General features: G+C 38.5%; 4 protein-coding genes across 11 annotated transcripts; 3 read left to right on the top strand and 1 right to left on the bottom strand.

Annotated features, from left to right (window-relative positions):
• Positions 1 to 20464: 20464 nt before the first annotated feature.
• On the top strand, positions 20465 to 33972 carry LOC307171556 (uncharacterized protein). Of its 2 annotated transcripts, none has more exons than XM_079893251.1 (5): positions 20465 to 20616; positions 31918 to 32247; positions 32393 to 32728; positions 33346 to 33501; positions 33585 to 33962. In XM_079893251.1, exons 1-5 carry the CDS (start codon positions 20571 to 20573, stop codon positions 33656 to 33658), a joined length of 942 nt encoding a protein of 313 aa, XP_079749377.1. In that variant the 5' UTR covers positions 20465 to 20570; the 3' UTR covers positions 33659 to 33962. The 2 variants fall into 2 exon arrangements, with proteins under 2 accessions (XP_079749377.1, XP_079749378.1); XM_079893252.1 differs by lacking the exon at positions 20465 to 20616 and adding an exon at positions 29974 to 30290 and having other exon boundaries at positions 33585 to 33972.
• A 26679-nt stretch (positions 33973 to 60651) lies between these two features.
• guf1 (GTP binding elongation factor GUF1) lies at positions 60652 to 74748 on the top strand. Of its 2 annotated transcripts, XR_013823514.1 has the most exons (18): positions 60652 to 61045; positions 61784 to 61895; positions 61985 to 62133; positions 62785 to 62865; positions 63337 to 63414; positions 63839 to 63922; positions 64016 to 64080; positions 66272 to 66475; positions 67612 to 67751; positions 68339 to 68462; positions 69526 to 69658; positions 70703 to 70846; positions 71611 to 71744; positions 72127 to 72228; positions 73934 to 74053; positions 74137 to 74173; positions 74242 to 74420; positions 74539 to 74748. XR_013823514.1 is itself a non-coding variant. In XM_079892748.1 (17 exons), exons 1-17 carry the CDS (start codon positions 60857 to 60859, stop codon positions 74368 to 74370), a joined length of 2025 nt encoding a protein of 674 aa, XP_079748874.1. In that variant the 5' UTR covers positions 60652 to 60856; the 3' UTR covers positions 74371 to 74748. The 2 variants fall into 2 exon arrangements, 1 of the variants encoding a protein (XP_079748874.1); XM_079892748.1 differs by having other exon boundaries at positions 74242 to 74748.
• A 985-nt stretch (positions 74749 to 75733) lies between these two features.
• On the bottom strand, positions 75734 to 88194 carry gnpda2 (glucosamine-6-phosphate deaminase 2). 2 transcript variants are annotated; one of them, XR_013823457.1, is made up of 8 exons: positions 88097 to 88194; positions 87667 to 87822; positions 86400 to 86501; positions 82991 to 83173; positions 81527 to 81711; positions 79822 to 79996; positions 77655 to 77938; positions 75734 to 77577 (listed from the first exon to the last, which is right to left on the bottom strand). XR_013823457.1 is itself a non-coding variant. In XM_079892155.1 (7 exons), exons 2-7 carry the CDS (start codon positions 87788 to 87790, stop codon positions 77874 to 77876), a joined length of 834 nt encoding a protein of 277 aa, XP_079748281.1. In that variant the 5' UTR covers positions 87791 to 87820; positions 88097 to 88186; the 3' UTR covers positions 77622 to 77873. The 2 variants fall into 2 exon arrangements, 1 of the variants encoding a protein (XP_079748281.1); XM_079892155.1 differs by lacking the exon at positions 75734 to 77577 and having other exon boundaries at positions 77622 to 77938; positions 87667 to 87820; positions 88097 to 88186.
• A 1558-nt stretch (positions 88195 to 89752) lies between these two features.
• Positions 89753 to 141005, top strand: frmpd1b (FERM and PDZ domain containing 1b). Of its 5 annotated transcripts, none has more exons than XM_079891792.1 (17): positions 89753 to 90043; positions 104704 to 104842; positions 113792 to 113895; positions 115032 to 115192; positions 120917 to 121019; positions 121109 to 121154; positions 123351 to 123455; positions 124386 to 124481; positions 125888 to 126013; positions 127618 to 127737; positions 129127 to 129263; positions 129347 to 129473; positions 130576 to 130668; positions 132803 to 132985; positions 134325 to 134469; positions 135926 to 136915; positions 137606 to 141005. In XM_079891792.1, the coding sequence occupies exons 3-17, from the start codon at positions 113792 to 113794 to the stop codon at positions 140050 to 140052; spliced, it is 4983 nt and encodes a 1660-aa protein (XP_079747918.1). In that variant the 5' UTR covers positions 89753 to 90043; positions 104704 to 104842; the 3' UTR covers positions 140053 to 141005. The 5 variants fall into 5 exon arrangements, with proteins under 5 accessions (XP_079747918.1, XP_079747914.1, XP_079747915.1 ...); XM_079891788.1 differs by having other exon boundaries at positions 113788 to 113895; XM_079891789.1 differs by having other exon boundaries at positions 104701 to 104842; positions 113788 to 113895.
• The last annotated feature ends 3174 nt before the right edge of the window (positions 141006 to 144179 follow it).

Raw genomic sequence — 144179 nt, 5'->3', positions numbered from 1 at the left:
CACAGACGAGCACTGAACACTATTGACCAGAACATGTCACCGCTGTCTTATAAACACCTCAGGAACTGTGTCAACGTGTGGAGAAGCTAAACATGATGATGAGATGATCAATGTAACTCCACAACAACTACATTTATGTCTCCACTAACTTGGGAACCAGCAGCTCATTTGCATTTAAAGGGACACACACAAAAACACAAAAAGGGGCAAATTTAACAAGCTATAATAAAGGATCTGTGAGTATTTTCAGCTGAAATGTATATATATAGATAGATAGATAGATAGATAGATAGATAGATATACAGTGGTTAAAGTGGGATTTGGCAGGTGGGGGGAACCCTCAAATTTTCTATAGGTGCATCAGGGAAAAACGACTCACCGTGGGACAGCATATTGAGTATTGTGGTACAGCAATACTTTTTGGGACAAGAGTGTCACTGTGGCACCAAGTATTACAATACTTATTTACTTGATATACGAAATATAAAAAAAGAATCTGTGATATTTCTACTTTTGTATGTGTCCACTTACAATCAAATCAAAACATTGTGCTTTTGTAAAATAAAGAAAATAAACAGGGTGTTCGTTCTGCCTCTCCGTCGCGGTGAACTTTTTTTTCTTGAGCACGTCTATAAACTGAAAACAAAACTCAGCGAATACTTGTCACACATTTATGAGCCATACACCTTTATAAACATTTAAGTGTGTACTTTTAAATGATAGGATTCAAACTGAAAACAAATATTCTCTGTTTAAGTAATTTGTATAAAACCAACAAGATGTCCAGCTTCTCAAACGCTTCCTAATTATTTTTAATTCGACCAGGCCCACTCGCGCAAAAGATATTCACATGCAAATCTCGACATGGAACACGAACGCGCTCGTTACCTCAAAAACAAAGCACGAAAAAACTTCACAAGTCTCTGCTTTTCGTCGAATTTGAAAGACGCGCCGTGAGCTTACATTGGATTTAGGCTACCTCAGAAGAAGAAGAACGCGATTTGAAGACAAGAAAGATGTAAGGTAAGAAATTCTTACTTATTAGTTTATGTTATTATTGCATAAACTTCACATTGCAGTTGTACTGTTGCTAGATATATGGTGAATATTATAATATTTAGACCCATGTTTACTGTTACTGTGTTTGTGGATATCTGCTCAAACGTAGATATGTATATGGTAACCATAATGTTTTATATTTGAGCGCGATCGCGTTTGAATGTATCATATTTTGGATCGCGATCGTGTTTGACAAGCAAAACGCACCAAACGGCTTCATGTTTTTACTATTATCTCATTTCATATCATCATAACGAATGGAAACATTTGAAGTAACATGATAATCAATATATTTTTCTCTAGCTTAGTTGTTACTGAAATCTTTTTTCAGGGTTTTTTCAGATTTATAGGCTGCTATAGGTTATTGTTATTATTATTTTACTTTATGCAGCACTGCGCATAGCCTACGCCTACAAGGCACAACAAACCTGGTGTTCATTATATTTGATATTGTTGGAAACATTTGTGTGTGTGTGTGTGTGTGTGTGAGTGTGTGTGTGTGTGTGTGTGTGTGTTCTGTGAATTTTAAAAAGCAATTTTAACCAGAGAAATCTAAAATGTATTCCCAAAATAGAACAGTATGTTCACTTTTTTTTTCTTTCAGGGCCCAGATGCCACTGAGTCCTGCTGACTTCAACATTCACATGAGTCTCTGTACATGAACATGGTGAAGTGAATATCAAACAAACACCTGTTCCAGGACACGTTGATTCAAATATGGGTAAAAGTTGTTAGACGACGTGCAAATCGTGACAGATGTTTTCTTTAGTAGACGGTTTGTTAATCTACTCATCATCGAAGACATTTTACTTGCGGTCGATGCTCAGTGATGCTCATTTTGAGTCCTGCAGTTATAAAAGCAACAAATGGGTGATGAATTAACAGCTTATTATATAATGTCTTCCCTGAAAATGTAAAATTGCCGAAGCATTAGTCATAGAAAGTCCACAGCAGGACAGAAAATACATTTATGTGTTATTTTTGTACCTTGTGCTTGTATATTTCCTGTCAATGATGTGAACTTCCTTTTCGCTGAGAAAGTGCACAGTAGTCTTTATATACGGTGAGCACAGACGAGTGTCAGCGGCTCTTCTAGCGATCGTGTGGCTGAAGAAACATCTTCTCTCTTCTGCTGGATTACTGGCTCTTCTGGACTCTAGAAATGATGCTCATCTTTGGACTGATGCTGATGCTGAAAACTGCTGCATGTGAGTCCACTTTCAGATCAAACTCTCTGATGATGAAGCTCTGACATGAAAACACTGTAATATTACTTTAAGAGTTTTTCCATAAACTGCAGGATCTAGTAATTGAGTCTGTTTTAAGTGTTTAAAGCCTGGTTTCACAGACAGGGCTTAGATTAAGCCAGGATTAGGCCTTAGTTCAGATAGGGCGTTTAAGTAACTTTTATAAACGTGCCTTAGAAAAAAAACAAAACATTTCTGGTGTGCATCTCCAGACAGAACAATGGCACTGACATATTTAAGACATTTTAGTGCAAGTTGCTCTCAGTTAAAACATGCATTCAGTTTTCTGCTGCTTCCTCTCTCTCTCTCTCTCTCTCTCTGTACGCATGTGCGGGCGTTTGTTGAGTGGAGTGAGTGGTGTGGTGAGTGTGTGGTCTTTTTTTGTGCCCGCTGTGGCTTTAAAAAATACTTTTTTCTCCCCCTTTTTTGTGTTTTTTGTTTGTTTTGTTTGTGTTTGTTGTTTGTTGTGAAATTAGCAGAGAAACCTAACTGAGCGCCTGCCTAAACCAGTCTTCGCACTGGGAAGCATGGCGACTCAAGGAGTTAATGTTCTCGATTCACTCACGCGGCGCCACGGTGTGAAGGTGGTGGCTGCGGGGAGTGTGGAAGAGTGTAGTGTAGCGGTCGGTGATGTAGTGGGTCATGAATGTGTGTTAGCGGCGTCCAAAATGAATAATTCAATTGTACTGTTCTTAAGTACAGTAGAGAAAGCGAACGAAGTCGTTGGAAAGGGAATAAACATACGTGGTTTATTTACTCCAGTACTACCTCTTTCTACTCCCGCTAAAAAAGTCACCATTTCAAATGTACCCCCCTTTATTAAAGATGAGATGTTGATGAAGGAATTGTCACGCTTTGGCAAATTGATTGCTCCTATAAAAAAGATCGCTATAGGATGTAAATCGGGGTTAGTGAAACATGTAGTGTCGTTTAGGCGTTTCACGTACATGATTCTGAACGGAAATAGAACTGATCTTGACGTTAATTTTAAATTTAAAGTGGATGATTTTGATTACACCGTTTTTGTAACTACAGACACGATGAGGTGTTTTGGTTGCGGAAAGTCTGGTCATTTGATCCGCGGGTGTCCGGAAAACAGCGCTCATCATAGTGGGCAGAATGATGGTGAAAAAGGTAACGCTGAGCAGAATGGAGACGGAGAAGTCGCCAGTACTTCCAATGCGCCGAACTCTAGTGGTCCAAAAATAGTGTCTGTAGAAAAAAATGTTGAATCTGAGTTAACTAGACAAAGCGTTGAAGTTGATGAAAGAAACGCAAACAAATCCAAAATTGTAACCTGTGAGAGTGTTGAAAGCAACAGTAGTGATTGTGGAGAAGCTCTTGGTAACACACAAACGAGGTTAAATCAGTTTTCTGATACTGAGTCACAAGTGGAGAGTGTAATTCAAAATGAGGATACATTAATGGATATGGATCAGGTTGTTTTTAAAACACCTCTGAAGAGGAAAAAAATTGGCAAGAGCATGGTTTTGAAACAGGCTAGAAAGAATCAAGAAGAGAATAAAGTGGACAATGAAAGCAGTGAGAGTGAATGCTCTGATTCCAGTGGCTCCGTTTGTTCTCAATCTAGTTGGTCATGTCTTGAATATGGTGTAGATGAGATAAAAAAATTCTTGAAAGTGACCAAAAATATGAGAGGAGTGAAAATTGATGATTATTTTCCAGATCTCAGAAGACTTCTGGAAAATATTAAGTGTTTAATGAGTGAAGGAAGATTTGCAGATAAAGAAGTATATCGTTTAAAAAAAATTGTAACAAAAATTCAACTCCAATTGAATAATGATGATGAAATGGTTTAGTATTTATGCCCTTATTGGATGTATTGCTCTCTGTGCTGTAGTTTCTTTTTCATTTTTATTTATGAGTGACATTCGCATTGCATCTTTAAATGTGAATGGGGCTAGAGATTGCAGAAAGAGAGCTCAGATATATGAAGTAGCGAAACAGAATAAAATTGATGTCCTGTTTTTACAGGAGACACATAGTGACGTGAACATTGCTGTTAAATGGGCTAAGGAATGGGGAGGTCTTCTTTTTCTGAGTCATAATACTTCACTCAGTGGAGGAGTTGCAGTTCTGTTTAATAAACATTTTTCTCCCTCATCTTGTTCAGTAGAGGAGATTGTAAAAGGTAGATTGTTAAAGATAAAAGCTCAATTTGAAGATCATGTTTTTGTTTTTATTTGTGTATATGCACCAACCTCACAGATAGAAAGAATGTTGTTTTTAGATCAATTGAATACAGTAATAGAAAAATGTGATAATGAAGAATTTTTGGTTGTGGGAGGAGATTTTAATTGTGTCGAAAGAAATATAGATAGGAATCATGTAGAACCACATATGGCTTCACGCCGAAAACTGATACAAATGATAGAAGGGAATGAGCTTGGTGATGTATGGAGAAATTTTAATCATGATGTTAAACAATACACATGGACGCATGCTCGCGAAAATGTGTTGTCAATGGCACGATTAGATAGATTTTATGTTTTCAAACATCATCTTAGTTTTTTTGTAAATGGCTCAATTCTTCCAGTAGGTTTCTCTGATCATAGTTTGGTTGTGTGTAGAATGATTGTTAGTTCTGTTAAATTAAGTAGTTCTTATTGGCATTTTAATGTGACATTGTTGTCAGATTTACAATTTAAAGATGTTTTTAGTTTTTTTTGGGAGTCTTTTAGAGAACAAAAAGATCAATTTCCCTCTTTACAAGAATGGTGGGACATTGGGAAAGTAAATATTAGGCAATTATGTCAACAATATACTCTAAATGTCACGAGAGTTTTAACTCAGTCTATAAAGAAGTTAGAAGAGGAAATTATAGAGATTCAAGTTTTAATTCAAGAAACAGGAAATCAAGACCATTTAGATTCTCTTTTCATGAAAAAATCAGCCTTGTCTGAATTCTATAAAAGAAAGGCACAAGGGGCATTGGTCAGATCACGTTTCCAGGATGTAGAGCAGATGGATGTTCCATCAAAGTTTTTTTTCGGATTAGAAAAAAAGAATGGTCAAAGACGGTATATTCAGAATTTAAGGTCTGAAGCTGGGGTTCTGTTATCAGACCCAGTCGAAATGAGAAAAAGAGCAGCAACATTTTATAAAAATCTTTATAGTTCTGATCATAGGATAGATCAAGATATTGATGGTTGTTTCTTTGAAGATCTGCCAAAATTATCAGAAAGTGCCAATGCAAAACTTAGTGAAGATATAACTTTAATTGAATTGTATGAAGCTCTCCAGAGTACGCAAAACGGGAAAGTTCCAGGGTTAGATGGGATTCCTTTTGAATTCTATAAAGCATACTGGAGCATTATAGGAGAAGACTTGCTTGCAGTTCTTAGTGATAGTTTGGTCTGTGGGTTGTTACCACTTAGTAGTCGGAGAGCAGTTCTTACACTCCTCCCAAAGAAAGGAGATTTGAGTGATATTAAAAATTGGAGACCTGTGTCTTTACTGTGCTCTGACTACAAAATTCTGTCTAAGGTATTGGCGATTAGATTAGGGAAAGTTTTAGATGATATAATTAGTCCTGACCAATCCTATTGTGTGCCTGGAAGATCTATATTTGATAACATTTTTTTAATCCGAGATTTGATGGATTTTTCAAAGATTTGTGGTGTTAATTTTGGCTTGATTTCCATTGATCAGGAAAAGGCATTTGACCGTGTAGAGCATGATTATTTATGGAAGACTCTAGATGCCTTTGGTTTTAATTTGGATTTTAAAGGCTATATTAAAGTATTATATAATGACATTGAGAGTATGTTGAAATTTAATGGTGGCTTGTGTTTTCCTTTTAAAGTTCAGCGTGGAGTGAGGCAAGGTTGTTCATTATCAGGTATGCTCTATACATTGGCAATAGAACCACTTTTGCAAAGATTGAGAAGGGTAATGAAAGGCCTCTCATTGATGAGATGTGAAAGTACTTTTGTTTTATCAGCTTATGCTGATGATGTTGTTGTAATTGTAAAAGAGCAAAATGATGTGAACCTTTTAATGAAAACTTTGGATGATTTTGAAATGGTATCAGCTGCAAAAGTGAACTGGTCAAAAAGCGAAGCTGTTTTGGTGGGAGAGTGGACAACAGTGCCCCCTAAACTCCCTGGTGGTCTGACATGGAAAAAAGATGGGTTAAAGTATTTGGGAGTTTATTTGGGGGACGAGTCTTTTCAATTAAAAAATTGGGAAGGGATGATTGAGAAAATAAAGGGCCGCTTGGATAAATGGAAGTGGATTAAGAAAATATTGTCCTATAGGGGTCGAACCCTTATTATTAATAACCTTGTTGCTTCATCTCTTTGGCATCGACTGACTTGTGTTGACCCACCACTACTCTTTCTTGCCAAGATACAATCGATGTTGATAGACTTCTTCTGGGATAAGATGCACTGGGTGATCCATAACATCTTGTACTTACCAAAGGAAGAAGGTGGACAAGGACTTGTGCATCTACAAAGTAGGACAGCAACATTTCGTGCACAGTCTATACAACGTTTCCTGACAGGCCCAGAGTCTGTAAGTTGGAGACCAGTGGCAAGTGCTATTTTAAAAACTGCTGCAGGTATAACTTTGGACAAATCCTTATTTTTATTGGATCCAAAAACTTTAAATGTGGAGAAATTTCCAGTTTTTTATCGGAATCTTTTTAAAGTATGGAGTCTGTTTAAACTCCAAAGGATGAGCAATCCCACATCGTTGTATTGGCTTTTGGAAGAGCCTTTGCTTTATGGTGCAAGACTGGACATTACTAATGCATCTGTGTCACTGACAGAAGCCTTTGTAAAGGCTAAAGTGGTGACTCTTCGTCAATTAATGAGTCTGGCAGGACCAGATTTTATTGAAGTGGATGCGGTGGCTACACAATTGGGGTTAAGATCCACTCGAGTGGTTGAGAAACTATTACGAAAGTTACAGACTATCCTTACAGTGGAAGAGACCAATTTACTCAAGAAACATTGTGAGGGAGAAATTACTCCCAATGATAAAGATTTTTTTCCAAAGTTGATGGTTTCACCTAATTTAGAGGAGGAAGGTGGAATTTTTCTGGAAGTAGAAAAAGTAGTGGTCATGGACTTTGAAGAAGTGAATGGCAAGAAATTGTATAAGTCATGTGTGAAATGTTTTAATAAAAAAGCATTAAATGGAAAAACTGATACACCTTGGCGAATTGTGTTAGGTTTGGATGATGTTTTTAAGCCAAATTGGAGAACTTTTTACAAGCCACCATTGAATAAGAAAATTGGAGATTTGCAGTGGAGGATTTTACATTGTATTATTGCTGTAAATGCCTTTATATCTGTGTTGAACCCTGATGTAGGTCATGAATGCCCATTTTGCTCACAAAGGGAGACTGTGTTTCATGTTTTTATGAGTTGTCATAGACTTAAACCTTTATTTGAAGTTTTACAAAATTTGTTTGAGTCTTTTGATGAAGAATTTTCAATGCAAGCTTTTATCTTTGGTGTTAAATATACAAAGAGACGAAAGAGAGAGTGTCAGTTGTTAAATTTTGTTTTGGGCAAAAGTAAAATGGCAATATACATGAGTCGGAAAGATAAAATTGAACAAAATCAGGAATTTGATCTGGTGTCTATGTTTGGTGCCATGGTGAAGTCAAGAATTTTGATTGATTTTAGGTTTTATAAAGCTACTTCATGTCTTGCCATGTTTGAGGATGTTTGGTGTTATGGAGGGGCTTTGTGCTCTGTTGTAGATGACAATCTTTATTTTACTCAATTTATGTAATTTATTTTAAATAGTTTGTTTTTAATGTTTTAAAACACTTAATTTGTAATAAAGGTGTTTTCAAATTCAATTCTCTCTCTCTCTCTCTCTCTCTCTCTCTCTCTCTCTCTCTCTCTCTCTCTCTCTCTCTCTCTCTCTCTCTCTCTCTCTGTCTCTCTCTCTCTACTCTGTTATTCTCTCTTTCGCCAATATTCTTAGAGTATCTTAGTGTACTCTAGATAGATAGATAGATTGATTGGTGTGTCTGTGTTGTGTTCAGGGATTTCATCATCTGTAGTGCATGTGCTGGTCTGGTGTTTTCAGATGATGGTTCTGTTGGGTCTGTTAGGAGGTTTTCACATCTACATGAGACTCACGTCAGGTCAGACACATTTATCATCATCACTATGGATTTGACATGCAAATATTAAGAGTGTGAATATGATGAGAATCTGATGTTTTTAGGAAAGAAACAGGAAGATCAAAACGTGTGAATGAGAAGATTTAGAGAAGGACATGAAGAAACAGCAGAAGATTGAAGATCTCAGCAGCAGATCTCGTCACATCTATGAGAAATCACTCCAGAATACTTTCACATCCATCCAGCAGTTATTTACTTATAATTTATTTCACATATCAGCTCTTGGTATTTTACTTTAGTTGGTGGGTTGCAGTTGATTTTTTCTTATTTTACATTTGTATGTTTAAACTGATGAAACTCTTCTTCTTGATCTGTATCTCAGTTTTGCAGTGTCTGATGTTTTGCTCTCTGTGGTTTTAAACTTCTGCTTGCATTTGCAGTTTTTTAGATGACTTTTAAGGTTTAGCCAAATTCGTGCATCTTTCTTCACAAGATCTTTGTCATATGAAATTGCTAAACACAACGTTCTTTAAGAATTGTAAATGGAATCTGTGTTGATATTGTTTAGAATAACTTGGTATTGAGTTAAATGAAAATAAAATTATTTGAAATTAAATTGTTTGCAATCAAAAGTTTATTTAATATAGGCATAGTCAATTTTAATTTGATTTCAGAAAGCACAAATTAATCTATGGAACCCCGTACATGACATCCAGGGAAATTTTTGTACTTTTTTCGTTCCCTTGATTTGCTATATCGTAAGTAACGATATACTTTTTTTTCTTGCATGTCATGTGCGGGTCTCCGTATGAATAAAATTTCAACAAGTGTTCATTTTAAAAACAATAAATCTAAATAGATATGAAATTATAAAATTAACTTTAGTAAATGTGTCGAGCTTTAACTCTTGTTTCCTCCTGCAACTGTCGCTATAGTAACCAGGAAAGTTTCTTATCTTTGACACTTGCTATAGTACGGTGGCCGAGAGATCTCAACGCACTGCAACCAAAGAAAACACATGCAAATAGAAAAACACCCTTTAAAATTAATAAAACATCTTCATCAGTTTCACTACAAATGTGTGCTCCAAATACTCACAACACAACCAAATACAGAAACGTCTGCTTGATCGGATCACGGTGATTACATGTTAATGCCAAGTGCAAGATCTTTGCTCTTGTGAATCTATAATTTGTTCCCTGGCCAATCGTTTTGGCTAGTTACCGTGTCTACACACCTGGTGGCGCTAGAGGCGCACCAAACCACCACCAGTCGATAGCTATACATCAATTACTATATAAACCAAGTTTCGTACAGATAAAACACACCGTTGCAGATATATGGACAGTTAAGCTTCGGCCAATCAGATGCCATATATGCTAATGAGGGTGGTTACTAATGAGGGTGAAAGTCGTTTTTACCTCTCTACCTATATGCCATTTTAACCCGAAACTAGCCCTAAACCCAAACTACCATTAGGTCCAGAACTACTTTCAATATTTAACACAAAACAATAAAAAATATGAACAAACAGTCGATCAAACTCATCTATCCATCTATCCATCCATCCATCCATCCATCCATCACTCCATCCATCCATGTAACACAGACCTAAAAAACATTCACTTTTTCAAACAAAAACATATTTTTTTTAACAAAAAGTTGTTTAAACTCATGTATCTATCTATTCATCTATTCATCTATCTATCCATCCATCCATCCATCCATCCATCACTCCATCCATCCATGTAACACTAAGTGAAATTTCATAACTCTATATTTAGGCTATTTAACTTTACCGTTGTAAGGTTAGACTAGAGCACTGACTTTGTTTGTTTGACTGAATTGTTTGCTTTATTTCTTATTGTATAGCTTCTTGTACTTTTTACTTATACTTTTATAATGGCTATTATTGATAAAACTGAAATTTAACAAAAAGAGACAGGGTTGAGTTTTGTCATTTTTAACAGTGAAGATGATCAGAGTACAAATACACATATTGCCTGAACCATATTTATAAGTTTAATATTTTTAAAATGTAAACGAAAAGAGGCAGGGTTGTGTTTTATATTTCGTTTCGTTATAAATAGGCTAACGTTACATGCAGTGAATATAATCAATATGCGTTGCCTGAACCACATTTGTTGTTTAAGATTTATTTAAGTGAAAACGAAAAGAGGCAGAGTGGTGTTTTATAACATATAGACCCATTTTCAGTTGGTAAAAATTTTGACTTTTTTTGTGGGCGGAGCTTAAGTGGAGGCAGAACGATCCCTCTGGCCGCTTCACTAACGTTAGTTTGCAAGTTTTGTTAGCTTGTTTTTTTAATAATGACTGGAGAAAATCCGATTTTATCTTAATGTGTAAGGTCACTCACTGTCCAGGACCGCGATTGTTATTTGCAAAAGTTCATTTTAACGGACATCCCAGATTGGCTGACCCGGCATACACGCTCATTCAATGGATGGACGATCTGACAGGATTAACTTCAACGCTACCTCCGGTTGAGTGGCCTGACTTCTACACCTACCCGATTCTACACACTTCTACACTACACACTTCTACACCAACCAAGACTTGTGTGGTATCCTACGATCCGCAGTTCTGCCTAGCCAGCGCCACGGCCAGACAGAAGACGACAATGTAAAGAGTGACATTACGGTGCAATTTTAATGATGTGAATATTTTCTAGAAATAAAAATTCCAGATACAGCATATTCATTTTTTAACTATGTATTTGATCACCCTTTCTTACCCGGTTCTTCAAAAAGTCTAGTCACAATCAATCAAAACAATGTATAAAATCATAGATGATTCACAAATAATCACAATCATTTAGAAAACATTATGCGATAAAATTTCAAATTGGAGCCTGTTCTCCGTCGATTCTTGCACCCAACAACACAACAAGATGACATTTAATAACAATAATAATTAAAGCTGCAAGCAGCGATGAAAAGGGCCCTCGCACCCGTGCCACCGCCACCCGGCGCCTTTAGGAAAGGCCTTAAGATTACACTCACCAAATTTGAAGAGGATCAGATCAAAACTGTAGGAGGAGTTTGTTAAAGTACAACATCAGGAAATGGCAAAAACTGCACAAAATCTTAGAGGAAGTTCAAAATAGCTGACTTCCTGTTGTGTTTAGGGCTGCGCTCCAAGAGACTTTTTTGTAGGTATTGGGTCATTACATGTATGTACCAAATTTCATACCTGTACTGTCACATGCCTGTCCTGTCTTGTGCTGCACATGGGTGTTTTGTTATTTTGGGCCATGTGCTCGTGTCTATTGTCTAGCCCCTCCCATCTTGTTATCTGATTATTGGTTAATTTGTCCCACCTGTCTGTCTCGTTACCCTCCTTTGTTTGTTCCCCTATTTAGCCTCCTTGTGTTTGTAGTCTTGTGCTGGTTCGTTGTCCGTGTTTCTTGTTTCCTGGAGTTCCTGAGTTTTTGTGTTTGTACCGTACCTGCATGTCACTAATAAACTAACTCTGCATTTGTATCCTCGACTCTTGTTTACCATTCCTTGACAGAACGAACCAGCCAAGTATGTGGATACAGCGGAGTGAGATTTTTCCTCAGGGAGAGGGAGAAGGAGCCTCTATTTCCTTGCTGGAGTACTTTTCCAGATGCGCTCAAAGGACTTTGGAGGAGGAGAGTATCACGGCAGATGGCAGTCAGTGGAAGGGAAAGCCTTCGTCGCTGGTCCCGAAACGGAGGAGAGGTAGGAAGACTTCTTCCGTGCCTGTTCCGGTGGTCCCGAGTCCGGTGGTCCCAGTTCCGGTGGTCCCGAAACACAGGAGGAGGAGAAAGGCTCCCTCCGTAACTGTTCCGGTGGTCCCAGTTCCGGTGGTCCCGAGTCCGGAGGTCCCGAGTCCGGCGGTCCCGAGTCCGGTGGTCCCAGTTCCGGTGGTCCCGAGTCCGGTGGCCCCAGTTCCGGTGGTCCCGAGTCAGGTGGTCCCGAGTCCGGTGGTCCCGAGTCCGGTGGTCCCAGGTCCAGTGGTCCCAGTTCCGGTGGTCCTGAGTCCGGTGGTCCCAGTTCCGGTGGTCCCGAAATGGAGGAGGAGAAAGAAGACTTCCTCCATGCCTGTTCCGATGGTCCCGAGTCCGGTGGTCCCGAAACGGAGGAGGAGAAGGAAGACTTCCTCCATGCCTATTCTGGTGGTTCCTGTTCCGGTGGTTCCTGTTCCGGTGGTCCCGAGTCCGGTGGTCCCGAGTCCGGTGGTCCCAGTTCCGGTGGTCCCGAGTCCGGTGGTCCCAGTTCCGGTGGTCCCAGAATTCCCTATCATCAGTCCTGCCATGGCCAGGAGGGCCGTGCATCTCTTCTATGCAGTAACGGTATTGCATGCGTGGAGGAGACACAGTGGGTCTGCCGAGCCTGTGTCTTCGGACAAGATGGCCGCCGCCGAACCTGTTCAGATCACGTCTGCCCAGCCAGAGACTGTTCACGTCACGTCTGCCCAGCCAGAGACTGTTCACGTCACGTCTGCCCAGCCAGAGACTGTTCACGAGCCTATGTCTTCGGACAAGATGGCCGCCGCCGAGCCTGTTCACGTCACGCCTGCCGAGCCTGGGTCTTCGGACAAGATGGCCGCCGCCGAGCCTGTTCACGTCACGCCTGCCGAGCCTGGGTCTTCGGACAAGATGGCCGCCGCCGAGCCTGTTCACGTCACGCCTGCCAAGCCTGTGTCTTCGGACAAGATGGCCGTCGCCAAGCCTGTTCACGTCACGCCTGCCGAGCCTGTGTCTTCGGACAAGATGGCCGCCGCCGAGCCTGTTCACGTCACGCCTGCCGAGCCTGTGTCTTCGGACAAGATGGCCGCCGCCGAGCCTGTTCACGCCACGCCTGCCGAGCCTGTGTCTTCGGACAAGAAGGCCGCCGCCGAGCCTGTTCACGTCACGCCTGCCGAGCCTGTGTCCCCTGACAAGATGACAGACAGGTGTCTGTTCCTGAGCCTGAGCCGGTGGTGCCAGTTCCAGTGCCTGAGCCGGTGGTGCCAGTTCCAGTGCCAGTTCCGGTGGTGTCTGTTCCTGAGCCTGAGCCGGTGGTGTCTGTTCCTGAGCCTGAGCCGGTGGCGTCTGTTTCTGAGCCTGAGCCGGTGGCGTCTGTTCCTGAGCCTGAGCCGGTGGTGCCAGTTCCAGTGGTGCCAGTTCCTGTTCCTGAGTCGGTGGTGCCAGTTCCTGAGTCGGTGGTGCCAGTTCCTGAGTCGGTGGTGCCAGTTCCAGTTCCTGAGTCGGTGGTGCCAGTTCCAGTTCCTGAGCCGGTGGTGCCAGTTCCAGTTCCTGAGCCGGTGGTGTCTGTTCCTGAGCCGGTGGTGTCTGAGCCGGTGGTGTCTGTTCCTGGGCCGGTGGTATCTGTTCCTGAGCCGGTGGTGTCTGTTCCTGAGCCGGTGGTGTCTGTTCCTGAGCCGGTGGTGTCTGAGCCGGTGGTGTCTGAGCCGGTGGTGTCTGAGCCGGTGGTGTCTGTTCCTGAGCCGATGCCTGTTCCCGAGCCGGTGGTGTCTGAGCCGGTGGTGTCTGTTCCCGGGCCGGTGGTATCTGTTCCTGAACCGGTGGTGTCTGAACCGGTGGTATCTGTTCCTGAGCCGGTGGTGTCTGAACCGGTGGTGTCTGTTCCTGAGCCGGTGCCTGTTCCCTGGCCGCCCGAGGGGTCGTCTCCGCCCTGGCCGCCCGAGGGGTCGTCTCCGCCCTGGCCGCCAGATGGACTGTCGTCTCCGCCCTGGACTCCCCAACTTTGTGTGCCTCCCTGGCCTTCTGAACTGTCCATTCCCCTTGTCCCGCCCTGGTCTGTCCCTCCCGTCCCGCCCTGGTCTGTCCCTCCCGTCCCGCCCTGGTCTTATGGAGCGTCTGGTAGCCGCTCCGTAGGGAGGGGGTAATGTCACATGCCTGTCCTGTCTTGTGCTGCACATGGGTGTTTTGTTATTTTGGGCCATGTGCTCGTGTCTATTGTCTAGCCCCTCCCATCTTGTTATCTGATTATTGGTTAATTTGTCCCACCTGTCTGTCTCGTTACCCTCCTTTGTTTGTTCCCCTATTTAGCCTCCTTGTGTTTGTAGTCTTGTGCTGGATCGTTGTCCGTGTTTCTTGTTTCCTGGAGTTCCTGAGTTTTTGTGTTTGTACCGTACCTGCATGTCACTAATAAACTAACTCTGCATTTGTATCCTCGACTCTCGTTTACCATTCTGTGACATGTACGTGAAACGTAGAGCCGGGGCAAAATGTAGGGGCAATAATTAAGCCATTTTGCCCCACCCAATTTTGAAAACCACATCACACGTAAATTTGCACCACTTCTGAAGCGTGTGCAAAGTTTCATGATTTTTCGGGCACGTTTTGTATTTGCCACACTTCCTGCTACCAGCAGGTGGCGCTATTGCTATAACCAAATATGAGCATGGTCATGTGTTCAGGACAGGACTCTTATCAAACATGTGAAGTTTGGGGCAGATTGGACATTGAATGCCTGTGCCCGGTTGCATAAAGCACCTTAAGTTTTTCCCTTAAGTATGATACTTAAGGGGCGATTTCCCCTTACCTAAGAGAATAACTTAAGGGTGATGCATATAATCTCTTAAACGGTTCTCTTAGGTAAGGGAAACATTTAAGTGTTTCACAACAGCGACCCTGGATTCACGTTATAAAAGTCTGTTGTTGCCATAGATACGCAAAACACTAACACGCCGCGTCGCGTCTAGGACAACTGTATCACACACCGGACGCGCACTTTCTCAGTTTATGGCCAGCAATATTGTTATGTTTAAGGACATTATGGAATTAAGATAATGTCTGTACGTTATGTTATGACTGTACTGTACAATTAAATATAATCGTTGCTATAAGTCTGCAGTCTGAACACTTTACGTCCTCACGAGCGTCCGTTAACTGAATGAATTGAGAATATCACCTGAAAATCCGATACACACTAATTGTAGCCTACATTTATTGAATGGTGGCCGATTTATGCACGTGTAAAACATATCCCACTACTGAAAACTCCCAGTTGCAAAAAAACGCAGTGCTATAAGCAGTTGTAACACCGCAGGTAAAGAGTGGTTGCGATGTGTGACATGGTCAAGGTCGCTCTCTAGTTTGTTAGCGATGTATTGCACAAATATTGTGCGTCGATCAAATCGGTATTCTTGCAACAATTTTTTATCGCTAAAATGGTCCAAATGGGTTCTCCCTATCCCTAAAAATTCTTATTGGCAAATAATGATCTTCAGCTGGTTCCATAAATTCAGCCATGTCGTCTTATTTTTGTCCGCGTTACTCTTAAGGTTACGATTTCCAAACCTTAAGTTATACTTAGGGAAATGACCGTTAAGGGGTTTTATGCAACACTTAACGCTTTTTAAGGGATTATTTAAGTGAAAAAACAGCATTTAAGGGAAATTCTAAGTGTTTATGACGTTTCACTTAAAGAAACCCTTAAGTAACACTTAAGGGTTTTTTTCTGCAACACCCTTAGGTTTAAGGGAAACATAAGGGCGAACTTAAGGGAAAATTACACTTAAGGTGCTTTATGCAACCGGGCACTGAGTTACTGCAGGCTGTCTGTGGTTGCCTAGCAACATCGGAACTGCAAGCAATATTGACAGAGAACTTATCTGATCATGCATATATCACCAGAAGGCCGAAATTGGGTGAACATTTGTCAGGCCGCCAAGGGCACACCCTTCGAAGAAAACTCAAGATCTTCGCAATTTAACGTCGTAAAGGCCTTAAGATTACACTCACCAAATTTGAAGAGGATCAGATCAAAACTGTAGGAGGAGTTCGTTAAAGTACAACATCAGGAAATTACGAAAAATGCACAAAATCTAGGAGGAAGTTCAAAATAGCTGACTTCCTGTTGTGTTTAGGGCTATGCTCCAAGAGACTTTTTTGTAGGTATTGGGTCATTACATGTACAGTACCAGTCAAAAGTTTGGAAACATTACTATTTTTAATGTTTTTGAAAGAAGTCTCTTATGCTCATCAAGCCTGCAGTTAAAAAACAAACAAAACAAAAAACAGTAATATTATGAAATATTATTACAATTTAAAATAATGGTTCTCTTTTTTAATATACTTTAAAATGTAATTTATTTTTGTGATGCAAAGCTGAATTTTCATCAGCAAGTACTCCAGTCTTTGGTGTCTTATGATCCTTCAGAAATCATTCTAATATGCTGATTTATGATCAATGTTGGAAACAGTTGTGCTGCTTAATTTTTTTTTTGGAATACTTTTTTCAGGATTCATTGAGTAAAACGTTAACAGCATTTATTCATAAAAACAGCATTTATTCAAAATAAAAATGGCAATGGCAATGGCAATGGCAATTTATTTATATAGCACAATTAAATACAATTTACATTGTCCAATGTGCTTTACAGTAATTAATAAAAAATCATACAAACTAACAACAATAAAACGACAGTACAAATATAGATTTGAATAAAATATCATAAAATAAATGCTTCACCAATTTAAAATAATAGTGAGATACAATGGAATGGTGCGTCAGCATGTGTTAAATGCCTTATCAAACAAATATGTTTTTAACTTGGATTTGAAAACAAATAACGATGAGGCCACTCTAATTGAAACGGGCAAGTCATTCCATAATCTAGGGGCAACTACGGAAAAGGCACGGTCCCCCCTACCCTTCAATTTTGACTTCGGGATAGACAGGAGTCTCTGATTTGATGACCGAAGCGATCTAGTTGGATGATGCTCAGTCAATAGAGCAGACAAGTAGGGTGGAGCCAGACCATTTAAAGATTTGTAAACAAAAAGTAAAAGTTTAAACTCCACTCTATAATGCACTGGCAACCAGTGTAGAGAACGTAAAATTGGCGTGATATGACTACGTTTTTTTGCACCCGTCAGAAGTCTAGCTGCCGCATTTTGTACTAACTGTAATCGTGACATCGTTGAGTGACTAATCCCAACGTAGAGAGAGTTGCAGTAATCCAGCCTTGAAGAAATAAATACGTGTATTACTTTTTCGAAATTTTTAAAAGAAAGAAATGTCTTTACTTTTGATAATAGTCTTAGCTGAAAAAAGCAGGATTTCACAACTAAATTTATTTGCCTCTCAAATTTCAAAGTTTCATCAAATACTACACCCAAATTTCTCACCCACGGCTTCACACAAGAAGACAGACCACCAAAATTTACTTTAGGAATGGTGGAAAAGTCAGAGGGTCTAAATAAAATAATTTCCGTTTTGCTCTCATTAAAATTCAGAAAATTTGAAGACAACCAAGTCTTTACTTCGGTCAAACAGGCCATAAGAGTTTCCAGATTATCTGACGAACGTTTTAAGGGCAGATAAATTTGAGTGTCATCCGCGTAAAAATGGAATGACAACCCGTGTTTTCTAATAATAGAACCTAGTGGAAGCATGTATAAAGAAAAGAGAATGGGGGCCAGAATAGACCCTTGAGGAACCCCACATGATAGCACAGCCTTACTAGAGGAATATTCCCCAATCTTCACTGAGAAGCTTCTGTTTGTAAAATAAGATATAAACCAATCCAGTGCACTGCCAGTGATGCCTGCACACTGTTCCAATCGGGCAATAAGTACAGAGTGATCTACTGTATCAAATGCAGCAGTTAGATCTAATAAATAAAAACATTTCTAACAATATAAATCGTTACCATCACCTTTTATCAATTTAACGCATCCTTGTTGAATTAAAGTACTAATTTCTTTAAAAAAAAAATAGTTATTGTTCCCAAACTTTTGAACGGTAGTGTATATTGTTACAAAAGATTTCTGTTCTAAATAAATATTTCATAATATTACTGGTTTTTTTTGTTTTTTTTGTTTTTAACTGCAGGCTTGATGAGCATAAGAGACTTCTTTCAAAAGCATTAAAAATAGTAGTGTTTCCAAACTTTTGACTGGTACTGTATGTACCAAATTTCATATCTGTACGTGAAACCTTGAGCCGGGGCAAAATGTGGGGGCAATAATTTACCGAATTTGCCCCACCCAATTTTGAAAACCATATCACACGTAAATTTTCACCACTTCTGAAGCGTGTGCAAAGTTTCATGAGTTTTCGAGCATGTTAAGGCCCTCTAAAAAGCGATTCACTTTGGAGAAGAAGAATAATAATAAACGGAGCAAAAACAATAGGGTCCTCTCACCATCGGTGCTCGGGCCCTAATAATTTAAGCTCCTTATTATGTAGCCGAATCTGTGCTGGTTTGTATTGGCCGCCTCCAGTTTTCCCTTTGTTTTGCCACCAGCTAAGGCTGTGACGTAACTGTGACGTCGGCTCGAAATTGGTCTATTTCGTTTTATTGTTGCCTAAAATGTACATACAGAGATAACCGGAGTCGCAGAGCGAGCTGAGTGACCCAGAATTACTCGCGTCCTCATGAGTCCTTCTCCTGAGTCAGACTTGGTAAGTCCGAACTTTGTGTACATGTTATTGAGAAACGCCTAATGTCGGCGCGTGGCTTCTTGTGACAAACATGCCGAGAAGCAAGAACAAGATCTGCTGTATGTCATCCATTGTTGTTTATGTCGCTTTCTTCTTCGCGCGAAAATGACGTTGATTGCTTCTTTCCGGCATAGGCTACACCACGCCTATCACGTAAGGGTACTGTTGGCAGTGGAAACAAGCCATAAAATTCTCTAATTATGTTGTACATTAAAATTAATGAATGATATCTGCAATACATTCATGTTGGTTCTGTTCTGTTTACCCTAAGAGGGGTTATTATACCTTTCTTCCACACCGGCTCTCAAGTACTCTTGTCCTGAGTCGTGACCAGACCGGTTTCACACCAGGGAACATGTGAAAAGGTCAAGTTTCCATTGTTGATTCAAACTTGGGTAAAAAGTCTACATTGAGTGAAATGCTTTAGATATCCTAGACAAACGTCTGATGATACATTTTCAATTGTTAGTGAAAATAAAAGGGAACATCATCCATTATGATTTTGTTCCAGGACACGTTGATTCAAACTTGGGTAAAAGTTGTTAGACGACGTGCAAATCGTGACAGATGTTTTCTTTAGTAGACGGTTTGTTCATCTACTCATCATCAAAGACATTTTACTTGCGGTCGATGCTCAGTGATGCTCATTTTGAGTCCTGCAGTTACAAAAGCAACAAACAGGTGATGAAATAACATACAGAATGTCTACATGAAAATGTAAAATTGCAGAAGCATTGGTCATGGAAAGCCCACAGCAGGACAGAAAAGACATGTACCGTATTTTCCGCACTTTAAGGCGCACCGGATTATAAGGCGCACCTTCAATGAATGGCCTATTTTAGAACTTTTTCCATATATAGGGCGCACCGGATTATAAGGCGCATAGAATAGAAGATACTGCAGTCAAACGTTTGACTGGGTTTGCGTTATGCAGTGGTCACCTTTTCAAGCCTAAGATCACATCCAAAGTCCAAATGTAAACCAAGATCTACCACTTGCAAAAAAATATGAAAAAACAAGTTGCTGAGCTGTAAAACGTTGTTTATACTCGACGCGTCCGCATGAGCGCGAAGGTAATAAAAAAACTAATATCCGTCTGCTCGGGCAGATTCGGCTCAAAGTCATGGCGCGCGCGCGTGGCAAAAATGACGTCATTGTAACAGCGCGCGCGCCTCCGCATCCGAAGATGCATGACTTTGAGCATTATCTGCCCGAGCAGACGGATATTAGTAGTATATCTCTTCACACCGGCACCCAGTTTGCGCGTCTAAATCAGTTGTATGGTCTGGTGTTCAGTCTAAAACAAAACAGTTGCGTCAAGTATAAATGCCTCGTCTGTATGGGGAGTTGCGCGCGCAGTCAGCGGAGGCTCGCGCTCCGTTGCCAGGCAAAAGTATAAACAAGGTTTAAATCAGCGGTTGTTTTATCCATATATAAGGCGCTCCGGATTATAAGGCGCACTGTCGTTTTTTGAAAAAATTAAAGGCTTTTAAGTGCGCCTTATAGTGCGGAAAATACGGTATGTGTTTTTGTACCTTGTGCTTGTACATTTCCTGTCAATGATGTGAACTTCCTTTTCTCTGAGAAAGTGCACAGTAGTCTTTATATACGGTGAGCACAGACGAGTGTCAGCGGCTCTTCTAGCGATCGTGTGGCTGAAGAAACATCTTCTCTCTTCTGCTGGATTACTGGCTCTTCTGGACTCTAGAAATGATGCTCATCTTTGGACTGATGCTGATGCTGAAAACTGCTGCATGTGAGTCCACTTTAAGATCAAACTCTCTGATGATGAAGCTCTGACATGAAAACACTGTAATATTACTTTAAGAGTTTTTCCATAAACTGCAGGATCTAGTAATTGAGTCTGTTTTAAGTGTTTAAAGCCTGGTTTCACAGACAGGGCTTAGATTAAGCCAGGATTAGGCCTTAGTTCAGATAGGGCATTTAAGTAACTTTTATAAATGTGCCTTAGAAAAACAAACACACATTACTGGTGTGCATCTCCAGACAGAACAATGGCACTGACATATTTAAGACATTTTAGTGCAAGTTGCTCTCAGTTAAAAGAGCTCAAACATGCATTTGGTTTTCTGCTGCTTCTCTCACTCTCTCTCTCTCTCTCTCTCTCTCTCTCTCTCTCTAGTGATAGAGTAGATGTGAGTGTGAACGCGTCTGGAAGTACTGAGGGTACAAACGAAGAAGTTTCGTCAATTGTATTGTTACTGGTGCTTTAAGCTTCAAAGACGATAGAATGCAAGAAGAATTTACAGGTTCAAATGATGAAGCAGAAAAAGAGTCCAAAGACGAGAGTATTAGAGATAATGATTCATGCATTGATGTAGACGTCAGTAGATATGGGGATTTTTATTCTGTTGAACAGATAAATAGTTTCCTGGATGAAACTAAGGGGAGGAGTGTTGATGTTGAAGAGGTTTTTCCTGACCTAGAGAAGTTGATCGCATCCGTTATGAAAGCTCGTAAAGAAAGTGACGTTGAGGTTTTGTCGCTGCAAAAAAGGTTCAGACTAAAGAATTATTTGACAGCAGCCAGACAAAAAATTAAAAAGATTAAGGGCAAACATAGATCTACTAGAACTAGCTCTAAATAAATGCACATGGGGATCTGGCCTTTTCTGTGTTTACCCAGATGTAAAGTTAAAATTTTGTCTAAAAGTGAGGTAGTGAAAGGGCGCCTACTTGCTCTCAGAGTAGAAATAAAAAATAGAGTTTTTGGGTTCATAAATGTTTATGCTCCTACAACGGGTAGAGAAAGAATAGCTTTTTTTCTTAAACTTAAAGATGTAGTTTCCTCTTTTATGAATGAAGATTTTTTAGTACTTTGGATTTTACTTGCGATAGAAATGGAGAAGAACCTCGTTTTTTATGAGCAGTATCTTTAAGAGAGATTACCACACAATTTGGACTTATTGATATTTGGAGAGAGAGAAATAAAGCAGTTAAACAATATACATGGATTAAAGTGACAGAGAATAGGATCAGTGCAGCACATTTAGATAGATTTTATGTCAAGAATACAATGTGCAGTAGAATAGAAGAGACGCATATAAGCCCAAGCTCTATTTCAGATCATCATTTAATTTCTTTAAAAATGATTGTAACACAAACAATCCCTCATTATTCTTATTGGAGATTTAGTAATAAGTTATTAGAGAATCTTGATTTCCATTAAAAATGTAACCTTTTTTGGAACCATTGGACTGAACAAAGTAATTATGAAAATCTTCTTCAATGGAGGGAGGTGGGAAAAGTTCAGATTAAGCTTTTCTGCCAACAACATTCATCACAAGCTTGGATTAGTTTAAAAAGGAAAGTGTCTAAATTAGAAGAAGATGTTAATGCATTATATGTTTCTTTGATTGGTAAGAATGATGTGGGAGTCCAAGACAATTTGATATCTAAAAAACATGAATTAAAAGGTATTTTACATGAAAAAGTGCACTTGTTAAAGCACGGTTTATTTCCATTAATGATATGGATGCACCTACAAAATATATTTTTAACTTGAAAAAAAAGGTTGTTCATAATAATTGTATGCACTGTTTACGAAGACATGATGGAAGTATTACTTCAAATCCTTTAATGATGAGAAGAACCGCTGTTGATTTTTATTCTAAATTATTTGCAAAAGAAGACATTGATTTGAATACAACATGTGAACTTTTTAAAGATTTACCAATTTTGAAAGAAGATAATCAAGGGGAGAACTCGTACATGATTTACACAAGCACTGAAAATCTGAAGTGCTTTGAATGTGGTGATCTAGGACACAAACGTTTTACATGCCCACATGAAGACGATCAGCGGCCATCAACATCGCGTGGAGATGTTAATATTGAGAAACAATATCAGCAGGAGACAGAACAGAGAACGGAGACACAGGTGAAAGCAGCCTCAGAAGAGGTGAGTGATGTTCATTTAAATACTGGTGGCATGGAGCAGCTGGTTTGCGTTTCTGAGAATATAACTGACGTAACTGATGACAGTGAAGGTCAGAGAGGTGATGAAGAATTGTGCGAACTCAAAGAAATACCAGTAGGAGTTTCTGAAGAAAATATGACTGATGAGTTAGATTAAATGTCCCAATGTACTGATGCTAGTTTGAGAAATGAAGAGCAGTGGTCCGATACATCTGATATGGCAAAAGTGGCTGAAAAGGATATGTATACCCTTGAACAGATCAATTCTTTTTAGCACAATTTTCCACCGGAAAAAACAAAGAAGACAGTGTAGAAGACAGTGATTTTTTCCCAGATCTTGAAAAGTTTATTGCCTCTGTTGTATGGGCAAGGAAAACAAATAGCATTGAAGAGCTTTCACAGCAAAAGAGGTTTCGGTTAAAAGAGCCCATAACTGTTATTAGACAAGGAAAACAAACCGGGAAGGAACGTATAACGAGGGGAAAGGCAAAACGCAATAATAACGAGGACTGCTAAATCTTTTTCTTTCTTTCTCTCCCTCTTTCTCATGGAAGTCTTGCAGGTGGGATCTCTAAATGTTAATGGGATGAGAGATGGGAGAAAGAATAGGTTACTTTCAGAGATTATACGTTTGAAAGATATAGGTGTGGTCTTGTTACAGGAGACTCACAGTGATCAAAGTAATGAGGCTGAATGGGGCCTATGGTGGGAAGGAGAGAAAGTTCTTAGTCATGGGTCCAATTTGAGTGCTGGAGTGGCAGTACTTTTTTCCCCTATAGTTAAAGTGAAAATCTTGTCAAAAAATGAAGTTGTTCCAGGGAGATTGCTGATTGTGAGGGCAGAAATGAGTAATCTTATTTTTCTTTTTGTGAATATTTATGCTCCAAACATTGGTGCAGAGAGAATACAATTGTTCACTAAATTAGAAGTTTTTTTAAAGACAACAACATGAAGGAGATCTCATTATCTTAGGGGGAGATTTCAGTTGTACATTGGATTTTACAAAGGACAGGAATGGTGAGGAACCTCATTTAAGGAGTGCATTGTGCTTAGCCAATGTGATTAAAAATCTAAACCTATCTGATGTATGGAGAGAGTATAATCTGTTTACGCGTCAGTATACATGGGTGAAGATTAGTAATGAGACGGTTTCTGCTGCACGGTTGGATAGACTCTATACGTCACGTAACATGAGGAATAGAGTTACAAATTCAACTATTTTTCCCACTTCAATGTCTGATCATAAATTTGTCACTATTGAGTGTACTTTATTAAAAAAAATGCATAAAAGTTATTATTGGCATTTTAATAATAAATTATTAGAAGACACTTTTTTTGGACAATTTTAAGTCATTTTGGGAGTCTTGGAAGAGTGAGAAGAATTGTTATGAAAATTGCATTCAATAGACGTAGACTTGTAGATACACAAAACTCAGACACAGACTCGAAGATACACTGAACTTGAATGAAGACTCACTGATGCATGGAACATAGATGCAGACTCAGTAGACACTAGATCACCATATGGGTGAGTATATGATGACAGAATTTTCATTTTAAAGTGGAGTATCCCTTTAACCACAGCCACAATCCATTGGGCCTTAAATTTCATTACGCAAAACAGCTAAGAAATGCAACACTGTCACAGTACGTCGGACAAAACCACACTATGTCTGGTTTTATGTTATATTCTTAAAACAACTTACTTGGCCACAGTACTTCAGGCTTAAACAATATTTATCAAATTTAAAACACTGCCACAGTACGTCGGGCAAAACCACACTGCTTCGGGTTCTTGTTTTAAACTTCACAGAGTCACGGCGCGTCAGACTCACTAGCCTACACTTTAACACACTTTAAATAATGTTCAATTACTTTAGAATCTTAACAGAATTACTGTATAAGAGACCAACACCAAGTTTCAGTTACTTTAGAAACTTTTTTTCAAAAAATGTTTGCCATTTTGGGGATGAGCTCATTCTTAAATATATTTTGGAGTGGAATCTAGGTCGAGGCAGACTACAATTTCTTACATCATTAAGAGCTTTAAAAACAAACAACAGAATTTTAAACAATTAAACTGAATTTTTTTTTTTTTTTACTGAATTCTAAAATGGATCAGGAGCCAATGAAGCGAAGCTAAAATTGGGGTGACATGATCGTATTTCTTTGTCCCGGTCAACAGCCTTGCAGCTGCATTTAGCACCATCTGGAGGCGGTGATTGAGGAGGACCCAAATACAATGAATTACAGTAGTCCAAGCGAGAGGTAATAAAAGCATGAATGAACTTCTCTGAGTCTTGGGATGACAAAAATGATTTAAGTTTGGAAATTACAGTTTTTTTCAATCGCTAACAAGCGCTTACCCATACTTCAGATACTTTTTCTAAACTCTTAACACAGACTCACACCTACAAAACACAATTGGCCAAATGGATAATTTTCTTCTCAAAAACACATTTAGTTAAATATATACTAACTCCTCACTTCAAAATAGAACACATTTTTCTCTGCACACACTAACTTTACCAAAACACTGGAACTCTTACTCAAAATGCAATTATTCTGTCAAAGAATAACACTTGTTTTCACTTCACAAGGTACATGCTGTCAATCACAGTACGCCAGGTTTCAAAATACTGGCTATTGTTGACATTACAAAAACTGCATAGACTTTTATGTTTCAGTTTTACAGGTATCTGCATGCAAAACATGCAATCCACCGTTTTACACTAAATTTCTTGGTTGGGAACTCAACCAAACCAACCCGGCCTATCTCCTTCAGGAATATTACAGTTTTTTTCAGTCGCTAACAAGCGTTTGTCCAACCAGTGTTCACATTTTCAAAACTCTAAACACAATTAGCACAGCATCAGTCTTTTGTGGCCATACCATTCACATATTTCTTGTATTTTTCACACAATATGCAGTCAGTGAACACATTTCCATAATGCTTAAATTTTCTTAACAGACAAGCTATACCTCCCAACAAAATTATAGAGTGTTTTTGTAGTATTTACAAATGTTAACACACAACATCCCACAACAGCAAAAACAATATTCCAAACCTTAGATACAGTATGGACTGCATTTATTTACCATTTACATGAAACTTTTACCATTTTTGTAAATTTCATGATTTTAGCAAAATGTGATTTTGATTGCTAGCAAAATGTGTTGCTTTTGAACAATGTCATGAAGAAACAAGCTTTTCGAGTCCATATGCATCTTCCTGTAATGATGCTGAAAATCCAGCTTTTCATCACAGGAATACTGTAAATTACATTTTACACATGACATACATATTTTTAAAAAGAAATCAGTTATTTTAAATTGTACTAATATTTTACAATATGAAAGTTTTTTTTTAAAAAAACTCTGCTTCTGCAATGATATCAGTTCAAAAACAATATATCAGTGAGAGAGTCAAGGAGCTACAACGACAATATGTCCAGATATAGTGTACTGTATATTCAATTCAATGTCCAGTTCTATAAGCTTTGCACTTTGCAAGTAGGTAACCTACACAGTAATATGTTACAGTACAGTATAGTATACAGTGATGATATGATTTACATAAACTTTGTTTTGAGAGTTATGGAATTGGAGGCCAACCAGGCCCCTCATGAATTCATATACATAGATGAGGCAGGATTCAATCTGGCCAAAAGGCGTCGACCTGGACAAAATGTAATGTTTTTGCTGTTGTTTTTTTGTTCAGAATGCTCTTGTGTGTTTCATGGATATTTTTCTACTGTACCTCCTGTAGTAAACAGTAAAGGAATAAAAACTGACATACAGTTCCCAACCAAGAAATTTAGTGTAAAACGGTGGATTGCATGTTTTGCATGCAGATACCTGTAAAACTGAAACATAAAAGTCTATGCAGTTTTAGTAATGTCAACAATAGCCAGTATTTTGAAACCTGGTGTACTTTGATTGACTGCATGTACCTTGTGAAGTGAAAACAAGTGTTATTCTTTGACAGAATAATTTCATTTTGAGTCAGATTTCCAGTGTTTTGGTAAAGTTAGTGTGTGCACAGAGAAACATGTGTTCTGTTTTGAAATGAAGAGTTAGTGTATATTTAACAAAATGTGTTTTTGAGAAGACAATTAACCATTTGGCCAATTGTGTTTTGTAGGTGTGAGTCTGTGTTAAGAGTTTAGAAAAATTATCTGAAGTATGGGTAAGCGCTTGTTAGCGATTGAAAAAAACTGTAAGGACATTATCCCTGACCCTGATACCCTCTCCTCCTGCATTGATAATATTCACCTACTGGACAATAACTCTCTACCTGATGACCTGGTTGTTCACTATAATGATCAATTAGCTCTCATTCTAAACTCCCTTGCTCCAGTTAAAACTCGTTCTGTCTCTTTCACTCAGTCTGCTCCCTGGTTCACCCCTCAACTCCGGACTCTGAAAACTAAATCCAGACTGCTTGAGCGCCTCTACAGAAAAACTGGTCTTACTATCCATAAAGAAATGCATAAAGCTCATATGTCTCACTATAAGGACTCAATCGTACAAACCAAATCACATTACTACTCTGGTCTAATCAACTCCAATAGAGGCAACACTAAGTCACTGTACTCTATACTCAATAAGATTCAGTTAGACCCCCTTCCCATTAATCTGGTTAAATCTTGCCTCCCCTCTCTGCTCCCCCTTATCTCCATTATCATACATGCATCTCTTACCACCGGTATTGTTCCTTCCCTTTTCAAAACTGCTGCAGTCACTCCAATACTTAAAAAGCCTGGTTCAGATCCAAACATTTTTAATAATTTTCGTCCCATTTCTAATCTACCCTTCATCTCCAAAATTTTAGAAAAAATAGTTGCTGCTCAGCTCCACACTCACCTCACCCATAACTCCCTCTATGAACCCTTCCAGTCTGGTTTCCGTCCACTCCATAGCACAGAAACTGCCCTCCTTAAAATAACTAACGATCTTCTCATTGATTCTGGTTTATTATCCATCCTGGTTCTCCTTGATCTGAGTGCGGCCTTTGATACAATTTCTCATTCCATCCTCCTCCATAGGTTATCCTCCATCTGCATTGTTAACACCCCTTTTCATTGGTTTCAGTCATACCTATCAGGCCGCACTCAGTTCATCACTATCAAATCCTTCCGCTCCCAGCCGTCTCCAGTCACCTCAGGAGTGCCCCAGGAGTTCTCTGAGATTTCAAAAGCTGTTTTAGAGCTGAATCCTGGAAAGTCTCCTGGGATAGATGGCCTGACAGCAGAGTTTTATAAATGTTTCTGGAACTTGTTGGGACAGGATTTTTATGAAGTTTTGTTAGAATGTTTTGATCAGGGGATTCTTCCTCTGAGCTGCCGTAGAGCTCTCTTGACTCTAATCCCTAAGAAAGGAGACTTGGGTTTTTTGAAAAATTGGTGCCCTGTATCACTTTTAACTGTTGATTTGAAGATATTGTCAAAGGCTATAACAAACAGATTAAAGCAATTTATATCAAGTGTTATTCATGAGGATCAAACCTATTGTATTCCCAAACGAACTATTTTTGATAATCTTTTTTTGATAAGAGATCTGATATCTATTGGGAAAAGAGATGCATTGAATATAGGTTTTCTTTCTCTTGATCAAGAGAAGGCCTTTGATCGGGTAGATCATGTATATCTTTTTAAATCTTTAGAGGCTTTTGGTTTTGGGTCCAATTTTGTGTCTCTTATTAAGCTTCTGTATAATAATATTTACAGTATGCTTAGAATCAATGGTTCCTTGACCAGCCCCTTTCCTGTAACTCGAGGTATAAGACGGGTGTCCACTTTCTGGATTACTATATGCCATTTCAATCGAACCATTGTTGGTTTCATTAAGGAATAGACTACATGGTGTGAGCATGTCTGGTTATCCAGATTTAACCCCTGTAAAACTTACAGCATATGCTGATGATGTCACTGTTGTTGTATGCAATGTTGATGATATAGGTAATTTAACAACTTGCTTAAATTCTTTAAAAAAAGCGACATCTGCATGTATAAATTGGGAGAAATGTACAACATTATTGATGGGAGAATGGAGAGAAAATGGACCTCCTCAATTACCTCAGCAGTGTCAGTGGACTCGAGATGGTTTTAAAAATTGGGACTGATGAGTATATGGAGAAAAATTGGGAGGGACTTTCTGACCAAGTGATAGGGAGAATCCAGAGGTGGAGATGGATTCTTCCACAGCTCTCGTACAGAGGAAGAGCTTTGATAATTAACAATCTGGCAGCTTCAATGCTGTGGCATAAACTCACAGTCCTGAACCCTCCTAAAGATTTCTTCATAAAAATACAGAAGGCATTTGTTGACTTTTTCTGGAACGGTCATCACTGGCTTCCACCTGGAGTTCTTTATCTGTCGGTAGCAGAAGGGGGACAAGGCCTCATTCATGTGGAGTCAAAGATGAAGGCAATGAGACTGCAAACATTAAAAAAGATACTTTATTGTACAGATAGAGTGTCTTGGATATCATTAAGTCTCATTTTGCTTCAAAATATGACCAATGTAAAGCTGGACAGACAGTTGTTTCTAATTGAAAAGTCCTATGATCCAGAAACTCGGTTGTCTTATGCTGACTTTTATGCATCAGTGCTGAAAGTATGGGGACTGTTTGAGATGACAAGAGATAACAATGAACATTATGGTATTCTTGAACCTTTGTTTTTTAATCCATTGTTTAAAATACAATCAAGTGTGTTGAATTCATTATTTGCAATGTTTTCTAAAGCAGGGTTAGTAAGAATTATTGATTTGCTTGATTTGCACAATGGTCAATGGAAAAGTGTTCAGACTCTTGCTGACCAAGTTGGTCTGAGATCAGTAAGGACTATGGATGGTTTTGTAAACAGTCTTAAAGCCTCTTTTCCTTCTGGATTCTTGTCCTTTTTAAAGGGGGGGTGAATTGCTGTTTCATGCATACTGAGTTTTTTACACTGTTAAAGAGTTGGATTCCCATGCTAAACATGGACAAAGTTTCAAAAGTTAAGTTGTACGTTTGAAGGAGTATTTCTGTTCCAAAAATGCTCCTTCCGGTTTGTCACAAGTTTCGGAAAGTTTTTTTCGAGTATGGGTCTGTCTTACGTAAGATAGGGCGGAATTTCCTTATATGGGTCCTAAGGGCACTTCCACCGGAAAGACGCGTGCGCACCCGTACACCAGACAGAGAAGAGAGAGAGAGAGAGCGAAAGCAGTACGTTACCTCATCAAAGCGCTCTGCTCAGCTCACCAAAGAAGTGTGTTTTTGGTTGCCAGCCAGGGCAAGACACCCCTGCACAGATTCCCAAAGAACCCAGCGTTAAGAACAGTGGATGTAGATTGTTTTTCCGGGGCAAAAACGGAGTTGTGCGAGACTGTTTGTTCCCTGCATTTCGACGTTGATTGTTTTATAAACAAAGCCCAGATCGACGGATTTGCAGATCGTCTAATGCTTAAGGATCGAGCAATCACAATGATAAAGGTTTGCGATTGCAGGCGGTGAGTAAACTGCTTAAAATGTCTCTCTGTGTTGTTGTTAGCACAGCTTTAGTTCCGCCCACACGGCCCGCCTCCAGACGCTCGTTTTTTTCCGGAAAGACTCGGTACAGCCTATCTGTCTTTCATAAATATAATAAAACTAAAGACTTTTTGGAGATATAAAAGATGCAATACTACTCTATAGGTACTCAGGAGGAGATTGAGTGAAAATGAGCATTTCACCCCCCCTTTAAATGAGTCTATTTGTAATGATGCAGTGCTTCAGACGTTTCCTGTTTTAAAAGTTAAACCCAAAAAATTGGAAATTAATGTAAGTGGTCAGGTTCTCTTGTTGAAGGGTTATGAAGCTTTGGATTTTCAATCCCTTGGAAAAAAGACTTTGTATCAGATGTGTGTAAAATATGCTCATTGTAAACAATTAAGGGAAAGAGTTGATAGCAAATGGAGGATTTATCTATCTGCCCCTGAGGAAGTTACTCCTTCTTGGAGGCTTTTATATAAACCTCCAATACCAAAAAGAAGTGGGGATCTTCAGTGGAGGATCATCCATGGTATAGTGGCCACTAATAAGTTTGTTTCCAGGTTTAATGCGTCGGTTTCATCAACATGTCCTTTTTGTAATAATACTGATGATGTTTTTCATTTATTTTGTGATTGTTTTCGTTTAGTGCCTTTGCTCGTTTTGCTTGATGGAATTGTGAAGTGTTCCTATCTTCTGATATATATATAAGGAGACAGTGGATTGTCTTTTACTAGACTTTATTTATTAACATGACGCAGCCGCATACATGTGTCTCAGCTCAATGTTATCTTCCTGTTCTAACGTCACGCATACGTCAGCACTGACGTATGCCCAATCACAGAACATGACAGGTTCACGTGACAGGAATGATGTCCAAACTTGGGTTTTTATTCAACAAGACATTGTTTATTTTTGGAAATAGGTATAGACGTTCTTGGCAAAGGGAGTGTAAGCTTGCCAATTTTTTATTGGGACAAGCTAAACTTGCTATTTTGAAATCCCATCAGTGCAAGAATGAGAACCAAAATGTTGACTTGGTGATGTTGTTTAAATCGTTGGTGAAATCTCGAGTAGTTACTGAGTATACATATTATCAGCAAACAAAAAATGTAATTTTATTTGAAATGATATGGGGTGTTAAAGAAGCAATTGTTACTGTTGATGAATCTGGTAGTTTGTTTTTTCACTGGTAGTTTTTTTTTTTTTTTTTGTCGTTTTGTTTGTTTGTTTTGAAATTGTTGTTGTTTTCTTTAAACAAATTGAAGGAAAGAAAAGAAAAATGTGTTCTTTTAATATAATGTTTTTACAATAAAAGTTTTTGAAGGTCAAGGTCTCTGTCTGTCTGTCTCTCTCTCTCTCTCTCTCTCTCTCTCTACTCTGTTATTCTCTCTTACGCCAATGTTCTTAGAGTATCTTAGTGTACTCCTCAAAGTTACAATATTCGTTTTTAGAAAATATACACACTTAAAACCTCATGAAAAACTGATCAAAAATTTATCTCAAGGATCCTATAAAATTCTACGAATGTTTGTGTAATATTTTAATTTATGATAATGTGTGTGTGTGTGTGTGTGTGTGTGTGTGTGTGTGTGTTTTGTTCTTCAGGTGTGGAGCGGTTCTGCTGGTTTAATCAGTCTGGTCCCTGTTACGTTGCTCTCGGAGACAAACTCTGTGTGATGATGACGGGCGCTAGAGAATATGACCTGAAGATAAACAAGATAAACTACAACACTGATCCAGTTTGTAAAATAAAGAACGACAGTATAAGAAAGGATGAATGTGATCTGTTTAATAACAGACATGATGAAGTGTCAGTCAATTATGGGATTCTGATAATAAACACTGTGATCAGAGCAGATTCAGGGACTTACAGATTACAAGTCTTTAAATCAAACGGCACAGTAACATCTGAATATCTCCAAGTGATTGTTGAAGGTACAGTAACTCTCTCATCAGATTCATTACAATCTCATGTTCTCAAAGATCTCGATTCTCTATGAAGGTTTTTTTTTGTGTGTGTGTTTTTGTGTGTGTGTGTGTGTGTGTGTGTGTGTGTGTGTGTGTGTGTTTTGTTCTTCAGGTGTGGAGCGGTTCTGCTGGTTTAATCAGGCAATTCCCTGTTACGTTGCTCTCGGAGACAAACTCAGTCTGATGATGGTGAACGCTAGAGAATATGACCTGAAGATGCACAAGAGTATAAGCAGCACATCAGAGGATCCAGTTTGTAAAATAAAGTATGACAGGATAAGAAAGGATGAATGTGATCTCTTTAATAACAGACATGATGAAGTGTCAGTCAATAACGGGATTCTGATAATAAACCCTGTGATCAGAGCAGATTCAGGGACTTACAGAGTAGAACTCAATTACTCAGACGGCAAAATAACACCTGCATATCTTCAAGTGATTGTTGAAGGTACAGTAACTCTCTCATCAGACTCATTACAATCTCATGTTCTCAAAGATCTCGATTCTCTGTGAAGGTTTTATTCCTGTAACACACAGTAAACACACGACATACTCCAGTAATAGTGAGAGAAGTGTGGAAGTATGGCATTCTGCTGTAATCCACAAATCAGTGTTAGTTTTTTTTTATAGTTTACAGTTTTACTATTTTGTATTAGCTTATAATAATAAATAATAATTTTAGTGCTTCAGCTTATCTACTTATTTCAGTTTAGTGCCAATGCAACATTTAAAATGTTCTTTTAGTTTTTCAACTAATATTTATATTTTATTTCATTTCAATAAACCCCTTACTTTGCGCCGTAACTATTGTGCATAAAGTTATAAATTTGGATATTTTTCTGATAAAAACGCATGGCTTTGCTTCAGAAGGCCTTTTGAGCCGTATGGATCACTGTTATGATGGATGGAGGGTTTTTTGGGCTTCAAAATCTCAGGTACCATTCACTGCCATTATAGAGCTGGGAAGAGCCAGGAATTATGTTTATTTAACTCAACAGGCTGACTGATATGTTCACTGATTGATTGATTGATTGATTGATAGATTGATGTCTGTGTTGTGTTCAGAGTCTGTGTTGTGTCCAGCTTGTGTGTTGTGTCCAGACTGTGGGGTGTGTTCAGAGAGTTCATCATCTGCAGTGCATGTGCTGGTCTGGTGTTTTCAGATGATGGTTCTGTTGGGTCTGTTAGGAGGTTTTCACATCTACATGAGACTCACGTCAGGTCAGACACATTTATCATCATCACTATGGATTTGACATGCAAATATTAAGAGTGTGAATATGATGAGAATCTGATGTTTTTAGGAAAGAAACAGGAAGATCAAAACGTGCGAATGAGAAGATTTAGAGAAGGACATGAAGAAACAGCAGAAGATTGAAGATCTCAGCAGCAGATCTCGTCACATCTATAATCATTTTACACATCTGGAGTCATGTGGTCTTTTACTTTAGTCTGTTGGCTTTGGCTGAGTCAATATACAGCGTCTGTTTAGATGTTTTAGCTGTTCCTAAAGATTACTTTAATAACATGTTTAGCCACATGCATTTTTATTCACAAGATCTTTGTCATTATAGAATATTGCTAAACACATCGTTCTTTAAAGATTGTAAATAATCTGTGTTGAATTTAAGATGAACTTTGGTATTGAGTTAAATGAAAATAAAATGCTTTGAAATTAAACTATTTCCAGTCAAACGCCACATGTTTTTATTTATTAAAAAGGGACATATCATGAAAATCTGACTTTTTCCGTGTTTAAGTGCTATAATCGGGTCCCGGTGCTTCTACCAACCCAGAAAACGTGAAAAGTGAAACCCAGTAACTTTGTTTTGGGAGCCTTTCTCTGCAAGCATGTTAAAAAAAAATAATCCAATGAGACTTTGCTCCCCTTCTGATGTATGAAGAGGATCTTATAATATTGTTATGAGGTAAGAGAAAACCCAACAGCAAACCACAGTCAATGAGTCTTTAATAATGTCAAATGAGGAAGCCATCAGTAACAGAAATATTCTTGCAGAACAATATTCAACAGAAACAGCCGGAATACGGGCCAGAAAAGCTCCAACAGAAAGGTTCCACTTAGGAAGAGCGTGGGCGGCTGACAGCAAGGATGAGAGGGCACAGGTGGCGGCTAGCCTCTGGTCACTCGGGAAACACACAGAGGTTGGTCAGCGGGTTAGGGTTAGAGTGTGTGATTGAGTGTGTGCGTAAAGTGAATGAAAGTACGTGTGTTAGTGATGACATAAGTGGCAGAGGGTAACGATTCTTGACAGTTATGTCATTGAGCCCGCGATAATCGATACAGGGTCGCAGAGATCCATCTTTATTTTTTACAAAGAAGAATCCTGCACCGGCGGGAGAGGAGGAGGGAATGATAGTACCTGCATTGAGCGCTTCGGAAGGTAATTTTCCAGTGCCTCGCGATCGGGAATCGACAAGGAATAAAACCTTCCACGGGGGGGACGTGGTACCAGGCAGGAGGTCGATACTGCAATCATAGGGATGGTGAGGGGGGAGAGAAGTGGCTCGGGAACGGCTGAAAACCGCTCGCAGATCGTGATACATCTCCGGAACTCTGGTCAAATCACCAGGCTCTTCCTGAAACACAGAAACAGAGGAAACAGGGGGTATAGCAGACACCAAACATTTCACATGACACGACAGGTTCCATGACAGTATAGTGCCCTTAGGCCAGTTTATCTGTGGATTGTGCTGAATTAACCAGGGATGTCCTAACACTATGGGGGAAAACGGGGAATGAAAAATTAAAAAAAGAGGTGGTCTCGCGATGATTACCAGAGACCGTGAGAGACAGTGGAATAGTCTCACGATTAACATTGGGAAGAGAACTACCATCTAAGACAAAAAGGGGTGTGGTCTCTTTTAGATCAATGAGGGGGATACCTTGTTCCAAAGCCCAAGCCTCGTCAATGAAATTCCCCTCAGCCTCGGAGTCTATCATAGCGCTAGCAGAAACTGAGGAACCTGACCAGTGCAGAGGAACTGGGAAGGTAGTACAGGACTTTAGTGGAGGGACCAGAGAAGTAGTGCTCGCCAGTACCCCTCCTACTACTGGCGAGCGTTGGCTTTTAACTGACAAGTCGAGACAAAATGCTTGTCAGAACCACAGTAGAGACATAAACGGTTAATTAGTCTCCGTTCTCATTCCTTCGAGGAAATGCGCAAGCCCCCCAGCTGCATAGGTTCGGGGGCAGCATCAGCGACGGAGGATGACGACGGGGAGGGGGGCAGAGAATATAGCGTTGCATCTAAGTTCTTAGCCCGTCGACGCAGGTCAAAGCGCTTCTCAACGCGGATGGCGAGATCAATCAATGAGTCAAGGTGACTGGGGACCTCCCTGGCGAAGATTTCATCCTTGACCTCCGTGTTGAGTCCCTCCAGGAAGCGGGCCACCATCGCGGGTTCGTTCCAACCACACGTAGTCGCTAGGGTGCGGAATTCAATTGAAAAGTCAGTGACTGAACGTCTCCTCTGGCGAAGAGATGAAAGTGGGCGGGACGCCTCAGGACCATGCGCTGAACGGTCAAATACGCGAATAATCTCCTCCTTAAACAGAGAAGTGGTCCATGAAGTCCGCATCAGCCTCCCAGTTGGCGACATTGCGTGGGCTCACCCGAGTAGCTCGGTGGATTATTGATCCTGGGCTCCGGATAATCGGGCGGTTTAGATGGAGACGACGACTCGTGGCGAAGGCGATGAAGCTGCGTGGAAAGTTCGGACATCTGCTCTGCCAGAGACTCCACCACGCGTCTCGTAGCGGTCAACTCCTCTTCATCCCTGCCCAGTAACGCTCCCTGGCGTTCCATCGCCAGGAAAACACACCGAGGTTGGTCAGCGGGAACCTGTAGCAGTTCAGGCAGCATAGATACTGAATAGATAAAGAGAGCTGATTAAGTACAAATGACACAGTACTTGCAGCTTGATGATTCCCGACAGGACAGGACAGGACAGGCTGATGGAGGTAAAACTGTGAAGCTCCTTTCATCAGGGGTTAACAAACAATCTGACAAAGAGACAGAGAAAGAGAGGAAAGAAGTAGCAAGCGTAATCAGAGAAAAGAGAGAGCAGGTGCGGGGAATCTAGCGCGAAGCAGAGGGAAACAAGGAACAGCTGGAAGGGAGAGAGTGTGTGATTGAGTGTGTGCGTAAAGTGAATGAAAGTGTGTGTGTAATATCGTGTGTGACCAGGAGAGGGAGGAAAAGGAGAGGAAAAGAGACTGGATCATGACAAATATTACTGGCCCTCAATCTGCAACATTTTGTTTTCGCAAGCGACAACAGAGACCAGTTCTAACGCAATGGCAAAAGATCCAGCAAAGCATGAAGCTGTTCTGTGGTTGAGCACAGACGAGCACTGAACACTATTGAGCAGAACATGTCACAGCTGTCTTATAAAGACCTCAGGAACTGTGACAACATGTGGAAAAGTTAAACATGATGATGAGATGATCAATGTAACTCCACAACAACTACATAAATGTCTTCACTAACCATTGAGAAACGTTGTTGTTAAACTGTTGTTGTGAGTTGATTTTTCCCCACGGGTTAAAGGTTTGACATATTGCATACATTTGTGCAATTTATCCAAGTTTGTCAATACGATTCAGCAGGTCTTTCCCCGTCCACACTTAAAGTCTACGTGGCGGCCATAGCTGCCTTCCACACCCGTTAAGCGAGGGACCATTGGCGAGACACCAGTAAGTTCATTACTCTAAAGGTGGCTTTTTTGCTTGCTATTTCTGTTTGGAGTTCGCTCCTGAGAGAGCTAAAGCCTTTCTCCACCCTAGACTCATGTGTCACGGTCTATTGTTCTCCAGGCCTTCCATCCTCCACCACATGTAACGTAAATACACATACAGTAGGACGTAATCATCCACGTCACCAAAGAGCACTTGGGTTGAATTCGTTTACAACAAAGATGACTGCCGCTGGAGAATTGAGATTTCACGAGTTCACACTTACAAATAAGTCAGATAGAATAAATGCATATTTGGCGTAGGCCTACTGTCCGAGGAGAGGCTCCGGGCTCGGTATCGGCCCGAACTCAAAGTTCTCCCCCCGTATTCCTGGCTGTGGAAGGACAAGCCGAGAGTGAGTGGAGGGAAGCTGGAAACTGTCAAGGAATGTTAGGTGAGTGACAGAGTGAATAAATATATGCTTCCTCTCATGCTGATAGGGTAGACATGGTAATTGTTTGATGATAAGTTGATTGGATTGATTATTTGAACGTGCTCCTCCCGAACTTTGTTTATAAAATATCATGTGTAGATTCCGCCATTGCGTCTGTTATAGAAGATATCGACAGCGATCAAGGTATTTGTCATTGATTAATTGGTTAATGGGATTATTTATGACCTTGTGAGTATAAGAGATCCATTGATGAAAATGTGGGTTATTTATGAACTTGTGAGTATAGGGGCTTCCATTGATTAATATTTGAACTTTGATATAATGGAAGTTATGAGGGTTATTTTTGAGCTCTGACATCAGGATGTGTGTGATATACTAATGGAAGTTATGAGGGTTATATATATCAGGATGTGTGTCACATGCAAGCATCAGCATGGACCTCCCTCCCTCCCACCCCTCCGCATTCCGGAGCGATTGCTGGGGACAGTGGAAGTGAGAAAAAGAGGTTTTCTAATTGTAGCAGCCCTTGGCATCAATAAACCCGCGTAGAGTTCGACCGGTGCAAATATCTTTATTCTTTCTTCACGCACCGTAAAACTAAAACGGTGCGTGTGTGTGTGCATGTGGGCGGGGTATCTGATCGCTTCTGCTGATCAGCACACCAGCTGTGTCTGATCAGTGCACCAGCTGCAGCTGATCAGCTAACCCTATTTAGTCCCTCTGTTTTCACCTTGTCTTTGTCAGAGCGTTGTTGATGCATTTCCAAGATAGGTGGCGGTAATGCACATATCTGTCTGCGATCCGCCGTAAAAAGCAAGAAGAAGAAGAAGAAGAAGAAGAAGAAGAAGAAGAAGAAGAAGAAGACCAGCCTGAATCTGACCAACACTCTAAATAAACCTTTATTTGACTTGCACTTGAATCCTCATATCATTTCCTGACAGAAACATCGACATGAAAGATGAGTATTACACTTCAAACTCGTCTATTACACTATAGAAGTGCATTTCACAGCACAGTCATAGATACAGTTATTTTGTGTATGTCGCTAAACAACAGCTAAGCTAATGAATTACAGTTGATAAGTGGTATTTTTACGTGAAAGGTGTAATTAATTTTTTATTCTGACACCCGAGTTTTAGGCATCAGTCTTTTAGGCCCGATCCAGAAAACAGACGTTGTGTTTTATGTCTTAATAATTGTTCTTTTTATGAAAACATGTGGTAAGCAGTTTTTGGCCTCATCAGCATAATGCCAAAATGTTTTAACATATTGTAAATTTCAATTGTTAGATAAATTATCTAGCTATTATATCTAACTATCAACAGTTATATGTGAAACAAGCTCAGTCGCCTTAGAGCAGGATTCTTGTTTATATTGAACATTGTTATTGAACCGCATGTTTAACAGTGCTAGTGTTCTCGGCCTCATCAAAGTTCACACAAGTCACAAAGTTTTCACTGTCTGGAGCATGCCGACTCTGAAACAAGACCAAATATTAGCACGTAACATTGGACACCTTTGTTTTTTTATGCATCTTTGATTTTGTTTGTATTTCTTCTGAAACACCCTGTTTTGAAATTGTTTAACAATTTTTAACATCACCATTCTCAAGCTATTGTAGCTATTGTAGTCTATTTTCCTTACACTTTGAAAAACAGACTTCCTAGAATGTCGGCAGCTGGAGTAAATTTCTGTTGCCTGCATCACCTAATCTACAGCAAAAGAAAACATTTACAAGAGTTGCGAAATGTGCATTTTGTATGTTAAAATTTATGTTATTAAATTAAAAATGCCATGAAACAAAGACAAGAACACATCTTTCTATAAGTGACCCTCAAAATCTGTGCATACAACAAAACACAGTGCATCCGTGTACGATGATTTATCAGAAAACTACTTTTGTCTCTTTATTTGAAGAAAAACTTAAATCAGCTGGTGCTTGATAACTACTGAAGTTATTAAACACCCCTGAATTCAGTAATGACGTGTTTTACGCAATATTGATATCACGTTTTAATTTTAACTCAGTACATTTGAATGTGCTAAAGGTCTATGAACTTTAACATCTTAATAGTTGGTAAAATTAACTTAAAACATGCGCAAAATGAAATACATCCTAGCTACTTTCTAAATGCTTGTTACGGAACTTTTTGCGAACAATTCACACATGCATCAGCAAACAAAATTTTTTTTTTAAAAACAAACAAACAAAAACTCTTTTGGTGTAATTAATAGACATCTCTCTGGTGGCATATGCATAACTTCTCCATGAAGCTACTTCTGATTCAGTGTGGCTTTAATCCTATATAGCTGTTTACGACGTCATGATGACGACACCCCTATACAACCCCTCCAGCGGGGCGGGCTGAGCTCTATCTGTTGTCCTGATCAATTCTACACGGAGCTCATCTTCAGTTATCGCACACAACCCCGATTTTCCTAACTGAAGGGCTCTAGCTCTACTAGCCATGGACTGCTGACAAGGAACATTGTCTGGTTGTTACATGGACTGTCAAAGTCCGCTTCAACATTCCTGTTTGTCTGAGCTTGACGCAAACTCTGCTTCTTCGACTCACGCTTCTGACCCAAAAACCCAAACTTCCGAGTGTTAACGCACTAGGTCTGGACGATTGTGCCGCAAGGACTCACTCAGGAGATTCCAGGAACTAACAGTTTCTTTCATCATCGAATCAGGGACTATTTGAAAATCTAAAAACTTCTGAAATGGCTACGCAAAAACTGATGGAGAGCGACTCCCCGTTGAGTTCTGGTGATGCGGGGCACAAGTATCATCCGGCTTGTGAGTGTGCCACGGGCAATGAGTGTCGTTTAAGAGCTACGCTAGACTATGTTTAAAGATCATTTTAGAGGCCAGATGGTTGGCTTGATGCACAGAATCATCGATGCTGCATGTGATATGAAAAACGATTGTGCACAGGATACCAAACATGTTACAAATCTCAAAAAGGAAATGGATGTCGTAAGAGGCTTGACAAATTCATGGACAGATGTTACCCCCACGTTTTTTAATGGCAAAGAGCCGATCAGCGTAATCCTCAGAAAAGTTCTGGATGTGTTGTGTGAATGTAGTGATGAGTTTGGAGTAACTGAAATACTCTGTATGTGTACATTTGTAACGGATCTCTGTGTGTCACTGGTGTCAAAAAATGCAAAAACTGACATTGGTGAAATAGTTGAAAGTCTGGTCAGCGATACCCTAGAGCAAACCATGATAGCCTGCAGAGATTTTCTATTCTGGTTAGACCATCTGTAAATGTCGTTATTGTTTTACTTTTACTTTTACTAAGACACCTAAGCATACTTTTTGCTTTATTTTTTATTTTTTTAAATCTAAAGTTTTTGAACAGATGCTGTTTAGTAAAAATCATTTACATCATACATAAGTCTTCTAAGAAGATAAATAGAAGATATGATTTTAATAAAACTTTAAAGATTTGATTTAATCAGTCTTTTAATTTTAAAATATCTAATTTCAACTTTTAAGGTTATGCTTTTAAATGAATTTAGTATAAAACTCTGGGTGTAGTATGCTCTGGAACGCAGACTAGCTTTACTGTGACATTATCCCCCGAGGCTCATCTGGTCTGTAACCGGTCAAAGGTGACAATGTCAGCGAGAGGGTAAGGTCAACACTAGGGCAGGATCAGGTCAAGGTCAGGGCAAGGACAAAAGGTCAACCCATCAATCAATTAGAGAGGCCATCAATCATTTTGACATAAGGTGGGTCATAATTCTACTCACGTTGATTCAAACTTGGGTAAAAGTTGTTAGACAACGTGCAAATCGTGACAGATGTTTTCTTTAGTAGACGGTTTGTTCATCTACTCATCATCAAAGACATTTTACTTGTGGTCGATGCTCAGTGATGCTCATTTTGAGTCCTGCAGTTATAAAAGCAACAAACGGGTGATGAAAACAGCTTATTACATAATGTCTACATGAAAATGTAAAATTGCAGAAGCATTGGTCATAGAAAGCCCACAGCAGGACAGAAAAGACATGTATGTGTTAGTTATTTTTGTACCTTGTGCTTGTAATTTCCTGTCAATGATGTAAACTTCCTTTTTTCTGAGAAGGTGCGCAGTAGTCTTTATATACGTTGAGCACAGACGAGTGTCAGCGGCTCTTCTAGCGATCGTGTGACTGAAGAAACATCTTCTCTCTTCTGCTGGATTACTGGCTCTTCTGGACTCTAGAAATGATGCTCATGTTTGGACTGATGCTGATGCTGATGCTGAAAACTGCTGCATGTGAGTCCACTTTCAGATCAAACTCTCTGATGATGAAGCTCTGACATGAAAACACTGTAATATTACTTTAAGAGTTTTTCCATAAACTGCAGGATCTAGTAATCGAGTCCGTTTCAAGTGTTTGAAGCCTGGTTTAGGGATTAGGCTTTAGTTCAGATAGGGCGTTTAAGTAACTTTTATAAACATGCCTTAGGGCCTTTCACACCTTGTTTGGTCCGCCGAATTGACAACACGCTGACGTCAGACGCACGTCCGTTTACAAACCAATCAATTTCAAGATGCAGCCCACATAGATGATGACGACAGGACGCGATAGCTTACGTAATGTAAAGTTCTTTAGTGCGCTCACATAATTGCAATGTGAAACCAAACCAAAACTAACCGAATGTATAAAATGTATCAAAACATGAACTTTGGTTCGGACCTTGGTAAGGACTTTCAGGTGTGAAAATATACACACTTAAAACCTCATGGAAAACTGATCATAAATTGATCTCAAGGATCCTATAAAATTCTATGAATGTTTGTGTAATATTTTAATTTATGATAATGTGTGTGTGTGTGTGTGTGTGTGTGTGTGTGTGTGCGCGTGTTGTTCTTCAGGTGTGGAGCGGTTCTGCTGGTTTAATCAGGAACGTCCCTGTTACGCTGCTCTCGGAGACAAACTCAGTCTGATGATGGTGGTGTTGGTGGTGAACACTACAGAATATGACCTGAAGATGCACAAGATAAATTACAACACACAAGAGGATCCAGTTTGTAAAATAAAGAAGGACGGGATAAATAAGAAAGAATGTTATCTCTTTAATAACAGACTTGATGAAGTGTCAGTCAATAATGGGATTCTGATAATAAACACTGTGATCAGAGCAGATTCAGGGAATTACAGATTACAAGTCTTTAAATCAGACGGCACAGTAACATCTGATTATCTTCAAGTGATTATTGAAGGTACAGTAACTCTCTCATCAGACTCATTACAATCTCATGTTCTCAAAGATCTCGATTCTCTGTGAAGGTTTTTATTCCTGTAACAGACAGTAAACACACTACATACTCCAGTAATAGTGAGAGTAGTGTGGAAGTACGGCATTCTGCTGTAATCTACAAATCAGTGTTAGTTTAGTTTTTTTTTATAGTTTACAGTTCTACTATTTTGTATTAGCTTCTAATAATAATTAATCCTTTTAGTGCTTCAGCTTATACTTATTTCAGTTTAGTGCCAATGCAACATATACAATTTTCTTTTAAGTTTAAGTTTTTCAACTAATATTTATATTTTTCTTATAAAAACGCATGGCTTTGCTTCAGAAGGCCTTTTGAGCCGTATGGATCACTGTTATGATGGATGGAGGGTTTTTTGGGCTTCAAAATCTCAGGTACCATTCACTGCCATTATAGAGCTGGGAAGAGCCAGGAATTATGTTTATAACTCCGATTATGGCATAGACTGTAAAAAATATGGACAAAGCATCTGTGACATCACCCATAGACTTTCTGAAGAACGGGTTTGAAACCGCTTATGGGGGGTATGGGCGGCGCCATCTTGGAAAATCTTGGGAAATCCTAACCCCGCCCACCTTCTGACGCAGTGCGCGTCACTCAGCTCGCTCTGCTACTCCGGTTATCTCTGTGTATATTTTAGGCAATGAAATATGTTATAAAACACCATACTAACTCTTTTCGTTTTCATTTAAAGAAATCTTAAACATTATAGCCACACAAATGTGGTTCAGGCAACGCGTATTGATTATATTCACTGCACATAACGTTTGCCTATTTATATATATAAAAAAATATATATATAAAACACAAACCTGCCTCTTTTCATTTTAAATATAATATAAAAATATTAAACATTTTAATATGGTCCAGGCAATATGTGCATTTGTACTAAACAACAGATGTTGCAGTAAACAACATTACAGATCAGATTCGTTGTATTAAAATTTAAAATGACAAAACTCAACACAGTCTCTTTTTGTTAAATTTCAGTTTTATCAATATTAGCTATTATAAAAGTATAAGTAAAAGGTAAAGTTACAAGAAGCTATACAAATAAAGCAAACAACTCAGTCAAACATACAAAGTCAGCGCTCAATCTAACGTTAGTCTAACCATACAACGGTAAAGTTAAATAGCTTATAAAGTTATGAAACTAACTTCCCCTCAGCCAAAACGATTGGCTAGGGAACAAATAATAGATTTACGAGACCAAAAATCGCCCGTTAGATACACAAGACGAATTATAGGCTATCTCATGTTTAATCAGAGACGCCAGAGTCAGCGGCAAACGTCAGAAGGACTAGCCGAGGAAAGGCTGTTCCCGGTGGGGTACATGAACGCCAAGCACATGAAGGTCATCGCTGGATCTCACAACTGGATACAATTTTCATAAATCTTTATAAATAAACCACAGATTTGAGCTTTAAACAACTACATTCTCGCCTGAAAAACTCTTAAAACTACATTTCATGATACAGAAACAGTAGTATTATATGTCAACTGTATTAAAAAATGGCGCTTCTTATGTTGTCATTCTCCGTGGCGCTGCCTTGTCAGCTGTCAATCAAGCTGTCAATCAAAGTTAACCACGCCCTTATTGTCATACATTTTATATCTAAATACGATCTAAACTAACGAGTTAGAAAAAAATTCACCCCCCTCACAGTTGTCAGGCACTCAGAACCTATCGAAAAATACAATAAAAGTCCATGGGACCAACCTGTAAAAACATGAATTTATGCTGTGAAAACACACATTTTAACATGGGGGCTATGGAGATTTGCTCCCTTTTGGGACCTGCCCCTAGCGGATTTTCGATGTATTGCAGTTTTTCGCACTTCCGGGTAGGCTTCATTTTTCAGATCAGAATGTTGCCCCTTGGATTATGGGTGAACTAACTCTTTAACAGGCTGACTGATATGTTCACTGATTGATTGATTGATTGATTGACAGATTGACAGATTGATGTGTCTGTGTTGTGTTCAGAGATTTCATCATCTGTAGTGCATGTGCTGGTCTGGTGTTTTCAGATGATGGTTCTGTTGGGTCTGTTAGGAGGTTTTCACATCTACATGAGACTCACATCAGGTCAGGCACATTTATCATCATCACTATGGATTTGACATGCAAATATTAAGAGTGTGAATATGATGAGAATCTGATGTTTTTAGGAAAGAAACAGGAATATCAAAACGTGTGAATGAGAAGATTTAGAGAAGGACATGAAGAAACAGCAGAAGATTGAAGATCTCAGCAGCAGATCTCGTCACATCTATGAGAAATCATTTTACACATCTGGAGTCATGTGGTCTTTTACTGTAGTCTGTTGGCTTTGGCTGAGTCAATATACAGCGTCTGTTTAGATGTTTTAACTGTTCCTAAAGATTACTTTAATAACATGTTTAGCCACAGGCATTTTTCTTCACAAGATAAATAATCTGTGTTGAATTTAAGATAAACTTTGGTATTGAGTTAAATGAAAATAAAATGCTTTGAAATGAAACTATTTCCAGTCAAACGCCACATGTTTTTATTTATTAAAAAGGGACATATCATGAAAATCTGACTTTTTCCGTGTTTAAGTGATATAATCGGGTCCCGGTGTTGTCCCAAATTTCGACCCCCGCCAAATTATTACCCCCCTAGCATTGGTAGGTTTAGGATTAGTTGTTGGGGAGGGGTTAGGATTAGGCAATCAGTTACTGACTTCAACGAGGGGGGTAATAATTCGGCTCAACACCGGTCCCGGTGGCCACGGTGTACACTTGTGTAAAAGTTAAATATGATGATGAGATGATCAATGTAACTCCACAACAACTATATCTGCACTCGCTACTCGCTACTGGTTATTCTGGGATTCTGGATGAGTGAGATTGACCTGTATTGTTATTACCAGAGTATCTGTAGCTCGTGTAAAGGCTCCGCCCTCTTCTGAACGGAGCTCATTTGCATTTAAAGGGACACACACAAAAACCTGGAACCTGTAAAGGGAACCAGCAGCTCATTTGCATTTAAAGGGACACACACAAAAAGGGGCAAATTTGACAAGCTATAATAAAGGATCTGTGGGTATTTTCAGCTGAAATTTATATATATATATATATATATATATATATATATATATATACAGTGGATAAAGTGGGATTTGGCAGGTGGGGGAACCCTCAAATTTTCTGTAGGTGCAACAGGGAAAAATGACTCACCGTGGGACAGCATATTGAGTATTGTGGTATAGCAATACTTTTTGGGACAAGAGTGTCACTGTGGCACCAAGTATTACAATACTTATTTACTTGATATTTTAATGGTTTCATTTAGGTCCATCTACATCTATACTGATATGATGAAGATACTATGTTAACACCACAATAAGGAACACAACCTTGTTTTTCACAATGCAAATTCAAACATACAAATGGCTGAAGATAACTATAACAGAAATAAATCACAACCACAGTTATGTAAATCTGACATTAGCCAAGGAACTCCAGCACTGAAGCCACCGGGCAGTTAACTCGGTCCAAGCCGCGCTCTCTACACCAAGTGCGATAAACGTTCCACTTCAGGCCGTACAGCTTCCTGGTGGACGGAGCTCTAGAGCTGAGTATAGTCTCGACAACTCCTGCTGACAGGCCAGCCTCTCGGTACTGTGACCCCTCAGAGGCCAGACACACAGCTTCACAGCTCTGGGTGAGGGTGGAATATTGCACCCACTACCTGCGTCAACAGGTCCCTCCTGATGGGAATCTCCCATGGGGGGCCTGCCAGGAGTGATATCATGTCCGAGAACCACACTCAGGCCGGCCAGAACGGTGCTACTAACAGTAGACTGACCCTATCGCGACGGACCCTCTCCAGAACTCCCGGGAGCAGAGCGATCGGGGGAAATGCATACAGACGCAGCCTCTGCCACGTCTGTAACATGGCATCCAACTCCAGCTGGGCTGGATATGTGAAGGAGAACCACAGTGGACAGTGTGTCGTCTCTCGAGACGCAAACAGATCCACTTCCACTGGGCCGTACCTCTTGCATATTAACTCCACCACGGCGGGGTGAAGTCTCCATTCCTCGGCCCTCAGCCCCTGCTCCTCGATTCTGGTCCTCTGGGACATACATTGCTCTGAGAGACAACAGTTTCCCTTGAGACCACAGGAGGATCTGATGTGCCGGTCTGGATAGAGGGCGCAATCTCAGACCCCCCTGGTGGTTTAAATAGGACACCATTGACGTATTGTCTGTCCTCACAATAACGTGGTGACCTTCGAGGTCTGGGAGGAAACTCCTCAGAACCCGGAAAACCGCCTACATCTCTAGACAGTTTATGTGCCAGGAAGAATTCTGGTCCTGCCACAGACCTCTTGTAAAGTGGCCGTCCATGACCGCGCCCCAGTCCGTGAGGGATGCGTCTGTCGAAGCGGCTTTCCGGCGACATGGCGCTCCCAACACTGGCCCTTGGGACAGAAACCAAGGTTTCATCCTCATTGATAGGGAATTAAAGGCATCTGCATGTAACCCTTATCATGTGGAACGGATTTCCCCTCAGTGGCTCTCATGTGCAGCAGGCCAAAAGGTATCACGTTGGACGCAGCTGCCATGAGCCCCAACAGTCTCTGAAACTGTTTTACGGTGATGGCGCAGCCTAGCTTTATCCTGGTCACTATGGCCAGGATAGACTCGAGACGTGCAGGAGACATTCGTGCCTGCATCATATTCGAGTCCCACACCACCCCCAGGAACGTAGTCCTCTGGGCGGGTGTCAACACGCTCTTTTTCGGGTTCAGTCTCAACCCCAAGCTCTGAATATGGCCAAGGACGACATCTCGATGCCGAACTGCCAGATCTCGAGACTGGGCCAAAACGAGCCAGTCGTCGATGTAATTTATTACACGGATGCCCTGGAGCCTCAGCGGGGCCAGAGCTGCATCCACGCACTTGGTGAGGGTGCGAGGGGAGAACCCGATATTGGTACTCTCCGAAAGCGAACCTCAGGAACTTCCTGTGGAAGGGAAGGATGGAGACGTGGAAGTATGCATCCTTTAGATCAGGGGTTCCCAACCTTTTTTGTGCCAGGGACCAGCATATTCATAAAAAAAATTCCAGGGACCAGTTGTCAATTTTAAGATGCATCGTTTGGAACATATCACTGTGTAAAACAGTAACAGCCTATCATTTATTTGCATATAATGAACTAGATGGCAACAAAGGCTACTTGTATGAATATACCAATCTTTTTAAACTTTCAGACCAGTTCACAAAATGTTCCCCTTTTCTGCCATACAATTAGGTCTACTTCAAAAGCAACTCACACAGCACTCACTCACTAGCAGGTGGCAGTAATGGCAATTGTATGAAAATACCAGTTCATTTCACCTGTCAAATCTCTCCAGAACCACTAAAGACAATCACTTCAACAGCAACTTAGTGTTTTCACTCACCAACAGGTGAACAAAGGCTAATTGTATGAAAATAAGAGACAGTTTCAACAGTCAGACAGTTTCAGAATACAATAGCAAACACATAACTTAGTGATTTCAGCCAATCATTTTTAAAAGTATAAAATTAGAGATTAAGCTTTAACCTTTAACAAAAAATACCAGATCAGACCAATGAGAACAAAACTATTTTAATGTGAGCATGAACTGCTTATTGATATTACTATATTTGTAGGTGTGCAAGACAAGCTGTTCTTCCTGTGCATCCATAAAAAACATATGCATCCAAAACAATGCACACAAATTCCAGGATACAGTTGGTTTTCGAGTTGGTCATCGCCTTTCCTTTTAACAGAACTGTCCGCAATTAAACTAGCCATTGAAAAAAATATATGGCGGCCCGCTCATCTCTCCACTTCCCTGTCACTTCAGGTGCAGCGCGCTTTTTTGCAGTCCGTTCAGATATGACGCGTTGCTAAGCAATCGCAAGAAGGCGCTCAAAGAAACACATTTTAATCTATTTATTGTTTAGGTTTTGGATTAAATAACATGACGCCATAGCACTTAAAAAGCATTAAAACTATTATTATTATTATAAAAAAAAGAAAAAAAGAAACATTATTCTGGGAATATTTCAAGGCCCGGTACTAACGGGTCCACGGACCGGCACCGGTCCGGGGACCGGGGGTTGGGAATCACTGCTTTAGATCTATCATGACAAATCAGTCCTCGGATCTGATTTGGCTCACGATAATAGGAATGGTGAGCATCTTGAACCTGAACCTCCTCAGAGACCTAGTCTCCTCAGAGACTCCCTGTCTGGTGGAGGAACATACTCTATGGCCTCCTTTGCCAGCAGCGAGTGAACTACCTGTTCTAACACTCGACCCTGCTCTGGGTCCACTGCAGTCCAGATCACCCCGTTGAACTTCGATGGGCGAACCTGGAATTGTAGCCTGTACCCCTTTTCTACAGTGCGCAGGACCCATGGCTCTCTCTTTGCGAGCCCCACAATCTGAGCCACCCGAACCGCGGGGAGCGTGAGCCTGGCCGCCTTCATCAAATACAGCCAGGCGGGAGCACAGGACTCTGATCGGTAGTGCTTCACAGTGGCCGCAAGCCCGGGCGTGCTGCGCTCCCAGGCAGTAAACACACATCTCATGTGTGTCCCCACTCGTAATAAAACGAGGGCAGGGATGCACACACTGCTTAAACTGCTCGCTTGCCATTTCTTTTTTCTTTTGATATAATATTCACAAACAACACCAAATAGATATATTTTCAATTGTTAGTGAAAATAACAGGACACGTTGATTCAAACTTGGGTAAAAGTTGTTAGACAACGTGCAAATTGTGACAGATGTTTTCTTTTGTAGACGTTTTGTTCATCTACTCATCATCAAAGACATTTTACTTGCGGTCGATGCTCAGTGATGCTCATTTTGAGTCCTGCAGTTATAAAAGCAACAAACGGGTGATGAATTAACATACAGAATGTCTTCATGAAAATCTAAAATTGCCGAAGCATTAGTCATAGAAAGCCCACAGCAGGACAGAAAAGACATGTAGATGTTAGTTATTTTTGTACCTTGTACTTTTCCTGTCAATGATGTAAACTTCCTTTTTTGCTGAGAAAGTGCACAGTAGTCTTTATATACGGTGAGCACAGACGAGTGTCAGCGGCTCTTCTAGAGATCGTGTGGCTGAAGAAACATCTTCTCTCTTCTGCTGGATTACTGGCTCTTCTGGACTCTAGAAATGATGCTCATGTTTGGACTGATGCTGATGCTGAAAACTGCTGCATGTGAGTCGACTTTCAGCTCAAACTCTCTGATGATGAAGCTCTGACATGAAAACACTGTAATATTACTGTAAGAGTTTTTCCATAAACTGCAGGATCTAGTAATTGAGTCTGTTTTAAGTGTTTAAAGCCTGGTTTCACAGACAGGGCTTAGATTAAGCCAGGATTAGGCCTTAGTTCAGATAGGGCGTTTAAGTAACTTTTATAAACGTGACGTAGAAAAAAAAACACATTACTGGTGTGCATCTCCAGACAGAACAATGGCACTGACATATTTAAGACATTTTAGTGCAAGTTGCTCTCAGTTAAAACAGATCAAACATGCATTCAGTTTTCTGCTGCTTTCTCTCTCTCTCTCTCTCTCTCTCTCTCTCTCTCTCTCTCTCTCTCTCTCTCTCTCTCTCTCTCTCTCTCTCTCGCTTCCAGTGAGGGTGAGGTCCATCATGTGTGGTGGCGTTGGAGAGCGTTCTTTCTCTTTTGGGGTTTTTCCCTTCTTTTTCTTTGATTTTGTTTATTTTCTTTGTTTCTTTCCCCCCCATGTTACTTGTTTAAAAAAAAAAAAAAAAAGCATTGGGTGCCGGTATGGCAGCCGTTCCCTGCTTATCCCTTCGTAGTGGGTGCAGGTGTGTGCCAGAGGCAGGTGTAACAGTTGAAGATTTGTTGGTGGCAATAGGACAAAAGGTTGGGTTTGATAACATAATCTCTGGCTCACGAATGAACAAAGTGGTCGTAGTATTTTTGAAAGCTGAAGCATTAGTGAATCAATTGACTGTGGACAGATTGTGGGTGAAAGAGGCTTTTGTTCCGGTTTCACCACTGTCTGCCCCAATCACTATTTCAAATGTCCCGACGTTTGTTTCCAACGATGCAATAATAAAATAACTTCTACAATTTGGGAAAATTGCAAGCCCCATGAGAATGATTGAGAGACCTGGACCACCAAGGTGGACATCGCCAGACCGATTGCACGAGCTGCAACCTTTGTACCCCAGAGGGCCAAATCGGTTGCAGTGCGGCGCTCACCCATGACTATGAGCTCACGATCTGCACTACTCTTGTGCATGTCCATGAGTGCCTGGGCCTGGTGGACCTGAAGCAACGCCATGGCATGCAGCGAAGATGCGGCCTGCCCACAGGCCTTGTAAGCCCTACCCGCTAAAGCAGACGAGAACTTACAGGCCTTAGAGGGGAGACGAGGGTCTGCCTTCCAGGAGGTAGCGGCCGCTGGACAGAGTTGCATCGCAACAGACTGCTCCACTGGGGGGGATCGCCTCGTAACCCTTATCCGCACCTCCATCGAGGGTAGTGAGGGAGGAGGAGCTACCAAGCCTGTTTCTGGCAGAGAAAGGTGCCTTCCACGACCTAGTGAGCTCCTCATGCACTTCAGGAAAGAAAGGTACCTGAGCGGCGGGCTGAGAACCAGACCGGCCCGCTCCAAGAATCCAATCATCCAACCGAGACGGTTCGGGACGCGGTGGAGTATTCCACACAAGCCTGACCACCTTGGGGGCCTTCTTGAGCATCGATGTCATCTCAGGATCCAACATCGGCGTTGCCACCCTCCCGGAGGGGCTCCCCCTCTGATGCTGCGATGGACATCCCATCGTCCTGAGTCACCCCAAAAGAAATGTCCGGTCGGTCCATCACAGAGGGACCGGCGCATTCCTGCTGAGCTTCCCCCGGCTGCGATGCCTGAGAAACGGCAGGGATCCACGGGGCCACGCCGGGCGGATTACCCTTCACGTAACTCTCAGATCACCCGTACCCTGCGGCATTCCAGGTTTCCCCTGGGAGTTTAACCCAGGGGGCACTCTAGAACGGGGCAAAGGCACGGGGACTACACTTCCGCGTTTAATGGAAGCGAGTGTCGATCTTAGCACCGAGATGATCAGATCCCCGCAATGAGGACATGAATCATCCACAAGAGCCACTTAAGCGTGCTGAATGCCCAGGCACGTGACGCAGCTCTCGTGGCCGTCAGAGGACAACAGAGACCGACCGCACCCAGAAACGCACGGATGAAATGGCATCTTGAAAAAGACACACAAATCACAACCGTGTTTGCTCTTTTAGAAATGGGACCCGTCACCAGTGCCGGAGCACACAGGGGAACAACCGCGGCAACACTCGAAAGTGAAGTACTCGCTACTTCCGCCCTCAACCGCGTCAACAAAACACTCTTACTAATGTAGCGTTGTGGTGCGAGAGTATGCAGTCCTTCACCCTCCAGAAACCCCAAGCTCCTGCAACAAAGACAAAAATGGGAAACACACAAAACATATGGAAACAATCCAAAAATATGATAAGTCAAATAGTTCAAAGATCTAAACCACTTGACATAATTAGGAGTCACAATACCACATGAAACAAGTTCACTCAGGTTCGCAGTGATCCAAAATAAGACAGAATGAACAAAACCAAATAAACAAACATAAAACCATCCATTACCCACAGTTAAACATACATTCATACATACATACAAGATGCTTTAAACCAATGGAAGTCGATAGGCGGCGGCCAGAGAAGATAGGCAGCCCGCACAGTCAGATGAATGCACAATACTCAATAACGACAGAATCACAGCGGCTAATGGTTGCTATCGTGGTGAACGTCGAGGCAAAACAGCGACATAGTCTTATGCGCAATCAAAGTTCAGTGTTGATGCTCAATTCCCACAATTAGCCCAAGAGACCCTCAGTTACGCAGGGGGACCGTGGGATGATCCCGGCACACAAACCGCTTCGCAGTCGCGCACCATATTGCAGTACAGCGGCTCAGTCAGGAACACATGCTATAAATGACATGCTGTGAGGCGTGGGCAGCCAGCACACAGCAGACGAGGAAGCCAGCTTACAGTCTAAGCCTCCGGCAACCACGAATGACGTCACAAGGGCGATACCAAGACGCATCTCATGTGGCCACCACACATCCCTTATATCAAACAAGAAAGGGGCGGGGGCTTAAACTAAGCACAGGTGAATGATATCCTCATAAGTGGATTCAGTCACCCTGCTACACTAAGAAGAAAATGCTGTGGAAACAGCTGAAGAGAGCTTCCGTAGCTTGACAGCGAGCACCGCTGCAACTGCTGTAAACACTGACACCAGAGAGTCTTCAAGAAGAACACCAGCACACTCGTTGTATAGTCGCTCAATCAGAGACCATCAGAATGAACCGAATCAGAATGAAAGCGAAAGACAACTGTAGGTGCATCCACTTCCGTGTTTATACCCGCAGGGTATAAGGCAGGGCGTTGATTACGCATCTGCCAAAGCTTGTTGGCTTGATTTTAAGAGTAATCAGAGTGATCGGGCTCACTAGGCGTTATCCCATACAGTCGTTACGATCGACTAAGTCGAACGTTACCCGACTGAAAGGGAACCTGGAAGACTTTTGATTGTTAGAGCTGAAATACATAATATGAACTTCATTTTGTGCACATTTATGCTCCAAATTTAGGCATTCAGAGAATAAGGCTCTTTTCTAAATTAGAACAGTTTTTAAGACAACAACATGATGGAGATTGTGTTGTTTTTGGTGGAGACTGGAACTGCACCTTAGATTTCATAATAGATAGGAATGGGGAAGAAACACATCAAATGTCAGCCACTTGTCTTGCAAGATTGGTAAAGAATTCTCACCTATCAGATGTATGGAGGGAAAACAATCTTAATATTGTTCCTTGTAATAATGTATGGTTTTCTAAAAATGAGAACTGCTGCTTCTGTGTAGATGAGAGAATCAAAGTGTATGTGCATTGTGCACACTCTACATTGATTATGGCCAAGCATGTGCCCTTAAAATAGGTGACTTTAGACGAGGTTTCTCCTGGTCAGTGGTGGAATTGTTTTCTGAAACTGCAAAATAGCACCAGGGAACGTTTGCGCCGGAACACGCCTCCTCTTTTCTCTGAACCGCCCACGGGAGCGCAAGTTCATTCCCTAATATACCGACGTGCGTCTGTGGAGGGAAAAGTCAGCTGTGCGCGGGTGCAAAATAGGAATGAAACATGCGTCGGTGTACAAAGTCAATTGCGCTGGGTGCAAGATAGGGCCCCAGGAGTTTTCACACTTAAGTTATATATATATGGACCTAAATATAAGCGTAGCAAGAGGGAGATTTATCATCTACTCAATTTTATTTTCGGACCTGCAAAGTTAGCTGTTTGGCTCTCTTGTAAAAGCAAAATAGGTGGTATGTGACTGATGAAGTCAAGGTTAAGAATAGAATTTGAATATTATCGACTGAATGAGAATATTGAAGACTTCAAGTTTAATTGGGCTATAAATAAATGTATTTGCGATGTTGACTGCAATGACAATTTACTAATTTATGTATAATTATATATGATGATAATTGTTGTAAAAAGGTTTATGGGTGTTTGTTATTTATTTGTTTTCTTGTTGGTTAAATAATTGTTTGAAGATTGTTTTTAAATTTTTGTATTTCAAGTTGTTCAAAGGTCTCTCTCTCTCTCTCTCTCTACTCTGTTATTCTCTCTTTCGCCAATGTTCTTAGAGTATCTTATTGTACTCCTCAAAGTTACAATATCAGTTTTTCGAAAATATACACACTTAAAACCTCATGGAAAACTGATCAAAAATGTATCTCAATGATCCTATAAAATTCTATGAATGTTTGTGTAATATTTGAATTTATGATAGTGTGTGTGTGTGTGTGTGTGTGTGTGTGTGTGTGTGTGTGTGTGTGTGTGTGTGTGCGTGTTGTTCTTCAGGTGTGGAGCGGTTCTGCTGGTTTAATCAGGAACCTCCCTGTTACGCTGCTCTCGGAGACAAACTCAGTGTGATGATGGTGGTGAACACTAGAGAATATGACCTGAAGATTCAAAAGAGTATAAGCAGCAAAGATAAAGATCCAGTTTGTAAAATAAAGGATGATAAGATAAGAAAGGATGAATGTGATCTCTTTAATAACAGACATGATGAAGTGTCAGTCAATAATGGGATTCTGATAATAAACACTGTGATCAGAGCAGATTCAGGGAATTACAGAGTAGAATTCAATCACTCAGACGGCTCAATAACATCTGCAAATCGTCAAGTGATTGTTGAAGGTACAGTAACTCTCTCATCAGACTCATTACAATCTCATGTTCTCAAAGATCTCGATTCTCTGTGAAGGTTTTTTGTGTGTGTGTGTGTGTGTGTGTGTGTGTGTGTGTGTGTGTGTGTGTGTGTGTTTGTTTTGTTCTTTAGGTATGGAGCGGTTCTGCTGGTTTAATCAGTCTGGTCCCTGTTACGCTGCTCTCGGAGTCAAACTCAGTCTGATGATGGTGGTGGACACTAGAGGATATGACCTGAAGATACACAAGATAAACTACAACACACAAGAGGATCGACTTTGTAAAATAAAGAATGACAGTATAAGAAAGGATGAATGTGATCTCTTTAATAACAGACATGATGAAGTGTCAGTCAGTAATGAGATTTTGATAATAAACACTGTGATCAGAGCAGATTCAGGGACTTACAGATTAGAAGTCTTTAAATCAAACGGCACAGTGACATCTGAATATCTTCAAGTGATTATTGAAGGTACAGTAACTCTCTCATCAGACTCATTACAATCTCATGTTCTCAAAGATCTCGATTCTCTGTGAAGGTTTTTATTCCTGTAACACACAGTAAACACACTACATACTCCAGTAATAGTGAGAGTAGTGTGGAAGTATGGCATTCTGCTGTAATCTACAAATCAGTGTTATTTTTTTTATTTTATTTTATAGTTTACAGTTTTACTGTTTTGTATTAGCTTATAATTCATTATTTTAGTGATTCATCTTAAACTTATTTCAGTTTAGTGCCAATGCAACAAGTTTTTCAACTAATATTTATATTTTAGTTTAGTTTAGTTTCATTTCAATTAACCCCCTTACTTTACGCCAGAACTAGAGGCTATGGAAGCCAGTGATTATCATGCATAAAGTTATAAATTTGGATATTTTTCTTATAAAAACGCATGGCTTTGCTTCAGAAGGCCTTTTGAGCCGTATGGATCACCGTTATGATGGATGGAGGGTTTTTTGGGCTTCAAAATCTCAGGTACCATTCACTGCCATTATAGAGCTGGGAAGAGCCAGGAATTATGTTTATATAACTCCTTAACAGGCTGATTGATATGTTCACTGATTGACTGATTGATTGATTGATTGATTGATTGATTGATTGATTGATTGATTGATTGACAGATTGATGTGTCTGTGTTGTGTCCAGACTGTGTGTTGCGTTCAGAGATTTCATCATCTGCAGTGCATGTGCTGGTCTGGTGTTTTCAGATGATGGTTCTGTTGGGTCTGTTAGGAGGTTTTCACATCTACATGAGACTCACGTCAGGTCAGACACGTTTATCATCATCACTATGGATTTGACATGCAAATATTAAGAGTGTGAATATGATGAGAATCTGATGCTTTTAGGAAAGAAACAGGAAGATCAAAACATGCGAATGAGAAGATTTAGAGAAGGACATGAAGAAACAGCAGAAGATTGAAGATCTCAGCAGCAGATCTCGTCACATCTATGAGAAATCATTTTACACATCTGGAGTCATGTGGTCTTTTACTGTAGTCTGTTGGCTTTGGCTGAGTCAATATACAGCGTCTGTTTAGATGTTTTAGCTGTTCCTAAAGATTACTTTAATAACATGTTTAGCCACATGCATTTTTCTTCACAAGATCTTTGTCATTATAGAATATTGCTAAACACATCGTTCTTTAAAGATTGTAAATAATCTGTGTTGTAAGACTAACTTTGGTATTGAATTAAATGAAAATAAAATGCTTTGAAATTAAACTATTTCCAGTCAAACGCCACATGTTTTTATTTATTAAAAGGGGACATATCATGAAAATCTGACTTTTTCTGTGTTTAAGTGCTATAATCGGGTCCCGGGTCCCGGTGCTTCTACCAACCCAGAAAACGTGAAAAGTGAAACCCAGTAACTTTGTTTTGGGAGCCTTTCTCTGCAAGCATGTCAAAAAATAATACGATGAGACTTCACTCCCCTTCTGATGAATGAAGATGATCTTATTATAATATTACCGGCCCTTAATCTGCACGTTTACACCAGGGGGGCAATGTTCCGGAAAACACTGAAGCTTTGATTGACGCCATTGATTAGCGGACCCCCACCTGCTTTTAGCATCCATTTTGGTGTCACTTTGACAGCGAATAACTTTACATCTGAGGCGTTTAAAGACTCCATTTGTCCATTATTTATTTCTAAAGAAACACGAAAATGTATAAAAGGCTCCATTACCTTGTATCTTACGTTATGGCCCCGTAGAAGCAGTTTTTGTAAAAATAGGATAACGATTGCGTCATAACCACGCGACTCTCTGTCTCACAGTAGAGAGATTACCGTATGGACAGGAGGAGAAGCTCGAGGGCAATCGGGGGGACGTGGAGGCAAAATGACAAAATAATTAATTAGAATACTTAGCAAAAGTGTCTCCTGCTCCTGCTCATGGACACCTCCTACTCACACTCTCCATCTCTGCAAGTTTCGGAAGGGAATGATTCAGATTTCTCTCGGCACAGCCACTAGAAGACAGACGGGTTGCTCACGTCACATCTACGTCGTCAAGCTCAGTGTGAGTCTGCGCAGTCGCTCACCATCAGGAAGTGAGTGCTTCTAATTGACTTCACTTTTCTCCGTTGAATCCAATGGGGTCGCTGTGTCCATTTCTTGTCACGAAGTGACCAACGTTAAATAATAGACTCAGGTCCCAGCCACAGAAACCCAACAGACAGTTCAAGGTTGAATACAAAAAAATACACTTAATGTAATGGGCCAGCAAGCACTAAATAGGAAACACTAAAACGGTTACTCAATGACAGGAAGTATCGACCAAATATGGGTAGAAAGGTGGAGCATTATAACGAGTTCTAATAAACCAATTTCATCACATTAGCAGGTGAGGAAGCACAGTCCAAATATGGGCATAGTAATAAAAAAGGAAGCGGGTTGCCAGGTTTGTCCATGAGGGGGTGTCTAAAAGAGTCACGTAGGGCAGATTAAGTAATAGCAACCACAAAACCCACTACAAATTTGATGCACACGCACAGTGAATAGCTACAATTCAGAGTGCAAATATGTTCATGCACACAGTAAACACCATCACACATGATACACCACACACAGTAAGGCCCTAATGTCTCTGCCAATTAAAAACGAAAAAGTACTGAGTCAACCGGTGACATTTACACTCACCAGCCGCCATTTTGTTTCGCAAGCGACAACAGTGACCAGTTCTAACGCAATGGCAGAAGATCCAGCAAAGCATGAAACTGTTCTGTGGTTGAGCACAGAGGAGCACTGAACACTATTGGCCAAAACATGTCACTGTGTCAACGTGTGGAAAAGTTAAACATGATGAGATGATCAATGTAACTTCACAACAACTACATACATGTCTCCACTAACCATTCAGAAACATCTAAAAGTGAAACTCTTCCTGAGTCTCTCCGTAAGGCTGCACTCGCTACTGGTTATTCTGGGATTCTGGATGAGTGAGATTGGCCTGTATTGTTATTGCCTGAGTTTCTGAAGCTCGTATAAGGCTCCACCCTCTTCTGAACGGAGCTCATTTGCATTTAAAGGGACACACACAAAAAAACAAAAGGGGCACATTTGACAAGCTATAATATAATAATAATCAAAGTTAAACAGACAAATTCAGAATACTGCTGTAACTCTTGTTTCCTGCTGCAGGAGCACTAATAACACAGAAATTGTGTTTTATCTTTGATAAAAAGCTGATCAGTCAAACATTACTTTATAGACTTACATTATTGCTGTTTTGATTCTTTTGAAAGATTATTTTAAGGTCTGTGGATGAAACATAAAATGTCATGTCTCTGGTTGCCAAGTCCACGGATTTCGCTACTACGAGTTAGGCCGCTTTTAAACTGTTGTTGTGAGTTGATTTTCCCCCACGGGTTAAAGGTTTGACATATTGCATAAATTGCATTTTGGACTGATTTGATTGGCCAGTAGGCTAGTTTTGTTTCGCAGAACTGGCAGGTTTGAGGATTGTGTGATAATATAATATATGATACAGTAGGTCTCAGGGTTGCTGTTTAGAGTTCACATTTGGTCTTTTGAAAATTATTTTTTGTTCACAAATTACAATTTATAAAGAACTCGTCATTTTTCTACCATATCAAACATTTTCCATTCCCCTCCATTGCATTTGTATGAACCGTTTTCGTTGTTGCATCAGGAAATAAAAATTGCACATAATAAAACTCAGATCATATGTGAATAAATGTCAGATGATAATATTTCTGTCTCTCATCCCTGAGAAGTATAGTATATACTGTTTACATTTTCTTTCATTGTGTTTATTTTTAAGTATTGAGGGAGAAAATGTATCTCTTTATTGTTCTTCATATATTTTGCATGTACGCATACCACTTTCTTTTAATTTTTTAATTATTATTCATAATATAGCCTTGCAGTGACTGTTTACACACACACACACACACACACACACACACACACACACAAACACACACACACACACACAGAGAGAGAGAGATAGATAGAGAGAGAGAGAGAGAGAGAGAGAGAGATAGATAGATAGATAGATAGATAGATAGATAGATAGATAGATAGATAGATAGATAGATAGACAGACAGACATATTCTATAGGAGTTATTCACCAAATATTAAAATTGCTCAGCCATCATAATTAATTAGTATTTTGACTGAAAATATTTTTGTACAAAGGGGGGTAAAATGCCTCCTTTCTTACCAACCAGTTTGCTTCATAGATCAACAGCAAAATTAACAGAAAATAGTTTTTAATCTCTAAAAGTAAAAGGCAAGTAATGTATCAACATATATATATATATTAATATATATTAATATTTATTTCAGGATTGTCCAAAATAGCCAAATTTAACTACCTTCCATCAGTGAGCTAACTGTGCTAGCAAGCTAATGCTCACTTGAGGTAATTTTTTCATGTTTTGTTCAAATATTTTGATTTTACGACCTAGTTATACTGCATTAAGTGTAAAACAAAGGATTTGATAGACATAAATATGTTATTATAGTAATTATGATAGAGAGAAACTATGCCGCCCGGGGGGCGTTTTACCCCACAAGCTATGACTTTTAAAAAATATATAATTATAAATATAAATATAAAAAAATATAATATAATTATATTCCTTATAAATAACATATGATTTCAAACTACAGACTTCACTATTCATCTATCATACATCACTGTGATATCCTGCAGAACAATATTCTTTTAAACACTTTTTTACTAATATCTGAAAATTATAGCATTTACCATGCAATCCTCTTCTCTTCAAATATGTCGCTGGTGTCAGCTTCAATATCCCCGATATCAACGTAGTGCATAGCAACAGTAAAAATGTATCTTAACTACCTCTGGTTGTTATTTTGGGAAAAACAGGTGGGGGGCGTTTTACCCCACTCTACCCTATAGATAGATAGATAGATAGATATCTTAGTGAGCTTGTGATGTTTCCCCGAAATTTAACCTATTTTATCTATTTCATCACCAGTTGAAAAAATTAGCAAAAAATGAAGAAATTAATAATGCAAAAAGTAAGTTTTGAGAAAATATCTTACAACAATTGAGCGCAGAGGATATTTCATCATCTGAATGCAATGATTTTGTTTTAAACTACACTTCCCATCATTCCTAAAGGGCAACACTTGATGACGTTTTTCCAACATGGCGGCCCACAGTAGCTGTCACACTGAAGTACACAATCTTCTGTAGTCTTGACTTTTTATAAAAACTGAATATGTGCTTTTGAATGATGATTTGAATCTTTGTTCCGATGGGAAGGGATGTTCGCCATAACATGGCCTCTCTGTTAAGGAATAGCATGTTAGTGCGTCGATAGAGATGATGCATCTGTCTCTGTTGAGATCGCACGGGCTCTTTCTGCCCTTTATCAAACGCTGTCCTGATATTAAAATATGCCGCATTAAGCGCAGAACTCAGGGCTGTGTGAGCACATGTACAGTCATCAGACACAGATGGATGAAAAGCATCAGTCCTGTCAGAGACTTCAGCTCTAATGCGTCTGAGAAGGTAAACTGTGTTGCTTTGACTTGTTTTTGCCCTCAGGTGGACAGTAAATGACGTATAAGGATGTAACGGGCCGTTACACAAAATAACGGTGCGGTAATACCGCGGTTTTGAAGTTATGGTTCAAGGTTTTTTTGTTTTTATCAAAGTGGTTTATTATGGAAGCTTGTTTCCGCCACAGAATAAAACTTAAAAAAAAACAAGTGTGACTTTTTATCTCACAATTGTAATTCTGACTCTGTAACTCTGAATTACGACTTTACAACACGTAATTACGACTTTAGATCACGCCATTCTGACTTTTTCTCAGAATACTGAGTTTATATCTTGCAATTCTGACTTTAAAACTCGCAATTGCAAGTTTATATCATGCAATTCTGAGAAAAAAGTCACAATTACTTTAATTTAAATTTTATTCTGTGGTGGAATCAAGCTTACATAGTTTACAGACCAAAATTTGTCTGTCTTTAAATAAAAAAGTAAAAATAAGTCCAAAATAAGTTTTGGATGCTGAATATATTAGCAAAATATTTCAGAGTAAGTTTAGATTATTGAATTCTGATTCTAACCACTCCATTTATTTGACTTATACGTATGCGTACTGAACCAAAAGACCCGTACCGAAAATGTACATGTACCATTATGCCCCTAATAATCTATTATGATTTTACAGTAGAAACTATGGGTGGAATGTTTTTAATGGTTTTCGCAACTGTATATTGAGTTCTTTGACTGTTACAGGAGAGTTTCGACATGTCAGAGTTTCCAGTGGAGAGAATTCGCAATTTCAGCATTATTGCTCACATTGATCACGGCAAGAGCACTTTAGCTGACAGACTGCTGGAGATCACAGGTGATTCGCTGTAAAACATCCATGACTGGAGAGACTCTTTCCTGTGAATGATATAAAAATCTCTTTGTTTCTCATGATTGTGTGCGCAGGTGCCATTGCAAAGACCTCGAGTAACAAGCAGGTTCTGGACAAACTGCAGGTGGAGAGAGAGAGAGGAATCACCGTTAAAGCTCAGACTGCGTCGCTCTTCTATCAGCACGACGGACAGACGTACCTGCTCAATCTCATCGACACACCTGTGAGGACAATGATTTCAAGTGCACAGATATCATGCAGTGTGTAATAGAGCTGTTTGTGGATGTACAAGGTCTGCAAAGTTATTGTGTCCCAAAAGAAAGAAGTGATTCTGAACTGAAACGAGTCGTCAGTAATTCAGTCTCACTTCCTATGTAGGTTTGTAACTAATTAGCATAATGCCAGCCTGTGGTCTTGATTGGCTGAGCAGCGTCTCTTAGCTCCGCCCTCAAACACTGTAGTGTATCTGAGACTGGAAGAGTTTGGTTCGTGTTGTTCATGTGGAGAAGACTCTGTTTTCTGAGATTAATACAGTGAAACCCACGCCATCGTTACTGTTCGTATCACTGAGATCAAGAGCTGAGATTCAGATATGATAATGAGCGTTTGCTTTCTGACCAATCAGAGCAGAGCAGCTCTCAGAGAGGCGGGGCTTAGAGAGACTGAAGCGTTTCAGACACTGAGAGAAAAGAGCTGACGCTGCACTGGAGATTATGAGGACATTAAAGAGTTTTTGACCTTAGATGTGTGTAAACCTGTTGTAAGAGACTCTAAATTAATACTAGGAGCCTTTAAAATAGTATAATGGGGCACTTTAAACATCACTGATGTTTAACTAATCTGCATAATTTAAATGATTTCACTATTTTTTCAGGGCCATGTTGACTTCAGCTATGAAGTATCTCGTTCCATATCCGCTTGCCAAGGAGTTCTGCTCATTGTAGATGCAAATCAGGTAAAACTCTTAATAAACTTTCTTATATTTAATTATCTACAGAAGATTAAACACAGTAGAAAACGTTTTTTTTTTTTTTTTTTTTTTTATACCCTGCTTCAGTTCCAGAACATATGCATATACCAATGTTATTTTAGTGTTATTTACATACTATTATAGTATTTATTAATATTTTTAATTAGCTTATATCTTTTATATTTTTCATTTTAATTTTGGTTTACGTTTTAGTCATTTTGTTGCTTTTATCTTTTTCTAATATTTCTGTTTATCTTTCATTTCAGTGCTAGTAAATATTAGCACTTCAGCTTCATTTGGCAACAGTTATACATTATTTTAATTTTAACAATAACAACACTGGCACAGACTCGCATAAATAAACCATCATTACAAAAAACTGCAGCCTTTTTTAATTGACATTAAGAGTCAAGAAAAAAAAAATGTGTTGTATGTTTTTTTTTTCTCTATTTAAAGGGAATTCAAGCGCAAACAGTCGCCAATTTCTACTTGGCATTTGAGGCTCAACTAACAATCATCCCTGTGATAAACAAGGTAGACGTTACAGAGACTTACTTTAAACGCATTAAACGTTTCATACATGCCATTTCATCCCAGGGCTTTGAATAAACTATAGAAATGTCTTCACATCAAGTTATAAAACCATAAATGTTGCTCCTAATCTTATTTATTCAAATACCTGGAGCATTTGATCTTTATTAGTCCAAATATATTTGCACGTGCATTCATTATTTTTCATTCATCTGAATGCTTTACGACAGTTTTATATTTTCACATGCATGTATTATATCATCATGTTTTATTTAATGCAAGTATTGTTAGTAATTAGCAAATAGTGATTTTTTTGTGAATATTTTCATGTTGACTGAAACTTCAGCTGGTCGACTAGAGACTCAAACACCATCAAATGTCGGCTCTTTCACCGTTTGTCATTTTAACGAGTTGTTTTAATTGTCAGATTGATTTGAAAAATGCTGATCCAGAGCGAGTGGAAAAACAGATTGAGAAAGTCTTTGATATTCCCAGGGAAGAGTGCATCAAGGTAAGATTTAAACATCTCCTCAGACGTTTGTCTTCATAATGAGTCTTTAATATTTTAACATTGGCTTGTGATTGTGCTGATGTTTCTCTGCAGATCTCGGCGAAACTGGGAACAAACGTGGATCAAGTTCTCCGAGAGGTGGTGAAACGGATTCCTCCGTGAGTATCATCAGCGCTTTCACGGTTCTCCACAAGAGGTCACTGTGAGAGTGAAGATCAGCACATACTGATTATGATTTATTGTTTGTTTGGTTCATAAGATCATATCAGAACACATCCCACACCCAAAGCCCAGATTACATCAACTCAATGAATCATACATTAGAGATCAGTGTCACATGATCCGTCAGAAATCATTTGAATATGATGATTTGCTGCTCAAGGAACATGTATGATGATTATCAGTGTTGAAAACAGATCATATTTCTGTGGAATCCGTGATGCATTTTATTTTTCATGATTCTTTGATGAATAGAAAGTTTAAAAGAACAGCATTTATTTGATATATAATCTTTCGTATCATTATAAATGTCTTTAATGTCACTTTTGAACATTTAAATTGTCCTTGCTTTAAAAAACAAATCTTATGAGCCTAAAACTGTTGAACTGTAGTGTATAACAAAAATATACACAATAGTTGTGTTTATGTATTTATGCTGATTTAAAAAATAACCCCTGAAAAATTTTGTATTTCATTAATGATAGTGATAATGCTTCATTCAGTTATTAATATTTTAGTCACACTTTAGATTAGGGTCCAATTCTCACTATTAACTACAAATTTTGCCTCAATAAATTCCGAATTACTGCTTATTAATAGTTAGTAAGTTTGTTAAGTTTAGGTATTGTGGGATTAAAGGATGTAGAATGTTCATGCAGAATAAGGCATTAATATGTGCTTTATAAGTACTAATAAACAGCCAGTATCCTAGTAATATGCATGCTAATAATAGTTAATAGAGAGAATTAAACCCTAAACTAAAGTGTTACCAATCATTTTTGCTTTTACTAAGTTACTATTAATCTTATAAACTAAAACGTGTATTTCCTAGTGTATCTGGGAAGCGAGTGAATCAGGAAGCGTCAGTTTATTGTTGTAAATCATCATCATGTGTTATCATGCGTTTCTGAAAACCGGCTCAGCTTCATTCCCTACATAACATCTCTGTGTGAGGAGCGCTGCTGGGTTACACTTTACTTTAAGATGTCCTTGTTACAGTGTGATTATACAAGGACTGAGTAATATTAATTAACTACATGTACTTACTATAGGGTTAGGGTAGGGTTAGGGTTTGGTTGAGGGTTAGTTGCATGCAATTATGCATAATTTACTGTTACTACTACGGTAAGTACATGTAACATATGTAACAAGGACACTGTAAAATAAAGTGTAACCCATAATTTACTACATTAAGTCCATGTAACAAGGATAAAGTGTTACCTTATCTATTGTTGACATAGCACCTTGAGACATGTATAACAAAAGAATTTCAGGCAACAGTTTATTTTGATAGTCCACTTTAGACAATCTACTAACTATAGTAACTTTGCAACTACATGTCAACTAGCTAATACTCTAATGAGAGTTAGTTGACATGTAGTTGCAAAGTTACGGTAACATTTTATTTTACAGTGACTTTGTTACAGATGTTACATGTACTTACCGTAGTAATAACAGTAAATTATGCATAATTACATGCAACAGTAAATTATGCATAATTACATGCAACTAGCCAAATCCTAATCCTACGCTAACCCTATAGTACATGTTGTTAATTAATATTACTCTGTACTTAAATAAATAATTACACTGTAACAATGACACCTTAAAATAAAGTGTAACCCTTTATTTTACAGTCACAGTGTCCTTGTTACATATGTTACATGTACTTACCATAGTAATAACAGTAAATTATACATAATTACATGCAACTATCCCTCAACCAAACCCTAATCCTACCCTAACTCTATAGTAAGTACATGTAGTTAATTAATATTACTCAGTACTTAAATATATATAATAAAGTGTAACCAAATTAGGTAACACTTTATTTTACAGTGTCCTTGATACATTTGTTACATGTACTTACCATAGTAATAACAGTAAATTATGCATAATTACATGCAATTAACCCTAACCCTATAGTAAGTACATGTAGTTAATTAATATTACTCAATACTTAAATATATAATTACACTGTAACAATGACACCTTAAAATAAAGTGTAACCAAAGTTACTTATAGTTAGTAGATTGTCTAAAGTGGACTATCGAAATAAAGTGAAACCAAGTTCCTCAAAAAATGAAAAAACTTTCACACATTTGTGTTGATGTTCCCCGTGTGCTTCAGTCCGGCGGCGCGAGTGGACGACCCGTTCACGGCCCTCGTGTTCGACTCCACGTTCGATCATTACAGAGGCGTGGTGGCCAACATCGCTGTGTTCGGCGGACGCGTGTCCAGAGGAGACCGGATCGTCTCGGCACACCTGGGAAAATCGTACGAGGTCAATGAGCTGGGCGTCCTGAGACCCGACCAACACCCGACCCAAACACTGTGAGCCGGAGATTATTCAACTAATAATTATACAAAAATATTTCATCATTGTATAATTACTTAGGAGGGGGGGAGGAGGGGGGGGCATAAAACTCTAAGATTTAAAATATAATTTAATTTTTACTTTAGTTTTAATTAGCTTTTATTTTTATAGTTTAGTTTTTCGTCATTTTGTTTTGTGCTTTTGTCATTGTATTAGTTAAAAAAATAAAATAAAAAAAGTAAGCTATTGCTATTTAGGTTTAATTGATTTTTATTTCAGTTCTACATTTTATCTTTTTCCAAGTAGTAATTTTAGTGCTTAAACTTATCCAAGGCAACATTTCTAATATTCGTTTAGTTTAAGTTTTCTTTTTTGTCTAGAAATAAAAAGTTTCACGATTTTGAAAAAAAAAAAAAACATGAATGAGAAATAAAAATGTTAAAGATTCTGCAGACATAATTTAGTTTTTACTTTAGTTATTAATATTTTCAATTAGCTTTTATTTTTATATTGTTAGTTTTCGTGCTGATTTTAGTTACATTTTTAGACATTTTGTTTTTTATATATTTTTTATATATATATTGGTATTTAAGTTTAATTTATTTTTGTTTCAGTTTTAGTGAGATTTTTTTTTTTTTTTTCTAGGTAATAATTTTAGTGCTTTAACTTAAACTTATCCAAGGCAACATTTCTAATATATTTGTTTAGTTTACGTTTTTTTCCAACTAATATTTATAGATTGTATTTGATTTCAGCTTTATTTCAATTAACAGAAATGTTTTTAATAGTTTGAGTTTTAGACAAAAACCCTGTCTAGAAATAGAGTTTCACGATTTTGAAAAAAACAAAAACAACTAAAAGTGTTGAAGAAAATGAACGAAAAATAAAAATGTTAAAGATTCTGCAGACTCCTGGTTAAAAACCAAGGCCTTTAAAGATAACCAAGATAAATATTCAATGATTTCAGTGCTTATTTTTGGGCAGAAATAGAATCATAAGTTGAAAAACCAAACAAAGGCATCTTAAAAACTTCAATGTAGCTTAAAGCCTTGCCAAACTCCATATACACCCTGAGAAGGAATGTTTCACACAGCCTCTGTAAGTTGCACTATCTTAACCTTTGACCTTTTGCATTTGTACCTTTTGTCCTCAGGTATGCCGGTCAGGTGGGTTACATCATCGCAGGGATGAAGGAAGTGAAGGAGGCTCAGATTGGAGACACACTTTACCTGCAGAAACAGCCTGTGGAGGCGCTGCCAGGGTTCAAACCGGCTAAAGCCATGGTGTTCGCTGGTGAGTGTGTGCTAAACTAATATTACTATCACTATTCTGCTATGTTCACATCTTCATCTTTCTTCAGTGTGTAATGTTGCTGTTTAAACATGAAAAATCTCTGCAAAGTCACACAGTTCTTCTCTATATCAGTGTCAGTGTTTCTGAACTCCTGAAACGCCTCCATTGTAGTCTTGAGTTTCTTCCGGGAACGAACACGTCACAATATTCCTCATTATAATAATTCATGCGCAGAATAAAGGGGCGGGGCCTGGTTGAGTTAGTGTGTAGTGTGTTAAACTGGCGGTTATGGGAAGGGGCGGGACATTTCCCAAACACACTCGAAGCGCTCGACCAATCACAACACACTGCTCCAGCCGACCAATCAGAGCACAGTGTGCTTTTCAGAAGGAGGGGCTTCATAGAGACAGGAAGTAAACAGAGCGTTACTGACAGACTGGGAAGAGAGGAGCCGCAACAATGGAGAATATGAGGAAATAATCAACATTCACGCAGGAAAACATGTTCTAGTAGAGCCTGAAACAACATCAAGACTTTGTTTTAGGGCATAATATGGGAATAAATCTGGAGTTGTGTAACTCTTTCAGGCATGTATCCCATGGACCAATCAGATTACACCACCCTGCGAAGCGCTGTGGAGAAACTGACTCTGAATGACTCCAGCGTGACGGTTCAGCGGGACAGTAGCTTGGCTTTGGGAGCTGGATGGAGGTTCGTACACATGAACACACTCATTCATCGCTCAGTCGAGTCGTTTCACTTTTTAAAGGTGCAGTGTGTGATTTTTAGCGGCATCTAGTGGTGAGGTTACGAATTGCACCCAACAGAAGTTACGGTGGCCGACAGGAAGTGATGTCGTCGTCTGAGACAGCAGAGAGTAGCCAGTTAAAGGAGAACTCCGGTCAATTTTAACATTGAGCTCATTTTTTTGTACATTTGGAGTGCTGTCAATACAGAGAACAGCGACAAAAATTGCCGAGTTCACGCGCATAGGTTTAGTTACCTATGATCACGCGCGTGAACTCGGCAATCGACTACTGTGGACTTCAACCGAAAACAGGATGTAAACACAGGTATTTGCGCTGGCTTAAATAGCATTTTTATACATATCTTTCACATCTACTGCAGTCAGATTCACCCGTGTTCACTCTGAAGGAATCACTCACATGACCTGTGCACTTGTAATGACACATCAAGGATGTTAAGAGGCTAAAAGCAGGTTTAAAACTGGCCCCATTGAAGTCAACAGGGTGCAAATTTTAAAAAGAGGATAACACGGTGTAGGCAACACCGATTTTTGTCATTGTTCTCTGTATTGACAGCACTGCAAATTTACAAAAAAATGAACTCAATGTTAAAATTGACCGGAGTTCTCCTTTAAACAATGCGGTTTCTTTACAAAGATAAATTAAGAAATTATGTTTACTTAATTATTCAGTAAAACGATGTTATTGCGAATATTATTGTCACTTGTTCATCATTGTGTCAGTGTTTTATTCGCTGACTTTAGCTAGCTACTTATCATGAAGAACAACATAGTGACGAAACGCGTTTGTCCGTTCAGGGCCACCGTAGAAACATGTGGATGTAAGCGGACCCGCGGTGTGTGTAGAGAGAAATGCCTCATTCTAAGCTAATAAACACATAACGGTTCATTATGTAAGGGTTTATACACCACTGAAAACACAGTTATGTATATGATATTGCATTCCTGTCAACAGATCCTCCTAAATATTACACAATGTACTAATTTCTCTGTGTCGGTCTCTCTCAGGCTGGGGTTTCTGGGTCTTCTGCACATGGAGGTGTTTAACCAGCGTTTAGAGCAGGAATATAACGCGTCGGTCATAATAACGGCTCCGACTGTGCCGTACAAGGCTGTGCTGGCGTCTGCCAAACTCATAAAGGTGAGACTCTACCACCAGGACACCTTAGAAACTGCATCGCAAAATACTACAAATCTACCCAGAATACCTTGGAGTCGTTCACTTCAGAATTAAAATTTCCTGATAATTTACTCTCCCCCACGTCATCCAAGATGTTCATGTCTTTCTTTCTTCAGTCGAACAGAAATGAAGGTTTTTGAGGAAAACATTCAAGGATTTTCTCCATATAGTGTCTTCAATGGGGTCCAACGGGTCGAAGGTCCAGATGTGAGTTTCAGTGCAGCTTCAAAGTCTCGACAAGATCCAGTCGAGGAATAAGAGTCTTATCTAGACAAACCAGCGGACATTTTATAACAAAATATAAACATTTATATACTTTTTAACCACAAATGCTGGTCTTGCACCAGCTGTGATGTGCCACACATTACGTAATCAGGTTGAAAGGTCAAGCGTGATATAGGCGTAAGTACAGACCTGTGTTTATAAAAATGAATAAATAAAAGGTAAAACAACGATGTCGGACGATTTTGAAGTTGAGAAAATTAGTTTTTTGCCCTACTCTACATTTCTGAACCGTGACCTTTCAACGTGACTACGTAATGCGTGAAGTCGTGGACGTGCAAGACCAGCATTTGTGGTTAAAAGTATATAAATGTTTATTATTTTTTTATAAAATGTCCGCTGGTTTGTCTAGATAAGACTCTTATTCCTCGGCTGGATCGTGTCGAGACTTTGAAGCTGCACTGAAACTCACATCTGGACCTTCGAGCCGTTTGACCCCATTGAAGACACTATATGGAGAAAATCCTGGAATGTTTTCCTCAAAAACCTTCATTTCTGTTCGACTGAAGAAAGAAAGACATGAACATCTTGGATGACGTGGGGGAGAATGAATTATCAGGACATGTTAATTCTGAAGTGAACGACTCCTTCAAGACCTTATTAACCGTGTGCAGGAAGTGTGCAGAAATGATAATACAGCAGTTATTGATAAGCTCCCCTTCATTGATATATGAACGTTTGCGGGTCGAAGAGTCGATTCCTCAGTTGAGTGTGTTTTTGTAGGAACATGGGAATGAAGTGATCACCATCATCAACCCTGCTCACTTCCCTGAGCGGTCACTGGTGGTGAAGTATCTGGAGCCCATGGTGCTGGGAACCATCATCGCTCCCGACGACTTCACTGGGAAGATCATGAGTCTGTGTCAGGTGAGATTCGGCAAAAAACGATTTTCATCTTGATTCCAGTCCAAATATCTAATTCTTAAATCAAGAAGCATTTACTAGATGAATAAAATGCCATTCGATATTTAGTCTTGTTTTCTGGGGAAATAAATAAAAATGAAGTGAGTTTTTGCTTAAAACAAGCAAAATTATCTGCCAGTGGGGTCAGAGAAATAATCTTGTTTCTGTTTGAATTTACATTATTTTTCTGACCCCGTTGGCAGATAATTTTGCTTGTTTTAAGCAAAAACTCACTTCATTTTGATTTATATCCCCAGAAAACAAGACATAATATCTTATGGCATTTTACTACTTCAGTAAATCCATCTTGATTTAAGAATTTGTAGATATTTGGCCTGGAAACAAGACAAAAATACTGAGTAAGAAAAGCATGTTTTGCAGTGTAGTTTAGAGGTAAAGATCTACCGAAAGCTGGAATACACTACATGACTTTTTAAAACTGGGCATTTTAAACTCTAGGCATCATAAACTTTGTAAACTCCAACTGGCTCTGGCTTTCCGCAACCAGCATCGACTCCTCCAGACTATAAATCGTGACAAAAGTATGTATACGAGTCGTGTGTTCCAGCCTTGCCTAAAAAGGGAAAGTGAAGTAAAAATATTGGTTTCATTCAAAGAAGAAAACAAGCAACTGAATCCCCTTTAATTTGCCTCGCAATTTCTGTGAAAGCACACTTTAAATCTTGCATTTGTAATAACCCACAATGCACTTCTCTGCCTTGCTGAAGACCCGCAGGGCTGTTCAGAAGAACATGTTCTACATCGATGACCATCGAGTGATGATGAAGTACCTATTCCCTCTGAATGAGGTCGTAGTGGACTTTTACGACCAGCTCAAGTCCATGTCATCAGGATACGCCAGGTGAGCTCGAATGAATGAAGAAATGCTTAAAGACTCCATATTATGTCCTAATAAAAAGTCTTGATGTTGTTTCAGGCTCTACTAGAACAGGTTTGCCTGCTTGAATGTTGATTATTCTCCTCATATTCTCCATTGTTGCGGCTCCTCTCTTCCCAGTCTGTCAGTAACGCTCTGTTTACTTCCTGTCTCTATGAAGCCCCTCCTCCTGAAAAGCACACTGTGCTCTGATTGGTCGGCTGGAGCAGTGTGTTATGATTGGTCGAGTGTGTTTGGGAAATGTCCCGCCCCTTCCCATAACCGCCAGTTTAACACACTACGAACTAACTCAACTAAGCCCCGCCCCTTTATTATCTCTTCTGTAAATATATTTACTGTTTCCTAGTTTTGATTACGAGGATGCTGGTTATGAGGCGGCTGAACTGATTAAGATGGACTTCCTCCTCAACGGGCGGCCAGTGGAGGAACTCACCATTATCGTTCACAAGTAAGTCTTGATCTCCTCATGATTAGATAGGGTTAGGTATTTTAAAGATATTTGATCAATTACTCAATTACAGATGCACAAATGTGATTAAATACTTGAAAACTGGAATAAGGCCATTAACTTAAGAACGAATGCAGCCATTTGTAACTTGAATGCGTGAGGTTTCCGGTGTCACTCGCTTTCAGCTGTTTTAGCAAGACAAAAACAGTCCGTTATGATGCTTGATATTGCAAACTAGTGTTTCTTATCATATTATCAGGGGACAAGCACTAAAGCTGTGATGGCAGCCACTGCATCCGTTGGCGTTCTTCTTCTTATCATTATTATTATTAATCCGCACTTGAGTCTACGGCAGCCCATAGAACCCCATGCAGGAAAGTTATGAAATTTGGCACACTGATAGAGGACAGTCTGAACATTAATCTCAGCAATTTTAGAGTCTCTAACTCAATCGCTCTAGCGCCACCAACTGTCCAAAGTTTCTCTCACGTTTATGTTAATAACTTTTGAACCATAAGGGATAGAAACACAATTATGTTTTTCCTCCGATTCCTTGGCTCCATTTAGAATTTTCCTAAAAACCTTCTAACTCCTGTTTGACGTTGCTCTGATTTTCCTGAAAATTAAACCAGATCATCTTCAGACCATGGCGACAAAAAGTTATGGAATTCAAGTTGATTCGTCAAACCGTTCTCGATTAACGCCTGAACGAATTCGACGAAGAGCACGCCAAAATAAACGCGAGGCTCTATCTCCTCAGCGCTTTAGCGTATTCTGACCAAACTTGGTGTGTGTTATGACAACCATGACCTGAGGTTACCTGCAAAGTTTCGGCGTGTTGTCACCTTGTGCTCAGAAGATATGAAAAATTGCTCTTTTTGCTTATAATATTCGGTGCAGCATGCCAAGTCAAACGATACCCAATTTTCCCATATCAACCATTTTGGGGTGTCGGCCATTTTGAATTTTGTCGTAAAATGTTATATTTTACGAACACATTGGCAAGATATGCCAATGTGTTCGTAAAATATAACATTTTATGACAAAATTCAAAATGGCCGACGCCCCAAAATGGTTGATTTTGATAACTCAAACTCAAAAAGTGTTGGGACAGCGCAACTTTGTGGTCATAAATTATGATGAAATTTCCAAATATGCTAATAACATTTCATTAATTTTACTTATTGTAATGAAACTGGTCTTAATAAATTCCTTGGGTCATGCCGAGAACATAGATACCAATTTTACCATAGTCGGCTGAACTTTCCGAAAAAGTTCCCGTTTTTGTAAACCGCATCAGCAAAGGTTAGGCGTGATGCCAAAATAACTCTGAGCCTCTATCTCTGCAATGCTTTGGCAGATTGACACCAAACTTTGTGTCATTGTCACCCTAGTCTGACCAAACCACATCAATTTGGTCACAGCGCCACCTATTGGTCAAAAGTGATAAACCATTAAATCATATTACTAGTGACTATATTTATGATTTTTCAGGCATTTTGCGTAAAATCATCTTAAAATGTCAAAATGTGTTTGTGCTTGGCCACTTAATCCCTGCTTGCAGCTTTATTTTTAATGTATTATCGTATTCATAAACACTGGTTTGTAGACAAACTTTACTGTTTACTCCACTTAGCATCTTCCCTGTTTGTGGTGCGATCGCTAGAAAACAATGAAGCCAGCTCTGATTTGTCCTTGTGTTCAGAGAGAAAGCGTACAGTGCGGGAAAAGCCATATGTGAGAGACTGAAGGACTCGATCCCGAGACAGATGTTTGAGATCGCAGTGCAGGCGGCCGTCGGCAGCAAGATCATCGCTCGAGAAACGTGAGTGTCGGACTGTGTGTGTGCGCAACACCAAGAAAATAACATAAACCCTAAAACTCCTCATCCACGATTCCCTCTTTTAGGATCAAAGCGTACCGGAAGAACGTTCTAGCAAAGTGTGTAAGTACCTCTTCTCATACTGAAGTTGTGTTGGCTTGATTAGCTGCTGACTCTTGATCTTCTTCTAGTACGGCGGTGACATCACACGGAAAATGAAGCTGCTGAAGAAGCAGGCCGAAGGAAAGAAGAAAATGCGGCGCATTGGGAACATCGACGTCCCGAAAGACGCTTTCATCAACGTTCTGAAACGGACGTAGAACAGAATCGTGACAGACTGGGCTTGATTTGTGGATGTGAACATGCCAATGTACAGTATGGCGATTGATTCAGAAAAAGTTTATATAACTGAGTGATGTTATTCTGGGAGCTTAACGCAGGTTTGATGAATTAATCTTCCCGATGCTGAAACATTGCTGTTCTCTCAGGAGGAGATCCAGAGAATGCAAGCTAAGGGTTTTCATTGGAAACGTTTAGACTGAGTGGATGCAGAAGTATTTGGCAGCGCTGTTTTCCTTCTCCTTCACTGCAGTGGGTGTGAGGCTTGTTCTCTGAAGTGATTCTGCTCAGTGTTTGAGCCGCTGAAATCAGGCCAATCTGATCAACAGTTTTATTTTGCATAAAGAAAATGATCCTTGTTTTGTCACATTGTGAATATTTATGAATATTGTCACAAGATCCTCATTAGAATTGTGCCAGGGTTATTATTGTTAATTATAACTATTTAAAACATTTATGTTAAACTGAAATAAAACTGAAATAGAATAAAATATTAGTTGAAAAACTAATTCCTTTATCCATAACCTACAATTATTAACTGAAAATAAACACAAAAACTATAAATGAAACCTTAAATACTTAAAAAAAAAAAAACGAATATAATGACAAAATGAAATTACTAATAATTAAAATAAAATAAACATGAAAACCAAAGTTAAAACAAAAAACAAAACAAAAACAAGAGCTATGATAAAACTATATATATATATATGTGTGTGTGTGTGTATATATTTATATTAGGGATGCACCGATATGAACATTTTGACCGATACCGATAATAACCGATATTTGAAAGCCAATAAATTGGCCATAAATCTAAAACCAAATTTTTATATAATTTTTGAGAGCCTGATTACAAAAACAAGTCTCACCATGTCCCAAGCACACAATTATAATGTTCTCATTATAATGTTATGTAGCCGATATGACAGACTTGCACATGTTGCACTTAACCGTATTTTCCTTTTAAGTGATTCTAATCATATTTCAAGCAATTCAAAAACATCACATTGAACAGTGCGCATCTGAAGGAAATAATCCACTATTTATTAATATATCGGCTTTAATATATCAGCCACATTTTCTTACTGGGCCAATAACGTTAACATTCAAAATTAACACATATCGGCCGATACCGATATATCGTGCATCCCTAATATGTGTGTATACACACACACACATATTAGGGATGCACGATGTATCGGATGATATATGTTTATGTTGATGTTATTGGCCCATATAGTGTGTGTGTGTATATATATATATATATATGAATATATGACCTGGGCAACATTCATCCTGTCCGTACAAATATAAACTGTACTATTGAGAGACAATATATGAAACTTTTTAAAATTTTATTTATCCATCTATGAGCAAGTACACAAACACAAGAGAGAATGATTTGGCTTTTGGAGTGCAAATCTGTTAACCGTCAGTTCATATAATCTTTAAACAGTTTAATGGAAATAAATTTGCAACATGTGCTCTCCTTCCCATGAACATTCAGTGAAGAACAGAAACACCAACGACAAACACACACAGAACAACTCAATGTCAGATGAAACTACGGTGTGTTTTACAATAGGAGTGCAATGACTCGTAACTTATTTTATATTGTTATATAATATAAAACAAAGTACAGTAACTGAAGAGAATACATAAGTACGTCATGTGTAAAATTAGTGAACTTCAAAAACATTCCCACACTTCTCTACTCCCATATGGCAAGAAAAGATTTTTAACATGAATAAGCAAACAAGAAATAGACTTTCCCAGCATTCTCACTTCTGCTAGTGACCTAGATTTATTCAAAGGCAAGAACATGTGCTTGAAATCTTATAAAATGACATTGAAGTAAGACTTTTTAAAGTAGGAAACTCTGATCACAGATCAGCCTATAGATGATTATCAGGATATTAACCCTTAATGCTTCATGTGTAGAGGAACAAACTCTACATTTGGAGGATTCAAGGGAAAGACTTTAAAGTGGATTTATTTTAGTGCTGTCAAACTGATTAATCACATCTAACATAACAGTTTGTGTATATATGTGTGTGTGAGTGTGTGTTTGTATGAGAGAGTGTGTGTGTGCATACACACATATATTTACAAACTTTTATGTTAGATGTGAATAATCACTTTGACTCATTTATTCATCATCTAAACAGAAGATTCCCAGAAATCCCACATTCAAGTCAACTTTAAGTAGCTTGTGTGATTTAAAAAAATGGCCATAATCTGAGAACAGAAGTACGGCTTGAAATGCTTCAGTGTTTCCTGATCAAACTACAGTACAGAGGAAATGATGTATGCGCTTTCTCAGAGTTAAACAAGAAAGCATTTTTCATAAGTGTGACGGTGGTAAACCGGCTGAAAGGGTTAAAGTAAGTGTTTCCGAGTACTCACACACACTCACAATCTCACACACACACACACGCACACTCTCACATTCACTCTCTCACACACACTCTCTCACTCACTTACTTTCTCACACTCACTCTCTCTCTCACTCACTCACACACATTATCACACACACACGCACTCTCACATTCACTCTCTCACACTCACTCACTCTCTCACATACACACACACACACACACTCACTCACTCTTTCACTCTCACACTCACTCACACACACACACACACTCTCGCACACACACTCTCTCACTCTCACACTCACTCTCTCAAACTCTCACACTCACTCTCTCACACACACACACTCTCTCACTCACACTCTCTCTCACACTCACTCTCTCACTCACACTCTCTCACACTCACTCTCTCAAACTCTCACACTCACTCTCTCACACACACACTCACACTCTCTCTCACACTCTCTCACACTCTCTCACACACACTCACACTCACTCACACATTCACACACACACTCTCAAACACTCACATGAAATGCTGAGCTTCAGTGTTTCCTGATTAAACTACAGTACAGAGGAAATTATGTATACACTTTCTCAGAATAAAAAAAGAAAGGATTTTTCATATTAGTGATGTCAAAAAGTGTGACGGTGGTAAACATCGGCTGAAAGGAGTGTTTCTGAATACACACACACACATATTCTCACACATACTCTCACACACACTCACGCACGCACTCTCTCACACATGTACTCTCTCTCACACACACTCTCTCTCACACACACTCTTTCTCTCTCACACATGTACTCTCTCTCACACACACTCTCTCACACACACTCTCTCTCTTTTTCTCTCTCTCTCTTTCTCTCTCACACATACACTCTCACACTCTCTCACACACACTCTCTCACACACACCCCTCCCTTTTCATGTGAATACTGGCCTTAAAGTAGTTTAAAGGTGAAGTACTGAAGCTGATATGGAGGCTCGATCGGAGTGTTATGAACACGGCATCTTGGGAAAGCTTTACATCTACACACACTGCATGAGCGCTGAAACCCGCTGTGGTCCCAGTCCCCCCTCGTCCACACACTGATGTGGTCCCGGCTCAGTCGCTGTAGTCCCTGACGCTGAGCGTGGGCTCCACCAGCTGGTTGTGGACGTGCATCAGGCCTGAGGAGCAGAAGATCAGCTCAGATATTAAACCCTCAGGAGAGGCTGAGCCTTTAAGAGCCCGAGATTGAGTTTCTGAGAGAACCACATTCCAGAGCAACCTGCCGTCTCCCAGATCCTGACCTCGAGACGCTGAACTCCCCGAGATCAGGGGAGAGCACACGAACAGCAGCGCTCAGAGAGATGAGGACGAGTCATGAGAAACGGCTGGAGCTGCACGTCTGATGCTGGAACTACTCCTCACCTTTAACCGCTTTAAACTCTTCTCAGTGACATAAGGTCAGTGATGTTTTCATGATAAATCTATCTATCTATCCCTCCCTTTATCCATCCATTTATCCATCCATTTATTTATCCATCCATCCATCATCCATCTATCCATCCATTCCTCTATCCATCCATCCATCCATCCATCCATTCTTCTATCCATCATCCATTTATCCATCCATTCCTCTATCCATCCATCCATTTATCCATCCATCCATCCCTCTATCCATCCATCCATTTATCCATCCATCCATCCCTCTATCCATCATCCATTTATCCATCCATCCATCCCTCTATCCATCATCCATTTATCCATCCATTCCTCTATCCATCCATCCATTTATCTATCCATCCATTCCTCTATCCATCCATCCATCCATCCATTCTTCTATCCATCATCCATTTATCCATCCATTCCTCTATCCATCCATCCATTTATCCATCCATCCATCCCTCTATCCATCCATCCATTTATCCATCCATCCATCCCTCTATCCATCATCCATTTATCCATCCATCCATCCCTCTATCCATCATCCATTTATCCATCCATTCCTCTATCCATCCATCCATTTATCTATCCATCCATTCCTCTATCCATCAATCCCTCCACCCATCCGTCCCTCCCTCCATCCATCCATCCATTTATGCATCCACCCACCCATCCATTTATCCATCCATTTATTTATCCATCCATCCATTTATCCATCCCTTCCCCATCCATCCATTTATCCATCCATCCATCCATCCATCCATTCCTTTATACAACCATCCATCCATCCATTCCTCTATCCATCCATCCATTTATCCATCCATCCATCCATCCATTTATCCATCCATCCATCCATTTATCCATCCATTCCTCTATCCATCCATCCCTCCACCCATCCATCCATTCTTCTATCCATCCATCCCTCCATCCATCCATCCATTTATCCATCCATCCCTCTATCCATCATCCATTTATCCATCCATTCCACTATCCATCCATCCATCCATTTATCCATCCATCCCTCTATCCATCATCCATTTATCCATCCATCCCTCTATCCATCATCCATTTATCCATCCATTCCACTATCCATCCATCCCTCCCCATCCATCCATCCATCGTATCCATCATCCATTTATCCATCCATTCCTCTATCCATCCATCCCTCCCTCCATCCATCCATTTATGCATCCACCCATCCATTTATCCATCCCTCCCTCCTCCCATCCATCCATCCATCTGTTTTTCAAACAGACTGTATTGCCTTCAAAACTTTAAGAATAGAATCTTTTGTAACATTATAAACGTCTTTACTGTCACTTTTGATCACTTTACTGCATCCCTGCTGAATAAAAGTGTTAAATCCAAATAAAAACCAAATCTTATATATGAACCCTGAGCCCATCAACACCTTCATGAAGTCGCGACACTAAACGCCTCTTTAATCCACACAGAACTTAACATTCAAGAGTGAACTGGTAAATCTGGACGAGTGTGTTACTGGTTCACCTTTCAACGCTTGTTAAAATAAAGAAGTGGTTCTTCAGTTAAATTGCTGTTTCTTTGATCTTGAAGCATCTTTCAGTGAGCGCGAGTCAAAGCTTCGCCCGAGGCTTTAAAATACCTTTAAAATACTTGACGGTTTTGACCCTGAGCTCCAGCGTCGCGTCTTCATCGCAGATGAATATGGTTCGTGGATGTTGCTGGAAGGCAGACACCGTCCACATGTGGTTCACGCCCTCCTCGATGGCTTTATACAGAGCGAAGGCCTTATGAGCTCCTGTGATCACAATCATGACCTGAGGATGAAGAGGAGGAGGAGGAGGAGACGTCACGCATTCATCATTACACTGGAAAACACACTTCAGAAACTGAAGCTGAACTTTACAGTGAGTCTCCAACTGTGCTTTCATCACATTCAGAAGTGTTCAGGTCATAATTTAAACCACGATTTAAATAATATGTATATATATACATCCATTTATCCATCCATATATATATATATATATATATATATATATATATATATTATTATTATTATTTTTTTTTTTACTACAGTAATTAGGGGATTTTTTTTAATTAAAGGGGAAAAATGTATGACTCATTACTGTAATGATGATGATAATTATTATTTTATTATTACATATTATTATCATCATAATTACTGAAATAATTTAATAGTTACAATTATATTAATAATAATAATAACAATAAATATTATTATTACAGTAATTAAAATATTTTTTTTCCCTTTCATTTTAGGGTTAAGTCATGACCCAAACATTTCTTCATAATTACTATTATTATTAAATATTATTATTATCCTAATTACAGTAGTAGTAATAATAATAATAATAATATGTATTATTAGTATTATTACTGTAATAGTACAAATATATATTTCCTTTGATTTAAGTTTGAATCATGACCTGAATATTTCTTCATAACAATAATAACAATAATTATTACATATTATTATTATCCTAATTATTTTAATAATAATACTAATAATAATAATAATAATAATAATAATATGTATATTAATAATAATAAATATTATTATTATTATTACAGTAATGATTTCTACCCCTTTTATTTAGGGTTAAATCGTGACTGGAACATTTCTTCATTGTTATTATTATTATTATTATTATTATTAATTATTATATATTTATATTTATGAATTATTATTACTCTATTTACTGTAGTAATAATAATAATACTTATATTAATAATAAATATTATTATAGTAATGAGAACAGATAATAACATTAATTACATTATTATTATTCTTTAAATTGTTAAGTATATGTAACTTTAAGTATATATCATGGTTGTATTTGTTGTGCTGAATTTAATATTACAATATATATATAAAACAGAATTTGGGAAGGAAATTTGCTTAATGTCACAATTCCAAAAATCGACTTCTTTATGCAAACAATAACTGATTATAATATGATTTTTGGAGTGAAATATGGTCTGCATGTTTATAGGAGACGCTATAATGATTTAATGATGAGAATCAGCTGATGTCTGGCATCCAAGAGACCCGAAGGACACTTTACCCAGCATCCTCTCTGCTAAAGTGTTTATGTATTTCCAGGACATTCAGTCTCTCATTGACACATGTTCAGTTTATAGCTATAACAAAGAGAACATCTGTTGCTATATTATAAAAGATAATTATATTTATGAGTTGCACATGACAAATGCTCCAAACAAAAGCGTATCTGACTGGGACAAAAGATGTTGTGTTTGTTCCAACTTCCACGTTCATGTTCCTGTTGCAGTTTCAGCCACAAACACAAACACGCGCGGTGATTTACCTCTCTGGCGTCCATCACTGTTCCCACTCCGACGGTGAGGGTCATGCTGGGAACTTTGGAAAGGTCGTTCCCGAAGAAACGAGCGTTGGCTACTATGGTGTCCTTGGCCAGTGTCTTCACTCGGGTCCTGGACACCAGACTGGAGCCGGGCTCATTAAAGGCGATGTGCCCATCTGGACCGATGCCTGAAGAAAACAACAAAAGACAGGACTTGTAGAAGAGGAATGGATAAAGTTAAATAAGTGATGACTCTGAATGTAATAACAGTGAATGTAATAATGCGAATCACAGAACTAATGAGAAAACTTACAGACACGTAATGAAAATGTGCTTATTTATCATGGAAACAATACAAAAATATAAATATAATTTATTTTTAAATCCTTTATATTGAAAATATAAAATGAGATTCACCCCAATAGATTCATAAAAGTTATGTAAAGTATGTTGTTTATCATTCGGACCAGTGTTGTTATTGTTAACTAAAACTAAAATTATTTTTAAAAAATGATTAAAATTAAAACCAGAATTAAAATGGAAAATATAAAAATAAAATGGATAAAAAATATTTAGCATCTTAATGATATTAAAATAACATCAGTTTAATTTAATTAAAAGTATAACGTTTTTTTTTCCCATGTAATATTTATTATTTTAGTGCAGCTTTATTTCAAATGCATGAAATTAACTTTTTATACTTCTACAAATTAAACCAATGTTATTTTAGTATCATTGAGGTTGAATAAATAAAATAAATATTTTTTATCAGTTTTTAAGCTTATCAGTTAACAGATACAACTTTTGATTTTAATGAAGTATTAGTAAATGAAGGAATTAACATAACCTAAGATTAATAAATCCTGTATATGCATTTTTTTATCGTTAGTTCATGTTAACTAATGTAGCTAACTAATGTTAACAAATGAAACATTATTGTAAAGTGTTACCAATAAAAAGTAATTCATACTATACTAATAGAACTAAAATAACACTAAATTTGTACAAAATTTGGACCAGATACAGTGAAAAAGATGAAATCAATTATTGCTACAGCAAACTCAAGACTTAAAGGGATAGAAGAATGTCTGTAACCAAATAGTTTCTGGTCCCTATTGACAGTATTTTCTTTTTCATACTATGTAAGTCAATGGGGTCCATCAACTGTTTGGTTCCCAGCATTCTTCAAAATATCTTCTTTTTTTGCGTTCAACAAAAGAAACTCATACAGGTTTAGACCAACTAAATGATGACAGAATATATATTTTCAGGTGAACTGTCCCTTTAAGACCTTTGACCTTTGAGTTGCGTAATCAAGCATTTGGAATCATTCTGATTGATTAGAAGTGTTTGTTAAACTGCTTAGAGAGCCGGTTTAGTGTGTACAGATTGAGGAGTGCGTTCCAGTGCTACTGGCGTCTCTCAGCGTCTAATAAAGTGTTCACTGGGTCAGATTTATCAGCACACCTCCCACAAACAGCTCGATTCCTCCCGCAACCGTGATCTTCTGCTCGAAGGCTTCGCACTCCGCCTGCAGGTCGCTGGCGTTCCCGTCCAGAATATGAGTGTTGTGCGGCTCGATGTCCACGTGCTTGAAGAAGTTGTTCCACATGTAGGAGTGATAGCTCTCGGGATGATCCCTGGGAAGGCCTGAAGACCAGGAGATATTCAGGAACAAATCTGATGGTCCACTTTTAGACAATCTACTGACTATAAGTGACTTTGCAAATACATGTCAACTTTTATTCTACTAACCCGAACCATAACCATAACAGTAATTATGGATGCACGATATATCGGCCACCATATCGGTATCAGCCAATATTTGTTCACATTATCGACCCGATAAGAAAATTTGGCCGATATATTAAAGGCGATATATTAAATTTGGCAGATGTATTAAAGCCAATTTAATAAAATTGGCGGATATATTAAAGCCGATATATTAAATTTGGCCGATATATTAAAGTCGATATTTTAAATTTGGCCGATATATTAAAGCCGATATATTAAATTTGGCCGATATATTAAAGCCGATATATTAAATTTGGCCGATATATTAAAGCCGATATATTAAATTTGGCCGATATATTAAAGCCGATATATTAAATTTGGCCGATATATTAAAGCCGATATAGGCCTATTAAATTTGGCCGATATATTAAAGCCGATATATTAAATTTGGCCGATATATTAAAGTCGATATTTTAAATTTGGCCGATATATTAAAGCCGATATATATTAAATTTGGCCGATATATTAAAGCCGATATATTAAATTTGGCCGATATATTAAAGTCGATATATTAAATTTGGCCGATATATTAAAGCCGATATATTAAATTTGGCCGATATATTAAAGCCGATATATTAAATTTGGCCGATATATTAAAGTCGATATTTTAAATTTGGCCGATATATTAAAGCCGATATATATTAAATTTGGCCGATATATTAAAGCCGATATATTAAATTTGGCCGATATATTAAAGCCGTTATATTAAATTTGGCCGATATATTAAAGCCATTATATTAAATTTGGCCGATATATTTAAGTTGGCCGATATATTAAAGCCGATATATTAAATTTGGTGGATCTATTAAAGCTGTTATATTAAATTTGGCCGATATATTAAAGTCGATATATTAAATTTGGCCGATATATTAAAGTCGATATATTAAATTTGGCCGATATATTAAAGCCGATATATTAAATTTGGCCGATATATTAAAGCCGATATATTTAATTTGGCCGATATATTAAAGTCGATATATTAAATTTGGCCGATATATTAAAGTAGATATATTAAATTTGGCCGATATATTAAAGTCGATATATTAAATTTGGCCAATATATTTAAGTTGGCCGATATATTAAAGTCGATATATTAAATTTGGCCGATATATTAAAGCCGATATATTAAATTTGGCCGATATATTAAAGTCGATATATTAAATTTGGCCGATATATTAAAGCCGATATATTAAATTTGGCCGATATATTAAAAAGTCGATATATTAAATTTGGCCAATATATTTAAGTTGGCCGATATATTTAAGATGATATATTAAATTTGGTGGATATATTAAAGCCGTTATATTAAATTTGGCCGATATATTAAAGCCGATATATTAAATTTGGCCGATATATTAAAGCCAATATATAAAATTTGGCCGATATATTAAAGCCGACATATTAAATTTGGCCGATATATTAAAGCCGATATATTAAATTTGGCCGATATATTAAAGAAAATTTATTAAATTTGGCCAATATATTTAAGTTGGCCGATATATTTAAGCTGATATTTTAAATTTGGCGGATATATTAAAGTCGATATATTAAATTTGGCCGATATATTAAAGTCGATATATTAAATTTGGCCGATATATTAAAGCCGATATATTAAATTTGGCCGATATATTAAAGAAAATTTATTAAATTTGGCCAATATATTTAAGTTGGCCGATATATTTAAGCTGATATTTTAAATTTGGCGGATATATTAAAGCCAATATATCAAATTTGGCCGATATATTAAAGCCGATATATTAAATTTGGCCGATATATTAAAGCCAATATATAAAATTTGGCCGATATATTAAAGCCGACATATTAAATTTGGCCGATATATTAAAGCCGATATATTAAATTTGGCCGATATATTAAAGAAAATTTATTAAATTTGGCCAATATATTTAAGTTGGCCGATATATTTAAGCTGATATTTTAAATTTGGCCGATATATTAAAGACGATATATTAAATTTGGCCGATATATTAAAGCCGACATATTAAATTTGGCCGATATATTAAAGCCGATATATTAAATTTGGCCGATATATTAAAGAAAATGTATTAAATTTGGCCAATCTATTTAAGTTGGCCGATATATTTAAGCTGATATTTTAAAGTTGGCGGATATATTAAAGCCAATATATTAAATTTGGCCGATATATTAAAGCTGATATTTTAAATTTGGCCAATATATTAAAGCCAATGTTTTTAATTAGCAGATATATTAAATAATCCATTATTAAATAACGTATTATTTCCATATTTCTGTCAGCTGAGACACTTCAGATGCGCAGTGTTCAACATAATGTTTTTCAATTGATTGAAATATGATTAGAATCACTTTAAAAAAGGAAAATATAGTTCAGTGCAACAGTGACGTCTGTCATATCGGCTACATTAACTTATAATGAGAACTTTATAATTGTGTGTTTGGGACGTGGCTTGTAATGGTGAGACTTTTATTTTTGTTATCAGGCTCTCAAAAAGTATATATAAAGTGCGTTTCTGCAAAAACTATTAAAAATTACAAAAAAAAAACAACAACAATATTACTAAAAGTTGAATTAAAAATTTAAATGGAAAATATAAAAATAAAACCGTATTAATAAAATAACAGTATGTCAATTATACAAAAATAACACTGGGTTGAGCAATTTAAAAGTACAAAAAAATACAATTTAATTAAAACAACTGCATTAAAGTCATGAGAATCAGATAAGAATCACCACTGAGAATAAGGGAAATTATGAAAATATAAATCATCTAGACCCCTAATGATGAAGAGATTGTAGTCATGAATGTCACGATGCAAATAGAGGCTGCGTCCCAAATCACTATATAGTGAAAAACAGTGTGTGTTCACAGTCCTCGTATAAGAGTAGTTAAAGAGTGTAGCTAATGTGTAATAAATGTCAGATTCTGAACTAGACTAGAAAGGGAAGAGGACGGAGCCCAGTGTGCAAAGCATTGTTTTATGCATGACAGCGGCTCAGTTGCATACTTCTGCTGACTCTCTCTCACACACACACACACACACTCAACAGTTCTCGAGAGAAGCGATCTGTGCGCTTCACACTCACCCACATACTCGTCCATGTTAAAGGTTTTGACGTATTTGAAGGACAGGTCTCCGCTCTTGTGATACTCGATCAGCTTCTTATAGCAGCCGAGGGGTGTGCTCCCTGCAGTCAATCACATCATATCAGAACATATATCCGAATAATATTACTATAATATATATATATAGAATATAATATTAGTGCTGTCGCATCGATTCATCGTGAGTAATCGCAACTAACATAAAATAGTGTATATAGTGACAAACTTTTATGTTAGATGTGTGTCAGTGAGTGTGTGTGTCTATGTGATTCTGGTAGTGTGTGTGTGTGTGTGTGTGTGTGTGTGTGTGTGTGTGTGTGTGTGTGTGTGTGTGTGTGAGTCTGTGTGATTCTGTGAGTGAGCGAGTGTGTGTGTGTGTGTGTGTGTTTCTGTGTGTGAGTCTGTGAGTAAGAGAGTGTGTGTGATAAATGATAATCGCAACTAACATAATAGTGTATAAAGTGACAAACTTTTACGTTAGATGTGTGTCAGTGAGTGTGTGTGTCTGTGATTCTGTGAGTGTGTGTGTGAGTCTGTGAGAAAGAGAGTGTGTGTGATAAATGATAATCGCATCTAACATAATATAGTGTATAAAGTGACAAACTTTTACGTTAGATGTGTGTCAGTGAGTGTGTGTGTCTGTGTGTGTCTGTGATTCTGTGAGTGTGTGTGTGTGTGTGTGTGTGTGTGTGTGTGTGTGTGTGAGTCTGTGAGTGTGTGTGAGTCTGTGAGTAAGAGAGTGTGTGTAAGTCTGTGAGTAAGAGAGTGTGTGTGAGTCTGTGAGTAAGAGAGTGTGTGTGAGTCTGTGAGTAAGAGAGTGTGTGTGATAAATGATAATCGCATCTAGCATAATATAGTGTATAAAGTGACAAACTTTTACGTTAGATGTGTGTCTGTGTGATTCTGTGTGTGTGTGTGTGTGTGTGTGTGTGTGTGTGTGTGTGTGTGTGTGAGTCTGTGAGTAAGAGAGTGTGTGTCATAAATGATATACACACAAATATCATACATTTACAAACGTTTATGTAAGATGCAGCACTAAAAACAATCTATATAATTATAGAATAATCATAATCTTCCCAAATTTCAGAGTGAATACATTGGGAATAGACTGGATTGTGAAAAGTGGGCAGTGAGTCACAGTTATTACATTTTGATGAAATATTAAGAAGACAACAGGAGGAATGTGCAAGAAAGTATTTCCAGTCATCCTCATGAAAGATGTCCATATGTTCTGGAGGACTAGTTTACCTGTTGGAAGTCCTAAGGTGAAGTAGCGGTCCGCACTGGGCTTGAAGTGGATGATCCGGTTCCGGATGTATTTTGCAGCCCATTCGCTGGCCAGGTCATAATCGTCCAGAATCACCAGCCTCATGACTTCTCACTGATCCAGTCCTGCAGGACACTCTGAATATAAAGACAGACAGATCAATACTTCACTGACCAGCTCTGACCAGTCCAGATGACCAGGCAAAGCTCAGATCCAGTGAGGAGCAAAACAACAAGATGCACATTTGCTTTTAATGTACAGTTAATATAGCATCTCTATATCACAGCATATCTTTGCTTTTAAACTTATATTCATGACCTCGCTTTATTTACGACCAGCCGCGTTTAATATGCCTTTAGATATCGAATAATGGTTATGGATATATAATGGGTAATAAAATCTGCTACTTACAGTAATAAAGCGTAGGATCTCAGGGTGAATGGATACAAGTTTTCTTTGAAAACACTGATCATGTGATCGAGTTCCGGTCATGTGCGCTGACGACACACTTCCGGTTTGTAGCAACTGCCCATATATGGAGACCGACGAGGCTTTTGTATAAAAGATGAATGATGAATGAAATGATCCGATATTAAGCATGTAGGATGACATTTACATTTGGAAATGAGTTAGCAAACATTAGTCTAGTATCGTGCCGACACAAATAATTGTATTATTTTATCAAATAATATGCCGTGCATATTGCACTTGTATTGTCCAATTTACTCTCCAGTCGTTTAATTTCCTTCTTTTCTACCGTGACTGACCTTGCGAAGGACCTCAGGGGGACAGACGGGTGTGTGTGCGTGTGTGTGTGTGTGTGTGTGAGAGAGAGAGAGAGAGAGAGCGAGAGAGAGAGAGGAACAGAAGGCGTCGGATTGAGGGATGATAGCGTGCAGAAGTCTGATTCATTTGAGCGAATCGGTTCGTTCGGTTCAAAACTCGATCAATCGATTCATTTACACACGTCACTCTGAAGTGTTCACAGACGGCGTCGCGGCGGGACTTTGTTCGTAGTCTTTTTACGTGATTAAGTAAATAGTTAGTTCTGTTGTGTGACAAAATTGTTGTACGTATTTGGGTAAATCCCTCATATATTGACACGACTAAAATAGAGCTTTTCTAATTTACACGATCAGCACAGTTTGTCTAGTGACTATATAGCAACTAACATTAACTGACATTATTCGCCTTAGCAAACTTGTAGAAGCTAGTTAGATTTATTTAAAACAACTCAGCAACCAAATTGTAATATGAAATCTACATATGGCCTAAAGTCACCCTCAAACGTAAAAGTTCACTCAGTAAGTGTTTTATTCGTCAATAAGTCTTTATATTGACACAATGATGCAGTTTAACTAATGCCCATTCAGTCCAAGCTGTTTAGCTCTTTTTGCTGTAAATGTTTTAATTTTTCTACTTTTCGAATTAAATACTGCTGCATTTTATTTGTATTTTTGTATTTGTATTTGTCAGATATTCAGATAAACTCAAACCCTCACAGCAACATTCACTTTTTGTTGTTGTTTGTTTTTGTAATTTGATACAAAGGTAATATAATACAAAGTATAGTGTTATAAATGTACATACATTTGAAAAAAAAAATTAAAATATGAAAAGTTCCATTTTTTTATTGGTTTTAAAGACAACTAGAGTCAATGGGGTACAATGAGTAAACAAACAAACAAACAAACAAAAAGACAAATAGCCTATATAAAGAAACAGTGACAAACTTAAAAGTTCAATGAAAATGTGAAAATGTTTACAAATTGAAACACAATTTGCAGCTTTCTTATTTTTTAAACAAAACATTGTGTTTAGGTAGAATTCCTGATCTTAAAATTAAAAAAACAAAGGCTTATTTCCTCCAAATTTACATTTATGAAAACTAAATTTAGCTAATCAAATTAACTAAGTAATATTCCTTCAGATAAGATTTGTCATAGGAGAAAATAACAAATAACACGAAAACTTTTCATTTACGATGCTGATGACCATTAAAACGCGTCATCACAGTCTGTGGAAAAGATCCGCGCTGCGAATCGGTTCAACCGAATCAGTACAAAGAACCCTTTCAAAAGAGTGATTCGGACATCCCCGAGGAGGGATGAGGGAGGGGTGGAGTGGCCGAGGAGAGCGTTCAGATGGAGGATTAAACTGGTCCCTATCCTGACAGCATCCAGCACACACACACACACACACACAGCTCAAACATCATCCACACACACCTGTCCATCCCGTCTGAATCAGCCTGATTCACCTGCTCCCTCATCCCGGGCTGGCTCTGCATCTCTGGACCGGACCGGTCCACCCACACCTCCCGAACTGGACCGGACCGGTGTCCTTTCAAACCACGAGGTGGGTGCAGCTGTCTCCGTTGTTCTTCTGCATGCTCGTTCATTCATTAGACACGTGTTTGTGAACCATTTTCATAGATTCGATGTTGCCTATTTTAAAGGGTTTAGATTCATTTCCATTGTGCGCTCGCGCTCGGACAGACGGACGGCGAGGAAGATTCAATCGGATTAAGATTAAACGGGAGAACCAACAAAAGATTGAGCTTTTTTTTCCCCCCTTTGTTTACTAGATAAACACACATGACTTGTTCTGTCTGGAATCAGATGACAGGTATGGATTTGGACAAATCTGTTCAACACATTGGATTGAGGAAATAGTGTTTCTGAGCGGAGTATGTGGCGTTAATTAGGTCATTTTGGGCTTCGCGTCGGACGGATTGATTTTGTGAGTTGTTCAGGATAAACGTTTCTGTTTTTATTCTGATTGTCATAGTGGTCACATCATGATTGTTTAAACACTGATTGGGGATCATGGTTGTAGTGATGTCCAGTTCGTAAACGAATCGTTCATATGAATCGATTCTTTGTAATGAATTGGTCTGTAGCGAATCGAGTTATCAGATCAGTTGGTGTGTGTTTGTTGTTGTTGTTGTTGATGATGATGAAAGATGACTACAGTAAGCAAAATTTACACGTTGTGAAATGCATATTTCCTAGTTCATAATATTTTGGTGAAAACTAGTATTGGCTCCTAAACAAAGTACATTATCACGTTTGCATTTTATTAACTACCAGACTTGAGCTTGAATAAACAGTAATTGTGACAAACGTAACAACACAAGCTGGGTCTGTTACGCTTAATATAACACTGTATTTTAAAACGAATCACAGAATCGTTTTAAGTGAATCATTGACGTGAACCGTTCAAAAGAACCGATTCTCTTTAATGACTCGGACGAGCATTCGCGTCGCGTGTTTACTATTGTTCAGTGATTGCTGCTGGCTATTTTTTGAGACGCGCTCTTGACGCGACGCATCGCTCGCACGCACTGTGGCTTTCGCGTGGCGTTTGGACTATAAATGGCTCAGACTGCACATATGTTGTGGGATATTTCCTCTGCAGTTGTAAATCCCGTGGACCATGTGATTATGTCGTACAGTGGGAGAACTGGCGTGTTTGTGAATGAGTGAGGTGTGGCATATGCACCCTCTTTTCTCTCTCTCATTCTCTCCGTTTTTGGGCCCTTGAGCACCACATGTACACTCCACGAGACTTCATGCTTCAATCCTGCAGCATTTAGATATTTTTAGCACTATTTTACATATATATGGAGACTAGTTTGCAATTATGTGCACGCGCAGCCATGTGCTACTCCACAGACAACTGCACTAGACAGATGATCTCAATATGTCAGGAAGTGTAGAGCATAAGGAACATGATTATTTAGTGTGTGTGTGTGTGTGTGAGAGAGAGAGAGAGAGAGAGTGTGTGTGTGTGTGTGTGTGTGTGTGTGTGTGAGTGATGCTTTGTGCATGCTGATTCTGGAGAAAAAACAGGCTACCTGTAAGTGAAAAGTAACTTAATAAACAAAGAAATTATTTTAGAGTAATCCTTTTAACTAGGTATTCATGTTATAATGATGCGTTCTGGCGTTGCTAGCTAACATATAGTTTCCTTATTAAACAAAATGTACAGACACAGCTTTGAATCTCTATTAAACAGGCATGTGTACAACAATGTATATTTCTGGCTTATATCAGGACATAGTGTTAATGGTTCTTTTAGACACATGGTTTTTGTGTTTAATGTATATTTTACTCTATATGAAGTATTAAGTTATGTATCGAAGCTCGTTTCCGCCACAGAATAAACATTTTTAAAAGATAATTGCGACTTTTTATCTCACAATTGTGAGTTTATATCTCACAATCTGACTTTATAACACGCAATTGTGAGGAAAAAAGTCAGAATTGTGAGATAAAAAATTGCAATTACCTTTTTTCATTTTTTTATTCTGTGGCGGAAACGAGCTTTCATACACTCTAAAAGAATGCTGGGTTGTTTTAACCCAATTTTGGGTCAAATATGGACAAACCCAAACGTTGGGTTAAAAATGTAATTTAAAAACTTAACCCAACGTTTTGGTTTGTCCATACTTGACCCAAAATTGGGTTAAAACAACCCAGCATTCCAGCAACAAAAAAGGTAATTGCAATTTTTTCTCTCACAATTCTGACTTTTTTCCTCACAATTGCGTGTTATAAAGTCAGATTGTGAGATATAAACTCACAATTGTGAGATAAAAAGTCGCAATTATCTTTTAAAAATGTTTATTCTGTGGCGGAAACGAGCTTACCTAGTTTATGGTTTGTGGGCACAGTTTTAGGAGAGATGAATGATAATGTAATTATGTAAAATAAACGAAAGAGTAAATCAAAGTAAGTTGTACATTTATCTTAAGAACAATCTAGTTATCATCGACTGGTTCATTTCAAGAAAAAAATCATGATATTTTTCTAAACAAAATATCTGGCAAAATATAAAGCAACTTTTTTTGTGTGTGTGTTTTTGCTTCAAACTATTTTTCCCATTGTAATTTTTTTTCCAATTCAATGGCATTAAAAAAAGGTTTTGCAATATAAATGACAATATTGCAATCTTTGATTTGAAGTGAAAAAGTATCTTAGTTCAAGTTAAGAAAAAAATGATAAAAGACTTCGCAAATAACATTTCAAATCATGCATTGAAATAAATGTGCAATTAAACATGATTTTTTTTTAAAACAACAATAATGCTAATAATGCTGCCGTGTGGCCTCTGCAGAAGCAAACATCCCCGCTTACAGAGTTCATAGCAGGGCTGTTTTGAAAGATTAATTTGTTATGCAAAATGCAGGGAATTTTTTTGCTTCCTGATCCAGACTGTTGTTGTTCTGTAATGATCTCACATCTCAAGCATTAGCATGTAGGATGTGTGTGTGTGTGTGTGTGTGTGTTGTTTCAGGCTCATGTTGATGACTCAGTGATGATGAATGGGGAACATATGATGTGTTTTCTGTGCAGAGCGACGGCTTGCTGTAATTACACATCAGGAAATACAGGAAGATCCCGTGACCCAAATTCACTTTCGCTTCACCATGACACACACAAAAACATGCACAGGTTTATTCTCCGCTGTATGATGACCTCTGGCCTTCTCTTGTCTGCATAATTTGATAAATTTGTCTCTAAATGAAGCATTTTTGCTTAATTGAACGGCTGATCTGAATCACATTTTGTGAAATACAAGTTTAAATATCTTGTTTTAAATGGTTAATTGCCTTTAGTTCGCGTCACAGCCTGGCAAAACCAAACCCGCTTTAAGGCAAGTTTCCAAGGTCCAAAATAAGTGGAGGAGAGGCTTCACTGAAGCTCATCCTTTAATGAATCGACAGCTAATCTTCAACATGTTTGACCTTAAACATTCGTGTTGGATTGGTCTATTTTTAGAGTTGCGACTGAAAACAATGCCGTTTTGTAAGAGAAGTCGCGGATCATTTTGCGACAGGTATTATTCAGTTTATGTCACTTTGGTATGCAAACAGTGATTGACTCGCACAACTCAATGATGTCAAGGCTGTAATGTGATTGGTTGTCAATGCACATGTGATCCTATTTAGCCGTTACGCTTTTGTTCCTCCAAATGTACGAACCCTTGTATCTCCCAATAGGACCACGGCTGTGTTTAATGCCCCCTATAGCATGAAATAGGGCACTATTTGAGGAAACAATAGTTATTGAGTGCACTCATTCAATCCCACAATGCATTGCGAATACCCAGAATGCACTGTGAATTAATTCCCGTGTTTGACCAGAAGATGGCGCCGCAGAATCCATTTTCCAAACCGCTGGTCCAATGTGGATACAGTGTAATAACATACAGGTAAAAAGTCCCTTTTAATTGATTATTAAATCGTTTAATTAAAGATGCAGCTCATGATTTGCTATCAGGAGGTGTTTATAATTCATACTAGAGAGAATTATAATGGGACAGAAATTTGTGTGCATCCGTCAAACAAACTTTTTTTTCCAGAAACGGAGAAACTACATCTTAAATCTTCTTAAAAGTTAATGTTGTGTATTTTTAGCACAAGCCAACCGACTAATAGCAATTGATTTCAATGCATTTTTAATCAGGAATTTCAGTCGTTAACTAAAACTAAAACATTTCTGTTGATTGGGTAAAGCTGAAACAAGATGAAGCACTAATTTATTATTTCTTTTAACTGGAAATAAAACTAAAGCTGAAATAAAAATAAATTAAACTTAAATAGCAATGTTAAAAATAAAAAAATAAACCAATGAAATAAAAATAAATTAAACTTAAATAGCAATGTTAAAAAACAATAAACTAATGAAATGTAAATAAAAATAAATTAAACTTAAATAGCAATGTTTAAAAAACAATGAACTAATGAAATGAAAATAAAAATAAATTAAACTTAAATAGCAATGTTTAAAAAACAATAAACTAATGAAATGAAAATAAAAATAAATTAAACTTAAATAGCAATGTTTAAAAAACAAACTAATGAAATGAAAATAAAAATAAATTAAACTTAAATAGCAATGTTTAAAAAACAATGAACTAATGAAATGAAAATAAAAATAAATTAAACTTAAATAGCAATGTTTAAAAAACAATAAACTAATGAAATGTAAATAAAAATATATTAAACTTAAATAGCAATGTTTAAAAAACAATGAACTAATGAAATGAAAATAAAAATAAATTAAACTTAAATAGCAATGTTTAAAAAACAAACTAATGAAATGAAAATAAAAATAAATTAAACTTAAATAGCAATGTTTAAAAAACAATGAACTAATGAAATGAAAATGAAAATAAATTAAACTTAAATAGCAATGTTTAAAAAACAATAAACTAATGAAATGAAAATAAAAATAAGTTAAACTTAAATAGAAATGTTTAAAAAAACAATAAACTAATGAAATGTAAATAAAAATAAATTAAACTTAAAAAGCAATGTTTAAAAAACAATAAACTAATGAAATACAAATAAAAATAAATTAAACTTAAAAAGCAATGTTTAAAAAACAATAAACTAATGAAATGAAAATAAAAATAAATTAAACTTAAAAAGCAATGTTAAAAAACAATAAATTAATGAAATGAAGAGAAAAAACATGACGAAGTTACTAAAAATCAAACTAAAATTAACTCAAAAACCAAAAAAAAGCGAATTCAAAATATGAATAAAATTTAAATAAAAACTAAAACAACACTGTGTCCCAAGACACAGACCCTCAGAAGTCCCTACATTCTCTAATTACCTCATGCAAGTCATTAATATGTGCAAATGCAGAATATTAATCTCCAAATGGTGGCTAGATTGAACGGCATGCTGGGAACTGAGAGCCCTCGGTCGCCGGCGGAATTGAATTGAGAGGTTGCACAAAAGCTGCTTTCTTTTATTATGCTAATGGCCGGCTCTGACAGGCAGAACGGGGGAAGAGAAGGGCGATTTAATTAGTGCTAAAGAGGAAACGTGGAATCATTTTCAACACAAACAACAAACTACTGACAAAGCGAAGGAAACGCCATTATACTGGGACTGAACCATTCACTCGGCTGTTGGTTAATGGGAATGGGATGAAACGCATCTGACCTAGTTACGGACTGACGCTGTGAACGCCTGCGCCATTGCTTTAGTCCTGGATTGAACCCTTGGTATTCAGAGCATATGCCACATCTTATTACTGTATGTTTTTCAGGAATGGGAGAACTGGACACGTCTGACGTGCATTTGCGCAACGTGAAATCTTAGAAATCTCAGTGGAATCTGTAAAATTCAGTGGCATGTGGACCTGGAGGGCGTGCGGTTAATAGCCTCTTTCTTCGAGTCTCTAGATCTGCTCATGCACGAACCCCACTGTGGAGAACCAGTCAAGCATCGCTTCAGTATTTATAGGAACGGCATGATTAAATAAGTAGAAATATTATATTATTAAAGAAATAGACCTTTGCTCGCCTTCGTGTTGCTCCAAACGCATATTAATAATCTCTGAACTGTTGTTTTATATACTATTAAAGAACTTTGTGACCGTGACAAATAAACACCATACAATGAAATTAAAGTCATCATTTATTAAAATCTTGCATGCACATATTCGTTTAAATACATCTGAACAAATGCAATTTAAGAGATTTTTATTTCATAATTTTTTGTTTGTTCCTCAGACACAACTATCATTCAGGTAACTACAATATGTGGAATATACACTGTTTTTAGGGTTTTCTGTATGCTTTCACAGTCGGCATGTGACTGACCTTCAGTGTTGACATGTAGTTGAAATAATGTTGTTTGCTGTTTTAAATGCTGAAACGATATTTAATGCTGAATGGTTATATAAAATTTGACCTTTTTTTTTTTTTTATCAAGCCTTTGAAACAATGTTGTAATATCAACATTGATTCGATTTGAAGACATATCATTTATACCTTAAAGTCCCCCTGTGGTGAAAATCCAGCTTTTAATGTTGTTTATGTGTCTATGTGGTGTTTTTAATCTGCTTAAAGCATGTGTAAGTTCATAAGTCGACAGCATTGCTGAGTATTTCCTCCTTAAAACTGCAGTGAACCAAAGACAGTCTCAAAAACACGCTTTGAAATCGCTGGTGTTTCTGACGTCACAAACTACCTTGTAACCAATCAGATCAACGTGTGATCGTCATCCAGTGGATCTCTGAGCTGAGTGAGTGAGTGGAGGCGGGGCTCATTTGCATATTCATAGAACCGCGCATACTAAATGAGGCAAGGGTGTCGAGTTACATTCAAGATATTTTAAGGCATTAACAAAAAAACAATTTCAAGGAAAAAACGTTTAAATATGTAATTTCGGTGATCAAAGATGAGTTTTAAGGTATACAATTATTGACTACGGGGGAATTTAATATGTCCTCAAAACAAAATGTTTGATTCAACCTTGATCCATGACATTGATTTACCTGTGAATAAATGTTGAAACAAATGTTGGTCATTGCATGGAAATCAGCAGCTTGGACATTCTGTTTGGATTAATGTTATTATAGAGGGAATATTAGGCTGCCGTCACTTTAAGAGCCGCACGGATCCAATATACTGATACACATGCGTTTCCTCTGTCAACCGTTTGCGTTCACTTAAACCATAACCGAATGTGTTTAATAACGACATATTTTTGTGTGTATTTGTTTGTTCAAGTGTCAAATTCAGTATCGCGCACTATTGCGTATGAGCGGTGGCTTTCCGTGCGCTCGTTTTGAAACACGTCAGCGTCTTCTTGCACATGAATGGTTTAAATCCTTAAAATGCACACAAAGGAATTTTCATTAACAAGTATCCGATTCCTGACCTTAAAGGGGTGGTTGATTATGATTTGACTTTTCTAACTTTAGTTAGTGTGTAATGTTGCTGTTTGATCATAAACAACATCTGCAAAGTTACAACGCTCAAAGTTCAAAGCAAAGGGAGATATTTGCTTTTACAGAAATCGCTTTTTAAGGACTACAACAAACGGCTGGTAGAGACTACACCACATTCCTCCCGGGTTAGTGACATCACCAACCCTAGAATTTACATAAACCCCTCCCCCTGGAAACACACACGCAACAAAGGGGATCCGTCTTTTCACATTTATTGCAACACGTAACACAAAGACAAGAGCATGTCACTCTGTAGGCGTCTTACAACAGTTCCCACACTAGCGATTTATAGATTATCTTGACAGAATATGCTAATCAATGACTAGAAGAAAGTTAACACACACACAAGCTCTTGAAGCTCCGCCCTCTGTGCCGGGAGCAGCAGCTCATTTGCATTTAAAGGGACAGACACAAAAACGGTGCGTTTTTGCTCACCCTCAAAAAGTGACAATTTTAGCATGCAATATAAAAATATCTGTGGGGTATTTTGAGCTAAAACTTCACACACACACTCATCAGAGACTTATTTTACATCTTGTGAAAAGGCGCATTACACCACCCCTTTAAGTATCCGTCTGATTCCAGAATTGGAATCGAGTTTCGATTCCCACCACTAAATATGACGGGAGCAAGTTCAGCTCTGCTACAGTAAGCTGTGGTGCGGCCCGTCTTGACCCGGTCTGGCCTCGTCTTTAACGTGCCTTGTTCTCAGTTCAAACTGTATTTGAGCATTCAGTGCCAGATCCCATAGAGTCATCCTCTTGATTCCATGCAATCCCTCAATCCCGCTGAAAGGGAGTGAGCGAGAGACAGGCCAGCGCTGTGTCAGCTGAGGGGAAGATGGCTGAAACTACGCACTAATGCAATGAAAGACTGTCCAGATGGACAGAGGATAGTCTGATCCAGTACAATACAGTTACTGTGTTGTGGCGAATGTAGTGGTCTTTCTCAAATTCTGCTCACCCCCCCCCAAAATCAATACAAAAATGCAATTAAAGTTTCAAAAAATCCTGCAGGGATTACATCTTTTTGTCGGCCAGAGCATTTTAGCACTTCAGTCGTTCTGAAGTCAATGGGTCAGTCGTCAAGTCAGAGAGTTTTTGAATGGGCTTTTGGTTAAATGCCTGAAATAAGGGCTGTGGTGAACAAGATGTTTTCAAGTTATATGGATAAATATCACCTTGTGATTTAAAAAAAAAAAAATGTTTTTACTTGCTAACAAGTGACTACAGAGTTCATCTGGACATTAAACGCCATCATCCGAACAGGTAAACGTATATCTATACACTAGTTTGCTTTTAAAGTTTATAATCATGCTGTTGCCAACTGTAATAACTCAAACTTTCAGGGAAAAGAAAGAGTTGTTTAGTGATGTTGAAGTCATGTGACCGTGCTGTACTTCGTTTATAGCCTATGGTACAGCTTTTTACTTCTGCTGATTGTATTTAGGCTTCAAAAGTAGTTAATTTGTGGACATTATCATGATGTACAAGCCCGTTCAGACCAGAACGATAACTATAAGAATAACTAACTATTAGTGTCCACACCAGCGGACGATATCTTTATTTATTATAAGCGCGCTGCTGTTTAATCGCCTGTTGCTTTAAATGCTTGCGCTCTTTAAAGTAGGATTGATTCTGATCGGCTGTAAAACCAAAATATTGTTCATCAGCTGAAAAAAAATCATCCCCTGTAGTCAATCATTTTATCCCTTAAAACTCATCTTTGATTACCGAAATTATCATTTAAAAAAAAAAATTCCTTGAAAAAAATTCTTCATGCCTTAAAATATCTTGAATGTAACTCGACACCCTTGCCTCATTTAGTATACGCGACTCTATGAATATGCAAATGAGCCCCGCCTCCACTCACTCACTTAGCTCAGAGATCCACTGGATGACGATCACACGTTGATCTGATTGGTTACAAGGTAGTTTGTGACGTCAGAAACACCAGCGATTTCAAAGCGTGTTTTTGAGACTGTCTTTGGTTCACTGCAGTTTTAAGGAGGAAATACTCAGCAATGCTGTCGACTTATGAATTTACACGGTTTAAGCAGATTAAAAACACCACATAGACACATAAACAACATTAAAAGCTGGATTTTCACCACAGGGGGACTTTAAGACATAAATTATATGTCTGCAAATCGAATCAATGTTGATATTGCAAGTTTTTGCAACATTGTTTCAAAGGCTTGATTATGGTTAAACTTTTTACGACCATTCATATTGGCATTAGGCCTAAATATTGTTTCATCATTGAAACAGCAATTTACATTATTTCAACTACATTTCAGCTTGATTTTCACCACAAGGCGACTTTAAAGTGATTCCAACAATATGTTGTTATCTGTGCTGTTATAGTTATAGTGTTGGACTCTGCTATTCTTTTATATTTATAGTTATATTGTTATTGTTATAGTCATCCTTGGTGTGAATCATAAACTTTTCTTGGTCACAGAGCTTATCCAAAAGCCAATTGAAAATCCTATTGTTTAAAAAAAAAAATCATCATTATAGCATATTCAAGCAATATTGTTAATATAACTATGATTTTTATGCACTTTGTGTGAAAACTGTGTGTGTGAATGTTGAAAGATTAAAGCAAGTCTGGATCAAACAGAGACTTTCATGTCTATATTTGATTGTGTTTATACACACATGCATATCGAATATAGCTGGGAAACACATCGAAATTAAGCAATATTATTAATATAACTATGATTTTTATGCACTTTTTAAATGGCCAAAAACTTTTTCTAAAGGTTGTCTATTTAGATTATTTTTTTTACTGTATTTCACTTGCATCAAAGTCACTAAATCAAAATGAACAATTCTTTTTTTTAATATTGAATATTGCAGTGTTTATTATGAATGATTTATCGGTGCATATTCAACTAGCCACACAACTTTAGGTAACATTAATCTTTCGTAAAGCAGGGATGAAGTGCGGTCTGGTGTTTGCGTGAGAGAAGGCTTCAGCTGACTCTCCTGGACGGTTGCGGGCCGGCTCCTCCGACAGCTGTTGGATCAGTTTAATGAGAGCTGTAAATGTCAGAGTCACAAGCAAACATCCATTTCTGTCCCACTCAGACGGGATGGAGACAAACTCTCCGTTTGGCACGACACGATCACTATTGATTCCCCGGGGACTGTGTGTGTCTGAGCAATGATCACGCACACATGATGCGGTTTATTCTCGGAGTGGGCCGATTGGAAACTCCAGGGTTGCGCTGTTCGATAAGCAGAAAACAGCATGTTTTTGGAAAGCCAGGCTGTTGCCGGACTCATGCATGGCCTGTTTATTTGCCCGATGCTCATTGACCGGTTGCTGATGAATTCTGCTGTATTGCGGCAGGGTTCTGCGTCGCACCGCTCAGCTGTTTCTAGTTTTCACATCTATTCCCACTGTCTCTATCACCCCCGTCCCTTTCCACAGCTTCCAGCACTAAAGAACATTTCCACTTGCTTTTTATGTCCATTTCACCCTTCCTTTACTCTTCTCCGCCCAGAAGACAATCATAGATTGCACACGAGAGGGTCTAATACTGCCTCTCCTAAAGGCCCAGATGAAATCAAGATGGCCTGATTGTTATCGATTTAGTGGCGCACGTTATTGCAGCAATGAAGGGAAATGTCTTCAATTACCTACAATGTACTTTGTCTTCCTCTGAAAATGACTTTTCATGCACTATTTTAGCCAACACTTATTTGACTCAGTTTCTCTATATAATCAAGTCCTTGCAATGAATGTTTCTCTTATATCCAGTTTCGCCCAGAGATGCGGCAAATCATGCTGGTAAAATGGGTTGCAAATGACACATTTATGTTGACTTGAGGAGAAATGAGAACATGGTAAGAGGCAAAGTTATTGTGATTATTGAAAGACAATCAACTAAAAATAGTGGTTTAAATGTTGAAGTACTTTGAAACAGTGTTAAAATCAAAATGCAAAACTATATTAATCTTGAGCTATTCATTTGAATGTGGATATTATAGCTAATATTAATTATATTATAAATTGATTTGATAGCATGTTTTAATTTTGCATTTTGTATTCTTTGTATTTTTATTTTGAGATAAATAATTGGGTCTTGTCAAATTTTAGACATTTTAGTCAATCATTTTATCCATTAAAACTCATCTTTGATCACCAAAATTACATATTTAAAAGTTTTTTCCTTGAAAAAAATCTTGAATGTAACTCGACACCCTTGCCTCATTTAGTATGCGCGGTTCTATGAATATGCAAATGAGCCCCGCCTCCACTCACTCACTCAGCTCAGAGATCCACTGGTTGACGATCACACGTTGATCTGATTGGTTACAAGGTAGTTTGTGACGTCAGAAACACCAGCGATTTCAAAGCGTGTTTTTGAGACTGTCTTTGGTTCACTGCAGTTTTAAGGAGGAAATACTCAGCAATGCTGTCGACTTATGAACTTACACATGGTTTAAGCAGATTAAAAACACCACATAGACACATAAACAACATTAAACGCTGGATTTTCACCACAGGGGGAGAAACATCAAGATCTCAACGTGTTCTCCATATTGAGATGTGATGTTTCTCTCCAATGGGAACCATTATATCCATTGTTATGCTTCATCCATCTCTCATCACACCTTTCTCTCTCTTTGGCGCATCAGTCTTGCTCAAGTACAGTAGCTGCATTATTGAAATTCATTATTCATGAGTCTGCATGAGCTAGTTACATGCTGCGTAATGAGGGCAAGCATCACAGAAAGGCTGGATCTCGGGTTGCTGTAGGGGACACTGGGAAAGTCAAGGCCAAATGTATGTTTCTCTGAAACCTCAAGCGTCTTGGAGACCCAAAGAGCCCGACGTATGCGAGCCTCTCGTGACTGTTGCATGACTGCCGCCATCGCATGAGTTCATGTGCACTGGAGTGAAAGTCACAGAGATACACACACTCTGAAATGTTAATAAAGCGTGTGCGCGATGGACAAGCGCTGCACGTTAGCCCTGCGAGGCTCTGCACAGAAAATAGATTAATCTATCAGGATTAGTGCGGATATGCAGATTTATCTGCTGATTCGGATGCGGACCAGGTGTGCAGTTACGCACACAGAGTCAAAAGGTCTGCCTTTCTGTATTTCAGATGATATCAGAGACATCTCGGATGATATTGAACAGGCTGAGCTAATGCTAAAGCTATAGTTACAAAAAATCTCAATGTATTTGCTCTGAAATGGCTTTAAAGTTGTTGTTTTTTAGGGATGCACGATATATCGGCCACCATATACGATATATGTTCATTTTTAATGTTATCGTTATCGGCTCGATAAGTAAATTTGGCTGATATATTAAAGCCCGATAAATAATGTATTATTTCCTTCAGCTGAGACACTTCAGATGTTCGCCATGATGTTTTGAATTGCTTGAAATATGATTGGAATCACTTAAAATGAAATTACAGATGCAACATGTGCAAGTCTGTCATATCGGCTGTATAAAAGTATAATGAGAACTTTATAATTGTGTGTTTGGGACGTGGCTTTTAATGGTGAGACTTTTGTTTTTGTAATCAGGCTCTCAAAAATTACATAAAAATTTGGATTTAGATTTATCAGCCAATATATCGGTTATCGGCTTTCAAATATAAAGATTTATCGGTTATCGGCCAAAATGTTCATATCAGTGCATCCCTAATATACACTAATATATATATATATATATATAATATGTAAAAATTACCTGCTTCATCCTATATATTTTTTTTTATAACTTTGATTTTCATGTTAATTTTAGTTCACTTATTAGTAATTTAATGTAGTCATTTTATCAGTTTTGTTATATATATATTTTTTATATTCCTATTTAAGGTTTCATTTATTTTTATTTATAGTTTTTGTATTTATTTTCAGTTAATAATTTTAGTTTTAGTTTTTCGGCCAATATACATGAAAGCTTGTTTCCGCCACTGAATAATAAATAAATAATAATAATTGCGACTTTTTATCTCACAATTGCGAGATATGAAGTCAGAATTGTGAGAAATAAAGTCGCAATTCTGAGAAATAAAGTCGCAATTGGAAGATATAAAGTCAGAATTGGATGATATAAACTATTCTGAGGTAAAAAAAAAAAAAAGTCTGTCTTTTTTTCCCCTTAGAATTGGAGTTTATATCTCACAATTCTGAGAAAAGATGTCAGAATTGCGAGATATAAAGTCGCAATTATGTGTTATAAAGTCAGAATTGCGAGAAAAAAAGTCCGAATTCTGACTTTATATCTCGCAAGATGTAAACTCGCAATTGTGAGATAAAAAGTCACAATTATTATTATTTATTTATTATTCAGTGGAGGAAACAAGCTTCCATAAATATATCGGTTATCGGCTTTCAAATATAAAGATTTATCGGTTATCGGTATCGGCACAAATTTTCATATCGTGCATCTCTAGTTTTTTTCTCTCTCTCATGAACCATTTGGAATTGATACATTGAATTAAACTGATTCTTAGAAATGAATCAGATTCAGATTTACCAAGTCTAATGCCACTTATAAATCAGAGAAGATGCATTAGTAACAGCGAATCTCAAAGTATTTGCTCTTAAAGGACTTAAAAAGAGTCATATTTTCAATCAAACAGTCATCCTTGCCTAGTAGATTCAGATTGTTTTAAAGTCAGCATGATACGTAAGTTGTGCTCGTCTTCTCTATTGTGTCGTATATCCGAGTGAAACGCTTCTGGAACGAGAACAAATGTGGGCGGGGCTTGATTTTGTCTGTGTGGATTTGATTGGATGGTTGTGGTTTGCTATTGGCTGATCTCATGTGAGTGACAGGTTGCCCCGCCCACATCATCAGAGAAGAGAAGAGATGCTGCGAGAGGAACTTATTCTCATTCAAGATTATTAAAACAATAATGATGTGCACCGATAAATCATTCATAATAAACACTGCAATACTCAGTAATAAAAAAAATTATCTAATTTTGATTTAGTGACTTTGATGCAAGTGAAATACAGTAAAAACTAATCTAAATAGACAACCTTTAGAAAACATTTTTGGCCATTTAAAAAGTGCATTAAAATCATAGTTATATTAATAATATTGCTTAATTCCGATGTGTTGCCCAGCTATATTCGATATGCATGTGTGTATAAACACAATCAAATATAGACATGAAAGTCTCTGATCCAGACTTGCTTAATTTTTCCACATGATGTTAGAAATACACGCATACATTTCAGACTCTAATGATGATTGTGATTGTATCCCTAGCAGATCAGTTCTCATTGGTCCTGATGGTTGTGAGGGCCCGCCTCTGCCACCTCTCAACCAATCCACACAAGAGAGATGTGACGTCCAATCACGCGCTGAGATTTCTGCGTTCTGGAGCTGATAGGACACAAACCACACCCAGGTGAGATCAAGCTACTCTGGTGGAAATATGTATATTAGTGTATGTATATTAGTGTATGTATATTAGTTGCAGGTGTGACAAGCGGATGCTTAGAAACAATTAGAAACTAGATTTTCAATTAGAAACACATGAGGATTCATCTTTCTGAAGACGCTGAGCTTTCACTCCCTCTGGGATTTAAGCTGCTGTGACTTTGATTGTGAACTTGAATTTGATTAAATGCAACCTTCACTGTGTAAACGGGTAGTTTGGTGTTAAAGTCCCCCTGTAATCAATCATTTCATCCATTAAAACTCATTTTTGATCACCAAAATCAAATATTTAAACGTTTTTTCCTTGAAAAACACCTCGACACCCTTGCCTCATTTAGTATGCGCGGCTCTATGAATATGCAAATGAGCCCCGCCTCCACTCACTCACTCAGCTCAGAGATCCACTGGTTGACGATCACACGTTGATCTGATTGGTTACAAGGTAGTTTGTGACGTCAGAAACACCAGCGATTTCAAAGCGTGTTTTTGAGACTGTCTTTGGTTCACTGCAGTTTTAAGGAGGAAATACTCAGCAATGCTGTCGACTTATGAATTTACACATGGTTTGTGTTAAAGCAGATTAAAAACACCACATAGACACATAAACAACATTAAAAGCTGGATTTTCACCACAGGGGGACTTTAAAGGAATAGTTGCTCATCCTCACGTCATTCATCGACATCTGCTCTTTTCCATTCAATGAAAGCAAACTTTTTTTTTTTAATGTTCCATAAAAGTAGTTATAAATATAAGTGTCTATTTATACGGAAAGTAATTGCGTTTGCATCAACTTACATTTAGGTCAGCTTTACACACACACACACAGTGCAGCGGGTCACAGTCACATCGCATGAGTGTTGAAGGCCAGTGCAGTCAACCAGCAATGTCAAGCACTCAAGCAAATATAATAAATGCTAACGCTGAGTGTCCTCTAACAGATTAACATCTACAGTCCGTCTCGCACTGGGAAGATCCTCTCCAACGCTTGACCCAGTTACGTATTATAAGAGAATCTATCAGTAATGGATCGTGATGAGAGGAAGTGTGAGCAAGCGGTCTTACTTAACAGCGTGCATGGTGCTTATTATAGACGTGTGTGTGTGTGTGTGTGTGTGTGTGTGTGTGTGTGTGTGTGTGTGTGTGTGTGTGTGTGTGTGTGCAGCAGGAGAGGGGGGTTGGGACAGACATGGCAGGGAGGGTGTAGAGTTACTGCAGGAAACATTAATAGATGCTTTGCAGATTTCCGGTGTGATCTGATGCTGAACCACATGGTGAACCATAGCTCTGATTAATAGATGAAGGATAGTTATTATTGTGAGCATCATTAGGTGTTTGATTGACAGCACTGATTCCCAAACTTTGATTTAGGGATGGGCGATATGGCAAAAAAAAAAATCATATCATGATTTTATTTTTATTTTTTTCAGGAAAATCACGATTTTATCACAATTCTCTTTCATGAAGGTTTTACTATTTTGCAAGTGACTGGGTATTATATATATATATATATATATTAATTATATTATATAATTATTTTATTAATTATTTTTTGTAATATATATATATTAGGGCTGTCAAAAGATTAATCGCGATTAATCGCATCCAAAATAAAAGTTTGTTTTTAATAATATATGTGTGTGTACTGTGTATAATTAAATTTGTATATATAAATACACACACATGCATGTATGTGTGAAAAATGTGTTATTTATATATATAAAAAATTATATTTATATATAATATAAACTATATAAATATATATACAGTATATGTATGCAAATATTTCTTAAATATATACATGCATGTGTGTGTATTTATATATACAAAATAATTATACACAGTACACACACATATATTATGTAAACACAAACTTTTATTTTGGATGCGATTAATCGCGATTAATCTTTTGACAGCCCTAATATATATATATATATATATATATATATATATATATATATTGATAAAATATTGGCAGACATTTAGGCCAAAGTGGCAAAAATAAAAATACACAACATAATGTACAAATGAAATAAACAGTGCTTTATTTTTTCCAATTATATATAATTGCTTGTAATTTACCTTGTTTGCCAAGAAAATGTACAATTGGTGTGTAAAAGGTGCAGTTCTGTTAGAAATGCTGTTATCAAATATTCTCAATGCATTCTGGTTCCGTAAAAGAGCTTCTGAAAATAAAATAGATGAAATTATATAAAAAATGTATTTTTTTTTTTTTTTTCATGCAATTTAAATCTAGTCTGAAACGGTCATAATTTGGCATTAAAGCTTCTGAGAATAGTGTTTTTCTTCCTCAAAATGATTGACAAACAAATCATTGAGGAACCAGAATCATTACATATCGTACGGGCCAGACTGAATAAAAGTCAAATAAGAGCAAATAACACGACGACGAGACGGCAGGCCCTATATATCACAGTAAACACATACATAAATGTAAAATATTAAACATTATATACCGAGAATAGTGGAGTCTCTGAGTCTGCAGGATCAGTGCAATCCTTACGAGAGACTGTGAGATTAGTTTGAGGATTTCTACTACAGTAAAAATATACAAAATATGCTTGATTTTGTTTGGAAGTTGCAAGGCAAGACAATTAATATTAAAATAATCACAACATCCAACAATATTGGATGCAATATTTATTTACAATAGATGAGAGTTTAAAAATGCATATTTACTATTGAATTGTAAATAGAACAAAGATTATTGGAGTGTGTTTTACAAGAAAAAACTATTTCAGTTTTTCTGCTTCAGAATGTCATGTTTAGTTAAATGCGTTACTTTGTGATTGCTTGTGAAATCTACAAGATAAATGTTGATCTTGAGTAGAGTTCAACTGGTGTCCTAGCCATAGTCATTTGATTAGAGAGTCTTTTCATGAATTTGCTGAAAGCTTCACACTTTAGTCTGAATTATTCATTATTAATAAAATCAATCCAAATTTGAATGATTTTTTGTTGATTAATGTTGCAGTTTGATCATGATAAATCTCTGCAAAGTCACACAGTTCTTCTCTATATCAGTGTCAGTGTTTCTGAACTCCTGAAACGCCTCCATTGTAGTCTTGAGTTTCTTCCGGGAACGAACACGTCACAATATTCCTCATTATAATAATTCATGCGCAGAATAAAGGGGCGGGGCCTGGTTGAGTTAGTGTGTAGTGTGTTAAACTGGCGGTTATGGGAAGGGGCGGGACATTTCCCAAACACACTCAAAGCGCTCGACCAATCACAACACACTGATCCAGCCGACCAATCAGAGCACAGTGTGCTTTTCAGAAGGAGGGGCTTCATAGAGACAGGAAGTAAACAGAGCGTTACTGACAGACTGGGAAGAGAGGAGCCGCAACAATGGAGAATATGAGGAAAATAATCAACATTCAAGCAGGAAAACCTGTTCTAGTAGAGCCTGAAATCAAGAGTTTGTAAAAGGGCGTAATATGGGCTGTTTGATCTGAGTCTTGCTGAAGATGTAGAAATGCAGCTGGAGAGAGAAGAGGACTCATGTTTTTATGGATGAACAGGAGTTAAAACTGTCACCACTGATATCTTCATGACTCCACAAGGGCAGCAGCTCTTACCTGAGTCAGCGCACACACACACACACTGACACACACACACACACACACACACACACACACACACACACACACACACACACACACACAGGCTCGCTGGCTCGCCTCTGCTGTCTTCTGGTTGTCCTCTCCATCTCTGATCCTCCAGATCCTCAGGTCTGATCTCACTCTTCCTCAAGGCGTTCTTCATCTGATCCGTATAGCGCTTCTTCCCCCCATCAAGAAGGCTAGCCAGCGGCAACAGCTGTAAGCAGAGACACACACACACACACACACACACACACACACACACACACACACACACACACACACATTCTCTGCAGTCTCTTTACTTTCATCCAGTTATCTTTTACACAGCGATTAAATGTCTGTAGCCTCTCCTGCTTAAACGCAGCCTCAGATCTACAGATCCGGATCAGTCCAGATCAGTCCGGATCAGCACGAGCGACTACATGACACCCTTACCAGGTGGGCGTACTAATCCACTAATGCCTCACACACACACACACACACACACGTTCAGCGCTCTGAATGCTCGCGGGTTTAATCACGTTTGCCCCACGAGAGCAGCAAATGTAAAGGAGGTCAAGAGGTCGTCGTATAATATTTAATAATGTATATTCATAGATATAGGCATGAAGCAGCGTTTGCAATTTCGGAGTGAATCTGAACACTTCATCCATCGGATCATGGATGTTAGGAGTGATATGATATCATACTGACGCTCGTACTGTGATATTATGTTCATATCATTAATCCTAAGTATTACTCTACTAGGTTTGACTGCATTGGATTCTGTATCAAATTTGTTTCATAATTGACACATTTTGGAAACAGCAATATTTATAAAGAAAGCGTCTGCATTCAAAGGACAAAAACGCTGATTTATGATTATTGTTCTGTAACATAAAGACTCTATCTCTTATTCTGTTCGCTTTTGTTATATTTATGCCTGTGAGAATGTGAATATAAACCATGAGCTACAGTCACAGTGTTTATTATTTTAGTATTATTTTAATATTATTATAGTATCTATTCATATTTTAAATTAGCTTTTATATTTTTAGTTTTCACTGTAATTTAAGTTTTAGTAATTTTGTCATGAGCTTTTGTCATTTTTATTTGATTATTATATTATTTTATATATTTAGTATATTTCGCTTATATTATGTCTATCTTATTTATTAATATTTTGAATTAGGTTTTATATTTTCAGAAAAAAACAATTTTATATATATATATATATATATATATATATATATATATATATAATTGTTTTTTTTAGTATACAGTATTTAGCTCAGATTTATTTATTCATATTTTAAATTAGCTTTTATATTTTTAATATTTCATTTTAATTTTAGTAATTTTGTCATGAGCCTTTTGTCATAAAAATATATATATGTATATATAAAAAAATTGATAAACTAAACATTTTTAGCTAAATTTCAAAATATTAATAAATGAATTTGAGCTAAGTATACGGAATATATTTTAAATATATATATATATATATATATATTTAAAATGTATTCCGTATACTTAGCTCAAATTCATTTATTAATATTTTGAATTTAGCTAAAAAATGTTAGTTGAAGTAAACAATAACAACAATATCTAGCTACATGAGCTTGATTTTACATATTATTGTTATGAAAAGTGTCAGAAGGCGACCCATAATGCAACACAAACGTCACGCGTTCAGGCATCATGATCGTAAAACAATTCCAATCTTTCTGAACAAATGTAAGTTAGTTAGCTGTGGGTGTGTGTCCATCTTCAGTGTGTGTGTGTACATGAGTATCTGTCAAACCTCATAGACATCAGGAGCTCAATCTGTGTGCAATCGTTGACTCATAGAGCAAAGGTTAAAGGTCACATGACCCTCTCCAGCGATGCAATGCCATGCAAATCAGTGCATAATCAGGCAGATTATCCTGAGCATGACGAAACTCTGAGGAAGAAGTGTGTGTGTGTTGATCAGACGTGCAGAATGTGTTTGTAAGTGCAGTTCAGAGGTTTGTGAGTGTGATAACAAACACACACACACACACACACACTCAGCAGTCAGTGGCCAGAAGAGAGAGATGTGTGTGTGTTTGTAGCAGCAGGACTGAGAGAAGACGCTCAGGTAATTAGACGGATTTAATGTGTGTGTGTTGCAGAGGTACAGTGTGTGTGTGTGTGTGTGTGTGTGTGTTGCAGAGGTACAGTGTGTGTGTGTGTGTGTGTGTGTGTGTGTGTGTGTTGCAGAGGTACAGTGTGTGTGTGTGTGTGTGTGTGTGTGTGTGTGTGTGTGTGTGTGTGTGTGTGTTGCAGAGGTACAGTGTGTGTTTCTATCATCTGCAGATGTTATTATGCATGTGGATCTTGTCTGTTGTGACGTCGTTTTGTCCTTTAAATGCCAGGCCTGGAGAGAGTGTGTGTGTGTGTGTGTGTGTGTGTGTGTGTGTGTGTGTGTGTGTGTGTGTGTGTGTGTGTGTGTGTGTGTGTGTGTGTGTGAGAGAGAGAGAGAGTATGAATGTAATCAGCTGTGTCTGTTTCACTCTGAAATGCATTAGTAATTAAAGTAAAATAGATTTTACGCATTTATCGATGCAAAATGAGTTTTCTTTCCTGTTTTTGATGTATTTCCTGTTGAAACAGGAAGTTGTTCTTCCTTTTTTTTATTCCTCAATAGTCTTTAGATTAAAACACAGCCACGAAACTGGATTGTTTCTGTACCCAGAAGTGGGGAGGGGCATTTCCATTCTTGAGCGTTTGATTGGACAAAAGGATTGGAGTGCAAGATGATGTCATAAATACTTTAAAGTGAGACTGTAAGTTTGGGGACACTAAGATAAAAGAAGAAACTATTACTTTTATTCAGAAAGGACGCATTAAATTGATCAAAAGTGACAGTAAAGACATTTATAATGTTACAAATGATTTCTGTTTCAAATAAATGCTGTTCTTTAGAACTTTCTATTCATTAAAGGGCACCTATTATGACTCTTTTCACAAGATGTAAAATAAGTCTCTGATGTCCCCAGAGTGTGTATGTGAAGTTTTAGCTCAAAATACCCAACAGATCATTTTTTACAGCATGTTTAAATTGGAATTTTTGGGGCTCAGAAAAACGCGCTGTTTTAGTGTGTGCCCTTTAAATGCAAATGAGCTGCTGCTGCACGGCACAGGGGGCGGAGCCTCACGAGCTCGCGCTCAGAGTCAGGACAATCTCATCTGATAATATCAGAACAGAAACTCTCAGTAGGTGTTCATTTCGACCCGGAGTTGGACAATAACGCCCACAGAGCCAGAGAATATATGCTGTATGGACATAGAACAGGTATAGTTTAGTTTAATTATGGTTATAACTTATTTGTCCTCTGCTTTTATCCACTAATACAAGCCTGCTGTAGCAGACCCTGTCCGAATGATGACCAAAATATACTGACGAGTTCAGTGAAGTTTATTGTACATCACACAAAAGATGAGCATTAGTTTTACTCCAGAGAATCTCTGTAAGAGCTGAATAAACACAGTATAAGAAGTGCGCATTAAAGTCTTATCCATAAACTCTCTATCTCTCTCCCTTTCATTATCATCAACATACACAGCAAAGTACACAAAACACTCGTTACAACTAACAGTAAACAAATATACACACCTTTTCAGTGGGTGCTTAATAAACTGGTAAACCTTATATCCGCACTTTCATTTCTGCCGTGGTCAGTAACGTTAGTCCTGTCGCTCCGGAGAGTGTAAGCTGGATCACGAACAGTACAGATCCATCCTTGAGTAACAACGGGAGTAAATGAAGACTGCTATGTTCATTCTTACATCCAACAACAACACACCTCAATCACTTAGGAGACATTCTTGTCTACAGCTGCTCAAGCGTCGAACAATGGCGGACTCTGTGTCCAGCTCACTCAGGGCGGGTCTAGGCTCAAACTGCAGTGTCACTCAACAGTCGTGGGCGGGGCCTGTTCAAGTCTACGTCACATTGCCCTGAATCTGAGAACAGCTCGTTCTGAGACGGTGCTTATGATTTATGGGGATTTTAAAAAAAGCACTGGGTGGATTTTTATCATTCTAGGGTGGTTTTGCTCACATACTGCCAACACACATTTATTTTCAAACACCATGTAAAAGTGAATTTTGCATAATAGGTGCCCTTTAAAGCCTGAAAAAAAAAATATATATATATATATTAATGAATGTATCATGGTTTCCACAGAATTATGAAGCAGCACAACTGATTATGATTTATGATTAACACTGATAATAATCATAAATGTTTCTTGAGCATCAAATCATCATATTAGAGTGATTTCTGAAGGATCATGTGACACTGAAGACTGGAGTAATGATGCTGAAAATGACAGGAATAAATTGCACTTTACTATATATTAATATTTCACAGTTTTTACTGTATTTTTGATCAAATAAATGCAGCTTTGTGAGCAGGACTTTTGAACACCTCCACCTAATTACACCTAATTATGTCAACTTTCAGGAGTTCATTAACATAAAGCGATCTGACCTCAACACTTCATTAGTCTCGGCCGTTAAGAAAGAACATGATGGCCAATGTTGATGTTGCTGAGTTTAAAAATAATGTTTCAGACTGAATTATCCTCGTCCTTACTGATCTCTCTATCGTTCTCTCTCTCTCTCTCTCTCTCTCTCTCTCTCTCTCTCTCTCTCTCTCTCTCTCTCTATCGTTCTCTCTCTCTCTCTCTCTATCATTCTCTCTCTCTCTCTCTCTCTATCGTTCTCTCTCTCTCTCTCTCTCTCTCTCTCTCTCTCTCTCTCTCTCTCTCTCTCTCTCTCGTTCTCTCTGTCTCTCTTGTTCTCTCTCTTGTTCTCGCTCTCTCTCTTGTTCTCTCTCTCTCTTGTTCTCGCTCTCTCTCTCTGTTCTCTCTCTCTTGTTCTCTCTCTCTCTCTTGTTCTCGCTCTCTCTCTCTGTTCTCTCTCTCTTGTTCTCTCTCTCTCTCTCGTTCTCTCTCTCTCTCTCTCTCTCTTTCTCTCTCTCTCTCTCTCGTTCTCTCTGTCTCTCTTGTTCTCTCTCTCTCTCTTGTTCTCGCTCTCTCTCTCGTTCTCTCTCTCTCTTGTTCTCTCTCTCTCTCTTGTTCTCTCTCTCTCTCTTGTTCTCGCTCTCTCTCTCTGTTCTCTCTCTCTTGTTCTCTCTGTTCTCTCTCTCTTGTTCTCTCTCTCTCTCTTGTTCTCGCTCTCTCTCTCTGTTCTCTCTCTCTTGTTCTCTCTCTCTTGTTCTCTCTCTCTCTCTCTTGTTCTCTCTCTCTCTCTCTCTCTCGTTCTCTCTGTCTTCAGTTAGATGGAGGAGAGCGAGAGAAGCAGAAGTCGATCTCCTCGTCAGGTCGGTCGGGTCGAGCAGGTCGTGGGGAAATGGCTGCGACGTTCAAGAGACTCTCTCAGCAGGTGGAGTAACACACACACACACACGCACACACACACACACACACACACACACACACACACACATCCCGACGCAGGAAGCGAACACTCATCAGATCATAGAGCTGTTTTACAGTGATCAGGGTTTGCAGGTTTTATGGTCTTGGTTTCCTAACAGCCATAAATTCCAGCTTTGCGAAGCTTGTGAGATTCAGTGTTTGTCGAGATGGAATGAAGGTGGTGAAACACAGGGAAACTTTTTGAGCAATGTTGCCGTCAACGGGGAACCAGATGAGACACAGGCCCACGACACATCTAAAGTATCCAGATAGAAATGTATTGTCCGTTTTCAATGGACAGTGGCCAAGCAACACTCATGAAAAGTCACACAGTTCTTCTCTATATCAGTGTCAGTGTTTCTGAACTCCTGAAACGCCTCCATTGTAGTCTTGAGTTTCTTCCGGGAACAAACACGTCACAATATTCCTCATTATAATAATTAATGCGCAGAATAAAGGGGCGGGGCCTGGTTGAGTTAGTTAGTAGTGTGTTAAACTGGCGGTTATGGGAAGGGGCGGGACATTTCCCAAACACACTCGAAGCGCTCGACCAATCACAACACACTTATCCAGCCGACCAATCAGAGCACAGTGTGCTTTTCAGAAGGAGGGGCTTCATAGAGACAGGAAGTAAACAGAGCGTTACTGACAGACTGGGAAGAGAGGAGCCGCAACAATGGAGAATATGAGGAGAATAATCAACATTCAAGCAGGAAAACCTGTTCTAGTAGAGCCTGAAACATCATCAAGACTTTGTAAAAGGCGTCTTTAATATCTACATCTACATAAACATCTACAAAAACCTTCATTCCTTTTTCACTGAAGAAAGAAAGACATGAACATCTTGGATGACGTGGGGGAGAGTAAACTATCAGGAAATTTTAATTACTCCTTTAAGCAAGAATGCGTTGAATTTATCAAAAGTGACAGTAAAGACATTTTTGATCTCTCTCTCTCTCTTTCTCTCTCTCTCTCTCTCTCTCTCTCTGAAAATAATGTTTCAGACTGAATTATCCTCGTCCTTTTACTGATCTCTCTATCGTTCTCTCTCTCTCTCTCTCTCTCTCTCTCTCTCTCTCTCTCTCTCTCTCTCTCTCATAGGGAGCGTATTTTAGGAGGCAGGAGGTCTCGCTCCGGGGATTCGGGCCGGCAGAACTTCCCAGTGAAAGTGACGGTGGAAGTGATCCGAGACTCTGTCCTGGACTCTCATGGTTTCAGTGTCTCAGCACAGCTCCCCCTGCTGGTCAGGGACGTCACTGCAGGTGCACACACACACACACACACACACACACACACACACACACACACACACACACACACACACACACAGACACACACACACACGCACGTGGAGTTCGGCTTACGGAGCAGGTTGTTTTTGAACACAGATTATGATCTAAGCGAAGAGTCAGAGACACCAATAAGATTAAATGGAGACTTCTAAGAGCAGTGCTATTTTAGTGTTATAGGTCTCATTATATGTTGAATTAGTTTTTATTTGATATTTCTCATTTAAATTTTAGCTAAAGTTTGTCATTTTGTTGTGTTTTTGTAATTTTTTTAAAAGTTTTTAAAAAAAGTATAGTTTTTATTATATTATAGTTATTTTGAATTAGTTTTTATTTTTATATTTTCCATTTTAATTTTAAAGTTTGAGTATTTTGTTGTGCGTTTTTTTGTCATTTTTTGACACGTTTTTTTTTTTAAATCATATAGTTTCTATTAATATTTTGAATTAGTTCCATTTTCGTTTTGTTTAATTTTAGTAATTTTGTTGTGTGTTTTTTGTCTTTTTTTTTATCGTGTAGTTTTTGTTCATTTTTATTTCAGTTTTAGTTATTTCAGTACATGGCAGCTAGATAAAATAAAGTAAGTTCAAGTTTTTTATATTTTATCTTATTTCAGTTATATGCTTATTTTATTTAAAGCAACAGAAATGAAATCTCCTTTATGGCCTTTTCCTCTAGATGTGTGTCTATCAGTAGCTGCGTTTCCATTACCCTTCAAATTGCGCAAAATGAAATTGCGAATAGAAAATACGTCCAATGGAAACACGTCAATTTCGCGAAAACTGGAATGGAAAACTTTCGCAAAACTCCAATGGAAACAGTTTTTGCGCATTTACAGTCACCTGACGTAGATGACGCGGTGTGTTTGGACAGAATACGAGACAGAGCTCTTTATTAAATTCATAAAAGACAAAATAATTACAGGAATAATGGATTCTAAACCTCAAATAAATGCCACAATCAAGACCTCGAAGCAGATCTGAGGGAGAAACACCCAGGGCCCTATCTTACACCCAGAGCAATTGGCTTTGTACACCGACGTTTCATTCCTATTTCTCACCCGCGCACAGCGGACTTTTCCCTCCACAGACGCACGTCGGTAAATTAGGGAATGAACTTGCGCTCCTGGGGGCGGTTCAGGGAAAAGAGGAGGCGTGTTCCGGTGCAAACGTTCCCTGGTGCTATTTTGCAGTTTCAGAAAACAATTCCGCCACAGACCAGGAGAAACCTCGTCTAAAGTCAGTGGAGCGTTGCGCATGTTATTCAGATGCTATTTTAAGGGCGCATGCTTGGCCATAATGTAGCGTGTGCACAACACACACACACTGCTTCTCTCATCTACACACAGAAGCAGCAGTTCTCATTTTTAAAAAAACATACATTATTACAAGGAAAAATATTACCACACGAGGGAAATCATTGTTGTGTCCATGAAGATGTGAAAAATAGGCATAAATCTAGCTTACACATTTACCCAAATTATTATCCGCCTGTTTAACCGAAGCTAATTTGGGTGTGTTTCTCCATCCCCAATGTCACTTCTCTGTGTTTTACGGCCCTGACGAGAGCGTCGGTCTCCTCGGCTGTGAACCGCTCCTGGCAAATCCGCCGTTATAATAGCAATCCGCCATGGAACAAGCGCGCCTGCTCTTAAAGGGAATGTGAGATGACGCTCTGATTGGTTTATTTCATGTTACGCCCAAACCACACCTATGAGTAATGAAGCGACTTCAGACCAACACATTTTAGATTTGCGCCGGGCGCAAGAGTCATTTATCCCACCGGTGTAATAGCAATAACAGCGCCCGAGACCCGCCCACAAAGTTACTTGCGTTTCGCGCTTCATACTTGCGTTTCAGATCGTTAAAGTAGGGCCCCCAGAAACTCCTCATATGAGCCGCTCACAGTATAATAAGGGTCGTTCCTCACCATTAATGCTTGGAAAACACACATACATCTCCTTCCATTAGTAATAATGGCCAGTGCAGAGGCTGGGATGTAGTACATAATCCTACCAATGTCTGTCGCCATGATTTTTGGGATGATTTTACTGATCACGAGAGGAAAAATTAAGTTTTAGTCGCATAACATCAGTTAATGGAAACGCCGTCATTTCGCAATAGTTTTTGTCGACATTTAGAAAAAATCACAAAAGTTTTGCGCAAATCTTTAATGGAAACGCGCCTAGTGTCAGATTGAATGTTGAGCGTCTCTGATGGTGAAAGTGTGAGAACAGACGTGACTCTTGAGCTCAACACCTGCTCCTCTCGTTTATTTCATTCATTAAGATGCAGGTGCTCACACACACACACACACACACTCCGACTCGAGCTGATAACCGGATCTATTCTCATCCTGAACCCAATCTCACTGAAGACACAGAATAACTCTATTACAAAATACACTGGATTCCTGTTTTAGAGGTCTTCTGTTCAAAGGGCTAAAATCTATGACAGCTTGTATGAACTGCATGACAGAAGTCAATCCCAGAATGCATTGCAATTAGTGCTGTGAAAAAGAAGGCATCACTAAATATGCGTTAAATATCACTAAAAATAGTTCGGTCTAATTAAAGAAATATTTGTGTCTGCTATGTATTTTCACATTTAATATTTAAAAAAAAATACAGTAAAAACTGTGAAATATTATTATAATGTAAATCATCTGTTTTCTATGTGAATATATAGTCAAGTGTAATTTATTCCTGTCATTTTCAGCATCATTACTCCAGTCTTCAGTGTCACATGATCCTTCAGAAATCACTCTAATATGATGATTTGATGATCAAGAAACATTTATGATTATTATCAATGTTGAAAACAGTTCATAATTCTGTGGAATCCATTTCTTCCCAAAATCCTTTAATGAATAGAAAGTTCAAAAGAACAGCATTTATTTGAAATGCAGATATTTTTGCAACATTATAAATGTCTTTACTGTCGCTTTTGATCAATTTAATGCCTCTTAGCTGAATATATATATCAGTTTATATCAAATATTGATATATATGTATTCAACAAAAACAAAAACAAATCTTACAGACCCCAAACTTTTGAACACTCGTGTACATTTGGCTTTGTCGTACTTCTATATTCTTGTGCAAAATATTGAAGAACAAATAAAGCACAGGTAATATTAGCCATAATAAAACATCCACATATTTTGTAAAGTGGAATCTTCCATAACAGTTTTAAAGATTTCAACTTGTTATTCCAGGTTTGTCAAACTCCTTGAAATGCTTCATCTCTCATATGTTTGCATGTGCACCAGTAAAGTGATTATTCCCAGTAACCAGAGTAAGGATTTAATCCCAGTAAGATGTTCACGTTCTCGTTTACATGCAATTTTCATCATTCTGATGATTCTCGAAGAATTGTGGTTATTTTCACTGCTATTATTCACATATTCATGATTTAATCTACTTATATCCAATGCAAAAATGGACGCCTAATGTCTGCATGTATTCAATATACTGCATTATATTGATGATATATCAACACCCCAACAATGCACTGCCATGTTTACGAATCGGACTTTCCCGACGCTTGCGACGCCAAGCTCACGGGTTCGGTTCCCAGGGAAAGCAAGAACTGATGAGAATGTAAATGTGTAGCTTGAAATGCAATGTAAGTCGCTTTGCGTCCGCCAAATGCATAAATGTAAATGCTCATGATCCGTGATCACGATTTATAATGTTTATAATCAACATATGCCACATATTTTACTATGATTATGAGCTTAATTGCATCAATTTAATTGAACTATTTACATGAGATAAAGTTTAATTGTGGCATTGCCTAAAATCTCATTATGAGGTCCATATTTTCTCTCACATTGTTTACTGCATGCTCCAGTGGAGCACAATAGCGAATCAAACCAATTTCACAGGAAAAGGCTCGAGAATGATTGCATGTCAAAGTCTCTTTCATGGAAAGCCTGTTCTCTTGGTGGCCGTATCTGCAGCGTCTCCAATCTGTGACAGCCAGAGCTTTCAACTGATGTGAGGACTTTACCAGTCACTGTTATTTAGAAGGCTTATTGCGTGCTGCACTTTCTCCCATTCATAAGTGATATGAGTGCATCTTCTTTGTATATAAATACAGTCTTTGTTCCACGTCAACATCATTGCTCTGGTTATGGAGACTCAGCTGACATTTCCAGCTCGTCAACACGAGATGTTTCCCGCCTTTTTAAAGCATTTCAAACTCAAATCAGCCACTTATAAGCTTCCGTTTTCATAGACGGTAAACAACACAGCTCTTGTGTTCTCTCTCTCTCACACACACACACACACACACACACACACACAGATTCTGCAGTGCTGACTTCTCTCTTTTTTGCAGCAGAAACAGCTGATAAAAGCCCAGAGGGAAAACCTCACTGTGTGTGTGTGTGTGTGTGTGTGTGTGTGTGTGTGTGTGTGTGTGTGTGTGTGTGTGTGTGTGTGTGTGTGTGTTGGCATGAAGACAAATGAGTGTAAATGGCAGGACAGAGCAATGCAGAGACTCTCAGTCAGACTCACACCAGACGTGACATGAATAATGAATTAACAATGCAACTTTCATCACTATAACTTTGACATATTTAACATATTCATTGATAATAATCATAAATGTTTCTTGATCATCAAATCCTCATATTAGAGTGATTTCTGAAGGATCATGTGACACTGAAAACTGGAGTAATGATGCTGAAAATTCAGCTTTCATCACAGGAATAAATGACACTTTACTGTATATTCACATAGAGAACAGCTGATTTATATTAAAATAATATTTAAAAAAATCACTGTATATTTGATCAAATAAAAGCAGCTTTGGTGAGCATAAAATACTTCTTTTAAAAACATAAAAGATTAAAGATCATGAAATCAGAGGATGAGGAACAGAATCTCATCGCATTGATTTCAACATAAACTCTGCATAATAAACGTGAAAATACAGACACACAATAAGACAGAAGCATCTTTCACAATCGCACTGTATCTCAATAACTTTTACTCATACACTGATAAAAAAGGATTTTGTGGTGAAGTAAATACTACAGAAAAACAAATGTAATTTCTACATGAAAAATTTCTACTCATTTATGCTTTAAGTTATAAAATTAAAAACTACTCAACTTTTCTGATACTGGTGTTCCCATCATGCATAATGAATAATTAACGAGGTTGATATCTCACTGTTTTCCAGCTGTATTTACACTGTTTTATCATTCATTTTGTTGTTAGGTTTAGTAACTTGCCATTTTATGACATTTGGAGTTCATTTTCTACTCATAATGACACATTCATAATCAAAAACGATCCATCGAATGTTTCCGTCATTGTGTATCGTCTGTGTTCAAGTGTCGCGTTATGTAGACATGGTGTCTACACAATATCTATATTGTTTACTCAGATGTTTCTAAGTAAAGCATACACTTTGAAAACGTGGTTAATTCAGTGTTATTTTGTTTGAGTAAAACGTATTGCAAAGGAAAGTTCAAATAACCTTTTTCTGGCCAAGTTAAAATGACTTATTTTCTTTGCTAATTTTTACTTAACTTAGTCAAGTAGAGTTAACTTAATTCCATATGTGAAATTTACTTTAAAAAAAATAGGCGTGCAAAACTAACCCTTTACACCAAGTGTTAAAATGCATGAAATGTATCTTAATATTTATTATTATATGTGTGTGTGTGTGTGTTTATTTGTAGGAGGCCCAGCAGACGGACAGCTTTTTCCTGGAGATCAGATCCTGAAAGTAAACAATAAAGTCATAGAAGATCTTTCCCCGGAAAACACGGAGCAGATGATAAGGTGACTGATCCGATTAGAGGAACACCACTGAATAACTCGCTTGTGATGAGGTCATGATTTATGATTTATGATTTATGCTCCGCCCTCAGGGATTGCCAGGACTCTGTAACCATGACGATCCTCAGAAATATGACGGTGTGTATTGAAGATTCTTCTTCCTGTTGTCTTGTTTGTTTGTTCATAGTAATGAAACTGAAGGATCTTTTTTTATTACTGATAATAATAACTATAGGTTTTATTTATAAAGCGCCTTTCCCAGATCAAGGTCATTGTACATTGAGCTGGATTATTATCGTTAACCAAAATTAAAATGAAAACTATTAAAAACATTTCTGTTCATTGAAATAAAGCTGAAATAAATTAATATGTAAATATATTTAAATATACGCTCAATGTAATGACGGCAATTGATGCCTCTCGCGGTTCAAACAAACAGGGAACGTTCGTCATTACGTTGTGCGTCAAGTTCAAGTGTTTCTCTTGTGGCGTAAATCGTACGACTGTCTTCCGGAAGCTAGTTATTTTAGTCGATAAAGTTGTAAATATGGATATTTTGGAGCACTTTTATGATGGACAGATGCACTTTTATGATGGATAGATGCATTTTTATGATGATAGATGTACTTTTATGATGGAGGGCAATTCCGCGCAAAACTGTCACATCCATAACACCAACACAATGCAATGGTATTTAGTTGGCGTTATGGATGTGACATTTTTGCGTGGAATTGCCCTGGATAGATGCACTTTTATGACAGACAGATGCACTTTTATGACAGACAGATGCACTTTTATGATGGATAGATGCACTTTATGATGGATAGATGCACTTTTATGATGGATAGATGCACTTTTATGATGACAGATGCACTTTATGATGGATAGATGCACTTTTATGATGGATAGATGCACTTTTATGATGACAGATGCACTTTTATGACAGACAGATGCACTTTTATGATGGATAGATGCACTTTTATGATGGATAGATGCACTTTTATGATGAATAGATGCACTTTATGATGGACAGATGCACTTTTATGATGGATAGATGCACTTTTATGATGGATAGATGCACTTTTATGATGGATAGATGCACTTTTATCATGGATAGATGCACTGTATGATGGATAGATGCACTTTTATGATGGATAGATGCACTTTTATCATGGATAGATGCACATTATGATGGATAGATGCACTTTTATGATGGATAGATGCACTTTTATGATGGATAGATGCACTTTTATCATGGATAGATGCACATTATGATGGATAGATGCACTTTTATGATGATAGATGCACTTTTATGATGGACAGATGCACTTTTATCATGGATAGATGCACTTTTATGATGAATAGATGCACTTTTATCATGGATAGATGCACTTTTATAATGGATAGATGCACTTTTATCATGGATAGATGCACTTTTATCATGGATAGATGCACATTATGATGGATAGATGCACTTTTATCATGGATAGATGCACTTTTATGATGGATAGATGCACTTTTATGATGGATAGATGCACTTTTATCAGGGATAGATGCACTTTGATGGACTTCCAAAGACATACAGCCATTCACTGCCATTATAAAGCTTGGAAGAGCCAGGGCGTTTTTAATATAACTCTGATTGTATTCGTCTGAAAGAATTATGTCATATACACCTAGGATGAGTTCAGGGTGAGTAAATCATGGGCTAATTTTCATTTTTGGGCAAACTATCCCTTTAATTTAACCTTGCATCTCACATACAGGTATCAGAATGTAAAGAAAGTAGGAGTGTAACGATGCCCTCACGTCACGATCCTGAACTCACGATACGATATTATTGCGATACTTCAAGACATATAATTAAAGATTAACAAAAAATGTACTGTTGATTAAAATGCTAAATTTGATATTTCATTGTGTGTGTAAATGAATAGTCTTGGACTTGGTGCTGAAACCCAAAGCACAGGACAATAGAGACGCCAGAATAACAATATTCATAATTCTGAAGCTGAAAACACAGGATTATTGTAGACGAATATGCTTGATCTCCGTCACTGACTAGATATATTTAACATAATGTCGGACACTTTTTACTGGTAACATCAGACATTATCAGGACACACAAATATGCATTATTATACATTATATTCAACATTATATATAGTAGTTTAATGTAGTACTGACACTAAAACTCTGAAAACTTGAATTTCTTTCTGTCATTTTTATTTTGGGTGAACTATACACAATACATATTGTTGCATTTTGTATTGCGATATATTGTGACACGATATATTGTTACACCCCTAAAAGAAAGCTTCTTTTTGCTTTCAGAATCCCAAGTCTTCATTCATAACCGCAGAGAAGAGAGCTCGCCTGAGAAGAAACCCCGTTAAAGTGCGCTTTGCAGAAGAGGTGGTCGTCAACGGACACACTCAGGTAAAGCCAACCCTGTTTCTGACGTCACAAACTACCGTGTAACCAATCAGATCAACGCGTGATCGTCAACCAGTGGATCTCTGAGCTGAGGGAGTGAGTGGAGGCGGGGCTCATTTGCATATTCATAGAACCGCGCATACTAAATGAGGCAAGGTGTCGAGTTACATTCAAGCGCTTTTAAGGCATGAAGATTTTGTTTCAAGGAAAAAACTTTTAAATGTGTCATTTTGGTGATCAAAGATGAGTTTAAGGGATACAATTATTGACTACAGGGGGACTTTAAATTAATAATAGCCTAATAAGTGAGTAATTGAACACTACATTATTTTTATGACTGAAGTATTTGGACATTTAAAGGCGCAGTAAGTGATTTCTGAGAAACGCTGTTGAAAGTTGATCGAACTGAGCAGCAAAACACACTTGTAGCCAATCAGCAATAAGGGGCGTGTCCACTCATTTGGGGGGGGGGGTGCCTGTGTTACATAGTGTGTTTGTGAATTTGGGGGTGGAGCTATTAAGATAGGGGCGTGTTTGTTTCTCAGAAATCACTTACTGCACCTTTAACACTTAAATTAACACGTAATTACAGTAAAGATGATTGTGAATACATGTAGGGTAAGTGCAAATGTGTGTATATGCTAAGCTATCAGGCTAATCGGGTATCTGTATGCTATGCTAGTACATAAGCTAAATAATACAGATGATAAATCTGGGAAAAACTGGGAGCAGTGTTTTGCCAGATGAGAAGTTTATCTATGTTTCATCTTTATATCTCTTTTAATTCCTTTCTGTGAAGCACTTTGAATTACCATAGTGTATGAAATGTGCTATATAAATAAACTTGCCTTGCCTAGCCATCGTAATATGAGTGCACCGTCTTTGTGTATCTAAAATCTTTTAATACTGCCATGTATTATTCACTGTTTCCAGGGAAACTCTCTTCTCTTCCTTCCCAACGTTCTGAAGGTTTACCTGGAGAACGGCCAGACCAAAGCCTTCAAATTTCACAAGACCACCACTGTCAAGGTTTGAGGTTTCTGTACTCTATAACAACTTCATCTTCTTAACCTTATTTCTGTGAAAAGATGAAAATATGCATTTGGCAAAAATACTATTTTATGTTAACTTTAGGCTAAGCTAACATGACAACGATTTAATGCAGTGTTATTTTAGTTTTTATTAGGGCTGTCTATCTATCTAGTGATTTAAATTTATCTAATTAATTACATGATAAGCATTAAATATACATTATAAAAAATAGCTTTAGAAAGAAATATTTTATTTGATTCAACATAGAATTTATTACACTTAAACTTTTTTTTTTTCAGAAGCGGAATCTGAATTGGTATTTACATATATTTACAGACCAAAACTGTTTGATTACCAACATTCTTCAAAATATCTTCTATTATGTTCCGCAAAAGAAAGAAAATCATACAGGTTTTTTCATGAAATTATACTCTAAATAAGAAACTGCCCGTAGGTGGCGGTAAATCTCTAAATGAGTAAGTCATTGAATCATTCATTCGACTCATTCAAATGGCTGATTCATTCAGGAATTAAGTAAATTATTCTCTTTGTGAATCATTGGTTCACCTAATTGATTTGTTCAAATGGCTGATTCATTCAGGATTCAGGAATTATGTAAATTACTCTCTTTATGAATTATAGCTTCACTTGATTGATTCGTTCAAACGGCTGATTCATTCAGGAATGAAGTAAATGACTCTCTTTGTGAATCACTGGTTCACCCGATTGATTCGCTCAAACCACAGATTCATTCAGAAGCGAAACACCGCTGTGTGGCTCGAAGACGCACAACAGTTCTGCTCTGGCTTTATAGGTAATATTATCGTTGGCAAAACTGAGCAAAAACACAATATTGTGTCTAAAATATAATACAATATTAACTTCTTATTTATTGAACTGTTGTATAAAATCAATATCACATTTGCAATCCTGCTATTCAGGACAAAAACAGCACTGGTGTGATATTACTGACTATAGGCCAATCATATCACATAAATATGAGACAAAAGGGGCATTTTTACCCTGATATCTTGAATCTTAGGGGCGTATAACTGCATTCAATGGAAAGAATTTTCCATTTAATTCTTTACTTCTAATTTTCATTTAATTTAATATTCAACAATATTATTCATCCGCCTGCATTAGTAAATTAATAACTAATTTAATAACTTTTTTACAACAAAAATGAAGCATCACTGAGCTTCCTTAAGCTGGACTGTGACGCTATTTTCTTCCGGAAACAAACTTAGTTGCATTATTTTCCTGTTCTCTCTGTAAAGCTGCTCTGAAACTCTCTGTGTTGTAAGAAGCGCTGTATAAATAAAGCTGACTTGACTTCTCATTAACTTCCAGAATGCATAATGAGTGTGTGGATGTGGTAATGAAGCTGTGTCTGTGTGCAGGACATCGTGTTGACTCTGAAAGAAAGGCTGTCCATTCGCTCTATTGAGCATTTCTCACTGGTTCTGGAACAGCAATACAGCATCACTAAACTACTCCTGCTGCACGAGGAGGAGCTCATCCAGAAGGCAAGCAACATTATCTGCACTCTATAGAGACACTGTACGTGACCCTGGATCACAGAACCAGTCTCGAGTCGCACGGGTATATCTGTGGCAATAGCCAACAATACATTGTATGGGTCAAAATTATAGATTTTTCTTTTATGCCAAAAATCATGAGGATATTAAGTAACGATCATGTTCCATGAAGATATTTAGTAAATTTTCTACTGTAAATATATAAAACATGTATTTCTGTGAGTGAATGCAGCACAATCGCCAACATAAATGAACAACTTTAAAGGAGATTTTCTCAATGTTTCGATTTTTTTGCATCCTCAGATTCCAGATTTACAATAGTCGTATCTCGACCAAATATTGTCCTATCCTAACAAACCACACATCAATGGAAAGATTATTTATTCAGCTTTCATATTATGTATAAATCTCAATTTCCAAAGAATTGCCCCATGTGACTGGTTTTGTGCTCCAGGGTCACATATTGTGTGTCTCTCTCTCTTTGATTCATATTAGTGAATTGGTCCAGTTCATTTCAGTCTTCCAGTTCAAAAATAATTCACTGATTCTTTCCATCATCCTTCAGTTTTTCTTACTTCATAAACTCTTATATTAATGCTATATTAGAGTCTGTTTGTTAGATTCTTATTGTGCTGTGATTTTCCAAATAAATCATACGGTCTGATAATTACATGATTAAAAATATATGACTGTCTTGAACATCATTATCTTATGTTTTGTCAGCAACTTAAAGTGTTTCAACTACCGGAAAGAAAATCCATCTAAAACATGTTGCAACTTATAATCAAAGTCCTTTTTAAGACAAGTAATTTCACTCTTTGAATGGGGGAACATTAAATTCTCCAAAACGGTTCGCCAAGATTACGATTAAAATTTCATATTTCAATTCATCAATGAAATCTGACAACAATCGTCTCATAGATTTTGTTTTTAAATGCTCGATTCATTTAAAAAAAGTGGTATTTTCCAGGCTAATGCGTCTCAGAAACTAGGAACTGGAGCTTCTAACGGCAAATCTGTGATTTAACAATCAGCGATTGGCTCTTTTCTCTAGGAGGCGGGACTTAATCCGCCATATTGCTGTTGCACTTTCTCCCATTCATAGTAATACGAGTGCACCGTCTTTCTGTGTATAAAGGCTTTGTTATAATCCAAAGCAGTTTATATAATGCACTTAACATCAAGCATTCAAAACATATGGTACTTGAGCACAAGTTAATAATGAGTGCAACTATAATTTATGTTCGTATTATAGCCTACTTATATTTTTAATGTTAAATTACTGTTAAATGTAAAGGGTAAAACGTTTAATTCACCAGTATTTTACATTGTTTCTGAATGTAATAATAAAATGTGCTCATGTGATTTTTTTTTTTTTTCTCTCAATGCAATTTTGATTTTTTTTGGAAGGATTTTTCCAGAAAATACTGTAGTTAAATCACTTTAAATTTTGAGTAAGACAAGTGCTAATGCATGCATGAAGACACAATTTTGATGCAAGGTTTACAGATATGTGTAATTTTGCCACTTAATCATACTCGAAGCACTAGTGGAGTTTGTACTAAAGCTCTCGTCTTGTTTCTGCATGTCAGGTGGTGCAGAAGAAGGATTCGCACGACTACAGGTGTCTGTTCAGGGTCTGTTTCATTCCCCGAGACCCGATGGAGCTCCTGCAGGATGATCCGGTGGCCTTCGAGTACCTCTTCCACCAGGTCACACACTGCCATTACTTACATCTGCAAATATCTCAAATATGGGGAAAATAATAAACATTCATGTGCTAACTACACGCGCCGCGATAAAAGCCTCTTCTCCATGTTAATCAGTGTTTGTCCTATCCAGACGCGACGGCGACACGCGACGATTCTAGTTTAGAAACGGTTTCTATTTTTCTGCGACGTCGCGCTGGAACAACAAACACAAAGTGTGGCGATGATAATCTCAGGTGCTGTTTATGTGCTTTATTTAATGTTAAAAGCTTTTAATGTGACTCTGAATATCATTTAGTGCTCCAACTTTGAAGCTGTAAAAGCAACAGTGGATAATTCACCTCAGATCTTCAAATTAAACAAATGGAAACAAGAACGTTCAAACTGTGAACAAACAAGTGTATTCTTTGACAAAGATTGTTTTAGTAACTCAGTAGCCTATGTATTTGAATAATGTTTAAATGGTGTAATATTTGTGAATTTGATTATGTACTTATCCACTTTCTTGCGAGTGCCGTCAACATTACTCTCTGGCGCCGCGAGACTCCGCCCACACGCTGTTCTGATTGGCTGACTCCGCCCATACGCTGTTCTGATTGGCTGACTCCGCCCACACGCTGTTCTGATTGGCTGACTCCGCCCATACGCTGTTCTGATTGGCTGACTCCGCCCATACACTGTTCTGATTGGCTGACTCCGCCCACACGCTGTTCTGATTGTCTGACTCCACCCATACACTGTTCTGATTGGCTGACTCCGCCCACACGGGTGGACAGACAAATTATTTGTCGCTTGAATCTTATCACATCACGTCTGGTTAGGACACGGTTTAAAGCTCACGGCGCAAGTGCACTAGGGTGTCCGAATCCATTTTTGCTAGTTTAACGACGGGGAAAATGGTCTAAAAGGGTCGTCCTTTTTCTCTTTATGAGTAATGGGTGTGTTTGGTCTCTATTCTCTTAATGAGTAATGGGTGTGTTTTGGGCGTAACGTGCAATAAACCAATCAGAGTCTCGTCTCCCATTCCCTTTAAAAGCCAGTTGCGCTCTTGTCATGGCGGATTCACTATTTACATGGAGGAATTTGTCAACGGCTCAGTCTATTTCAGTTACTCAAAATAACAATGCACCTGAACACACACCTGGTTTTCAGGCCAGCAGCTCATGGGCACAGATGGGCACAAATGCATTTGTTATTTAAACAACGTGACGCAGGACATGAAAATGAAAATTGCGTTGGGCTGAAACTAGCAAAACACACTTGTGTCGCGCCTGCCGTGTATGATAGGGCCCTCAAGCTTGAAAACCTGTTCTAGTAGAGCTCAAAAACAACATCAAGGCTTCATAGGTCATCTTGAACTATAGTAACCCTGTTGTGTGTGTGTGTGTGTAGAGTGTGGGAGATGTGTTACAGGAACGCTACGCTGTAGAGATGAAATGCAACACAGCGCTGAGACTAGCCGCTCTTCACATGCACGAGAAACTGGCGAGCTGCGGACAGACGACGAGAGCCTCTGTCAAGAGTATTGTGTAAGAGCGCACGGATACACTCAGAAATACTCCTGCTACATTATAAAACAGTCATTAAACGTGTGTGTGTGTGTGTGTGTCAGTAAGGAGTTTGGCTTAGAGAGCTTCATCTCTCCCACGCTGCTGAGGAACATGAGAGAGAAAGATCTGCGGAAAGCTCTCAATCACCACATGAAGAAGATCCAGTCACTGCTAGAACCACGGCAGAAGGTGTGTGTGTGTGTGTGTGCGTGTGTGTATAAGATTGATATATATACATACACACTGCCATTCAAAAGTTTGGGATCTGTAAGATTTTTAAAAGAAGTCTCTTCTGCTCACCAAGACTGCATTTATTTGATAAAAAAAAAAAAGTAATATTGTTAAATATTATGACAATTTAAAACGTATGGATATATTGTAAAGTGTAATTTATTCCTGTGATCAAAGCTGAATTTTCAGCATCATTACTCCAGTCTTCAGTGTCACATGATCCTTCAGAAATCACTCTAATATGATGATTTGATGCTCAAGAAAAATTTATGATTATTATCAATATTGAAAACAGTTATTTACATTTTTATTTCAGGATTCTTGATGAATAGAAAGTTCTATTTCATTTATTTGAAATCTTTTGTAACATTATAAATGTCTTTACTGTCACTTTTGATCAATTTAATGCATCATTGCTGAATAAAAGTATTGATTTTTGTTCACATCATTTAATTTCTTCTCCTCCTCAAAAAAAAAATCTTACTGACCCCAAACTTTTGAACGGTAGTGTTTAATGTTGCAAAAGATTCTATTTCAGATATATGCCGTTCCTTTAAACTTTTCTATTCATCAAAGAATCCTGAAAAAAAAAAATTTTTTCAACATTGATCATAATAATAATAAATGTTTCTTAATCATCAAATCCTCATATTAGAGTGATTTCTGAAGGATCATGTGACACTGAAGACTGGAGTAATGATGCTGAACATTCAGCTTTGATCACAGGAATAAATTACACTTTAAAACATATTAAAATAGAAAACGGTTATTTTAAATTATAATAATATTGAATAACTGTTTTTTTTAATCAAATAAATGCAGCTTTGGTGAGCAGAAGAGACTTCTTTTAAAAACATTAAAAATCTTACCGATCCCAAACTTTTGAACAGCAGTGTGTGTATTTCGTAGTGTTTAAGAAGATGATCCCGTAGGTTCCTATAGGTTACATCCTGCACATTTTTATCAAACATACTGGGTTTTCCATGTATATTTGCATACCGTGCACATCATACTGTACTCACTGTACACAGTTGTCAGAGCCTCTCTCTCGCTCTCTCAGGTGATCTCTGCGTCTCAGGCCCGGCTGGCGTATCTGACCCAGATGGCGGAGCTGATGTCCTACAGCGGGAGAAGCTACAACGCCACCATGCTGGTGAGAGAGGTCGCGCATCCGACACGTCCAGCCGGAACAGATAACTAAATCTGCAGGGCACAGATATGCTGCGTTTATTTTCCTCTATTTTCTGACTCTTTTATTTTATTTTATTTTTTTTTTATTTTTTTTTACCAAACAAATACAGAAAGACAGAAAGAAAAGAAAACATACAGTATACTTACAATACATATGCACTCATCCTTACATAAGAACATATTCTTGTGTACACGTCACATGTACATACAGAATGTATACTTGAGCGCATATGCACATCCATAGACATACACTGGTCACCAGGTATAGCTTATATTACATTCATGATCACATGATTCGATCAAATTCTGCAATACAAAGTTATGTTAAGGGTTACACTTCCAACACAGTCCAAGGGCTAGAAGTCAAAAATGGTCCATTTTCTACCTCATGTATACATATGAGGGTGGGGGGGGGGGCTTTCTGTAGCCAATGTAATCTTTTCATCTCTTTTCAACCACTTCCCCCAATATGATGAAATTCTATTAGTTGTAACAAATTGTATTCTTTAGGATAAACCCTTGAGATGCGTCATCTCGTTTTCAACGGGGTCCTGAGACACAAAGGTTAAATAACAACACAAATCAATAGACACAAGACAAAACAAAATCAAGTCTCCTAATTCAAAACAACAAACACACCACTAAAAAAATTATTATTTTTTTGCCAATGATTATTTGCCTAGCATTAATAAATATAATCATAGCAATTACAAGACGTTTCAAAACAACGAAACAAACCATTTTTAAACATATAAAATGAAATATCGGACATTTAAAGGTAAATTATTCCAGTCTGCAGGAGCCTTAACCCTAAATGCCTTCTTCCCAGAAACTTTCTTATCTAAAGGTTAGTTTAGTTTCAATTAGTATGTTGTCTTACTGAAACCGTCAGAGTTTCTATATCGTACACATCATTTACAATGTCTGGTCATTCATATATAGATGTGGGATCTTCCTTGAGCCATTTGCTTGTAATGCCTTCTTACTAGTTGCCAGTAATATATTAAAAAGGTAGATGTGCTTTGTTATTTCTGAAGGAGAAATGCCCAAGTACATTGTTTTAAAGTTACACTCAAGATTGCACCCCATTATTGCATTTCTCTATTCAGATCCTGACAATAAATATGAATAACGTTACAGTCCCAAAAGATGTGAAAATGTTCAGCCAATGGTTTGCATATACTTTACTGGGGGTTATGAAGAACCTTATTGCATTTTTCCAAACAAATTTCCTTTCTTTTTTTTTAAAGATAATGTTACGCTGGATAAAATCTTGTCAAGCATCCTCCCATTTTCAAGGATATTAATTTTTATCATGTTATATAAGCCGGCTGTTCTAGGCAGCAAGAGATCTGGATAAAACAGCAGCATCTTTCACAATGGCATAAAAATAAACCTTGAAATTATCTGAGAGTGATTCATTAAAAAGACCTTGCTCGTAAGATTAGTTTGTTCATGAATCAGACTACAGACTTCAGTTAAAGAGGAGAGATCATGCTTTCTTCACATCTTCATCTCTCTTCAGTGTGTAATGTTGCTGTTTGATCATGATAAATCTCTGCAAAGTCACACAGTTCTTCTCTATATCAGTGTCAGTGTTTCTGAACTCCTGAAACGCCTCCATTGTAGTCTTGAGTTTCTTCCGGGAACGAACACGTCACAATATTCCTCATTATAATAATTCATGCGCAGAATAAAGGGGCGGGGCCTGGTTGAGTTAGTGTGTAGTGTGTTAAACTGGCGGTTATGGGAAGGGGCGGGACATTTCCCAAACACACTCGAAGCGCTCGACCAATTACAACACACTGCTCCAGCCGACCAATCAGAGCACAGTGTGCTTTTCAGAAGGAGGGGCTTCATAGAGACAGGAAGTAAACAGAGCGTTACTGACAGACTGGGAAGAGAGGAGCCGCAACAATGGAGAATATGAGGAGAATAATCAACATTCAAGCAGAAAAACCTGTTCTAGTAGAGCCTGAAACAACACTTTGTAAAAGGGCATAATATGACCTCTTTAAGGTTATCTATATCCTTTATATATTGATGAACGTTTTTGGTTAGACTGAGTCAGATTGGAGTAAATGTGTGTCTTACAGCTGCAGGACAGGGAGTCGTTGGTGAGTTTGCTGGTGGGAGCGAGATATGGGATCAGCCAGATACTAAACCACCAGCTCAACATGATCTCCACCATCATCGACTTCCACTACATCACCCGAATAGAAGTGCTCTCAGAGTCTGACAGAGTCAGCATGGTGAAGATTTACCTGCAGGACATCCAGGTGTGTACACGTCTGCCAATAGATTCAAATTAACAGAGTTAAAGGGATAATTCACCCAAAAATGAAAATTAGCCCATGATTTACTCACCCTGAAGCCATCCTAGGTGTGTATGACATTCTTCTTTCAGACGAATACAGTCAGAGTTATATTAAAAAATGTCCTGTCTCTTCCAAGTTTTATAATGGCAGTGAATGGGTGTTTCTGTTTTGAAGTCTATAAAAGTGCATCTGCCTGAAGCTAGTTATTTTAGTTGATAAAGTTATAAATATGGATATTTTTCTTACACAAACGCATCGCTTCACTTCAGAAGGCCTTTATTAATCCCATGAAGCACTTTAATGATGGATAGATGCACTTTAATGATGGATAGATGCACTTTTATGATGGAAAGATGCACTTTTATGAAGGATAGATGCACTGTTATGATGGCTAGATACACTTTTATGATTGATAGAAGCACTTTTATGACAGATAGATGCACTTTTATGACAGATAAATGCACTTTTATCATGGCTGGATGCACTTTTATGGACTTAAAACAGAACCAGTAATTCACTGCGATTATAAAGCTTGGAAGAGCCAGGACATTTATTTAAAGGAGAACTTGGTAACTTTTTTAACTTAATAAAACTGTCTAGAATTCATTTGGATGGTTAAACAACCTGTTCTGGTGATATTGGTGACTTTCCCCGCTCCCCCCAGCGTTCCCAGGCGGAAAACCAACCTTGCAACTTGGGGACTACCGTCCCAGCAAGATAGAAATTGGAAGTCTCGTGAGAAGCGAGAACAAGAACGAGAACGAGCGTGAAACACGAATTGCTTTACGGCAATTCGACATAAACACACATGCATGTATGATGTATTACCAGATTACCCACCTCGGTAGACATAGCTCCACACGATACAGTTGGCTTGCTCCGATCATAACAAACGCACATGAGCAGCGGTAGAGAGGGGGAGGAGGCCGCCGCAAGTGAGTTTTTTACGGCCGTGTTGTGAAATATACGCCCCCCCACAGCTGTAGGGGGAGCTCGTGGGGAAAACATGCGACAACAAACGGAAAAATCAGCGAAGAAGTGACTAGAGTTCGCTAGAGTTGCAGAGTTCTCCTTTAATATAACTCTGATTGTATTCGTCTGAAAGAATGTCATATACACCTAGGATGAGTTGAGGGTGAGTAAATCATGGGCTAATTTTCATTTTTGAGTGAACTATCCCTTTAAAATGCTGAAACTGGGCCTTCAGAACATACAGGTGTGGATAAAAACATGAAATATGTTTTTATCTCTCCATTTCTATATATATATAAACTATCAGACTTTCTCCTGCAACTTCCAGCCTATAGCCCTGCTAATGGAGTCCGTAGCAGCGAAAGACCTGTCCTGTCTCCTGGCCGGATACTGCAAACTGCTGGTGGACCCAAACATCAATGTTTTTCGCTGGGGACCCAGACCTAAAATGCGACGCATTCCGGCGGAAGAAGGTAGGAGATTTGGGAAGGATGTGTCATTAAATTATATGACATTACCTCTTTTTTTCTCTCTTGCACTGTCGGGACCAGTGTAATTCCAAGTTTTCTGAAGCCATTAAAGTCGCACTGTAGTCAATAATCTTATCCCTTAAAACTCATCTTTGATCACCAAAATGACATATTTAAATGTTTTTTTCCTTGAAAAAAAACTCTTCATGCCTTAAAATATCTTGAGTGTAACTCGACACCCTTGCCTCATTTAGTATGCGCGGTTCTATGAATATGCAAATGAGCCCCGCCTCCACTCACTCACTCAGCTCAGAGATCCACTCGTTGACGATCACACGTTGATCTGATTGGTTACAAGGTAGTTTGTGACGTCTGAACACCATATATAGATATTTATAGTTATTCTATAGAAATTCTAAATTGATCAAGATATAAAACAGTATTGGTATTGGATTGGCATTGATATCGGCAGATACCCAAGATTGCGATATCCGTATCGAACATAAAAAAGTGGTATCGATTCATCCCTAATATAAACAATACTAAATCAACACTGAACAGGATGGCTTGGTTGTCCACAATTTGCTACCCAGCACAACAGCGTAAAAATAGAAACCAAGCAAGAGGCAAAATGCTCGCTGTATGTTTGCTTGCTAATATTTACTCAGATTTACTCAAAAAAGTCCTATAGTACAGTGATGGTGTCAGATTGTGTTACTTTGAAATATACCATGGTACTGAAATTCATGTATGTTTAAATGGTATTCCAAAGTGCTTCTATTAGGGATGCGCCGATATGAAAATTTTGACTGATACCGATAATAACCGATAATTATTTATATTTGAATGCTGATAACCGATATATTGGCCAATAAATCTAAATCCAAATTTTTATATAATTTTTGAGAGCCTGATTACAAAAACAAGTCTCACCGTGTCCCAAGCACACAATTATAATGTTCTCATTATAATTTTATGAGGCCGATATGACAGACTTGCACATGTTGCACTTAACCGTATTTTCCTTTTCAAAGTGATTCCAATCATATTTCAAGCAATTCAAAAACATCATGTTGAACAGTGCGCATCTGAAGTGTCTCAGCTGAAGGAAATAATCCATTATTTATTGGCTTTAATATATTGGCCAAATTTTCTAATCTGGCCGATAACGATAGCATTAAAAATGAACATATATCGTCCGATACCGATAAGGTGGCCGATATATCGTGCATCCCTTGCTTCTATGTATACCATAGTACTACCATGAATCTAACACAGTGTAGCCAATGAGCTACAGTGTGTTACAATGTCAAGATTCACAAATTTTACGAAATGTCTTTTTGCAAGATTCTTCCAATCAGTTGTTTTTTTTATATGCATTAAATTGGTTATAAAACAGATTCACTTGTACATTATATCATACTAAATACTATATAAATTGTTTAATGTGTTGGTTTAGGGTATGTTTCTCGATGTGGGAGCGATTCAGAAGACAGTTCAGAGGATGACTATCTCATGGAGGGACTACTGGACACTGAAGACACTATATCCACGAATACAAATGATGGAACGGAGGAAGGAGAGGAAGCCGAGGGGAAAAGCGAAGCGGAAGCAGAAAGAGTCAGAGTGATTGTAACACATCCCTTTTTAGAGGATGAAGGAGACGAGGCGAGCAAGAGAGAGTCTGTTGGAGATGGGGATTACGCCGAGAGAATTGACGCCCTTTTGGAGACTGGATGGTATACGGACCCTCGGGTCAACAGCAGCTTTTCCAGTTTGTCCAGTAACTCGCTGAATGCACTAGAGGAGAGTATCAAGGCAGCCATTGGTGGGCTTGGCCATATAGATGCCTCTCTGGAAGAAAAGCCCAGTTCCGGTCTTGGTTCTGGGGCCTCGAGTCTGGATGTCCATCACCCTTACCTCTTAGAGGTGTCAGAGCGTTTGCATGAAAGGGGCAGTTCAAACAAACCCGGACGGCCTTGTGACCTGACCTACGATAATCACTCAGGTCTATGCTTCTCTGAACTCTCCCAAATGTCAGACAGCTTGCCGAGTCCGCCTGCGGCCAGCGACGATGCATTGAGCGAGGAGGATGATGACGGTCACATTTCCACCATGTCAGCAGAATTTGAGGCAGTGTTAGCCTCCTGTACCGCTAACAGCATAAATGCTAAGTTAGCAGGAGTAAACTTTCAGGCTCTCTTCACTAGGATTCACAACAATCCAGCATGTAGACAAGAGGGAAACAGCTTCCCAAAGAACCAGGCAAATGACGCTAAACCACAGGGAGCATCTTCAAAAATAATAGCACAATCTGTGCTGAAGAGAACTGTGCCCTCAGATGTCCCTGAAAAATCAAAGGACTCTAGAGACAGTTATTCATCTGAGGATGAATTTTATGATGCCCAAGATAGATTTACCCCTCCCATCACAGAGCAAGGCATCACAGGTCAGTGAACCATCTTTTTTTTTAATTAGAAAACATGTGCATTCTGTAGAGGAATGTTCCAGGTTCAATACAAGTTAAGTTCCTTCAACAACATTTATTGCATTAAGTCGGTTACCAGAGAAAGTAGTTTCGACAAGCTAAACAAGCTTAAATTACTGTCATGGCAAAGCACTTGAAATGAAAGCAAACGTGGCTATACACCTGGAGGGTTTAAAAGCAGAAATGTAAAGCTAAGCATATTTGCAAAGGCAATTCTCATTTAAAATATCTATTATTTCATCTGTAAATTTGTCTAAATAATTATTTTTGCATTTATTTTAGATATATAAGTCATATTTCTTGTATACTACTTTTATATTGCATCTCAGTAGCAGGGGTTACTGCCTTTAAATAGTTTGTCCATAATAAATATTGGATATAAATTAACACAGATGAGGGTTAGCAAGACATTAATCCGAACATGTGTAATGTTTCAATCTTGTGGCTATACTTTTAGAACATTATGTTCATCTTGTAAGTGCATCTTTTAAGTAATGAGTCAAAATAGGTTTTTGAAGGTAATCAATATTGTCACAAATACTTAACATGTATTGAACCTGGAATATTCCTTTAAAATGTTAATTATCTAGGTTTTTATTGATGTTTTTTCATCAAACGTACAAGTCTCTCATACCTCTTATTCTTTTGCAGAGAAAAGATCAGATTCTGAGAACATGCATCCTTCTCCTAGCATTTATGACATCAAGGTTATTGTGGACAAGACAAAAGCTCCTGAATCCAGAGATAGCAAGGAGGAGGACAGTGCCGCAGCAGAGGACCTCAAAGAAAAACCTTCGCTTGCCAACCATTTCACCCCTCTGATCCCAGAGTCTAAAAACCCTGAATTGGAGGTCCATCAGCCCTCAATGATTTTGCCCCCTGAACCTTCACCTGTGGAGCCTAAACCTTTCTCTGCTAACCACTCCACGGGTCAGAAAGCCCAACACTGCAATGGGGACATCCCTGGCCGAAATGCTCACCTTCTAGAGATGGAGCCAGAAACCATGGAGTTTAAACCAGTCACGGGGCCTGGACCACCAATGTCTTCCTCACTAATTACTGCTGTACGCCAATCTACCCTTCCCCAGCAGAACTTAGTAGACCTGGAGACTCTTCAAAATGGACCCAGACCTCAAAATGGAATATCTGACCATATCCCGGCCAGTCTAGAAAAGAAGACTACTCCAAATCTTGTGGATCTTGAAGGACTTGATAGTCAAGACATTAAGCCAAGTCAGAAAGAGCCAACAAATGCCGAAGGAACAACTGAATTTGGGAAAATAACAGCAGACAAAAAGGGTCCTCTACAACAACGATCATCAGACTCCCTTGAAACTATAAAAACGGAAAATAAAGTCCCCCAGATGAACACAAAGCCCCCAATTCCTCCCAAGCCGTCATTCATTGTTTTACAGCCACCCTCAAAGGCTGTTGATGCCCAGTTACAAAAACCTGAGGAAAAGGCAAAAGTTCCCCCCAATGGTCTTTCTCTACACCCCTGGTCTCAGAGAAATGGTACCAGTGCCTCCCCACCCTCTACACTGAGTAAGGGTGTTTCTCTTAGTCATGAGAACCTAAGAACTGAACTAAAGGCTAAAAGCTCTACAGTCAAACCGACAAGTGCTTCAACCACTCCTACCCCATCTCCATCTCCCTTACCTTCTCCCTCAGTTCAGTCTGTAAATATTGTTCCTGAAGATCCAGCTCGAACCGGGACTAGTTTTCCCAGCAGAACAGGCTCGTCCGGACGTCTGTCTGCCACAGCCTTGCGTGGAAAAATTCAAGATATGCCCTGGTACCTCACCCGTTCCCAAGAGATCTTGGGGACAGTAGCACTCAGCAACACTATTTCATCAACGGGTAATAAAGCAACCAATGGGACAGGTGTGAATCATGAATTAAAGGTGTCCCCCAAAGCCACTTCAGTGCCATCTTTGATTGACTGGAAAGAGAAAGATGCTGAAGTAGTCATTGTGAAGCTCAAAGACGGACCAGAGGAAGTGTCCACAACTCCCGTGAAGGACACCAATGGGAAACCTCCGATGTCGTCAAGCCATCCTGACCTGAGGCAGAAATTGTCCACTGAAGCCCCAGAGTTGCACCGGCATTTTGGGACCTGCAAGTCCGAACAACCTCAATCACACAAAGGCAACCCTTCAGAGATTCGACTTGACAATGCTTCCCCTCTGTCCTCCACAAGCCGTGACGCATGTGGCTGCCATACAGTCTACGCCAACTGTTTCAGCGGAGATACAGAGGACAACTGCGGCTTTGACGATGATCTGACCGTCTACGAATTCTCCCGTCGAAACCAGATCAGTAAACCGCCTCAACCCACCCCAGGTGCCTCCCCTGCAACCCTCTCTGGTCCCTCTCCAAATGTCCTATCCCTACTCAGAGATTCCCCTCGTCCCTTATCCACATCCTCAGAACTCAGTCCACTCCTGATCCCGCCCAGACCTCGGGAATCTCTGACTCTAGACCACTACGGACCAATAGATAATCCCCTCAGTTTTCTGCAAGGCCGTCATTATGTTACCGGTCAGAAAGGTGCAGGGCTTAAAGACGGCTATGCCTGTTTGCAGAGAGACATTAATGAACTTCTTTTAGTGTTGAAGAAAGGACCTTCTGCTGTACACCCTCCAACCCACAAGGGGGAATGCAAAAACGACAACATGAATAGGCATTCGCTTTCAGAGACTGAGAGATGCCTGGTCCAGACGGAGGCACGAAGGTTGGCATCGGGATGCCAGAGAGCCACACGGGTAGGATGGGCACCTGACGATGCTCTTCTGTCACTTGGAAACAGCTTTGGAGCTCTAGTGCAACTTGCCTCAACGTGCATGCGAGTTCCCTGTTCGGACTGTGGAGGATGTCATGGGGATATTGATGCAGACGAGGCGCTTGGGAAGCTTGAGGAGATCGTGGACCTGTATAAGGAGTTTGTAGGTGCTGTAGAAACAGCAAGAGAGGGCGAGGGTGTCAGACTCTTGGCCAAGCAGTGTACGGTTCTCATCTCAACTGTCTTCTCGCTCACACAACTGTTTCGGACACGGACACCAGACATAGACAATGGAAATGTACCTCTGAACTTTTAAACTGTACCTTCCGGGACCCTCTTAAGGGATCGTAGAGTACGAGCATAGAATTGTACTTCAAGTAGCGATGCCTTTCTGGCATCTAAAAACTGATTGTGTGCTGGCACACAAGAATAATAGTAAGTGCCGTGAACACACACACAGTTAGCGAACTAACAATTGGGAACTGTTACATGTTAACCTGTTTGTCTTGCCAAGTCTCCCTATAAACGTACTGGAATTATGCATTCGGACATAGCTATTTTCTAACAGTTCTTTAATTCCTGATGTATGTACAGTCTGTAGTATGTATTTATTTTTTACATACAGTATATGTGCACCGTGGTTTCTAACTTGCCATACCTGCATTTTGTTTGTTTTGGGTGTATGTGAATCCCTACCTCTTGCTCTAACTGAGATAAACAGTGTTATGAAGCTTCACTCGTTTTCACGTTTAGTTTAGTTTAGTTGTGCTGCTCTTTACAGATTGAAGGAACAAAGTGAACAGACACCCCAGATAGCAACATAGTGTGTGGAATCCATGTGTATCAGATGTGGGCCGGGTCTGGGCCGTGTGGAATCCATGTGTACCAGATGTGGGCCGGATCTGGGTTGTTTGGAATCCATTTGTACCAGATGTGGGCTGGATCTGGGCCGTGTGGAATCCATGTATACTAGATCCGGCCTACATCTGTGCCATGTGGAATCCATGTGTAACAGATGTGGGCCGGATCTGGGCCGTGTGGAATCCATGTGTACCTGACGTGGGGTGGATCTGGGCCGTGTGGAATCCACGTATACTAGATCCGGCCTACATCTGTGCCATGTGGAATCCATGTGTAACAGATGTGGGCCGGATCTGGGCCGTGTGGAATCCATGTGTACCAGATGTGGGACGAATCTGGGCCGTGTGGAATCCATGTGTACTAGATGTGGGCCGGATCTGGGCCGTGTGGAATCCATGTGTACCTGACGTGGGGTGGATCTGGGCCGTGTGGAATCTATGTATACTAGATCCGGCATACATCTGTGCCATGTGGAATCCATGTGTACCAGATGTGGGCCGGATCTGGGTTGTTTGGAATCCATTTGTACCAGATGTGGGCTGGATCTGGGCCGTGTGGAATCCATGTATACTAGATCCGGCCTAAATCTGTGCCATGTGGAATCCATGTGTACTAGATGTGGGCCGGATCTGGGCCGTGTGGAATCCATGTGTACCTGACGTGGGGTGGATCTGGGCCGTGTGGAATCCACGTATACTAGATCCGGCCTACATCTGTGCCATGTGGAATCCATGTGTAACAGATGTGGGCCGGATCTGGGCCGTGTGGAATCCATGTGTACCAGATGTGGGACGAATCTGGGCCGTGTGGAATCCATGTGTACTAGATGTGGGCCGGATCTGGGCCGTGTGGAATCCATGTGTACCTGACGTGGGGTGGATCTGGGCCGTGTGGAATCTATGTATACTAGATCCGGCATACATCTGTGCCATGTGGAATCCATGTGTACCAGATGTGGGCCGGATCTGGGCCATGTGGAATCCATGTGTACCAGATGTGGGCTGGATCTGGGCCGTGTGGTATCCATGTGTACCAGATGTGGGCCGTGTAGTATCCATGTGTACCAGATCTGGGCCGTGTAGTATACATGTGTACCAGATCTGGGCCGTGTGGTATATCCATGTGTACCAGATCTGGGCCGTGTAGTATCCATGTGTACCAGATGTGAGCCGTGTGTTGCTGTCTGGGACTCCACTAATCCCTAACAGTAGATGCTGGGACAAAACACTAAAAACCCCAAATACTTATGCAGTAGCGTCTCACCAGACTATCCAAAGGACTTTCATTTCATTCAGTCTACAATAGGTTTTTCTGACTGTAGAATGAGAGTTGATGGCAATAGAACTGTGGCCGTTTGGGATTTTTGTAACAATGTCGGCATGTCAGGTTTGGCTTTTGATGTTCGTTTTTATATTGGCTTATCAGGTGACTGTTAACCACAGAGATCGGTGTGGTCCAAAGACGTAATAGCACAATTGGGGCGTGTTTACACAACAACGTTGTCACCATGTTACTGTAGCACCCATAAGCAATCCCACCGATAGCCAAACCACACAATTTCTCACTCTTCCCCCATTTTTGACTATGCAAGCTTCACGATTTGTATCCGAAATTTTCCACATATTATACTTTCTTACATTTTATACATATCAAAATAATTTTCAATTTGTTGTAAATCACTAACGTTTTCACTTTAGAGGACTTCCCTGGCAAACCTAGGCCTTATATTTAATCTTGCAGGATCGTTGTGAAAGTTTTATATATTTATTTTGCCTTCTGTTTAATTTAAACAAAAAGGTTTAGGAAATGTTTTTCCTTACACTTTAGCAAGTGGTGAACGGCACCATATTTAGTATACATTAAATCTTTTTTCTCATCAGTGTTAATCATCTTTGAAGACGGCCAGAAACATACTCCATACAAATATGTGAATGCAAGTGCTTCTAATGACACCAGCTCAATTTCACAGCGTAATGCATAACACAGTGAAAGTTGCTTTGCCTTTTTAGCATCATTGCAGGAGGTGCCCTAGCGAACATAGCGTAAACGGCATACTATCATGGTTGAGCAACCGTTTGAAGAGAATCTCGCTGAGCAAGTTATTACAGCCAGCAACCAGAATAACAACAAATTTGACATCTGAAGGAAACTCTATCACCCCCTGGGTTTGTTTATGCAACAGAGCACGTTAAGCATGTTAGTTGGAAGCGCATACTTGCAGTGCATTGCTCAAACATTCATGTGTGCATTTCTGTACTTGCATAGAGTATGTTTCAGGTCTAAGAATGCTTATTTTGGATTTGCCTGTAATAATTCAATAACATGATTGGGGAATTCGTCAAAGATCTATACTCTAAATTTTGAGTACTTGAGCATATTCAGTTGCCATGATCTGATCTCAGACCAGTATTATGTGGTATAACAGTCAAGGGTTAAAATTCTGTATGTTTCCAGATGCAACTTCCGTCCAGAATACATAATTAAATCACCCAGATCACATGACCAACTTGAGGTCAATGGATGAATTATGACATCATCCTTGTTTAGTTATAACTACGTTACTTGCCATCTGGAAGAAATTCTCTAATGTCAAGAATATCACCCATATTAGACACTCCACCCCCATTAAGCAAACACACACACACTGCCAGATTGTGGTTATCAAGTCAGATGACGCAAAAAGCTAGTTTGCATCGAGAGAAAAGTCACGAGAAGGAAAGAGACAAATATGTAATCTGTTATTATTCTTTTCACAGAAATTACTTTCATATCGAACATCAGAGAGCAAAGATGTTTCCGTATAAAATCTTCCTGTAATATGAAGGTCCTGTGAACTGCCATTGCATTTGTAGCAAATATGAAGCAAAAAAAAAAAAAAAAAAAAAACTGCTTGTAAGGACCGTATGTATTGAGACATGTTGTATGCAGACGATTGCCTTTCAAAGTGCACAAAACTAAAATCTGAAATGTGGCTATATGTGAATATGAAAGCAAACATCTGGATGAAATGAGAAGGGACAATCGAGAAGATGTTTTGCATTCCCTCTACTGTGTTCATGATAATAAAGGTTTGATTTTGAATGACAATTGCTATGGAACCAATGCATTATTATTTTTTCTTGTTTTGCTATTTAATTTCATTTAGGCAACATAATTTCTGTTATCTTTTGATTTTGGGGTGAAATATTATCCATTATTGACCAGTTTTGTGAGGTTTGCATGTAAATAAATCGCTGCGTGATTTTAGATGTTTATTCGGTTTAATTCCCAAACGTTGTCACATCTGTTATTTTACAATATTTAGTTTTTTATAAGTCTTCATGTCTAGTTTTAACCACTTCCCGAAACAGTAAATTGTCAGACTGTATTTGTTCGCAGGAGGAGATTACAGATTAGGCCTTGGATTAAACTCAGTCGAAGACTTTCACAGTTCAAACTGAGGGAATGATGGGATTGAGCTGTTTACTGGCACACACACTCGCTGTAATCTGTGGGACTCATCTGTGGGAAAGATGTTTTTGTAGCTTTTCTATTGTAAATGCGTCATATATAGGAAACTGTGCTTTAGGTCATTTTAAACTC

The sequence above is a fragment of the Squalius cephalus genome (genome assembly GCF_949319135.1).
Source record: "Squalius cephalus genome assembly, chromosome: 14".
Lineage (NCBI taxonomy): Eukaryota > Metazoa > Chordata > Actinopteri > Cypriniformes > Leuciscidae > Squalius > Squalius cephalus.
Note: the sequence above shows the minus strand (reverse complement) of the source record. Positions and strands in the feature narration are given on the sequence as shown.

Coding starts and splice junctions, on each gene's coding strand:
- LOC307171556 (XM_079893251.1), top strand. CDS start 20,571: ATGATGCTCATCTTTGGACTGATGCTGATGCTGAAAACTGCTGCAT. Junction 20,617..31,917: donor GATGCTGAAAACTGCTGCAT/GTGAGTCCACTT, acceptor TTTGTTCTTCAG/GTGTGGAGCGGTTCTGCTGG. Junction 33,502..33,584: donor CTACATGAGACTCACGTCAG/GTCAGACACATT, acceptor TGATGTTTTTAG/GAAAGAAACAGGAAGATCAA.
- guf1 (XM_079892748.1), top strand. CDS start 60,857: ATGATGCATCTGTCTCTGTTGAGATCGCACGGGCTCTTTCTGCCCTTT. Junction 63,415..63,838: donor TCATCCCTGTGATAAACAAG/GTAGACGTTACA, acceptor TTTAATTGTCAG/ATTGATTTGAAAAATGCTGA. Junction 74,054..74,136: donor AAGATCATCGCTCGAGAAAC/GTGAGTGTCGGA, acceptor TCCCTCTTTTAG/GATCAAAGCGTACCGGAAGA.
- gnpda2 (XM_079892155.1), bottom strand. CDS start 87,790: ATGAGGCTGGTGATTCTGGACGATTATGACCTGGCCAGCGAATGGGCT. Junction 81,712..82,990: donor AATCGAGCTGTTTGTGGGAG/GTGTGCTGATAA, acceptor TGTTTTCTTCAG/GCATCGGTCCAGATGGGCAC. Junction 79,997..81,526: donor CAGTGATGGACGCCAGAGAG/GTAAATCACCGC, acceptor CTTCATCCTCAG/GTCATGATTGTGATCACAGG.
- frmpd1b (XM_079891792.1), top strand. CDS start 113,792: ATGGAGGAGAGCGAGAGAAGCAGAAGTCGATCTCCTCGTCAGGTCGGT. Junction 123,456..124,385: donor TCGTCAACGGACACACTCAG/GTAAAGCCAACC, acceptor CACTGTTTCCAG/GGAAACTCTCTTCTCTTCCT. Junction 124,482..125,887: donor ACAAGACCACCACTGTCAAG/GTTTGAGGTTTC, acceptor GTCTGTGTGCAG/GACATCGTGTTGACTCTGAA.